Source organism: Rhododendron vialii, chromosome 9a, assembly GCF_030253575.1.
Source record: "Rhododendron vialii isolate Sample 1 chromosome 9a, ASM3025357v1".
NCBI lineage: Eukaryota > Viridiplantae > Streptophyta > Magnoliopsida > Ericales > Ericaceae > Rhododendron > Rhododendron vialii.
The window spans coordinates 36,639,299-36,757,849 of record NC_080565.1 but is presented as its reverse complement, the minus strand read 5'-3'; the positions used below and the strand labels follow the sequence as shown (position 1 = coordinate 36,757,849).

Sequence of the window (118,551 nt, the reverse complement as noted above, 5' to 3'; positions counted from 1 at the left end):
CGCATTCTTCTTCATCTTCAATGTTTAGAATGCTAAAGTTGATGACATTGATCTCGTCTTCTCTATTATTTCCCATGATCAAGCTACTCAGCTTGGCGTTATTTTTCACCACTGCAACACAAGTAACATGCAGATTGAGCAACAAAACTGATCGATCAGCATTGCTTTCATTCAAGGAACTTATAGCCGAGGATCCGCTCGGCTCGTTAAGTTCCTGGAACAGTTCTCTCGATCTCTGCAAATGGGATGGAGTAACGTGCAGTCACAAGCATCAGAGAGTTGTGGTTCTGGACTTGAGGGCCAAAAGTCTAAGGGGAACCATGTCACCTTTCTTGGGAAACCTCTCTTTTCTCAGATCCCTTTATCTTCAGAACAATATATTCCAAGGAAAAATACCCCTGGAGCTTAATCGCTTGTTCAGGCTACAACAACTAAATTTCAGTAGCAATTCTCTTCAAGGGGAAATTCCAACCAATTTTTCAAACTCCCTTGGTGTCATTTCATTAGCATATAATGATCTAGTTGGAAAAATTCCAGCCTCGTTTGGTTCTCTCTCCAATCTCAATTATCTTGGCCTTTTCTCTAACAACCTCATCGGAGGGATTCCACCTTCTCTTGGTAACCTTTCTCTCCTCCAAAGAACAGATTTGGCATTGAATAGCCTCACAGGAACTATTCCACATTCCATCGGCCGCCTTAGCAACCTTCAGATATTCACCATTAGTGCGAATAAATTGTCAGGTAATGTCCCTCCCACACTTTATAATATCTCGACTCTCATGCGCTTAGGCTTTACGCAAAACCAACTTACAGGCAGTTTACCCCAAGATATTGGTCTTAGACTCCCCAACCTGAAACATTTTGTCATTGCGATTAACCAATTTTGGGGACCCATTCCAGCTTCTCTTTCTAATGCATCTAGAATGGAATACCTTAGTCTAGCATACAACCTCCTTTCGGGGGGAGTTCCCTTTGACCTAGGGAGAAAGATGAAGAATCTTTTCCATCTAAATCTGGGTATAAACAATTTAGGTTCTGGGGATGCTAGTGACTTGAGCTTCATCAATTCGTTAACTAATTGGGTTTAAATAAAAATGGTTTTGGTGGCGTTTTACCCACAACCATAGTCAATCTCTCAAGTCACTTCAAGGGGTTAGTAGCAGGAACGAACCAGATTGTTGGAAGCATACCCGTGGGAATTTCCAACTTCATCAACTTAGATACGTTGGGTTTGGAAGAAAACCTTTTTTCAGGTGTCATTCCCTTTCAAATAGGGAACCTTAGAAACCTCCAAATGCTAACTTTCTATACAAACAAATTGTCCGGTCCCATCCCAGAAAGCATTGGAAATCTCACTCGAATATATGTGCTAGACCTTTCTAAGAACAACTTCAATGGAACCATTCCTTCAAGTATTAGAAATATCCTGCGCTTGCAAACCTTGAATCTCTCAAATAATTTCTTAACTGGTCCCATACCCGAAACAGTAGGCCTTTTCTCCACTTTAACCTTCTTGAACTTGGCTCATAACTCTTTTTTTGGTGTCCTGCCACTCGAAATCGGGAAATTGAACAATCTCGAGGAACTAGATGTTTCGGAGAACAAGTTGTTTGGACATATTCCTAGTACTCTGGGAAATTGCTTGAAATTGGAAGGCCTTTTTCTAGAGGGTAACACTTTTCAGGGTAGTATTCCTCCCTCCTTTAGCTCTTTGAAAGGAATTGAAATTCTAGATCTTTCACGCAATAACTTGTCCGGCGAAATTCCAGAAGATCTAGTCGCCATCGTTCATTTAAAGAATCTGAACTTGTCATTTAACAACTTGGTCGGTGAGGTGCCCTTGCAAGGTGTGTTTGGAAACTTGAGTACGATTTCTCTTGTTGGAAATAAAGGGCTATGTGGAGGCATTGCAGAAATGCGGTTACCTGCTTGCCCAAAGTCCATAAAGAAGGGGAATCGCCTTGGCTTCAAAATTATTGTTCCAATTGCTTGCATAATCCCATGTCTTTCACTGGTGCTACTTTTGATTGTTTTTCTTAGGAAAAGAGAACAGAAAAACAAATCTATCACCCAACCAGTCATAGGAGATGATTTCTTGAGGGTTTCATATGATCAGCTCCTTAACGCCACTGGTGGATTCTCTTCATTAAACTTAATTGGAGCTGGAAGTTTTGGCACCGTGTACAAAGGAATTCTCCATGAAGGTGATAAACCAATTGCAGTCAAGATGCTCAATCTTGCACAAAGAGGAGCTTCCAAGAGCTTTGTGGCTGAATGTGAAGCTTTGAGGAAAACAAGGCACAAAAATCTTCTAAAGATCATAACAGTTCGTTCAAGTACAAACCATGCAGGTGATGATTTTAAAGCACTAGTTTTTGAGTACATGCCCAATGGAAGTTTAGAGAAGTGGTTGCAACCAGGAGAAGATACACCACAACAAGAATGGAACTTAAGCCTTTCCCAAAGGTTAAATATAGCGATCGACATTGCATGTGCCTTAGAATACCTTCATCACCGTTGTGAAACTCCAATTGTTCACCGCGATCTAAAGCCAAGCAATGTTCTCATTGATGAAGACATGATTGCCCATGTGGGAGATTTTGGGCTGGCCAAGTTCCTCACCATCAACAGCGGTAACAGTGATGGTGGGCAAGCAAATTCACTTGCAATCAAAGGTTCTATAGGCTATGTTGCGCCAGGTAAGCAGATCACTAATTTTCTTCTTCTTTCTTTTTTCCCTATCAGACATTTGTAAATAGTAGCCTACATTTCTTCTGTTTGGTATGACTTCTATTTCCTTAACTATTTAAATGCAGAATATGGAATTGGAGGAAAGACATCTACAGAAGGAGATGTTTACAGCTATGAAATTTTGTTATTGGAAATGCTGACAGGAAAAAGACCGATAGATGAATTGTTTACAATCAGACAAAGCCTTCATGAATTTTGCAAGGAGGCATTGCCAGAAAGAGTGATGGAGATTGTTGATTCGCGCATGCTATTAGTAGAATCTACTGAAGCTGAAAACGATGCTCAGAAAGAAAGAGTCAGACGAGACAAAATAAGGGAATGCTCAGTTTCCCTTGTGAGGATTGGAATTGCATGTTCTGCGGAATCACCTGGGGAAAGGATGAACATCAAGGACGTGATCATTGGATTAATGAAAATAAAGGAAGTATTTCTTGGAGTAGGTATCCATGGCAGGAGACAAATGAGGATGCGACTCACCGGTGAAGGAACGTCTCGAGAATAGCTACTAAGAGTGCCACTAGAGGAATTGACTCAGCGGAGGATGCTTGGAAGGTTTGAAGCACAATCACTTAGTTAGAAAGGCCAAAACCCAAATATGCAGGCCGGTTTGTTAATCATGTAAGGTAGGAAGAATAAAAGAGAAGGTGAAAGTTCTCTCCCATGTATAGTTTTGAGTTTTCAAGTAGTCATAGTTGTGCATATTTAATTCCGTATGCGTGTAAGTACCCAATAAATAATTACATGTAAGGCATTAGGAATGTGCCAGTAGCATCTTTATTGGTTTGGTAACAAATAGTAACATTTTCGAAACGCTCTCACTAGGGAAGGGATGTGTTTTTTTGATGGAAACGGTTTTCGGCCTCTGCTTTTCGGAAGAAACATTTTATCTTGCTAAATCCTTAGGGCTTCGGAAAAAATTGGTTACTAGCTTAAACTCATTTGTATACTTGTAGTTCAAATGCTAGTTATTTGGGCTTGCGCAGATCGAATATGTTTTCCTGAGGCAGTTTAGTTTTTGTATATCCCATGCGTTCCCCACTGATCAAGATGACATATATAGAGACGGCAACCCAAGAACCAGCAGATGGAAGTTCAGATGACGCTTCTCATGTGAAAGAATATAAATACCAAATTATAACTCATGTTGGTCCAAAAGCAACCCACGAGGGGGGGTGAATTGGGTATCTCAATTATAACGCGGAATTAAAAGCTAATTACAAGATAAAAATAAAACAAGTCAAATTGCCCCAAGTAAGATTCAAAAAGATTATCAAATTACGCAAGCAATATAAATATGCAAAGAGAAAAATTAAAGAGAGTAGGGAAGAGAGAATCGAACACAAGGATTTATAGTGGTTCGGTCCGTAACTTCACGGCCTAGTCCACTCCCCAAGTGTTCAACTTGGGATTTGCTGCACTATCTCCAATAGTTACAATCTTCTAGCTTCGCGGGTGCTAGACAACCTTTACAACGAGCAATTATCCCCAATTGCTCCGACTAATTTTGACTCCGGTGCTAGTCACACCTAACCCAACTAGTTTTGACTCCGGTGCTAGTAGCACCTAAGCACCAAGTGATTTTCTCTCCAAAATCACTCACAAAAAGTAATCACTCACAAGAGTATGAATAAAAGGTGTACAATTCCTTTTTACAAATAAGGCTCAAGAACAACACTCAAACTATGAAAATATTCAAGATGTAATAATGGAGTTGAGTGCACAGATTATTTGGAGCAAGCTCACTGCAGGAATATTGTCTTCAATAATTCTCTCTAACAATCTTCGATCTTCTCGTTGATCCCTTTATAAGCATGTAGAAGATTATCGATCAATTAGCCGTTAATCACAAGAGGCTCCCTCATCCTTTCCTTTCTTGTTTGCTTCCATATTCCTTCACAAATTGTCTTGAAGCAAAATGAATCTTTCCATAGTTAAATAGAGCCGCTGGAAAGAACAAAATCATGCAATCAATAATTCCATCCTTTTGAATATATCAATCTCTTGCCAATTTAGTTAGGAGAAGATTTGTACTTATTCTTTCTCCTTTCAATTTATCTTGGCTATTGAAGATAGTGATTTGGTGTAGCAATGTGTCCATGAGTACTTCAACCAAATCCTTCAAAATAAATATTAACTCAAATGAGTACCAAATATCACAATATTAATTATATTTCTTCTTCAATAAAATATATATATATATATATATATATATATATATATATATATATATATATATATATATATTGTTATCATCAAAATCAACAAGGTATTCATAGAAACCTTTGAGCTAACAACTCATGTATCCATCGATGACAAGAAAAGCCGAGGAGATGAAGGCCTTGTTTCCCACACTCTCCTTCAAAAATACCTCTACAAAATACTAGGAATAACTAACCTAACCAATCCCTAATTAAAAATAGCGTTTCGGAAATTCTCAATTCTCATGATCGTCCGTTGTGCACTGTTTTCCTGTTGTGCGTCGTTTCCTAATGACACCACTCCCGCGCCTCCGGACCAAAGCAGTGAATATGTCTCTGGAAACCCCTCCTGAATCACTTCTACTGACGACCCCCCTGCGACGATCTATCGAAATTCCTTAAGGGCTCGTTTTGTAAATGACTAAGTTCGGCTCGTCAAGGCTCGAGCCGAGCTTGAGCTTGAGTATTTGGCTCGTTTACATCCCTACTTGTGCATCTATTTTTCTGTCTTGTACTTCTGTAAATTAGATTGTTTCTCGCTGAGAAACAATTCCTAGTTCCGCCCTTGTGCGCCAATAGAAATTGAATTAGATGCAACAACAAACACCCGTTGTACCTTAGATTGTTCCTCACATTCTTGGCTTGGCTGCAGATGTGGTTCTGTTTCTGAGACTTCTGACGATGGGTGTGGCCGCGTGGATGAGTTCAGTAGCTCGAACGCACCTCTGCCGGCTGACTAATTGATCGGAACTCGGATCGGTGATGGTGAAGGTCGCCTTGGATCGGCGACGATGTTAAAACGGACAGCGAGTCTACGACCAGAAGGAGGAAAAATCTAGTGTTCCAGGCTCACTTTCTCAATATTTTTTTGACATATACCTTCCCCAATTAAATGCCAAGGAGTTTACGATTGACTTGATATCTTACATAATCATTGTAATTAGTAAGTTCTACAATGTGGACAAATCCGATCATAGGTATGATTCCAAATTAAGGTTGAAAATTTCCAAAAACGGAAGAGAATAGAAGCGTTCTTCTCTAGTTTCATAAGGGTTATAATTAAGTGTGCCCAGCTAACTTTTTCTTATTTTATTTTTTTAAATTTATCTTCTCCGATTAATAACCATTTGATACTCGATTGAATTCATACTTTACAAAAATATTTTAATCGACGATTTATACAATCAGGGCGAAGTGAATCATGAAAGTAATTCCAAAATAAGTTTGAAAATTGCCAAAGAAGAGGGAGAAGCCTTCTTCTTGACACTTCGCAAGTTGGAGTTGCGAAGTCTTTCCACCACAGAGCTCGCGTTTCATAACCCCGCGTCACTTGTTTCTCGGAATTGTGGAAGATAAATTACACTAATTACCCTGGGGTTCAATATAACTACATAAAATTCCTGAGGAGCATTGAATAAATTCATTTTGACCCATTTTAACACTAGGGCCACAAAATTACCATTTTTTCCCTTTAAGCATCTCCTAATATGAAAACTATTGTTAAAGGGGATTTTGGAGTTTAATTACGTAAAATTTAGGCCGTGTTTCACACTGGTATTTGCAAAGAGATGTACGACAAGAAAGGAAAAATAAAACAAACAGATAAATTACTTTAGTTTCTCCACTATCATGTCCTTATACATTTTTTCTTCAATTTCAAAAAAAAGTCTTCTTACATTTCTCTTTACTTTTTTGTTTTGTTCGGGCAATTTCTTCTCGAATGCGTGATCAAGGCACGGTCCTAGTGTACGTTCTATATGTAATGTTGTCTCTAATTTCAACGAATGAGTAGCAATGGGGGTTAGCAAAATTTATATACCCCTAGAGAAAAAGACATTTGGATCACACTTTACCTTTTTATTTTTGTATTTGGCTATACAAATTGACGAAATCCTGTAAATTTTTCTTACTCGGTATTGCAATAAATTACTAATAAACAATATATAGTTACAGTTGTGAAATGATGAGAAAAGAAGTGAAACAAAAAACTTCGACTTCCAAATCATTGATGACCTCCTTGGCCTTCTGCCCTTCACCTGTATCATGATTTAAATCTCTACGGTTGCGATGAACTTTTTAAACAATTTTCTAATTGGTCTTGACGATAAGAAATCTTTTGACCAAAAGTAAAAAATAATAATTTTATTCAATAGAAATGAAAGAAGCTAAAACCCAAATGCCGACATGGTCATCAATTTTGGGACGAAGCGAATATATATCAATGAAGTTTTAGATGTAACCTAGTTTTCTTAACCTTCGGCCCCTCTTGGCTTGAATTCCACACTCTCCATTGGCTTGTCGTCGTTGGGTGACTTGACTTAGTCCAAGTCCGTTTTTAAGGCTCCAGTGACCAGTCCTATAGCCATCAGAAACGACATAGGGGGAGAAACAGTCTTCCTAATAGACCATTCAATTCGCAAAGGAAAAAAAAAAATTGAGTTGGTAACAAAATTTTTGGTAAACCAAAAAATTCGGAACTCACTCCAAAAAGTAAATAATACCAAAAAAAGGCATAACTAACTAAAAACATGCGTAATTATTTCGACGTGCATTGCACAACCCTTTTCGTAACTTCAACGAAAAAAAAATTGATAATACTGAGTAATACGTAATTGCTACCATAAAAGTTTGTAACAAATGAGCCAAAAAATACACATACCATACAACAAAAAATTATGCGTAAATGTTATGTATGTTTCTGGTGTATGTTATGCATAATTGTGATGTATTTTACGCATATACTGTATTTGCTTAGTTGTGAAACAAAAATGATTCTCACACAGAGAATTTTGCAAATATCTTGCACATACGTTTTTGTGGGATCCATATCGGGGTCCCATAAAATGATCCAAACCGTTCATCTATTTTAAAATATTTTTTGGAGGATTCTTGTAAAAAATCAGCTCCAACGAATATCGGTAAGGGCTTTCTCAGAAATCGTAAGGCGAATCATTTTGTTTTGCCCTACGAATTCTGAGAAAGCCCTTACCGATATCTGTTGAAGTTGATTTTTTACAGGAACTCTCCAAATTTTTTTTTAAAAAGATGAGCGGTTTGGATCATTTTGTGGAACTCCGATATGGGCCCCACAAAAATGTATGTGCAAGATATGTGTAAAATTGTCTGTGCAAGTAGCACAGTTGGTTATGAAAAGGGTACTGTAACTATGAAGAATAAAAGCTTAAAATTTTTGTAAGTTTGGGGAGGATATATATTAACCTGTAAAAGGTGTGCAAAAATAAAGCAATAGTATTAGGGGTCCAAGATACACATAAAGGGAAGATTATATAACACAGAAATGATATAGGTACCGACGCCGGGAAGGGATTTCGTACCGACCGGCCGCTCCGGGCCCTCTCCGGCCACCGGACGGCCGATCTGAGCCGTCCAAAAATTCTAAAAAAAAAAACCGAGGGGCCCCAACGCGAGAATCAACGGCATCCGAGGTGTGTAGGGTGCTTGATCCGAGCACCCCTTTTTCGTGTATATATGTATATACGTGTATATACACAAAAAAAGGGTGCTCGGATCAAGCACCCTACACACCTAGAAATGCTGTTGATTCCAGCATAGGGCCCCTCGGTTTTTTTTTTAGAATTTTTGGACGGCTCGGATCGGCTGTCCGGTGGCCGGAGACGGCCCGGCGCGGCCGATCGGTACGAAATCCCTCCCGCCCGGTCGGTACTTATAGCACAACTCTATATAACAGAAGATTAGACTCTCTTCAAGGCAAACTTAAGTACAGAAGATTAAACTTAAGTACAGAAGGTGACCAACCCCATTCCATCATCCTCTTTTAGTACTTTGAATATCTTTTGTATCGATAAAAAATAGGTTTCAATTCAGTTTAAAGTTAGTGTGATTCAAAGATTTTTCTAAATTTTTTTTGCCTTTTTAGGGTAAAATTGTTATATCTTTTAATTTATAAATAATTTTGGAGTCAAACTACTTTGGTTCGAATGTAGGCTAGATGAGCTTTTTAACAATTCAAACCACGTGCGAATAGGAGTTCGGGAGTGTCCGTGGCAAGACCGCAAAGTTTGATCGGTTTTAAAATTTTGATGATGCACCCATGGCGCAATGAAGTGCGCCTGGGGAGCATAGAATTGCTCCTGGGGCGCACAAAGCTCCACAAATTCCTCAAACTTTGTGAGTTTGTTCTGGACACTTCCGAACTCCGTTTTTTGCAAGGTTGGAACCGTTAAAAAGTTTGTTGAGTCTATAATTTTTTGGTATATGTAAAGACATGGCCAATTTATCCTTTGTGATTTGAAAACTAAATCATTTCGGTAAAACGCTCGCAGCTCCCTCATTTGAAATTGGATAAAGACCTATTATATATTGATACAGAGAACTTTCAATTTTCTAAAAGATGGTGGAATCCAACCATCAAAATAATAATGTTTAGTTCATAACAATTGGGTAGTAACTAAGGCTAGCCTAGCCCATGCTCAACATGCAGTACATAAGACACAATTCCAATACAAAGACCAAGTACAGCGAAAAAACAAGCAACAAGAAACCACATTAAGGACCAATTAAATGATGTTTTGAGATACCCCAAACAGCGTACAAATTCTTAATTGACTATTAAATTTTGTATTTCGCATGCTTGGACAGGAAAAGCAGAGGTTTTCTTCAAGTCAATTTTGGAAACTACATTATGTACTACCCAGTATTACATGGACTTCCCAATCTCACATCTTCCCAGGAAAATGAAAGGTCTAAGCCTTTGGCTGTTAAATTGACTATTAAATTTTGGAGCTCAGCCGCTTGTTCAGGCTGCAACATCTGAATAGAATCACTGGAACTATTCCACATTCCATCAGCAGGCTGTTGGAGGCAAGAGCGCACACACACAACTCAACAATATGAAGGAGATGATAATTCCAGAGAACACTTGGAATACTTTTATTCACTCATCACTCATACTTGAAAAACAAGGATTACATGCAAATTTATACTAAACACATAATGTAACCCACTTCACGTTTCACAAACCTAACTTCATTAATTTCATAACTCTCATTAATGTAACTCACCATTACCTAGAAAAAAACTCCCAAAAGCATAACTCCCTTATTATTAAACAAAATAAGTTTATTTTCCAACACCCCCCCTTAAACTTGTTTCTTCATTACTCCAAGCAAACTTCTCAATTTGCGAAAAACATCTTCTTTGAGGGGCTTGGTGAAGATATCAGCAACTTGATCTTGTGACTTCACAAACTTGAGCTCCACCTCCTTCTTGGTTGCGCATTCTCTAATAAAATGATACCTTGTATCAATATGCTTGCTTCGATCATGAAATACCGGATTTTTCGCCAATGCTAGTGCCGATTTGTTATCGATTAAAATCTCCGTTGACTCCTCTTGAGACAAGTGAAGTTCTTTCAACAAACTTCTAAGCCAAATAGCTTGACAAACACAAGATGTTGTAGCAACATATTTAGCTTCACAAGTTGAAAGTGTGACAATAGGTTGCTTCTTTGAACTCCATGCAAATGCCGCCTCTCCCATGAAAAAAACAAACCCGGTAGTAGTTTTTCTATCATCCATATCTTCAGCCCAATCACTATCACAATAACCCACTAGCTTGAAATCATTAGAAAAAGAATACATCAACCCAAAAATGTGCAAATGAGAAACACTTGGCTTGAATCCTCCCCATTCTTCTTGCGGCGTTCTGTTGTTAACACTTCTAGTAGGACACCGATTCAACAAATAGATTGCACAATCAACGGCTTCCGCCAAAACTCCTTGGGCATTTTCTTGCTCCTTAACATACTCCGAGCCATGTTGAGAATGGTTCGGTTTTTTCTTTCCGCAACCCCATTTTGCTGCGGTGATCTCGGAACCGTTAGAGGATGGCGAATTCCGTTTTCTTCGCAAATTTTTTTGAATTCATTTGATGTAAATTCACCACCTCTATCGGATCGTATTGCCTTGATTTCATACCCACTTTGCTTTTCAACAAAAGCCTTAAATTTTTTAAAGACTCCAAAAACTTCAGATTTTTCCTTCAAAAAATACACCCACGTTTTCCTGCTAAAATCATCAATAAATAGCAGAAAATATCGGCTCTTACTGAATGAGGGTGGATTGATAGGCCCGCAAACATCGGAGTGAATAAGTTGGAGGGGCTTGCTAGCTCTTGAAATTGCTTCTTTTGGAAAACTTCTTCTTGATTGTTTGCCAAAAAGACATCCTTCACAAAGTTGATGTGGATGATTAATGAAAGGTAGTCCATTCACCATCTTTTTCTGAGACAACGCCGTTAGTCCTCCGAAATTCAAGTGCCCAAAACGAAGATGCCACAACCAAGAGGAATCTTTGACACAACTTTGCAAACACTTACCCTTATCATTTTGAAGGTTGAGCAAAAACATCCGATTTTTTGTCATGGGTACTTTTGCAACCAAAGTTCCAACTTCATCTCTTATTGAAAGACTATGATCTCGCATAGATATATCATAGCCTTTCTCCAAGAGTTGCCCCAAACTCAAAATATTACTTTTCATGTTGGGCACATAAAAAACATTGGAAATTATTTGGTGCCTTCCATCCTTCAAACGAATCAAAATATTACCTTTCCCTCCAACCGGAATTTGAGAAGAATCTCCAAAAGTGACTTCTCCGATGATGGATTCATCAAGCTCCATGAACATCTTTTTGCTCCCACACATATGGGTGCTTGCACCGGTATCTAGATACCACAAGTTCATGTCTCCCTTTTCTTCTTTCTTGTATGCCAACAATAAAGTCGGCTCCACCTCTTCATGTTTGTCTTCAGCAAGGTTCACTTGCTCTTCAAAAACTTCATTTCGACACTCGGCTGCATAGTGACCATATTGATTGCAATTGTAACATTGAATATGAGATTTAACATACCTTCTTCCAGGAAATCTATAATTATTTCCTCTTCCGCGCCCTCTTGGATGAAATGTATTTTGACCTCTTTCATCCTTGTTGGACGAATTTCTGAAATTGCTTTCTCCTCTACGACGACCTCGTCCACCGCGTCCTCCGCGGCCACGTCCACCGCGTCCTCCACCTCTACCTCTTTGACTTTGCTCTTGCCTTCCTTCTTTTTCCTTCAAGGAAAGTTTTGTTTGTAGCACTTGCTCCAGCGACTCTTGCTTCTTCTTGTTAAGTCGTTCTTCATGGGCTTGCAACGATCCCATGAGTGTGTCAATTGATAACGTGTATAAATCTTTTGACTCTTCAATGGCTACAACAACGTAGTCAAACTTCTTGTCTAAGGAACAGAGGATTTTTTCTACCACGCGATTATCCTTCAAATCATCGCCGTACCTTCGCAAATTATTCACAATAGTCAAAACTCTTGTAAAATAATCCGAAACCAATTCAGACTCCTTCATCTTCAAAGCTTCAAATTCACCTCTTAATGTTTGGAGGCAAACTTTCTTCACCTTCTCAACTCCACCATGGGAAGTTTGGAGGATCACCCATGCTTCTAGGAAAGTTGTTGCTTCGGCAATCTTTTGCAACAAAGCATCATCCAAACATTGATGGATGAGTGAAAGAGCTCTCTGATCCTTCTTCTTCGTCACCGCCAAAGCATCCCTTTGGACTTGAGTCAAAGCAGCTACACCTTCTGATTGTGTAAAGCCTCTATCAACAAGCTCCCACAAGTCTTGCGATCCAAGAATTGCTTTCATGTGGATACACCAATTCTCGTAATTGTCTTTGGTGAACCGGGGCATTTGAAATGGAATCATTGCATTAGCAGCCATGTCACTTTCTCTCTTTGACTCTAAAAGCCTCGCTTTGATACCACTTTGTTGGAGGCAAGAGCGCACACACACAACTCAACAATATGAAGGAGATGATAATTCCGGAGAACACTTGGAATACTTTTATTCACTCATCACTCATACTTGAAAAACAAGGATTACATGCAAACTTATACTAAACACATAATGTAACCCACTTCACGTTTCACAAACCTAACTTCATTAATTTCATAGCTCTCATTAATATAACTCACCATTACCTAGAAAAAACTCCCAAAGGCATAACTCCCTTATTATTAAAAAAAACAAGTTTATTTTCCAACAGGCTTCCCAAACTTCAGATATTCTTCATGGTGTGATGATTTTAAAGCACTAGCTTTTCAGTGCATGCCCAATGGAAGTTTAGAGGATTGGTTGCATTCAAGAGAAGATACATCAAGCCAAGAACAAAACTTAAACCTTCCCCAACGGTAAATATAGTGATCGATGCTGCATGTGCATTAGAATACCTTCATCACCGTTGTGAAACTCCAATTGTTCACTGTGATCTAAAGCCAGGCAATGTTCTCATCGATGAAGACATGACTGCTCGGATGGAAGATTTTGGGCTCGCCAAGTTCCTCATCGTAAATGGCAGCAACAGTGATGGTGGGCAAACAAATTCACTCGCAATCAAAGGCTCTATAGGATATGTTGAGCCAGGTAAGGAGTCACTAATTGTTCTTCTGCGTTGGCATATCGAGAAACATTAGTAGGTGAAACAGTAGTAGGTACTCCTCGGGCAAAAACTACATGGCGGCCCATAGTTCTTAGCCATCATCACACCATATCATAGTGTCAGTGACAAATGATATAAACTCCACAAGAATGTCTGGTAGTAACAATTCTTGGGGCAGCACTTGATAATGCCGTAGAACCATTGAATAATTACTCACATAACGACCATTAGTAATTCTTCACGGCCATGAGTAATTCTTTGCGGCCATGAGGAATTCTACTCCGCCGGGAGCAATTCTTCGCAGACATGAGCAATTATACGCGGCCGGGAGCAATTTTACGCGGCCATGAGCAATTTTACGCTGCCAGGAGCAAGCCATGAGCAATTCCTCGCCGCCATGAGTAATTCTACGAGGCCAAGAGCAATTCTTCGCAGCCATGAGCAATTCTACGCGGCCATGAGCAGTTCTTCGCGGCCATGAGTAATTCTACCCGTCCAGGAGTAATTCTACGTGGCCATGAACAATTTTACGCGGTCATGAGTAATTCTTCGCGGCCATGTGTAATTCTTCGCAACCAAGAGTAATTCTTATGGTGGATTCCAATACTTAAAAAACAGAAGCTTACTGCAAAAGAAAAATTTTCCATACATATTTTAGCAAAAATGATTCGAGTAAGTAGATTAATGCCTATCCGAAAATCAACTCTTTATTACAAGCAACTTGGGATGATAGGCATTTCTTAGCAACATAGACATGAACAATAACGAACATTACAAGCCTCTTGAAATGAACCGAGAAGTGGCTACCACATTACTGACCATCCAATTTAAGAGAAAATTGTATTAACTTAATAGAGTTTGTAAAACACAATACAGACTCGGCCTCTAAAATTTAACATGTTTTTTACACAATTTTTGCTACATCTATATTCATCTCCTTAAAATTAAAATTTTGTGTCCCAAGGCCATGTCATTAGTCACGAATGCCAACAAAGCTAAGCCAGTGGCACGGGTAAGGCCCGCAGCTTTTTGCTCAAACTCTCTGGTCGTCTGGAACACGCTATCGCCATAGTTCCTGCACCAGATTGAAGAGAAGCGACTACTCTTGTTCTTCTTTTTGGCATCCTTGTAAATTGGTCTAGTCTTGTTGAAATGTCGAATTCATAGCACAACGGTCTCCTACAGTGTTCACAAGTTCTTTATCAAGTGCAGATGAAGATATTCCCGTGACTAGAACAAATTAATTTGTACAAACTACGGCTAGAGATTGTGGACAAGCTAGAAAACCATTCAACTCGTTTGGAAAATGTGGAATGGAGGAGAAAATTAGAAAGAGGTAAAAGAGAAGTTAAAGGTAAGTGTATTCTTCTTATTTGTTGAAAAAAGAAAAAGAAGTATTGATTAACTGTGAAAGAGAGAAGATAGAAGGAATTAGGAAAGTTGAAGGAGGAGTTAATTTTCCTTGCCCTTTTCTCAAACTTTGAAGTCCAACAAGGAAGAGAAATTTGAGTCTTCCACCATGACACAACATGTTACTGTCATCTCATCGTAGAAAAGTCTACAAAACAAAATGATTGCCGTAGAATTAACACTCAACCTTCTTGAAGGGTTGGAGTTTTTCCAAGTCCTCCATTCACATTTTGCCTTTTTTTTCCAGTCAAGCCACATCCACTGAGATAGAGCATTCTATTGCAATCTTCCAATATTTTCCTAGTAAATTGGGAAGACTTGGGCATAGACAAATGGGAAGAGCTAGGAATAGTTCTGCGCACAAAAGATAATGAAGGAAATCATTATTGAGACATATTAATGCTAAGAGAGTCATCAACCAATATACTGCATAATACATATTAAAACACAATGGTTGCCGTAGAATTACCACTCAACCCTCGTAAAGGGTTGGAGTTTTTCCAAATCCTCCATTCAGATTTTGCCTCTTCTTTTTTTTTCTTTTTTCTTTTCCTTCCAGTCAAGCCACTTCCATCGAGATAGAGGATTCTATTGCAATCTACCAATCGTTTCATAGAAAATTGGGAAGACTTGGGCATAAAATAAGGGGAGGGGGGAGACGCTAATGGGAAGACTTGGGAACAATTTTTGCTGACATGAGTAGATTGTAATTAAATGTCGTTTGCACTATAAATTGCAGTATTGGCATTCCTTTAAGAAAGCAGTATTCTTCTTCCACTTGAATATTTACAATGCTACCTTCCACTTTCACTTCGACTATTGCTACTAAGTTGATGACGCTTATCTTGTCATCTCTGTTAATTCACAGGATAAAGCTACTCAGCTTGGTGTTATTTTTCACCACTGCAACACAAGTCGCCTGCAGATTGAGCAATGAAACAGATCGACTAGCATTGCTTTCCTTCAAGGAACTTATAGCTGAGGATCCGCTTAGCTCGTTAAGTTCCTGGAACAGTTCTCTCGATCTCTGCAAATGGGACGGAGTAACATGCAGTCACAAGCATCAAAGAGTAGTGGTTCTGGACTTGAGGGGCAAAAGTCTGAGGGGAACCATGTCACCTTTCTTGGGAAACCTCTCTTTTCTCAGATCCCTTTACCTCCACGAAAACAGATTCCAAGGAAAAATCCCCCTGGAGCTTAATCGCTTGTTCAGGCTACAACAACTAAATTTCAGTAGTAATTCTCTTCAAGGGGAAATTCCAACAAATTTTTCAAACTCCCTTGGTGTCATTCATTTACCATATAATGATCTAGTTGGAAAAATTCCAGCCTCATTTGGTTCTCTCTCCAAGCTCACTGATCTTGACCTTTACTCCAACAACCTCATCGAAGGGATTCCACCTTCTTTCGGTAACCTGTCTCTCCTCCAAAGAATAGATTTGGGAGACAATAGCCTCACAGGAACTATTCCACATTCCATCGGCCGCCTTAGCAACCTTCAGGTATTCCGCATTGGCATGAATAAATTGTCAGGTACTATCCCTCCCACACTTTATAATATCTCAACTCTTATGCAGCTAGTATTCATTTCAAATAACCAACTTACAGGCAGTTTACCCCAAGATATTGGTCTTAGACTCCCCAACCTGATATATTTTAGTATTGCAAATAACCAATTCTGGGGACCCATTCCAGCTTCTCTTTCTAATGCATCTAGAATGGAATATGTTGGTCTATCAGGTAACAACCTTTCAGGGGGAGTTCCCTTTGACCTAGGGAGAAAGATGAAGAGTCTTTTGCATCTAAATCTGGGTAGAAACAATTTAGGTTCTGGGGATGCTAGTGACTTGAGCTTCATTGATTCGTTAACTAACTGTAGCAAGCTACAAAGATTGGGTTTCGATGGAAATGGTTTTGGTGGTGTTTTACCCAAAACCGTAGTCAATCTCTCAAGTCACCTCAATGTGTTAGCAGCAGGACGAAACCAGCTGGTTGGAAGCATACCCGCGGGAATTTCCAACTTCGTCAACTTAGATAAGTTGGGTTTGGAAGGAAACTTTTTATCAGGTGTCATTCCCTTTGAAATAGGGAAGCTTAAAAATCTACAACTGCTAATTTTCAGTGGAAATAAACTGTTCGGTCCCATCCCAACAAGCATTGGAAATCTCTCTCAAATATTTGAGCTAGACCTTGACGAGAACAACTTCAACGGAACCATTCCTTCAAGTATTGAAAACATCCTGGGCTTGCAAACCTTGGATCTCTCACATAATTTCTTAACGGGTCCCATTCCCCAAACAGTAGGCCTCTTCTTCTCTCTCACTTTCATGAACTTAGCTCATAACGCTTTTATTGGTGCCCTGCCACTTGAAATCGGGAAATTGAACAATCTCCAGGAACTAGATGTTTCGGAGAACAAGTTGTCTGGACATATTCCTAGTACTCTGGGAAATTGCTTGAAATTGGAAGGCATTTTTTTAGAAGGTAACGTGTTTCAGGGTAGTATTCCTCTCACTTTTAGCTCCTTGAAAGGAATTGAAAGTCTGGATCTTTCGCGCAATAACTTGTCCGGCCAAATTCCAGAAGATCTAGCCGCCCTCGTTCTTTTAAAGAATCTGAACTTATCATTTAACAACTTGGCTGGTGAGGTGCCTTTGCAAGGTGTCTTCAGAAACTTGAGTACGATTTCACTTGTTGGAAATAAAAGGCTTTGTGGAGGCATTTCAGAAATGCGGTTACCTGCTTGCCCAAAGTCCATAAAGAAGGGGAATCGCCTTGGCTTCAAAATTATTGTTCCAATTGCTTGCATATTCCCCTGTCTTTCACTAGTGCTACTTTTGGTTGTTTTTCTTAGGAAAAGAGAACAGAAAAACAAATCTCTCACCCAACCAGTCATAGGAGATGATTTCTTGAGGGTTTCATATGATCAGCTCCTCAACGCCACTGGTGGATTCTCTTCATTAAACTTAATTGGAGCTGGAAGTTTTGGCACCGTGTACAAAGGAATTCTCCATGAAGGGGATAAACCAATTGCAGTCAAAGTGCTCAATCTTGAACAAAGAGGAGCTTCCAAGAGCTTCGTGGCTGAATGTGAAGCTTTGAGGAAAACAAGGCACAAAAATCTTGTAAAGATTATAACAGTATGTTCAAGTATAAACCATGCAGGTGATGATTTTAAAGCACTAGTTTTTGAGTACATGCCCAATGGAAGTTTAGAGAAGTGGTTGCATCCAGAAGAAGATACACCACAACAGGAAAGGAACTTAAGCCTTTCCCAAAGGTTAAGCATAGCGATTGATGTTGCATGTGCCTTAGAATACCTTCATCACCATTATGAAACTCCAATTGTTCATTGTGATCTAAAGCCAAGCAATGTTCTCATCGATGAAGACATGATTGCCCATGTGGGAGATTTTGGGCTGGCCAAGTTCCTCACCATCAATAGCGGTAACAGTGATGGTGGGCAATCAAATTCACTTGCAATCAAAGGTTCTATTGGCTATGTTGCACCAGGTAAGCAGATCACTAATTTTTCTTCTTCTTTCTTTTTTCCCTATCAGACATTTATAAATAGTAGCCTACATTTCTTTTGTTTAGTATGACTTCTGTTTCCTTAACTATGTAAATGCAGAATATGGAATTGGAGGAAGGACATCTACAGAAGGAGATGTTTACAGCTATGGAATTTTGTTATTGGAAATGCTGACAGGAAAAAGACCGACAGATGAATTGTTTACAATCAGACAAAGCCTTCATGAATTTTGCAAGGTGGCATTGCCAGAGAGAGTGATGGAGATTGTTGATTCGCGCATGCTATTAGTAGAACCTACTGAAGTTGAAAACGATGCTCAGAAAGAAAGAGTCAGACGAGACAAAATAAGAGAATGCTCAGTTTCCCTTGTTAGGATTGGAATTGCATGTTCTGCGGAATCACCTAGCGAAAGGATGAACATCAAGGACGTGATCATCGGATTAATGAAAATAAAGTATTTCTTGGAGTAGGTATCCATGGCAGGAGACAAATGAGGATGCAACTCACCGGTGAAGGAATGTCTCGAGAATAGCTACTAAGAGTGCCACTAGAGGAATTGACTCAGCTGAGGATGCTTGGAAGGTTTGAAGCACAATCACTTAGTTAGAAAGGCCAAAACCCAAATATGCAGGCCGATTATTTAATCATGTAAGTTAAGAAGAATAAAAGAGAAGGTGAAAATTCTCTCCCATGTATAGTTTTGAGTTTTCAAGTAGTCATAGTTGTGCATTAGGAATGTGCCAGTAGCATCTTTATTGGTTTGGTAACAAATAGTAACATTTTCGAAACGCTCTCACTTGGGAAGGGATGTGTTTTTTCGATGGAAACGGTTTTGGTCTCTGCTTTTCAGAAGAAACATTTATCTTGCTAAATCCTTAGGGCTTCGGAAAAAATTGGTTACTAGCTTAAACTCATTTGTATACTTGTAGTTCAAATGCTAGTTATTTGGGCTTGCGCAGATTGAATATGTTTTCCTGAGACAGTTTAGTTTTTGTATATCCCATTCGTTCCCCACCGATCAAAAGCCGACGAGATGAAGGCCTTGTTTCCCACACTCTCCTCCAAAAATACCTCTACAAAATACTAGGAATAACTAACCTAACCAAACCCAAATTAAAAATAGCGTTTCGGACCTTCTCAATTCTCATGATCTTCCGTTGTGCACCGCTTCCACCGTTTCCGTTGTGCACCGTTTTCCTGTTGTGCGTCGTTTCCTAATGACACCACTCCCGCGCCTCCAGACCAAAGCAGGGAATATGTCTCTGGAAACCCCCTCCAGAATCACTTCTACTGACGACCCCCTTGCGACGATCGATCAAAATTTCTTCGTACACCATTGCCCATCTTCCAGAAACTCTTCCTGGCGCGGCATTTCACACGGTAAGCAGTCTCTAAATGCCGATAAAATGCTGCTTTAGATCATGACGAACAAAGACGGAACCAGGAATTTATTCCGCCTTAGGCAACCAAAATTTATATATATGAATTAAAAAAAGGCAAACTCGTACATAAATATATAAATTAATTTTCAAAAATAAACAAAAGAAAAGTGCAAAAGAGTTTTTCCTCCCTTTTTATTTTGTTGTTCTATTAGAGCATGTATAACAGAGTAGCAAAAAGGAATATTAGCTATTATAGCTAGACCTGTCAATGGACCGGATCCGATCCGAATCTGATAACGCCGATTATCCGAATCCGGTAATCCAAATACGGATCGGATTCGGATCGGATTAAATCCGTTATCAATCCGAATCCGAACTTTATTTTTTTAATTTTTTTTTAAAAAAAGGAAATTTTTTATTTTGAAAAAAAATGTTTAAGAAGTTGTATTTTTAATTTTTTTTTAAATTTTTTTCTGAAAATATTTTTTTTGAAAAAAAAATTGTATTATTTTGAAAAATATAATTTTTTTTTTGCTAAAATTTTTGAAGTAAAATTTTTTTCCGATTACCACTATCGGATTTGAGTCTTATCGATTCAAATCGAATTCGGGTCTTATCGGATCCGGACTTGTCAAATCCGGCCCATTGACGGGCCTAATTATAGCTACCTAGGGCGCATAGACTTGCTCCTGGGGCGCACAAAGTTCCACAAATTTCTCAAACTTTGCGAGTTTGTCCCAGAAACTCTCGAACTCCGTTTTTTGCAAGGTTAGAACCATTAAAAAGCTTGTTGAGTCTAATTTTTAACGCAAGTAGTTGGAGTCTATAATTGTTTGTATATAAAGATATGACCAATTTACTCTCAGTGATTTGAAAATTAAATCATTTCAGTAAAACGCTGGCATCTCCCTCATTTTGAAATCAGATAAAGACCTATTATCTATCGATAAAGAGAAATTTCAATTTACTAGAAGATGGTGGAATCCAACCATCAAAATAATACTCCCTCCATCCTAATTTGTTTGTCCAATTGTCGAAATTCGTGTATTTCAAAAATATACTTATATCTTACATTTTATAATGTTTTTTATGATTTTGAAGATTTTGTATAATAAAACTAATTGAGATTTATCAAATAAGATCCATATTGCATATTAAAAATATTACGAATTGAAAATTATAGACAATTCTTTGAGAGGTCAAACGTTCTCAAAAAGTTAAATAGAGGACAAACAAACCGAGACGGAGGAAGTAATGTTTAGTTCATTACAATTGGGTAGTAACAAGGGCTAGCCTAGCCCATGCTCAACAGTACATAAGACACAATTCCAATACAAAGACCAAGTATAGCGAAAAAACAAGCAACAAGAAACCACATTATGGACCAATTAAATGATCTTTTGAGATACCCCAAACAGCGTACAAATTCTTAATTGACTATTAAATTTTGTATTTCGCATGCTTGGATCTTCTCTCTCTCTCTCGGATCTGAAGCTGGGGCCGGCGCGGGTGACAATCAAGCTCTCTCGAAGCTGAGGTCTCGCATCGCCTCCTCGAAGCTTCGACGCCCACGATCTGAGATGTAGATATATACAGGGGAAAGAAGGCAGCTGGGTGTGGTCAGCCGGAATTCTCCTTGTTTTAAAGTGAACTACTAATTCTTCTCCGTTGGACACAGAGGTGCTAGGTGTGTCCCACATTTAGATTGAATTTGGGCTTATAAAAGTAAACCTGAAAAAGAACTCGTATGTGGTGATTAATTACTGATTAGCAATAAGCATGAGTGGAACACTTAAAAATCTGTAGTTATTAGTAATTTTTCGTGATTTGGACAGAGCCCTTAAGAGAATAGTTAACCCAGGCTATAAATAGGTCGATATCTCCTAATTTTTGGACTTCAGACAAAATTTATATCCAAGTTGTTTATCTATGGCACTAAACTAAAATACAACTCAATTTGTATAGTTTTTCTCCAACAGATATGGTTATTTGTCCATTTTCATACTCTTTGTCGTCCGAAACAAATAAAGTTAATTATCCTCTCTTTAATCCCAAATCGAAATAAAACCAACAAATATGGTTATTTATCCAAATCAATACTATGTATTATTTCAAAAATGACCAAAAGATAAGGTTATCTTTTACGAAGTAAGTGGTAATATAACCAACAAATATTGTTATTTGTCTAAATTTATACTTTGTATTATTTTAAAAGACCAACAGATAAGGTTATGTGCTATGTGTAATCGTAATAAAATCAATAGATACGGTTATCTATCCAATAACACAAATATGTGTGACATAGAACAAATAGATAACATTATGTTTGGGACATAGGACAAACAGTACCTTTATATGTGTTACTTTGTCATCCTAATAACACAAATAAAAATAAACAGATAACGTTATATGTATGACACACAAAACATACAAATAATTTTATATGTCTATTTTTTCTCTCCAAAATAGAAAAAAAGAAAAAGAAAAGAAAAGGATAACGTTATTTATGCAAGTCCAATCTTTGTATCTTTCAAAAAAGAACCAAAAAACTATATTAGTGCAAAATAGTTGATGACATGAAAGTAAGATTTTTAATATTATTATATTAGTACAAAATAGTTGATGACGTGTGTTATCTATTTTGTATATCCCCAAAACAAAGTAAAAAAATAACGTTATCTCTTCAAATTAAATAATGGATGTTATAAGTGTTCATTACAACCATACTCGTATGAAAAATGATATGGATACTTACTCCATCGGTATAATTGCTATAAAGCCAACAAAAAAGGCTCTCTCATTTCCAAAAGCTTATCCATGCAAATTTGTACTCTTTACAAATTCAATAAAATTAAAAGATATGATTATCTGTCCGAATTTATACTCTGTATTATTCCAAATAACAATAATATCAACATATCTAATTATCTATCCAACTTTATACTCTGTCAAAAAATCAACATATTAGGTTATCATTGCAAAATCTGCATTCTTTATAATAGAAATTAAAGTAACATATGTGGTTATTAGTCTAATTTAAACTATATTATCCCAAAACAATCAACAAATAACATTATTTGAGTGCTCTATATAATCGCCCCTATTTCCAATAAAATTAATAAATATGGTTATCTGTCCAATCTATTCTCTTTACTACCCAAAAAATTCAACATATTATTAGTATAAAGAATTAAAATAACATTGCCGATAACAAAAAGAATTAAAATAACAATGGTTTAGTAACATAAATATGTAGAAAAAAAAATACTAGTATAATTGCACTCGATATTATAGCAGTAGTTGAACGATCTCTCTAAAAACAGTAGTATGTATCTCTAAAAAGCTAGCTGATACTTTTAATTTTTCTTTCCTTTTGGATCATTATTGCACTGTTCACCCACCCACAAAATTCCAAAACCCGTCCATCTTTATCTCAAGTCTGAGGAAGAGTAGTAAATGTCAGAAATGAGTTTGGCTTTGAAGAAGTGCGACTCGCCGTGAAGAGCAGAAGATCCATGAGGTCGCACAAATCATGAAAATCAACCACTACCAATTGCCGACAAGCCTTGCCGGAGACCATTTAACTTGCGGGGACCAACAAAATGCCTTCAACACCCACCGATCTTTCTCAATTTGTGCAAAACAACAACTTCTCAATTCCATAGCACCTTCTACTAACCATTTTGAAGTCTGGCGACCCAATCGAAACTGTTCTGAAACATCCACCGGGCTGATGGGGCTGAATCGCAGAAGAAATTTAGGCTGGACTACATGCCTTCTCGGGCCCAATCGAAACTGTTCTACTAACCATTTGTACAAAAATTTAGGCTGGACTACATGCCTTCTCGGGCCCATTGTTTTGGACCTTAGCCCAATTTATTGTAGCATAACAGAGTTTTGTATAACGCAATACAAACTCGTCCTCTCAAATTTAACATGTTTTTTACACACTTTTTGCTACGTCTGTATTCATATCTTTTCTTTCTTTCTTTCTTTTTGATCAGTTGTATTCATCTCTTAAAATTGAAATTTGTGTCCCAAGGCCATGTCATTAGTCACGAATGCCAAGCTAAGCTAAGCCAATGGCACAGGTAAGACCCGCAGCTTTTTGCGCACACTCTCTCTGCTCGTCTGGAACACGCTTGCCATAGCTCTTGCACCAGATTGAAGAGAAGCGACCACTCTTGTTGTTCCTTTGGCATCCTTGTACGAGTAAGTATGATGTCGAATCGAGTTATTGTCTGGGAATATAATTGTCCTAGAGCTACTGCAATGTCCATGTGACCAGAAAACGAGGTACCACCAAATTCACCACCGTATGTCCTGCGTCTTGGTACTTAAACTTGTCAATCAACTCCATGGTCTTCAATCGTATCTGCTTATCAAGACAAAGGGATATAGAAAGTATGAAGTTCAACAGTAATCAATCTACCATTCAGCCACAGAATGGTATGAGCACCCAGCTGAACCAAGAGTCACTGTATGGAAATAAATTTTCACCACTGTTTATAATGACTTTTGCTTATAACTGACCCAGCTTTTACACTGACGGCAAGGCTAATTACTCTCAACTGTTTTTCCTATCCTTTGGCTTTTGTATTGGAAGCGAATATCGTTATACAAAACATGTGATGTAAAAAAGTAAGGAGAGAAGAATGGCATTTTCATTTCAAATTTGAAGTGCTAGAAGAGTTGTTTATAAATACCAGAAGGAATGTGCACTCTTGGCCAATGAGTCCTGAAATACGATGGAAGCAATTATTCTGTCTGGTGCAAGCAGTCACATTAAGCTTTTCATCTAGTTGTTTAGCCAGTTTCGGTCTAGTCTTGTTGAGATGGCGAATTCATAACACAACGGTCTCCTGCAGTGTTCATAATTTCTTTATCAATGCAGATGAAGATATTTCCGTAATTAGAACAAATTTGTATTAACTACGGCTAGAGATTGTGTACAAGCTACAAAACCATTCAGCTCTTTTGGAAAATGTGGAATGGAGGAGAAAATTAAGAAGAAGTAAAAGAGAAACTAAAGGAAAGTGTATTCTTTTTATTTGTTGAAAAAAAAGAAAGAAATATTGATTAATTTTGTGAGAGAGAAGATAGAAGGAAGGAAAGCTGAAGGAGGAGTTAATTTTCCTTGCCCTTTTGTCAAACTTTGAAGTCCAACAAGGAAGAGGAAACAGAGTCTTCCACCATGATACAACATGTTACTGTCATCTCACCATAGAAAAGTCCACAAAACAAAACGATTGCCGTAGAATTAACACTCAACCCTCTTGAAGGGTTGGAGTTTTTCCAAGTCCTCCATTCACATTTTGCCTTTTTTTTTTTTTTCCCAGTCAAGCCACATCCACCGAGATAGAGCATTCCATCACAATCTACCAATCTTTTCCTAGTAAATTAGGAAGACTTGGGGAAAGACTAATGGGAAGACATGGGGATTGTTGAGGAATCAACAATTCTTTTGAGAGGAGTATAGTAGACTATAGTAATCAAAGAATTGAACTAATGCCTTAAAAATTAGGAATGTGAGTACCGAAAGGAACAAAGAATGAGTCGAAGGGTGCGGAAATATGTTTTAGCCTTAATGTCTCCAACAATATTTGAATTGGTCTAATTTCAACGAACTATTCGTAACCGCAAATCTATTATTTTTATGGTTCGATTTCATCATCTTTTAGTACTTTGAATACCATCTGTATCGATATAAAATAGGTTTTGATCCGGTTTAAAGCTAGTGTGATTCAAGGATTTTACAAAAAATATTTTATTTTTCGCCATATTGAGGGTAAAATTGTCATATATTTTGATTTATAAATAATTTTGGAGTCAAACTAATTTAGTTAGAAAGTAGGCTAGATGAATTTTTAACAGTGCAAACCACGTGAAAATCAGAGTTCGGGAGTGACCGTGGCAAGACCACAAAGTTTGGTCAGTTTTGAAACTGCGATGATGCGCCTGGGGCGCAATGAACTGCTCCTGGGGCACATAGAATTGCTCCTAGGGTGCACAAAGCTCCACAAATTCCTCACACTTTGTGAGTTTGTTCCGGACACTTCCGAACTCCGTTTTTTGCAATGTTAGAACCGTTAAAAAGCTTGTTGAATATCAACCCTAGTAGTTGGAGTCTATAATATTTTTTTGTATATATAAAGATATGACCAATTTACCCTCAATGAGTCAAAAATTAAATTATTTCGGTAAAACGCTCGCATCTCCCTCATTTGAAATCAGATAAGACCTATAATATATCGATAAAGAGAACTTTCAATTTACTAAAAGGTGGTGGAATCCAACCATCAAAATAATAATGTTTAGTACATAATAACTGGATAGTAGCTAGTAACTAAGGCTAGCCTAGCCTAGCCCATGCTCAACAGTACATTAGACACAATTCCAATACAAAGACCAAGTATAGCGAAAAAAACAATAAACAAGAAACCACATTATGGACCAATTAAATGATATTTTTGAGATACACCAAACAGCGTACAAATTCTTAATTGGCTATCAAATTTTGTATTTCGCATGCTTGGACAGGAAAAACAGAGGTTTTCTTCAAGTCAATTTTGGACGCTACATTATTGTATTACATGGACTTCATTGCATGGACCTTCCCAATCTCACATCTTCCAGGAAAATGAATGAAAGGTCTATAAGTCTTTGGCTGTTACCGTGACGGAGGAATTAAATATCTCCAGAAATGAAAATAAGGTGCTTGCATTCCAGTGTGAGCTAGAGTAAGGAGCTGGTTCCTTGCATCGCTGATCGGTCTGATCCTAATCTTGTATGTGTACGTAGTTGTCGCATCCACAGTTCCCGTGACACCACTATCAGCTAATAACAAGGTTTTAACAATATATCAGTATCTTAATATCAATGCAGTTAGGATGTCTAACCACGGTGTATATGCTTATCAATACAGTTTTGTATACCACATGTTTTCTTGAACTTGGGCCCCTTTTGGCCTTTCCACACTATCCACAGACTCTTCATTGGACGACTTGACTTAGTCTAACCGAGGGGCGGCTACGCATTGGCAACCATCCAGTTTCGAGAGAAAATCATAATATTATGAAGGAATGTGTGTACTTTTTAGTTACATATACATTCACCTTCCGGAATTTAACATGTTTGCTACAAGCTTCTTGTTACATCTATATTCATCTCGCTAAAATCGTTAACATCAACAGATTTTAAAAGCCACTTGGGATGAACCGAGGGGTGGCTCCGCATTCGCGACCATCCAGTTTTGGAAAATTAACATGTTTGTTACACATTTTTGTGACACCTACGTTCATCTATGTTCATCTCACTAATGTCCATGTGACCGGAAAATGAGATACCGCCAAATTCACCACCGTATGGCCTGCCTCTTGGTACCTAAACTCATCAATCAACTCCACGGTCTTCAGCCATATCAAGTCATAAATGATTATCAATACAATGAGGATATACATATAGCATGAAGTTCAACAGTAGTCAATCTTCCTTTTGGGATGTCGTTTTGGATGAATTTCTTTCGTTTTAAACCAAAATCTAGTACTTTTTTAACTGGTCTATATGATAAGAATCAGAAACATACTGCTTACACAAAAAGGAAAAAATATATATGTTCACTAAAGATGAAAAAAGCAACAAATTTAAGGTTTTTCTGGCACTCAAATTCTTAAATGACTATTAAATCTTGTAAAATTGCATCATCATGCTACTATTACATGGAGTTCATTGCATGGTTCCAAAAACTAACATTTTCCAGGAAAATGAAGGTCTAAGTCTTTGGCTATTACTGTGGAAGAGGAGTCATCTCCAGAAAGGAACATAAGGTGCTTGCATTCCAGCTGTGTGAGCTAGGCCCTACATATTTCTAACTAAAATAAAAACAATCTGAACTACATAAAACTCCCTCGGAGTATTGAATTAATTTATTTTGACCCATTTTAACACTAAGGCCACAAAATTACCATTTTACCTTTTAAGCATCCCCTTATATGAAAACTATTGCAGATTTAAGTGCATCTTGGAGTTTAATTACGTAAAATTAAGGCTACATTTCACTTAGGTATTTGCAAAGAGATTTACGACAAGAAAGAAAAATAAACCAAACTAATATATTACTTTAGTTTTTTCACTATCATGTCCTTATATTTCTTCGATTAAAAAAAAGTCTTCTTATTGAGTATTACTTTTCTGTTTTTGTGAGGCGATTTCTTCTCAAACACATGATCAAGGCACAGTCCTAGTGTAAGATTTCTATATGTAATTCTCTAATTTTAACGAATAAGTAACAATGGGGGTTAGCAAAATTTAACCCTAGAGAAAAAGACATTTGGAATTTTGGATCTGTACTTTACCTTTTTATTTCTCTTTTTGCTATAACATTTATATTCAAATCAACGAAATCTTGTAAGTTTTCGTTACTTCCACATTTGGTATTGCAATAAAGTAATAAAACTATAGTTACAGTTGTGCAATGATGGGAAAAGAAATGAAACAAAAATCTTCTTCCTCCAAATCATTGATGAACTCCCCGACCTTCAGCCTTTCACTTGTATCATGATTTAAATCTTTACGGTTGCGATGAACTTGTTAAACAATTTTCTAATTGGTCTCGATTGGTCGGACACTTCGCTTTGGCGTGTCCAATACATATCATGCCGTGTCGTAACGTATTGGTAAGTGAGATTCCCAATCTACATGGTGCAACAAGTAATTACGAGTCATGTTTTTGGATTCTTACTATGAAAGAGGAGTCTTTATCCATGATTGCATGCCTAAAGGAGGCTGCATCAGACCGAAATACCCGGCCCCTACCTTTTAAACACTAGCTTGCTTTGGTTGTGGGGTTTTGCGGTAATTTCGCAAAGCAGAGGAGGAGACTATACTTGAATATCTTTGCATTATAAATTGTAGTAATTGCATGCCTTGAAGGAAGCAACCTTCTCCTTCTTCTTCATTCAAATATCCCCTTGTTTATATAGAACGCTAAAGTTGATGACGCTGATCTCATCATCTCTGTTATTTCACAAGATCAAGCTACTCATCAGCTCGATTTTATTTTTCTCCATTGCCATAAAAGTAACCTGCGGATTGATCAACGAAACGGATCGATCAGCATTGCTTTCATTCAAGGAACTTATAGATGACGATCCGCTTGGCTCATTAAGCTCCTGGAACAATTCTCTCGATCTCTGCAAATGGAACGGAGTAATGTGCAGTCGCAAGCATCGGAGAGTAGTGGTTCTAGACTTGAGGGGAAAAAGTCTAAGCGGAATCTTGTCACCTTTCTTGGGAAACCTCTCTTTCCTCATATCCATTTACCTCCCGGGTAACAGATTCCAAGGGAAAATCCCCCTGGAGCTCAGCCGCTTGTTCAAGCTGCGACATCTAAATTTCAGTGACAATTCTCTCCAAGGGGAAATTCCAACCAATTTGTCAAACTCCCTCGGTGTCATTGCTTTACGGAGTAATAATCTAGTCGGAAAAATTCCAGCCTCGTTTGATTCTCTCTCCATGCTCACTTCTCTTGACCTTTCCTCCAACAACCTCATCGAAGGGATTCCACCATCTGTCGGTAACCTCTCTCTCCTCCAACTACTACGATTGCATCAGAATAGCATCACAGGAACTATTCCACATTCCATCGGTCAGCTTCCCAACCTTCAGCTATTTAGCGTTGGAGAGAATAAATTGTCAGGTATTGTCCCTGCTTCACTTTACAATATCTCCACTCTCACGCATCTAATCACTGCAGATAACCAACTTACCGGCAGTTTACCCAAAGATATTGGCCTTACACTCCCCAACCTGCAACATTTAACCATGGCAGAAAACCAATTACGGGGACCCATTCCAGCTTCTCTTTCTAATGCTTCTAGAATGGAATACCTTGGCCTATCGGTTAACAACCTTTCGGGGGGAGTTCCCTTTGACCTAGGGAGAAAGATGAAGAATCTTTTCCATCTAAATCTGGGTAAAAACAATTTAGGTTCTGGGGATGCTGGTGACTTGACCTTCATCGATTCGTTAACTAACTGTAGCAAGCTACAAGGATTGGGTTTCGATGGAAATGGTTTTGGTGGCGTTTTACCCACAACCATAGTCAATCTCTCAAGTCACCTCAATGTGTTAGCAGTAGGACGAAACCAGCTCGTTGGAAGCATACCCGCGGGAATTTCCAACTTCATCAATTTAGATGCGTTGGGTTTGGAAGCAAACCTTTTTTCAGGTGTCATTCCCTTTGAAATAGGAAAGCTTAGAAACCTCAAACGAGTAACTTTCAGTATAAACAAATTGTCTGGTCCCATCCCAGAAAGCATTGGAAATCTCACTCAAATATTTGACATATACTTGGATCAGAACAACTTGAACGGAACCATTCCTTCAAGTATTGAAAACATCATGGGCTTGCAATCCTTGGATCTCTCATATAATTTCTTAACTGGACCCATACCCAAAACAGTAGGCCTTTTCTCCACTTTAACCTTCATGTACTTGGCTCATAATGCTTTTATCGGTGTCCTGCCACTCGAAATCGAGAAATTGAACAATCTCCAGGAACTAGATGTTTCAGAGAACAAGTTGTCTGGACATATTCCTAATACTCTGGGAAATTGCTTAAAATTGGAGGGCCTTTTTCTAGAGGGTAACACGTTCCAGGGTAGTATTCCTCCATCTTTTAGCTCATTGAGAGGAATTCAAAGACTGGATCTTTCACGCAATAACTTGTGCGGACAAATTCCAGAAGATCTAGCTGCCCTCGTTCTTTTAAAGAATCTAAACTTGTCCTTTGACAACTTGGCTGGTGAGGTGCCCTTGCAAGGTGTCTTTGGAAACTTGAGTACGATTTCACTTATTGGAAACAAAGGGCTTTGTGGAGGCATTGCAGAAATGCGTTTACCTGCTTGCCCGATGTCCAAGAAGAAGCGGAATCGCTTTGTCAAAATTATTGTTCCAATAGCTTGCGTGATCCTGTGTCTTTCACTGGTTGTACTTTTTGTTGTCTTTCTTAAGAAAAGAGAACAGAAAAACAAATCTCTCACCCAACCAGTCATAGGAGACGATTACTTGAGAGTTTCATACGATCAGCTTGTTAAAGCTACTAGTGGATTCTCTCCATCAAACTTAATTGGAGCTGGAAGTTTTGGCACCGTGTACAAAGGAATTCTCCATGAAGGTGATAAAGCAATTGCAGTCAAGGTGCTCAATCTTGAACAAAGAGGAGCTTCCAAGAGCTTCGTGGCTGAATGTGAAGCTTTGAGGAGAACAAGGCACAAAAATCTTCTAAAGATTATAACAGTGTGTTCAAGTATAAACCATGCAGGTGATGATTTTAAAGCACTAGTTTTTGAGTACATGCCCAATGGAAGTTTAGAGAAGTGGTTGCATCCAGGAGAAGATACGCCACAACAAGAATGGAACTTAAGCCTTTCCCAAAGGTTAAATATAGCAATCGATGTTGCATGTGCCTTAGAATACCTTCATCACCGTTGTGAAACTCCAATTGTTCACTGTGATCTAAAGCCAAGCAATGTTCTCATCGATGAAGACATGATTGCCCATGTGGGAGATTTTGGGCTGGCCAAGTTCCTCACCATCAACAACGATAACAATGATGGTGGGCAAACAAATTCACTTGCAATCAAAGGTTCTATAGGATATGTTGCTCCAGGTAAGCGGATCACTAATTTTTCTTCTTCTTTCCTTTTTCCCTATCAGACATTTGTATAAAGTAGACTACATTTCTTCAGCTTAGTATAACTTCTGTTTCCTTACTTGTTTAAATGCAGAATATGGAATTGGAGGAAGGACATCTACAGAAGGAGATGTTTATAGCTATGGGATTTTGTTATTGGAAATGCTAACAGGAAGAAGACCGACCGATGAATTGTTTGCAATAAGGCAAAACCTTCATGAATTTTGCAAGGTGACATTGTCAGAGAGAGTGATGGAGATTGTTGATCGGCGCATGCTGTTAGAAGAACCTACTGAAGCTACAAACGATGCTAAGAACGAAATAGCTAGACGAGCCAAAATAAGAGAATGCCTAGTTTCCCTTATGAGGATTGGAATTTCATGTTCTGCAGAATCGCCTGGCGAAAGGATGAACGTCAAGGATGTGATCATAGGATTAATGACAATAAAGGAAGTCTTTCTTGGAGTAGGTATTCATGGTAGGAGACAACTACGGATGTGACTCACTGGTGAAGGAACGTCTCGAGAATAGCTACTAAGAGTGCCACTAGAGGATTTGACTCTGCGAAGGATGCTTCATGCTTCGAAGGTTTGACGCACAATCACTTAGTTAGAAAGGCCGAAACCCAAATAGGCAGGCCGGTTTGGTAACCATGTAAATTAAGATGAATAAAAGAGAAGGTGAAAGTTCTCTCCCATATATAGTTTTGAGTTTTCAATTAAGTAGTCATTGTTGTGCATATTTAATTCCGTATGCATGTAAGTTCCCACTAAATAATTACTTGTAAGGCATTAAGAATGTGCCAGTAGCATCTTTATTGGTTTGGTACCAAATAGTAACATTTTCGAAACGCTCTCACTTGGGATGGATGTGTTTTTTCGATGGAAATGGTTTTGGTAGAAATATAAAGATTTTTTCAATAAATATATATGAAGTTCGCACGCCCGGAAAAAAAAAAAAAAACCCCGAGAAAAAGGGCAAGGGAATAGAGTTTTCCCCCTTGATAGAAAAATCAACAAAAGAAAATGATTGATGTAGAATTAACACTCAACCCTCTTGAATGATTGGAGTTGCTCCAAATCCTTCTTTGAATCCTGTCATTTTTCCAACACAACTTACAAGTTACAAACACCAAATGATAAAATTGCAACCTACCAAACCTTCCCTAATAAATGTTGAAGACAGGCCATATAGAGGAATTGGTCCCATGCGTTCGCAAGATGGCCCAGACACCTTGAGTTATCAAAACAAAAACATAAGAGTAGGTTGCGGTGTCTTCATTTCTCATGAAACCAGTCTGTGCTAATAACATGGGTTAACAATATCTTAATGTCCATGCAGTGCATCTAATCATGGTATATATATTTTTTGTCAAAAAACAGTTTGATACCTCTTGTTTTCTTGACCTTTGGCCCCTCTCCGCTGTTCAACTCTATTGTCATTCGTCGACTTGAATTAGTCTAAGTCCGTTTTTATGGCTCCAGACCTGTACCAATCGTTCAAGAACAACAATTGTATAAATGCAATATAATGGAATCCCAAGAGCATATATTTAACTTATATCCAATTTTCTTATTCTGATTCCAGTAAATAAATAGTCGCAGAACTCCAACCTAGAGGAAAGCCAGGACTAACCCTTTTCAGCTGCACCAAACACCTACTTAGTCCCTTAGAGAAAGGTCAGAGAACTCATCAGAAGACCCAAATTTCCTATCTATGCTAGTTCTAACTTTTTACACTGCCAAATTTAGGACTGTTCATGGTCCGGATCGGATCGGATTCGTATGAATCCAATCCTAATCCGTATCTCACGGTTTTTAGAAAATAAAATCCAATCCTAATCCAAAAGTTTCATGGTTCGGTTTGGATTTCGAACCGTGAATCACGGTTGGGTCCCGGTTTTATCCACGGATTTCCTTCCAAAAAAATAAGATGATCCTACCACCATAATCATATTCCAAATAAAAATGCAAACACTAATTTCCATAAATATTGTCCAAATTGTAAAGGCAGTAAAGGCAATAAACATGATAAAGGCAGCAAAGCAGCAACCAAATAAAACTAAACATTGTCCAAAATACATAAATTCTGGTCAAGCATAATCTACTTATTAGATCCCATAAAAACGAAACAAAAAATAGCAAATTAGTTTCTCAAAACAAACAAGCAAATTAGTAAAATTATAATTATTTATATATATTACACACACATATCTTATTTTTATTTTTTTAAATATCTCACGGTTCGGTTCGGTTAATCCACGGTTTTGAAATGAAAATCCAATCCTAATTTGTATCTCACGGTTTTTTAATTTTCAAATCCGTGTCCGGACCATTAATCCACGGACAAAATCCAAAAAGTACGGATCGAATCTGTCCGGACCGGTTTCACGGTTCTCGGTTTTTCTTGGACACCCCTAGCCAAATTCACCACCGTAGGGCCTGCGCCTTGTTAAACTCATCAATCATAACTCCACGATCTTCACCTGTATCAAGTTATAAATGATAATCAAAACAAAGGGGATATAGATAGAGCATGAAGCTCATTATTATCAATCTTACATTTGGTATGCTGTGAAAAAGACTGTCGTTTAGGAATATTTTCATCTTTGAGAGAATTTTTGCGGTTTCAAACCAAAATTTACTTTTCCGACTGGTGAACATGATAAGAATCAGAAATGTACTGTTTACACTAAAAGATTAAAGATATCCACTAGAGATGAAAAAGCTAAAAATTTCAGGTTTTTCTCTGTATGCCTCTAGTACTTTGTATACGATGAAGCGACTCCCACTATGTCCCCATACATGTCTCATGTCGCATGTCACTCTTAAAATCTAATAGCTCCAATTGGACACCCGAAACTATGATGCCGTGTCGTGCCTGTGCTTCACATGCAAGTTCCCAAGCTATAAACCTTCAATTTTGACATCCTCGTTGAATATTAAATCTTAAGTTTTTATTTCGGCAAGTAAATCCATTAAGAAACAAAGGCCCCATGGTATAACTTTGAGAGTTCACAAGAGAAACAAAGAGGAAAACCCAACCAAAAACCAACTCCCATACCTAACGAGGGCTAGCCTAGCCCATGCCCAACAGTATGTAGGACACAATTCCAATACAAAGACCAAACAAAGAAAAGAAAACAAGCGACAATGAAACCACAATATGGACCATGTGCTCCATTTGAGATACCCCAAACAGAACACAAATTCTTAATTGACTATTAAATCTTGTAGCTGGACGGTCTGATGGAAATCACATGTGTAGTCGTAGCGTTCACATTTCCCATGACACCAATATTGGCTAATACCAAGGGTTAACAATACATCAGTATCTCAAATATTAAACGCAGTTAGGATACGTAATCTTGGTGGATGTGCTTAACAATAGGTTCGTTTACCTCTTGTTTTCTAGAAGTATGGCCCCCTTTGGCGGCTTGGCCTATCCACACCCTCCACTGGCTTGTCACACTTTGTCTAAGTCCATTTTTAAGGCTCCAGCCCCGTACCAATCAAAGAAAAGTAGGGAGAGTAACAGTCTTCCGTATAGATCATTCATTTGCCAAGGGAAAATGACTAATACAAGATGAAGAACAATAACTGTTAGGGTTCCTCAAGGGCATAAAAAAATTTATGTAATACAGCTTCTTGATACTTTTAACTTTTTTCAAATTTCTTAAGAAAATTCCAATAGATAAACAGTCGCAGAATACATACTTAGTCACTTAGAGAAAAGTAAGGAGAGGAAAAAGGCATATTTTCATTTCAAATTTGAAGTGCCAGAAGAGTTGTTTATAAATTCCAGAAGGAATGTACAGTCTTGGCCAATGAGTCCCGAAATACGGTAGTAACTAAGGCTAGCCTAGCCCATGCTCAACAGTACATAAGACACAATTCCAATACAAAGACCAAGTATAGCGAAAAAACAAGCAACAAGAAACCATATTATGGACCAATTCAATGATCATTTGAGATACCCCAAACAGCGTACAAATTCTTAAATCTTAATTGACTATTAAATTTTGTATTTCGCATGTTTGGACAGGAAAAATAGAGGTTTTCTTCAAGGCAATTTTGGACACTACATTATTGTACTATACCCATTATTCCATGGACTTCATTGCATGGACCTTCCCAATCTCACATCGTCCCGGAAAATGAATGAAAGGTCTATAAGTCTTTGGCTGTTACCGTGACGGAGGAAATATCTCCATAAATGAAAATAAGGTGCTTGCATTCCAGTGTGAGCTAGAGTCAGGAGCTGGTTCTTCGCGTCGCTAAATGGTTTGATCCTAATCACGCATGTGTAGTCGTAGCGTTCACAGTTCCTGTGACACCACTATCGGCTAAATAACAAGGTTTTAACACTATCCACAGGCTCTTCATTGAACGACTTGACTTAGTCTAACCGAGGGGCGGCTAGGCATTGGTGACCATCCAGTTTTGAGAGAAAATCATAATATTATGATGGAATGTGTGTACTTTTTAGTTACATATATATTCACCCTCCGGAATTTAACATGTTTGCTACAAGCTTCTTGTTACATTTGTATTCATCTTGCTAAAATTGTTAACATCAACAGATTTTAAAAGCCACTTGGGATGAACCGAGGGGTGGCTCCGCATTGGCGACCATCCAGTTTTGGAAAATTAACATGTTTGTTACACACTTTTGCGACACCTACATTCATCTATATTCATCTCACTAATGTCCATGTGACCGGAAAATGAGATACCGCCAAATTCACTACCGTATGGCCTGCCTCTTGGTACCTAAACTCATCAATCGACTCCACGGTCTTCAGCCATATCAAGTCATAAATGATTATCAAAACAAAGGGGATCTACATATAGCATGAAGTTCAACAGTAATCAATCTTCCTTTTGGCATGTCGTTTTGGGTGAATTCTTCCACTTTATACCAAAATCTTGTACTTTTTTAACTGGTCTATATGATAAGAATCAGAAACATACTGCTTACACCAAAAGATAAAAAATATTCACTAAAGATGAAAAAAGCTACAAATTTACAGTTTTTCTAACATATGCTTCTCGTACTTTGTATATGACGAGGTGACGACCACCATGTCCCCATACATGTCTCATGCGTGAAGTTTATCTATTTTGATAGATAACTGATCTAACTTATCTGATGTTTCTGCTATTCTATGGCTAAGACTTATCAAAAGTTCAATAATGGTGTTATTTTGCTTGATAACTGTTTCGTCTGTTTTACCTGTCGGCTTGAAACTGGACAATCCTATAGGATCTGGTTGAATCTTTTCTGAATTTTCTAATGCTATTTTATAAAAAAAATTATCACAACTATTCATTCTCCATTGGCTAATTTCTTAACTTCTTCTAAAAGAACTTCTATTTTCTGAAATTTGCTGTCTAACTCTAATTTGACTTGGACTGAGTTTTGCTTAATCCTGTCGACTTCAAATTTAAGACTTTTCACTAAATTTCTAGTTTTTGTTTCTATGTCTTTTGGCTGAGTAGTGTCTAGTTTACTGGTCAGATCTATTATATCTTGTTTACAAGATAGTTTGTCTGATATTATGAGCTGTTTTTCTTCTAATTTACTAATTCTTCTTAAATTTTCTGAATGCAGGTCTTTAAAATAGTCTAAATTTTCTGGTTGTTTATTTAACCTGAATCTGCTAATATTTTCTAAGATCTGGATAGTTTGCTCGAGAGATTTTCTCGAAAATTCTTCAAACTGACTTCTGGTTACTATATTGCCTTTAACTTCTAGGCTAAGTCTCTTGTCTAGACTTCTGCTAAGTTGCTCTACTAACTGGAAACCTATTTTAATCTGGATATTCTGTCTTGACTGTTGAGATCTAATTTCACTTAAATTAGGACTAATTACTCTTATTAAGTCATCAGTCATAACCAACTAAAACTAAATAATAAGTAAGGTTCTTTAGTCTGGCTATTTGAATTAACAAATAGTATTTGGGGCTCTGATACCAAATTAGTGAGGGGTGTATATGATGTGTATGATTAAAATGCCGGAAATTAAAATATAAGAGAAAGGGTCCTAACTGTGATTACTCAAAAGTTTTGGCAAAATATATAAAAGGTATTGTAATTTGTTTATAACCAACTGGGAAGATATGGTTTAAAGTGTAATTTCTATACTGCTTTACATGTAGGATCGGGACAGAAATCGAAATTTTGGTCGTGGCTGATAGCAATTCTGAATCAACAATGGTGTACATGCTTATCAATACAGCATTTTTACCAGATTAAGAGAAAAACTTGTCGCTTCCTAGAGAGAGAGAGAGAGAGAGAGATATTCTCGTATTGTTTTGCCGCTCCTAGGGTTGTCTGCCTCGGGGGTGGGGATCCCGCCGCCCCTCTCCCCACCCCCTCCCTTCGTCCTCCGCCACCGAGCACCTCTCCTTCCTTCGTATGGCGTCGTGGATCCTGGATCTTCTCCCTGCCCTCCTCCGGTGTTGTTGTTGTTCGGATGGAGCACCATCTCGTCTTTCCTGCCTTTGGCGGTGCGCGGGGTGTGGTGCCTCCTTCAGCGTCCTCGACCCGTGCAGTGGTGGTTTTGGTGGCAGCCGAGTCCTCTGGCTTCCAATCGGAGTGTAATAAGCGAGGTACGCAGTGGTTCAGGAGTTAGGTTCTGCTTTATGTTGCTGTTGGTTTCGCTGGTTTCTTCCAGCTTTTCTCTGGCCGGTTTCCCCGGTTCGGATCTGTATCGGCCTGGTTCTCTAGGTCCGATGGGTGCGGTTGGTGGGATAATAAAGTTAGGGGTAGATTTTTTCTGTTTTTCGGTGTTTGATGCGAAGGTTGTCTCCGGCAACTGTGTTGTTGGTGGCTGTGTTGATGGTGGTGGGCTGGCTGATGTATTGGTGGCCAGCGATCTTGCGCAGGGTAACCGTCTGATCAGCGGGTTTCAAGTGGGTTTTTGCTTTAGTTTATTTTCTTGTCCCTGCGCAGATTTTTCGCCCCTTGTGGGCTTGTTCACTCGGTCCGTTTGGATCTTGTTCTCCCGGTCCTTTTGGATAACCCGTAAGTTGAGGTCTTTTCCCAACCGAGGGCTCCGGATCCGGTTCTTGTACCCTTTGTGGGATTTTACTTAATATTGAAAAGTTTCTTCTGATCAAAAAAAATACAGCATTTTTACCTCGTGTTTTCCTGAAGAGAATTGGTATTCGCGCTCCAAAATTTACTGCAGGCGCTCCATCTTTTTGTTTTTATACTGTGATGTTGCCAGCAATATCACAGTGTAAAAACAAAATACACACTGATGTTGCCAGCAACATCACAGTATAAAAACAAAAAGGTGGAGCGCCTGCAGTAAATCTTGGAGCGCGAAAATCAGTTCCCTTTCCTGAACTTTGGCCCCTTATGGCCTTTCACACTCTCCATTGGCTCGTCATCCGACGACTTGACTTAGTCTAAGTAGTCAAGGCTCCACTCTTATATATATATATATATATAGACACACATACATACTAATAAAAAACGACAGAGGGGGAGGATCCAAATAGACAATTCAATTGGCAAAGTTTAAAAAAGAAGAAGAAAGAGTTGTGTTGAATTTAGAAGATCAAGAACAATAACTGTTCAAATGCAAGTACAATGGCTTCTCAGGGCCATAAAAAATAAAATTTAGCAACAGTTTCTTGATAGTTTACTTTCTCCTTTCAAATTTCTCATATAGAAATTTAATACATAAACTGTCGCAGAACACCGACTGGCGTTCCACTTTTAAAAAAATAAGGTTTTTGAAAAAAAAAGAAGATAATTTTAAGGTAAAAAATCATGTGTTGACGCAAATAATTTTCCCACCAATATAGATTTTGTTTGATAGATCTCATTGAAATCTTTTAAACGGTGCAAAAAAAATTAAAAAATTATTTTTTATTTTCGTTATATTTGAATTTGATATTATTTTTTTTTTGAAAAAGAAGATTTTGAAAGAAAGCAAAATGGGGCCTAATTAGTCACATAGAGAAAGGTTTGAGAAGTCATCAGAAGACCCAAATTTTAAGAAAAGAGTAAGGGACAAGTAGAACGAACAAGAAAAAGGAGATTGAGGCTTGACTTGATGCAAATAGACAATTCAATTGGCAAAGTTTAAAAAAAAAAAGAAAAAGAGATGTGTTGAATTTAGAAGATCAAGAACAATAACTGTTCAAATGCAAGTACAATGGCTTCTCAGGGCCATAAAAAAAAAAAATTTAGTAACAGTTTCGTGATAGTTTACTTTCTTCTTTCAAATTTCTCATACAGAAATCTAATACATAAACTGTCGCAAAACACCTACTGGCGTTCCACTTTTTAAAAAAGAAGGTTTTTGAAAAAAAAAGAGATAATTTTAAGGTCAAAAATCATGTGTTTGACGCAAATAATTTTCCTACCAATATAGATTTTGTTTGATAGATCTCATTGAAATCTTTTAAACGATGCAAAAAAAATTGAAAAATCATTTTTCATTTTCGTTATATTTAAACTTAAAATTTTTTTTTTTTGAAAACGAAGATTTTAAAAGAAAGCGGAACGGGGCCTAATTAGTCACATAGAGAAAGGTTTGAAAAGTCATCAAGACCCAAATTTTAACAAAAGCGTAAGGGACAAGTAGAACGAACAAGAAAAAGGAGATTGAGGCTTGACTTGATACAAATTGCTGCCCCCCCCCCCCCCCCCTACAGTTTTTAATTTCTTTCTACACCCTTTCTATATTAAAAAATATAATTCAAGAATTACGTGCTCCAATTTTCAATTCAGTTTAATCGGGGCGAAAATCGTATTTTTTTATCATCTTATTCTAAATAGTCATAATGAATTTTTTGCTCTAATACCTTTCAACGAGCACCCTAAGACTCATTATTTAGTTTCAAGGTTCTCTTAGAGTGTCCATTGAAAGGTCTTGGAGCCAAAAATTTATTACGATCATTTAGGATGAAATGATCAGAAAAATAACATCTTTGCACCGGTTCAAACGGATATAAAATTGAAACATTTGTTTTTTTAACTATTTTTTTAATATATAAACGGTGTAAAAAATAAGTTTTTTAATTTTCAATCCGTTTGAACCGGTACAAAATTTTTATTTTTCTGATTATTTCATCCTAGATGGTCGTAGTAAATTTTTGGCTCTAAAGCCTTTCAACGAGCACCCTAAGATTCCTTATTTAGTTTTAGAGCTCTTAGGGTGCCAATTGAAAGGCCTTTGAGCCAAAAATTTATTACGACCATTTAGGATGAAATGTTCAGAAAAATAACATCTTTGTACCGATTTAAATGGATTAAAAATTGAAACACTTATTTTTTTAACTATATTTTTTAATATATATATATAGGAAAAAAAAGAAAAAAAACAGTCGGATAATTTTAAACTATATTTTGGCTCCAAGGTCTTTCAATGGACACCCTAAGAGAGTCCTAAAACTAAATAAAGAGTCTTAGGGTGCTCGTCGAAAGGCCTTAGAGCAAAAAATTTACTTAGCACAGTCAGGATCCAATCCAAGCACGGACTCAAATTGTTTTGACATTATCAATTTCCTATTTTAAAAGCAGAGAAAATATGTTAAGACTGGTTAATGTTGTACTTATACATATTCATTTTTTTTATATAGATTTTTGAAAGCACAGAAGATATGTAAGCTTGGGCTCAAAGCGTTGGTCTTAAATATGGTATTGTGGTGGTTTAATTGAAAATAGAATTTGAGTTAACCAAAAAAAAAAAGAGAAGGGGGGAAAACGGGAAAGGAAACAAATAAAGAAAAGAATTGAAAATTATAAAAAAAAAAAGAAGGATTAAAACTGGAAAGAACGGGAGGGGGGGATATAGAAAAAAAAAAAAAGAAGAATCGAAACTTGAAAGAAGAAGAAAGGAGGGTAAAACAGGAAATGAGGGGGTGGGGTCCGGGGGGCTGCGTGACTGTGTCGGGGGGCGGGGGCGGGGGAAAGCAGCTCTCGACCATACTTAAATACGTTCAGACTGAACGTATTTAAGTATGGTCGAGTTCAGTCAAGTATGTGGGGTTTTGCAGACCGAAATACCCCTACCTTTAAACACTAGCTTGCTTTGGTTTGTGGGGTTTGGCGGTAATTCTGCAAAGCAGAGGAGGAGACCATACTTGAATATCTTTGCTTTATAAATTGTAGTATTGGCAAGCCTCGAAGGAAGCAACCTTCTTCTTCTTCTTCTTAGTAATTCAAATATCCCCTTGTTTATATAGAATGCTAAAGTTGATGACGCTGATCTCATCATCTCTGTTATTTCACATGATCAAGCTACTCAGCTTGGCTTTATTTTTCTCCATTGCCACAAAAGTAACCTGCAGATTGAGCAACGAAACAGATCGATCAGCATTGCTTTCTTTCAATGAACTTATAGCCGAGGATCCGCTTGGCTCGTTAAGTTCCTGGAACAGTTCTCTTGATCTCTGCAAATGGGACGGAGTAACGTGCAGTCGCAAGCATCAGAGAGTAGTGGTTCTGGACTTGAGGGGAAAAAGTCTAAGTGGAATCCTGTCACCTTTCTTGGGAAACCTCTCTTTCCTCAGATCCCTTTACCTCCAGGAAAACAGATTCCAAGGAAAAATCCCCCTAGAGATCAGCCGCTTGTTCAGGCTACGACGTCTGAATTTCAGTAGCAATTCTCTCCAAGGGGAAATTCCATCCAATTTGTCAAACTCCCTCGGTGTCATTGATTTAGCATATAATGATCTGGTTGGTAAAATTCCAGCGTCATTTGGTTCTCTCTCCAAGCTCACTCATCTTGACCTTTACTCCAACAACCTCATCAGAGGGATTCCACCTTCTCTCAGTAACCTGTCTCTCCTCCAACTAGTAAACTTGGGAGCGAATAGTTTCACGGGATCTATTCCACATTCCATCAGCCGGATTCCCAACCTTCAGCTATTTGGCGTCGGAGAGAATAAATTGTCCGGTATTATCCCTGCTTCAATTTACAATATCTCCACACTCACGTACCTAACCACTACAGGTAACCTACTTACCGGAAGTTTACCCCAAGATATTGGCCTTAGACTCCCTAACCTGATACTGTTAAGCATTGGGGACAACCAATTATGGGGACCCATTCCAGCTTCTCTTTCTAATGCATCTAGAATGGAATACCTTGGCCTATCAGTTAACAACCTTTCGGGGGGAGTTCCCTTTGACCTAGGGAGAAAGATGAAGAATCTTTTCCATCTAAATCTGGCTAAAAACAATTTAGGTTCTGGGGATGCTCGTGACTTAAGCTTCATCGATTCGTTAACTAACAGTAGCAAGCTAGAATTGTTGGCGTTGGATGGAAATGGTTTTGGTGGTGTTTTACCCACTTCCATTGCCAATCTTTCAAGTCACCTCCAAAGGCTAGTAGCTGGACGGAACCAGATTGTTGGAAACATACCTGCAGGAATTTCTACTTTTGTCAACTTAGTTAAGTTTGGTTTGGAAGAAAACCTTTTTTCAGGTGTCATTCCCTTTGAAATAGGGAAGCTTAGAAACGTCCAACTACTGTATTTCCATACAAACAAATTGTCCGGTCCCATCCCAGAAAGCATTGGAAATCTCACTCAAATATTTGATCTAGAACTGGATGGCAACAACTTGAACGGAACCATTCCTTCAAGTATCGAAAACATCCGGGGCTTGCAAACCTTAGGTCTCTCATATAATTTCTTAACTGGTCCCATTCCAAAAACAGTAGGCCTTTTCTCCACTTTAACCTTCTTGTACTTGGAGTATTATGCTTTTATCGGTGTCCTGCCACTCGAAATCGGGAAATTGGACAATCTCCAGGAACTAGATGTTTCGGAGAACAAGTTGTCTGGACATATTCCTAGTACTCTTGGAAATTGTTTGAAATTGGAAGTCCTTTTTCTAGAGGGTAACACGTTTCAGGGTAGTATTCCTCCCTCTTTTAGCTCCTTGAGAGGAATTAAAAGTCTGGATCTTTCGCGCAATAACTTGTCCGGCCAGATTCCAGAAGATCTAGCTGCCCTCGTTCTTTTAAAGAATCTGAACTTGTCATTTAACAACTTGGCTGGTGAGGTGCCTTTGCAAGGTGTCTTCGGAAACTTGAGTACGATTTCACTTGTTGGAAATAAAGGGCTTTGTGGAGGCATTGCAGAAATGCGGTTACCTGCTTGCCCAAAGTCCATAAAGAAGGGGAATCGCCTTGGCTTCAAAATTATTGTTCCAATTGCTTGCATAATCCCCTGTCTTTCACTTCTGCTACTTTTGGTTATTTTTCTTAGGAAAAGAAAACATAAAAACAAATCTCTCATCCTACCGGTCATAGGAGATGATTTCTTGAAGGTTTCATATGATCAGCTCCATAATGGCACTGGTGGATTCTCTTCATTAAACTTAATTGGAGCCGGAAGTTTTGGCACCGTGTACAAAGGGATTCTCCATGAAGGCGATAAAGCAATTGCAGTCAAGGTGCTCAATCTTGAACAAAGAGGAGCTTCCAAGAGCTTCGTGGCTGAATGTGAAGCTTTGAGGAAAACAAGGCACAAAAATCTTCTAAAGATTATAACAGTATGTTCAAGTATAAACCATGCAGATGATGATTTTAAAGCACTAGTTTTTGAGTACATGCCCAATGGAAGTTTGGAGAAGTGGTTGCATCCAGGAGAAGATACACCGCAACAAGAATGGAACTTAAGCCTTTCCCAAAGGTTAAATATAGCGATCGACGTTGCATGTGCCTTAGAATACCTTCATCACCATTGTGAAACTCCAATTGTTCACTGCGATCTAAAGCCAAGCAATGTTCTCATCGATGAAGACATGATTGCCCATGTGGGAGATTTTGGGCTGGCCAAGTTCCTCACCATCAACAGTGGTAACAGTGATGGTGGGCAAACAAATTCACTCGCAATCAAAGGTTCTATAGGCTATGTTGCTCCAGGTAAGCAGATCACTAATTTTTCTTCTTCTTTCTTTTTTTCCTATCAGACATTTGTAAATAGTAGCCTACAATTCTTTTGTTTAGTATGATTTCTGTTTCCTTAACTATTTAAATGCAGAATATGGAATTGGAGGAAGGACATCTACGGAAGGAGATGTTTACAGCTATGGGATTTTGTTATTGGAAATGTTGACAGGAAAAAGACCGACAGATGAATTGTTTACAATCAGACAAAGTCTTCATGAATTTTGCAAGGTGGCATTGCCGGAGAGAGTAATGGAGATTGTTGATTCGCACATGCTATTAGAAGAACCTACTGAAGCTGAAAACGATGCTCAGAAAGAAAGAGACAGACGAGACAAAATAAGAGAATGCTCGGTTTCCCTTGTGAGGATTGGAATTGCATGTTCTGTGGAATCACCTAGCGAAAGGATGAGCATCAAGGACGTGATCATCGGATTAATGAAAATAAAGGAAGTATTTCTTGGAGTAGGTATCCATGGCATGAGACAAATGAGGATGCGACTCACCGATGAAGGAACGTCTCGAGAATAGCTACTAAGAGTGCCACTAGAGGAATTGGCTCAACGGAGGATGCTTGGAAGGTTTGAAGCACAATCACTTAGTTAGAAAGGCCAAAACCCAAATATGCAGGCCGGTTTGTTAATCATGTAAGTTAAGAAGAATAAAAAAAAGAAGGTGAAAGTTCTCTCCCATGTATAGTTTTGAGTTTTGAAGTAGTCATAGTTGTGCATATTTAATTCCGTATGCATGTAAGTTCCCACAAAATGTAAGGCATTAAGAATGTGTGTGCCAGTAGCATCTTATATTGGTTTTGTAAGTGGTAACAAATAGTAACATTTTAATTCGAAACTCTCTCACTTGGGAACGGATGTGTTTTCTCGATGGAAATGGTTTTGGTCTCTGCTTTTCAGAAGAAACATTTATCTTGCTAAATCCTTAGGGCTTCGACTGACTGTATATTTGTAGTTCGAATCAAGGTTATCAATACTGTTTCATACCGGCCGGTACGTACCGTTTTTGACAGAATCCGGTACCCTACACCTCTAATCCCGTTCCGGCTCAAATACCGGTCAATACCGGCCAATACCAGCCAATACCGGACGGTACCGGAGATACCAGTCAGTACTGGCCAATACCGGATAGTACCGGACTACTTTTAAATTTAATTTTGTCTTCAAGTACTGGTCAATATCGGATGGTACTGGGCAAATACCGGATGGTACCGGACAAATATCGGAATATTTTTTTATTTTTATTTTTTTAAAAAGTGTATATTATACTATAAATTCTTTTAGATAGGAAAATAATACTAATAGCGATCAATCCGAAACGGTATCCGGTATCTCACCGGTACCGGTACGTACCGTACTAATAAGAAAATCGGTACTCTAGCCGGTACGGTATTTAGAACCTTGGTTCGAATGCTGGCAATGGGAATGAGATTGCCTCGTTTGGGATTATGCGAATAGAAATAAGCTACTAGGTTCCATATCAAATCATGGAGGTTTCACACCACGCTGAGAAAGGGAATTGAATAGTCTCTAATCTTGATCTGAGAATGCCAATCACCTTTGGAATTTTCCTGCGTACAATCTCCAAATTCGGGACACCATTAGTCCACTTGATTTTTTCAGCAACTGAAAATTTAGAGGACGATGACGATGCTTCAGCAAAAATCTAATTGACCTGCCAAAATCGTTTTCGTATAGGTAGAAGGACTTCTTCAGTAGTGCCTCCCTCTGGCGTATAGGTTCTCTGGTTTTTGTTTTCGTTTTTAAAATCATAGGCAGCGATATCTGGAGTCTTGGACAAACAAGCGGCTGTGGAGCAGATTGATTCTGTTGTTGTTTACATCCATTTTTGGCCAAAAATCAGGAAGCAGATTTACGGGTTAAAAGGTAGCCTCGAGGGTCGAGGCCCTAGCCTTGAAAGACCTTACGACCAGTTGCCCACGAATTAGGGCCGGTTCTTAAGAAATGATGGGCCTTCCATATAGGCCTAAAATCAGTCAAAGGCCTTCCATATAGGCCTAAATCAGTCAAAGGCCTAAGGCTTGAATCAGTCCACCAGGCCTGAGTATTTCGTCCAGGCTTAACCCAAATTCCTAGAAGTAACAAGGCCTACAAAATAGGCCCAAATTGGTAGAAGCCTTGGATTTCTCACCAGGCTTGGGCTCAGAAGGCTTACAATAGACAAAGGCCCATGATTTACCACAAGTCCAGACCCAATTGATGAATAGGCCCACTGCTTTAAGAAAACATCTTTAAAAGTCCTCAACAAGCGGCTTGAAGGCCTCAAGCTGCTCACAAGCAGCTCAAAAGCCTCGAAGCTGATTACAAGCAGCTCAAAGGCCTCGAAGCTGCTCACAAGCAGCTCAAAAGCCTCGAAGCTGATTACAAGCAGCTCAAAGGCCTCGAAGCTGCTCACAAGCAGCTCAAAGGCCTAGAATATTCTTGCTGGACAAGGCTGGGTAAGCTGCTCACAAGCAGTTCAAGGTCTGTAGTGGCGGGACCCCATTCTTTAGGATAATGCAGAGGCTAGCAACAGGTGGCGAGCATGCAGCCCATGGAGATTCTAGTGAATGACTCCTGCAGACCTAAGCAAGCTGCTCACAAGCAGCTCTCCCAGGCCTGCTTGATCTTTTTCTAGATCCTTCTTCCGTAAAGAATTAAGCTCAAAGGGTTTTTTGGGACCCACGAGGAGTTAAAGGCCCAATAAAATGATGGGAAGGCCTGGGGTATTTTTAGCCTGCAGCTATGGTGGGCCCGGAAGATGGCCATGCAAGCAGTAGCTTGAGTATTGAAGCAGCTCAAAATGGTCTGGGTGCTGCAGGGCCTGAGATTCTTTATGCCCTTTTCCAGAGATTTGCACAGAAAAGGAGGAATTCTCAGGCCTTTGCCATACTCTTGGAGTATAAGGCACGTTTTGTTCAGGAAGAAGCCCCCCATTGGAGCATTTTGGAGCTGCTCAAGCCCAAGCCTTTGCTAGAAGGCCACTTGGCAGCCATGCATTGGAGCATTTTTGAAGCAGCTTAAGGTCTGTAGCTCCTATAAATCACAGTTCTGAAGGCCTTGGCCAAGGTCCATGACCAACCAAGCCCACGGTTTACCCAATTTATCTTTCAATTGTCTTTATTTTGCCGTTCAATCTAGCACGGACTAGATTTTATGTCATTTTATTTCCTTGTACCCAAACTTTGTTAACCGATTAATAAAGTTTGTTTTCGTTCCTTCATTACCTTCCAGTCCTTTCCTTTTCTTTTAACCATTTTCTAACAACGGTTAGGAAATATTTAAGTCCTTATCCAGCAAAGGCGAACAACGAACCATCACGAGGCCTTACCCTCTGGGCCTAGCACCATCATTTGAAAGAAGTCAGATTTTTGAGGCACAAAGGCCTTAAAAATACAGTTTGGACTGCAATCCAGTCCTGGCATGCCCGCGATTCCAAGCCATTTGGTTTTTGCACTTTTTGTGGAGAAACAGTTGTTTTATAGGTTTTTCATCGAGCTGTTTAGCCAGCATTTTGTTATGATTGTAGCTCAGGTACTCATCGCCTGGTAAAAATGCAACACTCTTGTAATTCTCTCGTCTTAATAAAGTATGAAGTTTGCGCTCTGTAAAAGAAATCCGAGATAAAGGTCGAGCTAACAGAGCTTTCCATGCAAGTGGAGTGGAGTGCAGTTGGTACTTTCCTTATACTCTTATGCACATGGGCAGAGTTCGATTCTCATAAGCACCCATTCCCCACCCAAGTTCCCTAGGATAGAGTAGATTAGATTTAACAAATGACCAAAAAAAAAAAAATTAACAGAGCTTTCTACCGTGATACAACCTACTACTTTGTCACCATAGAAAAGTCCACGAAACAAAATGGTTGGAATTAACACTCAACCCTCGTGAATGGTAGGAGTTGCTCCAAATTCTTGTCTTTTTTCTCTTTCAAGTCACATCCACCAAGACTCATCCCACAAGTGACTAATTTTCAAAAGACAGGCCCATCTGGGCATATATTTCATTCTAGAATAGTTCAATTTAACGTCATGAGTAGTGATTCCAAACACCCTAAGGAAGAGTGAAAGAGTGAGCGAACATTTCTTTGGTTAGGGTTTTGAGGGAGGGTTTTTGAGAGTAATGAGTAGAAAAAGAGAGATAGAGAAAATTTATTAGAGACCATGTCCAGAGATTTTAAGACCCCAAAACGAACAAGGCCTTTACATCTGGAGACAAGAATTCTTTCCAGGTCAATGCAGTGAAAGATGAAACTAGTAGTAGTAGTTTTGGAAATGTAAGTGGGAATATATCTATGGGTTTGTCCGGAATAATGTGTATTTCCAACTCACTTAAAACATGAAAAGTTATGCATGTGAACATTTTAACGCCTGAGAAGCAGGAAAATTGAGGTCTCTCACAGCATGGCCCTTCACAATCTGCATTTTCCTGGAGAATGAAAGGTCCAAGTCTTTGGCCGTCAATGTGAAGGAGGAGTCATCTTCTACATTGACGGCCAAAATTTTCATGAAAATTGGGCAATAAGCAAACCGTTACATCTTAGGTGAATCCTGATAATTAAACAGATTTTGTATGCTTTAATTTGATGAAGTGCGGAAAGCCTTATGAACTCTCCAGACCTGCTAAGAAATTAACTAATACCTTAAAACTAGGAATGCGAGTACGGAATGGAACATAGAATGAGTGGAAGGGCGCGGAAACAAGTTTTAGCCTTAATGGCTCTAACGATATTTGAATTGGTTACTTTCGACCAACTATTTGTAACCCCAAATCTGTTATTTTTGTGGTTCAACTTTATTATTATCTTTTAATATTTTGAATACCCTCTATATCAATATAAAATAGGTTTCGATTCAGTTTAAAATTAGTGTGATTTGCTTGACCGATTCCTAGACCTAAAATAATGGGTTGTCCCAAGCGTAGGGCTGAGAACAATGTAGCACAATATCCGGTAAAACCGGAGTCGAATCCACTAAGGACGGTGAAGTGTGCTGACTAAAAACTCGGGTTGTAATATTAAAAATAGCTCTTAGGTAGCCACCCTTTATCTTCTTGTTGATTGATTAACTAAAACCTAAAAATTGATTGGTATTTTTCAAATAATAAAAAGAAAGGTACGGTCGCAGGGTTCATAACACTCGCAACCGGCCTGGACTCATCTGCTCCATTCGATATTCTTTAAAACGTTTGATTTTAGACTAAAAAAAGATACCCCGCAAGATGCAAACCCTTATGGTCACCGTTTACCCATGCGCAGCGGAGAATGAGTTTTGGACCCCCATTCCCCCGTTCACATGGGCTCCGATAATGCCCAGGTTCGTCTACGGAAAGTATTTTACCAATCTAAAATTATTTTTTAACATTCTTTATTTCGAAATAGGAGCAGAACGCATCCAATCCGGCCATAGTGTGCTAATCACCCCGCAACCCTACACCGACAACTACTCACTAATCATTGCATAAGAAATAGAAGAAACTCTAAAATTAATCATGCTTTTTAATACGCGAGATAAACAGAAGAAATAAAAGATCTAAATTAAACAAGAACCAACGAACAACTTTTATAAAGAACAGAAATTAAAACTAGTTGTCGAAATGCGAGTAATTGAACAAAGCATCAAAAACTTGAAGAAAAAGAGTTCTGGAGAAAATTATATAGTCTAAATTGTAAAATAAAATTTGAAACAAATAATCAAACAAGAATAAAACTCCATTGAAAATAACAGACTAAAAACTTGTAAAGAATAAGAGAATTAAATCCCGAAGCCTTTTGTTGTCTCCGGTTTCAACCGTGAGCGCCGTGCTCTCTCTCCGTGCAAAGAAAGAATCCTGGATGGCAGCCCCCGTTCTCTGTTTTTTTCTCCGTGCTTTTTCTCCTTTTTTGTTAAAGCTACTGCTGCCTCCCTTTTATATATAATATAATAAAAACCCTATTCTTTCTTGCGTTCAGCCGACTTCCACCATTTTTCCCATGGCCCACCGTTTAGTCATTAATTAGTAAACATTGGGCCCAGTCAATGAAATTGAAACCCGTGGACTAATTAGTGAACTCCGGATTCCATATGACCTTCCAACGGTCCGCTTCAAACACCATTTAATATTTTAATTTCGCACTTCTTCTATCAAATCCTCCAAATACCTACTATACACAAATTAAGCATTAAACTCCGAATAATAATATAAATGAGACTTAACAAAGATAAATTATGGGGCGCTAATTTGAACATTTACGCGCATATCATGATTCAAGGATTTTACAAAAATATTTTGCTTTTCATCTTGTTGAGGGTAGAATCGTCATATATTACTTTGTCGCCATAGAAAAGTCTACAAAATAAAATGGTTGGCCGCCAAATTAACACTCAACCCTCTTGAATGGTTGGAGTTGCTCCAAATTCTTGTTTTAAATTTTGTCTTTTTTTCCCTTTCAAGTCACATCCACCAAGACTAATCCCACCGCACCTGTGAAAAACACGGGATCATTTGATCAGATCTTTCCACACAAGTGGAGTGGAGTGCGGTTGGTACTTTACTTATATTTTCATGCATATGGGCAAGATTCGATTCCCGTAAGCACTCATTCTCCTCCCCAAGTCCCTTAGGATAAAGTAGATTAGATTTAACAAACGACCCAAAAAAAAAAATAACAGAGCTTTCCACTGTGATACAACCTACTACTTTGTCGCCATAGAAAAGTCTACAAAACAAAATGGTTGGAATTAACACTCAACCCTCTTGAATGGTTGGAGTTGCTCCAAATTCGTGTCTTTTTTCCCTTTCAAGTCACATCCACCAAGACTCATTCCACAAGTGACTAATTTTCAAAAGACAGGCCCATCTGGGCATATATTTCATGCTAGAATAGTTCAATTTAACCTCAAATGTCATGAGCAGTGATTCCAAACCCCCAAAGGAAGAGTGAAAGAGTGTGTGAAAAATTCTTCGGTTTGGATTTTGAGAGTAACGAGTAAAAAGAGATAGATAGAGACAAATTAATAATCCATAAAAGTTAGACGCAAAACTAATAAATGCGAAAAAAAATAATTTTGAATTCCGAAAAATTTAAGTGGAACGTAGCCTTAGATCTTTAATTTGAAGGCAGACATAAAGATGTATGAATTATTGGGGGTGATGAATGTGAATTATGTGTAGGTGGGATTACATGGAATCGGGAGGGTCATTCTATCAAGATATGGATCGATTGGTTGCTTCAGAGAGACGGCTAAGGACGTGGGCCAGATGGGTGGACGCCAATGTTGACTACTGTAGAACCAGGGTCTTCTTCCAATCCATCTCTCCCACTCACTACAAGTAAGTAGTACTACAGCAACTCTCTCTCTCTCTCTCTCTCTCTCTCTCTCACACACACACACACACATTATTGGTTGTTGAATGCCAGCTCTCAGGCATTTGCTTTTTTCGGAACAAGGCCTTCACATCTGGAGAGAATTCTTTCTGGGTCAATGCAGTTAGTAGTAATTTTGGAAAGGTCAGTGGGAATATATCTATGGGATTTCTCGGAATAATGTGTATTTCCAACTCACTTAAAAGTTATGCATGTGAACATTATAACGCCTAACTAGCAGGAAAATTGAGGTCTCTCACGGCATGGCCCTTCCCAATCTGCATAAATCCAGTGTGAGCTAGAGCTGCAAGACTGAAGATAGGAGCTGGGTCCTTGCGTAGCTCGACGGTCTGATCTTAATCATGTGACTGCCTCCCCCCTCTTATGTCTCAAGTTCAAAACACCCAAATGTTATCAACTCTTATGGATCCAGTCCATGAGTAATTCTTTGCCGCCATGAGTAATTTTCTTTGGCTAGGTGTAATTATTCGCGGCCAGGAGTAATTATTCGCCGCCGAGAGTAATTGTTACGGTGGATTCCAAAACTTAAAAAGCAAAAGCTTACTGCAAAAGAAAATTTTCCCATACATATTTTAGCAAAAATATATCGAGTAAGTAGATTGATGCCTATCCAAAAATCAACTCTTTATTACAAGCCACTTGAGATGATAGACATTTCTTAGCAACATACACGTGAACAATAACGGACATTATGAGCCTCTTGAAACAAACCGAGGGGCGGCTACCGCATTACTAACCATCCAATTTCAGAGAAAGTTGTATTATCATAACAAGTAGTCACATTAACCTTTTCATGTACCTGATTATTGAGTATTGGTCTAGTCTTGTTGAAATGGCGAATTCATAACACAATGGTCTCCTACAGTGTTCACAATTTCTTTATCAGTGCAGATGAAGATATTCCCGTAACTAGAACAAATTTGTACTAACTACGGCTAGAGATTGTGTACAAGCTAGAAAACCATTCAGCTCGTTTGGAAAATGTGGAATGGAGGAGAAAATTAAAAAGAAGTAAAGAGAAATTAAAGGAAAGTGTATTCTTCTTATTTGTTGAAAAAAAGAAAAAGAAATATTGATTAACTGTGAAAGAGAGAAGATAGAAGGAAGGAAAAGGAAGTGTTAAAAGGAAGAGGAAATAGAGTCTTCCCCCCATGATACAACTTGTTACTGTGATCTTACCATAGAAAAGTCTACAAAACAAAACGATTGGGAAGACTTGCGAAAGACTAATGGGAACTGTTCCTTTTGGGAGGTGTTAGTATGATTGGCATTTTCCGGATTTTGTCAAAACCATTGGAGTCTGTATTGTTCTTTTTTCATTTGGGTTTGGGAGAGAGTTTTTATTTTATCTTGTCTAGATACTCCGCAGAAGAAATATTGAGAAGCTCTTGCCTTGAAGGATGCTCAGATTATGTTCGAAAGAGGTATATGCATTCATATGCATTTAGTGTAATATTTTCCATGCATCTCTTCTAAGTTTTATGCATAAACTTCAATACAGTAACCACGCCTTTTAATTCCATGGCATTAGTTTTCTTTGTTTGCATTGGTGGATGATGGAGAAAATTTTCTAGGCATGAGAAAAGCTTTGCTGGCCTTGCTTGAACGAAGAAAATTTTTCTAAGGCATTAAAGGGATCAGAACCGTGTGCCAGCGGGGCGCCCTCGTAGCGCGGTATCACATGTTCGCGCCCTAAGAGTGCTAGAGCCCTCCGGTGGCGCTATTCAAAGTGTTCTTGATTTTTGATTTAATTTTAAATGCCAGAGTTTGAATGGCGCTCGCGGAGCGCCCTAGTAGCGCGCTAGCGCCCGTCGTGTCTGTTTCTCATTGGTTAGCTCTAGGTTTCGGTTCAGCACATATATATTCCGAATTTTCACTCTTTTAGGGCAACCCACTCTTGCATTAGCCCACTTTAGAGAGAGAAAATCAATTTCACTCATATCTCTTGTGTGCTTATGCATTTGAGATGATCTAAATTGAGTATTTGATCATCCTTTGTCATCCTAGAGAAATACTCTAATATTCAATGTATTATCTCTAGGTTGATTTGTTTTTTTTTTCACAAAAACTTCATCTCCTTTTTAAATCCATACATTGTTGCCTATGACTCTACATGGCCGGATGATTCCGGAGCCGGCTTGACCCGGAGATCGAGGTGGTGAACTCGTGGTGGCTATGGAATCAAGAAGGGGCTCGGAGAGCTATATCAAAGAGCGGAGTTAGGTGTCATAAGAGGCTTGTGGGTAATTCCTAATGTGTATTCTCTTTGTAAACCTTTTGAATTATAGCATTTTGGTAGATTAGGCCGTGGTTTTATGCTTAGGGTGAGTTTACCCTAGTTTCCACGTATATCTTTGCGTTCGAGTTCTTTAGTTTTATTGCTATTGTCTTTAGTTGTTGAATTGATAGAATAGCATGGAACTTGATTAATGGATTAAGATAGGAGGTTACATGAATTTTAATCGATCGTCCTATTCACCCCCCCTCTAGGACTCTTTTGGTGCTTAGTATAATTTCAGGTGGAGTAGACTATAGCAATCAAATATCATTGCACTATAAATTGCAGTATTGGCATGCCTTAAAGGGAGTCGCATTCTTCTTCCTCTTCAATATTTAGAGCGCTAAAGTTGATGACGCTTATCTCGTCATCTCTGTTAATTCACATGATCGAGCTACTTAGCTTGGTGTTATTTTTCACCACTGCCACACAAGTAATGTGCAGATTGAGCAATGAGACAGATCGACTAGCATTGCTTTCATTCAAGGAACTTATAGCCGAGGATCCGCTCGGCTCATCAAGTTCCTGGAACAATTCTCTCGATCTCTGCAAATGGGACGGAGTAACGTGCAGTCGCAAGCATCGGAGAATAGTGGTTCTGGACTTGAGGGGAAAAAGTCTGAGCGGAATACTGTCACCTTTCTTGGGAAACCTCTCTTTCCTCAGATCCCTTTACCTCCAGAACAACATATTCCAAGGTAAAATCCCAATGGAGCTCGGCCTCTTGTTCAGGCTGCAACATTTGAATCTCAGTTTCAATTCTCTCCAAGGGGAAATTCCAACCAATTTGTCAAACTACCTTACTGCCATTGATTTCAAGTCTAACAACCTAGTTGGCAAAATCCCAGCATCATTTGGTTCTCTCTCCAAGCTCACTTATCTTAACCTTTGCACCAACAACCTCATCGGAGGGATTCCACCATCTCTCGGTAACCTCTCTCTCCTCCGGATAGTGGATTTGGGAGTGAATAGTATCACAGGAACTATTCCATATTCAATCGGTCTGCTTCCCAACCTTCGGGCATTTAGCATTGGTGTGAATAAATTGTCAGGTACTGTCCCTCCCCCACTTTATAATATCTCAACTCTCAAGCATCTATCCATTTCATATAACCAACTTATGGGCAGTTTTCCCCAAGATATTGGCCTCACACTCCCCAACCTGCAAATGCTAGTCATTGGGGGAAACCAATTCAGGGGACCCTTTCCTGTTTCTCTTTCTAATGCATCTAAAATGAGAACACTTGATCTATCTATAAGCAACCTTTCCGGGCCAGTTCCCTTTGACCTAGGGAGAATTATGAAGGATCTATTTATTCTCAATCTGGGTAAAAACAATTTAGGCTCCGGGGATTCTAGCGACTTGAGGTTCATCGATTCGTTAACTAACTGCAGCAAACTACAAAAATTACTTTTCTATGGTAATGGTTTTGGTGGTGTTTTACCCACTACCATAGCCAATCTCTCGAACCAGCTCATTAAGCTATCAGGTAGCGTCATAGTTTTAAATCGCGGTATCGGTCGCCGTCGCGGTATCGGTCGCGGTATATCGGTATCGGGACATATCGGTGATACGTCGCGGGAATCGGGTGTCGCGGTCGTGAATTTTTAAAAATCATCAGCAACATGTATAAAACTTGAAAAATATACTTTTACCCCAAACATTGGCTTAATTATCACATTTACTTATTTTCCAAGACAAGATCCAAAATTTTTGCAAAAAAGCTGTGAAAAAAGCTGTGAAAAAAGCTGTGTGGAAGGAGTTTTTTGTTTTTTGCTTTTCTTTTTTTTTTTCAGCACCGATACGTATCGGCCGTATCGGCCGTATCGGTCCAAATATCGGTTACGGACCGATACGTATCGGGAACCGGCCGATACGCCTGTGAATTTCAATCTCACCGATATATCGGCCAATATCCGTATCGGAAGCCGAAAATTCCGGTACGTATCGGCCGATACGGTACGTATCGGCCGATATTTAAAACTATGGGTAGCGTAAATCAGCTAGTTGGAACCCTTCCCGAAGGAATTTCCAACCTTGTTAACTTAGCTGGACTTTTTTTAGAAGATAATCTTTTTATAGGTGTCATTCCTTGTGAAATTGGGAAGCTTAGAAACCTCCAACAACTAAGTTTGAGTAGAAATAAATTGTTTGGTCCCATCCCATCTAGTATTTGTAACCTCACCCAAATGTATCGACTAAGCCTAGAAGAGAACAACTTCAACAGCAGCCTACCTTCCGGTATTGAAAACATTCCAGGCTTGCAGATCTTGAATCTTTCTTACAACGTCTTAGCTGGTCCCATACCCAATACAATAGGCCTTTCCACCTCTTTAACTTTCCTGAACTTGGCTCATAACTCTTTTATGGGTGCCCTGCCACTCGAAATTGGGAAATTGAACAATCTCCAGGAACTTGATGTTTCAGACAACAAGTTGTCCGGACATATTCCTAGTACTCTGGGAAATTGCTTGAAATTGGAAAGCCTTTGTCTAGAGGGTAACATGTTTCAGGGTAGTATTCCTATCTCATTTAGCTCCTTGAGAGGAATTGAAATTCTGGATCTTTCGTGTAACAACTTGTCTGGCCAAATTGAGGAATATCTAGCAGCCCTCATTTTTTTGAAGAATCTGAACCTGTCCTTTAACAACTTGGCTGGTGAGGTGCCCTCGCAAGGTGTCTTTGGAAACTTGAGTGCAATTTTACTTGTTGGAAACAAAGGGCTATGTGGAGGCAGTGAAGAAATGCAGTTGCCTGCTTGCCCAAAGTCTGTGAAGAAGGGGAATCGCCTTGGCTTCAAAGTTATTGTTGCAATTGCTTGCATGATCCCATGTCTTTTACTTGTGCAACTTTTGGTTATTTTCCTTAGAAAAAGAAACCAGAAAAACAAATCTCTCACCCAACCATCCATTGGAGATGATTTCTTAAGGGTTTCATACGATCAGCTAAGTAAAGCTACAAATGGGTTCTCTTCAACAAACTTTATTGGTGCTGGAAGTTTTGGCACTGTGTACAAAGGAATTCTCCATGAAGGTGAAAAATCAATTGCAATCAAGGTGCTGAATCTAGACAAAGGAGGAGCTTCGAAGAGCTTCATCGCTGAATGTGAAGCCCTAAGGAAAACAAGGCATAGAAATCTTCTAAGGATCATAATCACGTGCTCAACTGTCGATCATGCAGGTCAAGATTTTAAAGCAATAGTTTTCGAATACATGCCCAATGGAAGCTTGGAGAATTGGTTGCATGCAGGAGAGGATGCACCATGGCAAGCAATGAACTTGGAACTTACCCAAATGTTGGACATAGCAATCGATATTATGTGTGCATTAGACTACCTTCATCCTAGTTGTGAAACACCAATTGTTCATTGTGATCTAAAGCCCAACAACGTCCTGCTAGACGAAGTCATGATTGCCCATTGGGAGATTTTGGGCTGGCTAGGTTCCTCACCACAGACATCAGTTATATTGGTGGAGAAGAGACCAATTCACTTGCAATCAAGGGTTCCATAGGTTACGTTGCTCTAGGTAAGAGGGTAGTCAATATACTTGTTCATTTCCCTTCTCAAAAATCATTTGTAATAGTCCATTTTTCTTCAAAATGAGTGAACTTTATAATATCCTTCCCTGTTGAAATTTGCAGAATATGGAGTTGGAGGGAAGATATCTACACAAGGAGATGTTTACAGCTATGGGATCCTTCTATTGGAAATGATGACAGGAAGGAGACCAACAGATGAAATATTTACGGACAGACAAAGCCTTCATGAATTCTGTAAATCAGCATTGCCTGAGTGAGTGATGGGGACTGCAGATTCGCAAATGCTATTTGAAGAACCTAAGGAAGCAAGAAACGATGTTGATCAAAATGAGAAAATCAGACAAGCCAAAGTGAGGGAATGCTTGATGTCCCTTATGAGGATTGGGGTTGCATGCTCTGCAAAATCACCTAGCGAAAGAATGAATGTCAAGGATGCCTTGGTAGGATTAATGACAATAAAGGAAGTATTTCTTGGAGTAGGTATCCATGGCAAGCGACATTCCTGTGAAGAAACATCTCGAGCTCGCTACTAAGGAAATACATAATAAGTGCCAAAATATATATATTTTGGCCCTCCAATCTATACTTACTAGTCTTTTATATTTGTTAATTGGTATTTATTTTGCATTTTTATGTTTACAGGTTGCTCGAGCTCGATTTTCATGATTTTTGGGTAAAGATGGAAGTTAACAAAAGTTTTGGATTGAAGTGCAAAATGCATTAGAATTTTGATGGTCAATTTAATATTAGACAAAATTCAAGGGACCACTATGTGATTAATCCATTCAATCCTATAAAACCAGGGGGCTGCTATTCGCAGCCCCGTATTTTCTCCCGTAGCCCGTTAAAAAATTTCAACTAATTACAACATGACCCCCTAATGTAGAATGACCTACTTACCCTTATACCTATACATGAATTGACTTATATGCCCTTATGATCAAAACCCCTAAATTATCCACTACCCCCTTCCCCCTCAAAATCATCATTCACGTTTTAAAAGAAAAAAACAGACACAGACCTCCTGTTCTTCATCTTCGGCTTTCTACTGTTCATCTTCTCTTTTCCTTTATCTCTAAATCATCATTCTCTTTTCTCCTCTCTTTCAAATTTTTCATTGGAGGAGGAGCAAGGACCAAATATTTTATCAATGGAAGGTTCAGTCCTTCCATTGATCCATTTTTTGACCCACTTGTAGGATTGGATTTTGAAATTGAATCAAATTCTATTAGCAACCATATGATGGCAGATGAGAAGAAAGATACTGTGATGGACATTATATCTTGGAAGCCACGTGAGGAGGTAAGTTTTCCGTTTACAATAGCCTCTGCTTTGTTATTGTGGCGTCTCGATTTACAAAATCCAGTTTTACGAGGGTTTTCGATGTTTCTGGTTTGAATAGAATAACCACTGTAATTTCAGTAGTTAACCACTATAAAATATTACCATACTCGACAGTTAGTTATCGAAATTGAGATACATTTTCAGCATCCAATTACCGAAATATATGTTTCTTATTTTTATTATATGCATTTCCGACATGTAGTTACCAAAATATAATCTTGTTTTCAACAACTATTTACCGAAATGTATGTATGATTTTCCTATATAGTATAAAGTTCGGCAGTTGGTTACCGAAGGTTGAACATATTTTCAACATGAATTTACCGAAATATAATCTTGTTTTCAACAGCAATTTACCGAAATGTATGCATGATTTTCCCTATATAGATAGTTTGACAGTTGTTTACCGAAGTTTGAACATATTTTAGATGTGTAGTTAACGAAATATAATTATTTTTTAACAGCTATTTACCGAAATGTATACATGATTTTCGTATATAGTGGTTCGGCAGTTGTTTACCGAAGTTTGAACATATTTTCGATGTGTAGTTACCGAAATATAATCTTGTTTTTAATAGCTACTTACCGAAATGTTATGTACGATTTTCATATACATAGTTCAGCAATTGGTTACCGGATTTGTACATATTTTCGACATGTGGTTATCGAAAGTGATACTTATGTTCAACAGTTATATACCGAATTCTATGTATTTTCGACATTCACTGACTGAATCCCGAGAGGTAGAAAACTTGTTTTAATGGACTTTTGATTTTTTGATACTTTCTTCAGGGTGATACTTCAACGCATGGCAGTCACATAGGTCTAGTGACCATAGCACTGGAGTTCACGACAGAGAATGTGAGTGCGCATGGCAGCCACATAGGTCTAGTGGCCCAAATGGGAGCAGGCCAAGGAATGGGAGACATTTTTTTCTGCCCAAATAAAAGCGTTTAAAGCCATAATATGAAGTGATGTAGCAACCGCCGAGTTCTTTGAAGTAGATTAGTTTTGTTTTATATGTATGGTTATCATGTTGATGCTTTACATTGCAATGTTGTTGACTAAGCACATCCATGGAGTTTGGTTTAGCTCTTTGTGCCATTTATTTTATTATGAGGTTGATGTGAAGAAATTGACTTAGCACAGGTTGATTTCGTCATCTGCATTCCGAAGTTAATGTAATGTTCCTGTAGTTCCTGTAGCTACAGATCGATATTTTTGTAATTTTCCAGCATTTACAACCCGAAATTGTTATAATATTTCAGCACTTGGATACTGAATCATTGGTACTATTTCATCATATGGCTGTTGAAATATGCTTCTTTTAGAACAAACAGTTAGGTGGGCTCTCTGAGGCTATCGTGTTCCATGGATTTATTGCCCTGCTCACTTAAACAAAATGCCCAAAACAGCAAAGTGTCATTGATTACAAGAATCTTTTTTCCCAAATATGAGTACCATAAATTACAGAAAATACAAGGCAACATTTGAGTGTCTAGGCCAACATTTAGAATGTTTCATTGATTACAAGACTCGTTTTCCCACACTTTGAGTACCACAACTTACAGAAAACAAGTATAAAATAACATTCAAAATGTCAAACGACATTGTTTGAGGATGGAGCAGGTTGGGGTAGCCGGCCTCCTTCACAGCAACAGGGCACGACCTCGGCCTCGAACTCCACACGGTGGATGCATAATAACCTGCATAAAGTAACAATAATACAAATTTAGAAGTCCGAAAAGGCAACAAAAAGTAAGAATGCCAATAAGACCATGCACTATCAGTAAGCTATGGCTTATGGCAGGAAAAAATGATGACTCCATAGTAGTACTCTATAGCTTTTCAACCGTTGTCGTCAAAACGTACTCAGACTTCCTCCAATTTATACAAGTGATGCAAATGGAGACAACCAATGTCCAAAGCAAACTCAATAACATTTTCAAACTCATTTGGCTCACTGCAACAAAGTGTTCATTGCTCTCTCTCCTATATGTCATACATAACATCGAGAAGACGAGTATAAATCCAACAGAAGTACAGCAAATACGGATCAACTAGGCAATCCTTGTATTGTTTGCTTCCCAGAACTTGTATAGAAAATTTGTTTGGTTGACAGTTCTTATTTATCAATTTGGTGGATCATGCCCGCATCCATTATAAACAAACATCAAACATACTTCAACGTGGCTCAAACATACTTTAAAGAGGGAACGATACCCTCTTATCCCTCTTATCGATGAGTCATAACAAGGAATGCTACACATCAACTAGCATCAAACATTCATGATAAAAAGATCCGAGGTATGTGATAAAAAGATCAATTGGTTAAACATGAGACAATACGAAGGAAGATGGCAGAATTTGTCTATGACAAAGACTTAAGCTATTGTACATCTTGTTCCAAAGAAGGTCATGTAATGTCAAACTTCGTTCGAAAAATCAACTATTGAAAGCTGCTTACCTCAGCAGCCTCAGACTCGTCGTGGAGGACACCCCAGGCCCGGGCCCGACCTCGGCCTCGAACTCCACGCGGTGGACGCATAATAACCTGCATATAATAACAATAATACAAATTTAGAAGTCCGAAAAGGCAACAAAAATTAAGAATGCCGATAAGACCTTGTGGAAATGGTAAATAACTGAACAAGCATAGTCTTAAAGCAACTACGCAACGTGACACACAAAATAACAAGAACGAAAAAAGGAAGACAATTAGGGTTGGGTCAGCTTGCTCCAGCTGCAAAACAAAAAACTCAACACCCTTGGAAAAAAATATTAATCCTCCCAAAACTATCCTCAAGATATTAAATTCCATTTCATAGCAAGGGATGAAAATGAAAAATTATTATAGTAAAACAAAAAAAATGGCCGGCTACTACTAATTTTGGTACTCAATTAATGAGAAGGTTGCATCATTTTGATCATGAAAATATTGAGATATAAATGTTAGCCTGCTAACACTTGGCAATATGAGCAACCAAAACGATACCAATTAGCATTTAAGAAGGTCAACAAATAAGATTTTTACCTTGAGTTGATCCTCGCCCAAGAGAAATGTTGAATCACATTGTCCTCTAATTACAAAGGCCACACCAAACACTGATTAATGCAACAAAAAATGTTTTCCCACAGGCCTTTTAACTAAACATAAGACGTCATCGAGTGACAAAAAAACTGCTACTTATCAGCTAGCAAGTTTCTTATGAGTTATGAACAAGCAAAATCATAGGCTGAACTTTCTTATGAACAAGCCATACCATCGGCTGAAGTCCATAACTTGCACCCATTCATATGATAGTATTCTTGACATTACCTTTGACAATTGCGTGAAAGCACAAACTTACGCTAGAGCCCCTTAGATTGGCCAGATTAGACATGAGATCAAATTAAGAATAGGCGAGGACCGCATTTTTGGCATCAAGATGCAACAACTAGTCGAGAGATTAATAATTCGTCAGGAATACAATACCAAAGGAATTTGATGTTAGTAATCCCCTTGCTAACCCACCATTAGTCCATTCGTCCTATTAAACTGCATATCCACACTATTAGTTCGACCAATGAAACATGGCTATAGTTAAGTAAGAAGCTTTCTCTCATAAAATTATACGTAGCTCTACAACTACAGGCTACCAGCCTACCAGTGCATTAACTTAGAAAGCTACATAAGTGCAATATGTAGGGAAGGATAAGAATCTGTTTTTAGTGTAGTGTCATCTATTGCGGATTCATCCTAATTTAAATCAGATTTTTTTGGAAACCCTTTTAATCTCCATGAACAATTCAAAAGTCAATTCACAATTGCAGGATACAAAAAAAAAATCCTAGCATCTCACATATAAGCTTAAAGATCTCAACATTCACCATTTTTGGCTACCAATTTCGGGATCTAATTATCAAAATTTCTAAACAAATACGAGATCTAATTACCAAAATCTCTACACAAATACGGGATCTAATTACCGAAATCTCTACACAAATACAAAATCTCTACACAAATACTAGTATGTAAATGGGTGGGCTGGGGTGGCGGTGGTGAAGAATAGAGAAAGAGAGAGAGAGAGAAGAACAGAGTGAGAGAGGAGAACAGAGAGAGAGAGAGAGAGAGAGAGAGAGAGAGAGAGAACGGCACCTGAGGCGGTGGTGCGGCGGCAGGAGTGGCGGGGCTGCGGTGGTGGCCATGGAGGTGGAGGTCGTGGGAGATAGAAATAGCGTGGTAGACGTAAATGGGTGGGCTGGCTTAGGGTTTCTATTTGGATGGATGGGTGGAGGAGTTAAAGTGTAATTTTTGAGAAGGGAAGGGTATAATGGGAAGATCAGGTCCATTTAATGGGTTATATGGAGAAAATTTTGTTTTTTAAAATATTGAAAATGGGCTATGTGAAGTAACGGGCTACGGGAGAAAATAGCGGGCTGCGAATAGTCGCCCCCTAAAAGCAACCTTATTTACCCTACTGCTGGTGGCAGCTATTGAGAGGATTTTTTCCCACGGACGATTCTTTTATGTCCCACGCACAGTAAAACGAAGAACAGTGGCGGAGATCAATAGGAACGAGGCTGCCGTTCTTTAATTAGGTTCGAATATTGTTTAGTTTTCTTTGTGCTCTCTTTCCTTTATGTTATTTAATATTTTGTTTAATTATTCGCACTTCGGTAACTCGGTTTAATTTATGTTCTTCATAAAAGTTTTTCGTTGGTTCTTGTTTAACTTATATTTTCTGTTTATTTTTCATCTCGCGCAATAGCAACATGTTTCAAGTTAGGGTTTCTTTTATTTTATGCGCAATGATTAGTAAATAGTCGTATAGGTAGGGTCGCAGGGTGATTAGCATACCGTGGTCAATCCGGGCACTGCTCTTATTTCCAAACAATAAAAAAACGATTTTAGATTGGAAAAATACTTCCCGTGAACGAACCTGGGCATTGTTGGAGCCTATGTGAACGGGAGAATGGGGGTCCAAAACTCATTTTCCGCTGCGCATGGGTAAACGATGACCATGAGGTTTTGCATCTTACGGGGTATTTTTTTCAATCTAAAATTGAACGTTTTTAAGAACACTATTTGAAGCAAGTTAATCCGGACTAGTTACGAGAGCTATGAATCTTACGACCGTACCTTCTTTTTTTAATTATTTGAAAAATACAATTAATTTCTAGGTTTTAGTTAATCTCAATCAATTGTCAAGGGGTGGCTACCTAAGAGCCAATTTAATTAGTAACAACCCGAGTTTTTAGTCAGCACACATCACTGTCTCTGTGGATTCGACACCGGACTTACCGGATATTGTGCTACGTCGATCTCCGCCCTACGCTTGGGGCAACCCATTAATTTAGGATTAGGAAATCGTCAAGCAATACACGGCAGGAATTGAGGCTGTAGAGGCTGATTGAAAGGTTTGAAGTTCAATTATTCACATAGAAAGGCGAAATCCCTTTATTTCAGCCTGTTTTCTTAGTATTGTAAATTCAACATACAATAAAAGTGGAAACACTCTCTAGTATATAGTTTCGAGTTTTCATGTAATTCATAATTTTGCCTATTTAAGCTTGTGTACATTTTGCCTATATTGGTTTGTTAAGAAATACTAGAATTTAGGAACTGATACTTGTGCATATATTTTTCTGTCGTGTACTTCTTGTATATTCATGCTTGCATATATGTAATGTTACCAATTAACAATTGACCACTCCGCCCGTTCCCTGGTTTGGATCCATCGAACCATGAAGAATAAATTAGTTACATGACAACTGAAACTTTTGTTGGTAAGGAGTATATATTTGAGTGAAGGAATAATTCTGATACTGACTGGGTTGCCAGGTCGGCTAAAAATTCCAAATTGGATTGTTTCTCGCTTATGCAATGCTTGCACGTTTAATTTGAGGAGGGAAAAAAAAAGGAAGAACAAAGTAAAACAATTGTGGTTGTGTTAGGAAATCGTTAAGCCAAGTAAATAGGTTTTCGGCAAAAACAAAAGGTCTGTTTTGTATCTGGTTAACCGTAGAAATCGAACTTGTATACGTACGTAAGCTCACTTCTTTTCACTTGGAAAATTCAAGACTCATACATAATATCAAGGCTATGAGACTGGCAAGAGAGCCAAGAAACAGAAGAAAAACTTCAAAATTCTACAAGTTCGAGGGCTCGAATAGCAGAAAGACAAGAACGGGTACTGATCATTGTAGGATGTTAACCTATAAAACCATTCAAAAATAAAGCACTACAAGCAACCAATACGCGAAACCATTACAAGCAACCAATAAATGATCTGAAGCTATAACGAACCAAGTCCACAATGAGTCTGGTAGATTTATACAACAAAAAGATTTAACCTCACATTTCGACTACGAGGTTCTAGTAGAAGCCTTACCATGCACAACCAACCGCGAAAGCTATGAATTCAGAAATGGAGTTTAACCATTGGCCGAAAAAGGACTACCTTCATAAGCCAAATGTCAAACACGTGGAAGACTGGGAGGCATATACCTTGTGTCGATTTCTAAAGCAGTAAGCCATATAAAATCTAAACCTGAAAAACTATTAGAATGTGCGCCAATAGAAATTGAATTTGATGCAACAACAACCCAACCCATTGTACCTTAGATTGTTCTTCACATTCTTGGCTGCAGATGTGAAGAGAGAAAGAGACGATGGGTGTGGCCGCATGGATGAGTTCACCAGCTCCAATCGCCCGAGTTGCGGACACACCTCTGCCGGCTGACTAATTGATCGGAGCTCGGATCGACGACAGTGAAGGTCGATTTGGATCGGCGACGATGTTATAACGGACAGCGAGTCTACGACCAGAAGGAGGGAAAAAAGTCCTTTGAAGTTGTAATCAAGTGTTTTTTCTCAATTTTTTTCGACATATATCTTCTCCGATTAAATACCAAGAAGTTTACGATTGACTTGATATCTTACATAATCATTGTAATCAACAAGTTCTACAATGTGGACCAATCTGATCATAAATATGATTCCAAATTAAGGTAAAAAATTTCAAACAATGGAGGAGGAGAGAAGCCTTCTTCTCTAGTTTCACAAGGGTTGTAATCAAGAGCGCCCAGCTAACTTTTCCTTATTTTTTTTTTAGAAATATATCTTCTCCGATTAATAATCATTTGGTACTCGATTGAATTCATACTTTACAAAAACATTTTAATCAACAATTTATACAATCAGGGCGAATAGGATCATGAAAGTAATTGTTGGATTTGTCCCATGTTGGTTAATTATCTCCTCCAAAACTAGTATATGAGCATGGGTGACCTCTTCACTTTATGTTAATTGGTTTGGAGTTGGATATTTTAACATGGTATTAGAGCAAGATTTTTGGAGGCTTTTTCCCTTTGTTTGTGCCTTAGTTGCACTTTGTTTCATTGTGATCAGTGTGTTATGTATCTTTTGTTTACCTCTCCACATGCGAGTCGTGGGTCGCACGTGCGGGAGAGTATTGAATTTGTCTCACATCGGTTAATTATCTCTCCTCCAAAACTAGTATATGAGCCTGGGAAGCCTCTCAACTGTTTGCCAATATATTTGGAATTGGTTGCTTTAAGAGTAATTTCAAATTTTGAAAATTGCCAAAAAAGGGGGAGAAGCCTTCTTAAAACTTTGCAGGTTGAAGATGAGAAGTCTTTCCACTACAGAACTCGCATTTCGTAACCTCGCGTTACTTGTTTCTCGGACTTGTTTTAAGGAAGATAAATTACACTAATTACCCTGGGGTTCAGTATAACTACATAAAACTCCTGAGGAGCATTGAGTAAATTCATTTTGACCCATTTTAACACAAGGGCCACAAATTACCATTTTTACCCTTTAAGCATCTCCTAATATGAAAACTATCGTTGAAGGGGATTTTGGAGTTTAATTACGTAAAATTTAGGTTGCGTTTCACTCAGGTTTTTGAAAAGAGGTTTACGACAAGAAAGGAAAAATAAAACAAACTGATAAATTACTTTAGTTTTTCCACTATCATGTCCTTGTACATATTTTCTTCTCTTCATTTAAAAAAAAGTCTTCTTATATTTCTCTTTACTTTTTTGTTGTACGTGATCAATGCACGATAGCTAGTGTACGTTCTATATGTAATGTTGTCTCTAATTTCAACGAATGAGTAGCAATGGGGGTTTTAGCAAAATTTACCCCTAGAGAAAAAGACATTTGGATCACTTTACCTTTTTATTTTTGTATTTGGCTATACAAATTGACAAAATCTTGTAAATTTTTCTTACTCGGTATTGCAATAAATTAAGAAACCAAAATCTTCGACTTCCAAATCATTGATGAACTCCCCGGCCTCAGCCCTTCACTTGTATCATGATTTAATCTTTACAGTTGCGATGAACTTCTTAAACAATTTTCTAATTGGTCTCGATGATAAGAAATCTTTTGACCAAAAAGTTAAGAAAATATTCAATAGAAATGAAAGAAGCAATAATTTCTAGGGGTTTGTGGCACATATCTTTCGGTAAATTTGCATATATTATGAAGTGATCACTAGATCCACCGCCTTATCCCATACGTGTGTAAAGTGAGAATTGAGACGTGCGGGTCCCCCTCAAAACTTAATATCTTTGGTTGGACCCTTCACTCTAGCGTGTCCAATACATATCATGCCGTGTCGTGTTGGTTTGTGAGATTTCCAATCTTATTTGGCATCCTCCTTGAACATTAAGTCTTGTATTCTCCATGTCAATGTTGGAAAATTGTATCAGCGTAGCATGGGCCGCATGGCATTTTCCAACCAGCATTTTCCATGAAATTAAATGAAGTAAGTCTTTGGACTGTTACTGCGGAAGAGGAGTCATTATCTCCAGGAAAGAAAATAAGGTGCTTGCATTTCAGTGTGGGCTAGAGCTACAGCGCCAGTTCGAGCTAGCTACTCGCGTAGCTAGACGGTCTGATCCTAATCACATATCTTCAAGGGACGCCAAATTCCTCATGAAACCAACACTTGCTAATACCGTGGTCAACGATATCTTACTCCCTCCGTCCCAAACTAAATGACAATTTCAATATTTTGGACGTCTTAGAAAATTATTCATAATGCTTTCTATAAGTTATATGAATCTTGTTCGATAGATCTGAATTAGACTCTCAGAAGATTTTTAGAAAACATCATAAATTGCCCAAATAGAGAAGAAAATTTCAAGAGGCAGAAAGGCCGATATTGTCGTCCATTTTGGGACGAAATGAGTACATATCAATGCAGTTTTGGATATATATACCTAATCATGGTGTATAATCTTATTAACACAGTATATATGCTACCTCTTGTTTTCTTCTTTTGCCACTTTCAGTCTTTCCACGCTCTCCACTGGCTTGTCATTGGGCGACTTGACTTAGTCTGTAAGTCTGTTTTTAACGCTCCAGTCCTTTACCCATCAAAAACGGCATACTTTAAGTCTCTAGTCCTTTACCCATCAGAAACGGTAAATAGAACAGTCTTCCAAATAGACCATTTTATTGGAGAATGAAAAAATGGTTGAGTTGAATTTACAAGATCGGGAACAATAATGTTCAAATGCAAGTAAAATGGTTTCTCAATCGCATAAAAAAAAAAAAGAAGAAGCTATACAGCTTCTTGACAATCATTTTTCTTCTTTCCTTATTTTTTTCCATTCAAAATTCCGATGAATGAACTGTCGCAGGACTCCAACCTAAAGAAAAGTCGTAAGTAACCCTTTTCAGATGCGCCAAACACTTAAATCACTTAGAGAAAGGTTAGAGAAGTCATCAAAGACCCAAATTTCTAAGAATAGAGTATGTTTTGAAACTTTGATGATGCGTCCGGGGCGCAATGAAGGGCACCTCGGGCGCACAAAGCTCCACAAATTTTTCAAACTTTTTGGGTTTGTCCCGGACACCCCCGAACTGCTTTTTTTGCAAGGTTAAAATCGTTACAAAGCTTGTTGAATCTAATTTTCAACCCAAGTAGTTGGAGTCTATGATTTTTTGTATATAAAAAGGTATGACTAATTTATCCTCAATGAGTCGAAAACTAAATCATTTCGGTAAAACGCTCGCATCTCCCTCATTTGAAATCAGATAAAGACCTATTATATATCGATAAAGAGAACTTCCAATTTACTAAAGATGGTGAAATCTAACCATCAAAATAATAATATTTAGTTCATGAAAATTGGGTAATAAGCAGACCGCTACATCTTAGGCGAATCCTAATGATTAAACAGTTTTGTATGCTTTAATTTGATGAAGTGCGGAAAGCCTTATGAAGTCTCCAGAACTCCTAAGAAATGAACTAATTCCTTAAAACTTGGAATGTGAGTACGGAATGGAACATAGAATGAGTGGAAGGGCGCGGAAACATGTTTTACCCATAATGGCTCCGACGATAGTTGAATTGGTCTACTTTTGACCAACTATTCGTAACCCAAAATCTATTATTTTTATGGTTCAATTCCTTCATCTTTTATTACTTTAATTCCCCCTATATCAATATAAAATAGGTTTTGATCTAGTTTAAAGTTAGTATGATTCAAAGATTTTTCCAAAATATTTTGTTATTTGCCCTGTTGAGGGTAAAATCATCATATCTTTTGATTTATAAATTAATTAAATAATTTTGAAGTCAAACTACTTTGGTTCGAAAGTAGGCTAGACGAGCTTTTTAACAGTTCAAACCACGTGCAAATCGAAGTTTGGGAGTTTACGTGGGAAGATCGAAAAGTTTGGTCGGTTTTGAAATTTTGATGATGCGGCCGGGGTGCATAGATTTTCTCTTGTGGCGCCACAAAGCTCCACAAATTCCTCAAATTTTCCGAGTTTGTCCTGAACACTCCCCGAACTCCGTTTTTTGCAAGATTAGAACCGTTAAAAAGTTTGTTGAGTCTACTTTTCAACCCAAGTAGTCAGAGCCTATAATTTTTTGTATATATAAAGGTATGACCAATTAACCCTCAGTGATTTGAAAATTAAATCATTATGGTAAAACGCTCGCACCTCCCTCATTTGAATTCGGAAAAATCATTTGAATTCGGAAAAAGACCTATTATATATCGGTAAAGAGAACTTTCAATTTACTAAAAGATGGTGGAATCCAACCATCAAAATAATAATGTTTAGTTCATAATTATTGGGTGGTAACTAAGGCTAGCCTAGCCCATGCTCAACAGTACTGATTAGACACAATTCCAATACAAAGAAACCACATTGTGGACCAATTAAATGATCTTTTGAGATACCCCAAACAGCGTACAAATTCTTAATTGAATATTAAATTTTGTATTTCGCATGCTTGGACAGGAAAAATAGACGTTTTCTTCAAGTCAATTTTGGACACTACATTATTGTACTACCCAGTATTCCATTCCATGGACTTCATTGCATGGACCTTCCCAATCTCACATCTTCTAGGCAAATGAAAGGTCTAAGCCTTTGGCTGTTACCTTGCTAGAGTCTCGCGTCACTGAACAGTCTGATCCTAATCACGCATGTGTAGTCATAGCGTCCACATTTCCCGTGACACCCCTATCGGCCAATAACAAGGTTTAATAATATATCAGTATCTTAGCGTCAATGCAGTTAGGACATCAACTACATAAAACTCCCTCGGAGTATTGGATTATTTCATTTTGACCCATTTTAACACTAAGGCCACAAAATTACCATTTTACCTTTTAAGCATCCCCTAATATGAAAACTATTGCAGATTTAAGTGCATTTTGGAGTTTAATTACGTAAAATTAAGGCTGCATTTCACTTAGGTATTTGCAAAGAGATTTACAACAAGAAAGAAAAATAAACCAAACTGACTAATAGCTTTGGCTGGACACTTTGCTTTGGCGTGTCCAATACATATCATGCCGTGTCGTAATGGTAAGAGAGATTGCCAATCTGCATGGTGCGACAAGTAATTACAAGGACTTCAATGCATGGCCTTTTCCAACCTGCATTGCAAGTCAAGTCTTTGGACTTTTACTGTGAAAGAGGAGTCTTTACCCGTGCTTGCTTGCCTATAGGAGGCTGGATTGGACCGAAATACCCCTACCTTTTAAACACTAGCTTGCTTTGGTTTGTGAGGTTTTGCGTAATTTCGCAAAGCAGAGGAGGAGACTATACTTGAATATCTTTGCATATCTTTGCATTATAAATTGTAGTATTGGCATGCCTTGAAGGAAGCAACCTCCTTCTTCTTCTTCTTCATTCAAATATCCCCATGTTTATATAGAAGAATGCTAAAGTTGATGATGCTGATCTCATCATCTCTGTTATTGCACATGATCAAGCTACTCAGCTTGGTTTTATTTTTCTCCATTGCCACAAAAGTAACCTGCAGATTGAGCAACGAGACGGATCGATCAGCATTGCTTTCATTCAAAGAACTTATACACGAGGATCCTCTTCGCTCATTAAGTTCCTGGAACAGTTCTCTCGATCTCTGTAAATGGGACGGAGTAACATGCAGTCACAAGCATCAGAGACTAGTGGTTCTGGACTTGAGGGGCAAAAGCTTGAGTGGGACTATATCACCTTTTCTGGGAAACCTCTCTTTCCTCAAATCCCTTTACCTCCAGGAAAATAGATTCCACGGAAAAATCCCCCTGGACCTCAGCAGCTTGTTCAGGCTGCAACATCTGAATTTCAGTAGCAATTCTCTCCAAGGGGAAATTCCAACCAATTTTTCAAACTCCCTCGGTGTCATTGATTTACGGAATAATGATCTAGTTGGAAAAATTCCATACTCGTTTGGCTCTCTCTCCAAGCTCACTTATCTTGACCTTTACTCCAACAACCTCATCGGAGGGATTCCACCTTCACTCGGTAACCTGTCTCTCCTCGAAATAGTAGACTTGGGAAGGAATAGTCTCACGGGATCCATTCCACATTCCATCGGACGGATTCCCAACCTTCAGGTATTTGGCGTTGCATCGACTAAATTGTCAGGTACTGTCCCTCCCCAACTGTATAATATCTCAACTCTTAGGCAGCTACTCATTGCAGATAACCAACTTACCGGCAGTTTACCCCAAGATATTGGCGTCACACTCCCCAACCTGACACATTTAGCTGTTGGGGAAAACCAATTCTGGGGACCTTTTCCAGTTTCTCTTTCTAATGCATCTAGAATGAGAATGCTTGATCTATCTCTTAGCAACCTTTCAGGACCAGTTCCCTTTGACCTAGGGAGAATGATGAAGGATCTATGGTGGCTAAATCTAGAAACAAACAATTTAGGCTCTGGGGATGCTAGCGACTTGAGGTTCATTGATTCGTTAACTAACTGCAGCAAGCTAGAAATCTTGGGTTTAGATGAAAATGGTTTTGGTGGTGTTTTACCCACTTCCATAGCCAATCTCTCGAGTCACCTCAATAGGTTAGCAGTAGGACGGAACCAGCTGGTTGGAACCATCCCCTTGGGAATTTCAAACCTCGTCAGCTTAACTATATTGGCTTTGGAAGATAACCTTTTTTCAGGTGTCATTCCCTTCGAAATAGGGAAGCTTAAAAATCTACGAAGACTAATTTTCAGTAGAAATAAATTGTCTGGTCCCATCCCAGAAAGCATTGGAAATCTCACTCAAATATTTGAGCTAGACCTGGATGACAACTTCTTGAATGGAACCATACCTTCAAGTATAGAAAACATCCTGGGCTTGCAAACCTTGATTCTCTATCATAATTTCTTAACTGGCCCCATACCCGAAACAATAGGCCTTTTCTCCACTTTAACCTTCTTGATTTTGACTCATAACGCTTTTATCGGTGTCCTGCCACTCGAAATTGGGAAATTGAACAATCTCGAGGAACTAGATGTTTCGGAGAACAAGTTGTCAGGACATATTCCTAGTACTCTGGGAAATTGCTTGAAATTGGAAGGCCTTTTTCTAGAGGGTAACACTTTTCAGGGTAGTATTCCTCCCTCCTTTAGCTCCTTGAAAGGAATTCAAAGTCTGGATCTTTCACGCAATAACTTGTCCGGCAAAATTCCAGAAGATCTAGCTGCCCTCGTTAATTTAAAGAATCTAAACTTGTCATTTAACAACTTGGCTGGTGAGGTGCCCTTGCAAGGTGTCTTTGGAAACTTGAGTATGATTTCACTTGTTGGAAATAAAGGGCTTTGTGGAGGCATTGCAGAAATGCGGTTACCTACTTGCCCAAAGTCCTTAAAGAAGGAGAATCGCCTTGGCTTCAAAATTATTGTTCCAATTGCTTGCATAATCCCATGTCTTTCACTGGTGCTACTTTTGGTTGTTTTTCTTAGGAAAAGAAAACAGAAAAACAAATCTCTCACGCAACCAGTTATGGGAGATGATTTCTTGAGGGTTTCATATGATCAGCTCCTTAACGCCACTGGTGGATTCTCTTCATTAAACTTAATTGGAGCTGGAAGTTTTGGCACCGTGTACAAAGGAATTCTCCATGAAGGGGATAAACCAATTGCAATCAAGGTGCTCAATCTTGAACAAAGAGGAGCTTCGAAGAGCTTCTTGGCTGAATGTGAAGCTTTGAGGAAAACAAGGCACAAAAATCTTCTTAAGATCATAACAGTTTGTTCAAGTACAAACCATGCAGGTGATGATTTTAAAGCACTAGTTTTTGAGTACATGCTCAATGGAAGTTTAGAGAAGTGGTTGCATCCAGGAGAAGATACACCGCAACAAGAATGGATCTTAAGCCTTTCCCAAAGGTTAAATATAGCGATCGATGTTGCATGTGCCTTAGAATACCTTCATAACCGTTGTGAAACTCCAATTGTTCACTGCGATCTAAAGCCAAGCAATGTTCTCATTGATGAAGACATGATTGCCCATGTGGGAGATTTTGGGCTGGCCAAGTTCCTCACCATCAACAGCGGTAACAGTGATGGAGGGCAAACAAATTCACTTGCAATCAAAGGTTCTATAGGCTATGTTGCGCCAGGTTAGCAGATCACTAATTTTTCTTCTTCTTTCTTTTTTCCCTATCAGACATTTCTAAATAGTAGCCTACATTTCTTCTGTTTGGTATGACTTTTATTTCCTTAACTATTTAAATGCAGAATATGGAATTGGAGGAAGGACATCTACAGAAGGTGATGTTTACAGCTATGGGATTTTGATATTGGAAATGCTGACAAGAAAAAGACCGACAGATGAATTGTTTACAATCAGACAAAGCCTTCATGAATTTTGCAAGGAGGCATTGCCGGAGAGAGTGATGGAGATTGTTGATTCGCGAATGCTATTAGTAGAACCTACTGAAGCTGAAAATGATGCTCAGAAAGAAAGAGTCAGACGAGACAAAATAAGAGAATGCTCAATTTCCCTTGTGAGGATTGGCATTGCATGTTCTGCAGAATCACCTAGCGAAAGGATGAACATCAAGGACGTGATCATCGGATTAATGAAAATAAAGGAAGTATTTCTTGGAGTAGGTATCCATGGTAGGAGACAAATGAGGATGCGACTCACCGGTGAAGGAACGTCTCGAGAATAGCTACTAAGAGTGCCACTAGAGGAATGGACTCAGCGGAGGATGCTTGGAAGGTTTGAAGCACAATCACTTTGTTAGAAAGGCCAAAACCGAAATATGTAGGCCGGTTTGTTAATCATGTAAGTTAAGAAGAATAAGAACCCAATAAATAATTACAAGTAAGGCATTAGGAATATGCCAGTAGCATCTTTATTGGTTTGGTAACAAATAGTAACATTTTCGAAACGCTCTCACTTGGGAAGGGATGTGTTTTTTCGATGGAAACGGTTTTGGTCTCTGCTTTTCAGATGCTAGTTATTTGGGCGTGAACTCATTTGTATACTTGTAGTTCAAATGCTAGTTATTTGGGCTTGCGCAGATTGAATATGTTTTCCTGAGACAGTTCAGTTTTTATATATCCCATTCGTTCCCCACCGATCAAGAATGTTTAGAACAAGTTACCCGCCGGACTTCGACTCGGCGGAGATATCATATATAGAGACGGCAACCCAAGAACCAGCAGATGGAAGTTCAGATGACAGGAAAAACCGAGGAGATGAAGGCCTTGTTTCCCACACTTTCTCTACCAAAAACTCCCTTACAAAATACTGGGAATAACTAACCTAACCAATCCCTAATTAAAAATAGCGTTTCGGACCTTCTCAATTCTCATGATCTTCCGTTGTGCACCGTTTTCCTGTTGTGCGTCGTTTCCTAATGACACCACTCCCGCGCCTCCCGACCAAAGCAGTGAAAATGTCTCTGGAAACCCCCTCCAGAATCACTTCTACTGACGACCCCCTTGCGACGATCGATCGAAATTCCACCCTGGGCTAACCAAAATTTTGCCGATAAAATGTTGTTCTAGATCATGACAAACAAGTGTGGAACCAGAAATTTATTCCACCCTGGGCTAACCAAAATTTATATATATGAACTAAAAAAAGGCCTACACGTACATAAATATATAAATTTTCAAAAATAAACAAAGGAAAAGTGCAAAAGAGTTTTTCCTCCCTTTTTATTTTGTTGTTCTATTAGAGCATGTATAACAGAGTAGCAAAAAGGGATATTAGCTATTATAGCTACCTTGGCCGCATAGACTTGCTCCAGGGGCGCACAAAGTTCCACAAATTTCTCAAACTTTGCGAGTTTGTCTCGGAAACTCCTGATATCCGTTTTTTGCAAGGTTAAAACCGCTAAAAAACTTGTTGAGTCTAATTACCAACCCAAGTAGTTGGAGTCTATAATTGTTTGTGTATATAAAGATATGACCAATTTACTCTCGGTGATTTGAAAACTAAATCATTTCAATTAAACGCTGGCATCTCCCTCATTTGAAATAGGATAAAGACCTATTCTATATCGATAAAGAGAACTTTCAATTTACTAGAAGATGGTGGAATCCAACCATCAAAATAATAATGTTTAGTTCATAACAATTGGATAGTAACTAACGCTAGCCTAGCCCATGCTCAACAGTACATAAGACACAATTTCAATACAAAGACCAAGTATAGCGAAAAAAACAAGCAACAAGAAACCACATTATGGACCAATTAAATGATATTTTGAGATACCTCAAACAGTGTACAAATTCTTAACTGACTATTAAATTTTGTATTTCGCATGCTTGGATCCTCTCTCTCTCTCTCTCTCTCTCTCTCTCTCTCTCTCGGATCTGAAGCTGGGGCCGGCGCGGGTGACAATCAAGCTCTCTCGAAGCTGAGGTCTCGCATCGCCTCCTCGAAGCTTCAACGCCGACGATCTGAGATGTAGATATACAGGGGAAAGAAGGCAGCTGGGGGTGTTCGGCCGGAATTCTCCTTGTTTTAAAGTGAACTACTAATTCTTCTCCGTTGGACACAGAGGTGCTAGGTGTGTCCCACATTTAGATTGAATTTGGGCTTATAAAAGTAAACCTGAAAAAGAACTCTTATTTGGTGATTACTGATTAGCAATAAGCATGAGTGGAAAACTGAAAAATCTGTAGTATTAGTAATTTTTCGTGATTTGGACAGAGCCCTTAAGAGAATCTAACCCAGGCTAAATAGGTCTGTATCTCCTAATTTTTGGACTTCAGACAAAATTTATATCCAAGTTGTTTATGTGTGGCACTAAACTAAAATACAACTCAATTTGTATAGTTTTTCTCCAACAGATATGGTTATTTGTCCATTTTCATACTCTTTGTTGTCTGAAACAAATAAAGTTAATTATCCTCTCTTTAATCCCAAATCGAAATAAAACCAACAAATATGGTTATTTATCCAAATCAATACTATGTATTATTTCAAAAATGACCAAAAGATAAGGTTATCTTTTACGAAGTAGGTGGTAATATGACCAACAAATATGGTTATTTGTCTAAATTTAAACTTTGTATTATTTTAAAAGACCAACAGATAAGGTTATGTGCATGTATAATCGTAATAAAATCAATAGATATGGTTACCTATCCAATAACACAAATATGTGTGACATAGAACAAATAGATAACATTATGTGTGCGACATAGAACAAGCAGTACTCTTATATGTGTTACTTTGTCATCCTAATAACACAAATAAAAATAAACAGATAACGTTATATGTACGACGCACAAAACATACAAGTAACTTTATATGTCTATTTTCTCTCTCCAAAATAGAAAAAGAAAAAAAAGAAAAAGATAACGTTATTTATGCAAGTCAAATCTTTGTATCTTTCAAAAAAGAACCAAAAAACTATATTAGTACAAAATAGTTGATGACATGAAAGTAAGATTTTTAATTTTCCTATATTAGTACAAAATAGTTGATGACGTGTGTTATCTATTTTGTATATCCCCAAAACAAAGTAAAAAAATAACGTTATCTCTTCAAATTAAATAATGGACGTTATAGGTGTTCATTACAACAATACTCATATGAAAAATGATATGGATACTAACTCCATGGGTATAATTGCTATAAAGCCAACGAAAAAGGCTCTCTCATTCCCAAAAGCTTATCCATGCAAATTTGTACTCCTTACAAATTCAATAAAATTAAAAGATATGGTTATCTGTCCGAATTTATACTCTGTATTATCCCAAATAGCAATAAGATATTCCTGTAATTAGAACAAATTTGTATTAACTACGGCTAGAGATAGTGTACAAGCTAGAAAACCATTCAGCTCTTTTGGAAAATGTGGAATGGAGGAGAAAATTAAAAAGAAGTAAAAGAGAAACTAAAGGGAAGTGTATTCTTCTTATTTGTTGAAAAAAAAGAAAGAAATATTGATTAATTGTGTGAGAGAGAAGATAGAAGGAAGGAAAGCTGAAGGAGGAGTTAATTTTCCTTGCCCTTTTGTCAAACTTTGAAGTCCAACAAGGAAGAGGAAACAGAGTCTTCCACCATGATACAACATGTTACTGTCATCTCACCATAGAAAAGTTCACAAAATAAAGCGATTGCCGTAGAATTAACACTCAACCCTCTTGAAGGGTTGGAGTTTTTTCAAGTCCTCCATTCACATTTTGGCTTTTTTTTTTTTTTCCCAGTCAAGCCACATCCACCGAGATAGACTGATAGAGCATTCCATCACAATCTACCAATCTTTTCCTAGTAAATTAGCAAGACTTGGGGAAAGACTAATGGGAAGACATGGGGATTGTTCAGGAATCAACAATTCTTTTGAGGAGTATAGTAGACTATAGTAATCAAAGAATTGAACTAATGCCTTAACAAACTAATTTAGTTAGAAAGTAGGCTAGATGACATTTTAACAGTTCAAACCACGTGAAAATTGGAGTTTGGGAGTGATCATGGCAAGACCGCAAAGTTTGGTCAGATTTGAAATTGCGATGATGCGCCCGGGGCGCAATGAACGGCTCGTGGGGCACATAGAATTGCTCCTAGGGCGCACAAAGCTCCATAGATTCCTCACACTTTATGAGCTTGTTCCGGACACTCCCAAACTCCGTTTTTTGCCAGGTTAGAACCGTTAAAAAGCTTGTTGAATCTACATTCCAACCCTAGTAGTTGGAGTCTATAATATTTTTTTGTATATATAAATATATGACCAATTTACCCTCAGTGAGTCAAAAACTAAATCATTTCGGTAAAACGCTCGCAACTCCCTCATTTGAAATCAGATAAAGACCTATAATATATCGATAAAGAGAACTTTCAATTTACTAAAAGATGGTGGAATCCAACCATCAAAATAATAATGTTTAGTTTATAATAACTGGGAAGTAACTAAGGCTAGCCTAGCCCAGCCCCTGCTTAACAGTACATAAGACACAGTTCCAATACAAAGACCAAGTATATCGAAAAAATCAAGCAACAAGAAACCACATTATGGACCAATTAAATGGTGTTTTGAGATACCCCAAACAGCGTACAAATTCTTAATTGACTATTAAATTTTGTATTTTGCATGCTTGGATAGGAAAAACAGAGGTTTTCTTCAAGTCAATTTTGGACACTGCATTATTGTACTACCCAGTATTCCATTCCACGGACTTCATTGCATGGACCTTCCCAATTTCACATCTTCCAGGAAAATGAAAGGTCTATAAGTCTTTGGCTGTTACCATGACGGAGGAATTAATTAAATATCTCCAGAAATGAAAATAAGGTGCTTACATTCCAATGTGAGCTAGAGTCAGGAGCTAGTTCCTTGCGTCGCTGAACGGTCTAATCCTAATCATGTATGTGTAGTTTTAGCGTCCACAGTTCCCGTGACACCACTATCGGCTAATAAAAGGTTTTAACAATACATCAGTATCTTTGTATATGCTTATCAATGTACAGTTTTTTTTTACCACATGTTTTCTTGAACTTGGGCCCCTTTTGGCCTTTCCACACTATCCACTGGCTCTTCATTGGAAGACAGGACTCAGTCTAACCGAGGGGCGGCTAGGCGTTGGCGACCAGCCAGTTTCGAGAGAAAATCATAATATTGTGATGGAATGTGTGTACTTTTTAGTTACGTATATATTCACTAAAGATGAAAAAAGCTTCAAATTTAAGGTTTTTCATGCATATGCTTCTCGTACTTTGTATATGACTACGTGACTCCCAACATGTCCCCATACATGTCTCATGTCTCAAGGTCACTCTTAAAATCTAATAACTCCAATTGGACGCCCATACCTATGATGCCGTGTGGTGCTGGTGCGTCATAGGTTCCGAAGCTATAAAGCCTCATTTTGACATCCTCATTGAATTAATATGAAATCATTTTTAATTTTGATAACTAAGTCCATTAAGAAATCAACCGAAAAAACAAAGGACCTGGGGTATAACCTTGAGAGTTCCCAAGACAAACACAAGACGAACCCCAGAAAAGATTAACCAAAAAACAACTCCCATACCTAACAAAGGCTAGCCTAGCCCATACCGAACGGTACATAGGACACAATTCGAAAAACAAAGATCAAAGATAGCAAAGAGAATGAGCACAATGAAACCACATGAATATGGTCCAAGTGCTCCATTTGGGATACCCCAAACAGCACTCATATTCTTAATTGACTATTAAATCTTGTATTTCGCGTGCTTGGACAGGGAAAACAGAGGTCTTCTTTCTATTTTGGAAAATTGCATCATCATGCTAATATTACATGGAGTTCATTGAATGGTTCCAAAAACTAACATTTCCAGGAAAATGAAGGTCAAGTCTTTGGCTGTTACTGTGGAAGAGGAGTCATCTCCAGAAAGGAACATAAGGTGCTTGCATTCCAGCTGTGTGAGCTAGGCCCTATATATTTCTAATTAAAATAAAAAATCTCAACTACATAATACTCCCTCGGAGTATTGAATTAATTCATTTTGACCCATTTTAACACTAAGGCATAAGGCCACAAAATTACCATTTTACCTTTTAAGCATCCCCTAATACGAAACTATTGCAGATTTAAGTGTATTTTGGAGTTTAATTACGTAAAATTAAGGCTGCATTTCACTTAGCTAGGTATTTGCAAAGAGATTTACAACAAGAAAAAAAAAAAAAAACCAAACTGATAAATTACTTTAGTTTTTTCACTATCATGTCCTTATATTTCTTCGATTAAAGAAAAAAAAATCTTCTTATATATGGAGTATTTCTCTTCACTTTTCAGTTTTTTTGAGGCGATTTCTTCTCAAATACATGATCAAGGCACAGTCCTAGTGTAAGAATTCTATATGTAATGTTGTCTCAAATTTTAATGAATTAGTAACAATGGGGGTTAGCAAAATTTACCCCTAGAGAAAAAGACATTTGGAATTTTGGTTCAGTACTTTACCTTTTTATTTCTCTTTTTGCTATAACATTGATATTCAAATCGATGAAATCTTGTAAATTTTCCTTACTTCCACATTTGGTATTGCAATAAAGTAATAAAACTATAGTTACAGTTGTGAAATGATGAGAAAAGAAATGAAACAAAAATCTTCTTCCTCCAAATCATTGATGAACTCCCCGGCCTTCGGTCCTTCACCTGTATCATGATTTAAATCTTTACGGTTGCAATGAACTTCTTAAACAATTTTCTAATTGGTCTCGATGATACAAAATCTTTGGTTGGACACTTCGCTATATATGGCGTGTCCAATACATACATGCCGTGTCATATTGATAAGTGAGATTCCCAATCTACATGGTGCGACTAGTAATTACGAGGACTTCATTGCATGGCATTTTCCAACCTGCATTGCAAGTCAAGTCTTTGGACTGTTACGGTGAAAGAGGAGTCTTTATCCACGCTTGCATGCCTAAAGGAGGCTGGATTGGACCGAAATACCCCTACCTTTTAAACACTCGCTTGCTTTGGTTTGTGGGGTTTTGCGGTAATTTCGCAAAGCAGAGGAGGAGACTATACTTGAATATCTTTGCATTATACATTGTAGTATTGGCATACCTTGAAGGAAGCAACCTTCTTCTTCTTCTCCTTAGTAATTCAAATATCCCCTTGTTTATATAGAATGCTAAAGTTGATGACACTCATCTCGTCATCTCAGTTAATTCACATGATCAAGCTACTCAGCTTGGTGTTATTTTTCACCACTCACACACAAGTTGCCTGCAGATTGAGCAATGAAACAGATCGACTAGCATTGCTTTCGTTCAAGGAACTTATAGCCGAGGATCCGCTTGGCTCGTTAAGTTCCTGGAACAATTCTTTCAATCTCTGCAAATGGGACGGAGTAAGGTGCAGTCGCAAGCATCAGAGAGTAGTGGTTCTGGACTTGAGGGGCAAAAGTCTCAAGGGAACCATGTCACCTTTCATTGGAAACCTCTCTTTCCTCAGATCCCTTTACCTCCACGAAAACAGATTCCAAGGAAAAATCCCCTTGGAGCTCAGCCGCTTGTTCAGGCTGCGACGTTTGAATTTCAGTAGCAATTCTCTCCAAGGGGAAATTCCAACCAATTTTTCAAACTCCCTTAGGGTCATTGAATTACCATTTAATGATCTAGTTGGAAAAATTCCAGCCTCGTTTGGTTCTCTCTCCAAGCTCACTCATCTTCGCCTTGTCTCCAACAACCTCATCGGAGGGATTCCACCTTCTTTCGGTAACCTCTCTCTCCTCCAAGGAACAGATTTGGGAGTGAATAGTCTCACAGGAACTATTCCACATTCCATCGGCCGCCTTAGCAACCTTCGGGTATTCGGCATTGGTGTTAATAAATTGTCAGGTACTGTCCCTCCCACACTTTATAATATCTCGACTCTTATGCAGCTAGTAGTTGCAGATAACCAACTTACAGGCAGTTTACCCCAAGATATTGGTCTTAGACTCCCCAACCTGATACTTTTTAGCATTGCGGATAACCAATTTTGGGGACCCATTCCAGCTTCTCTTTCTAACGCATCTAGAATGGAAAACCTTGAGCTATCAGATAACAATTTTTCGGGGGGAGTTCCTTTTGACCTGGGGAGAAAGATGAAGAATCTTTTCGTTCTAAATCTAGGTAAAAACAATTTAGGTTCTGGGGATGCTAGTGACTTGACCTTCATCGATTCATTAACAAACTGTAGCAAGCTACAAATATTTGGTTTCTATGAAAATGGTTTTGGTGGTGTTTTACCCACTTCCATAGCCAATCTCTCGAGTCACCTCAATTTTTTAGGAGCAGGAAGGAACCAGCTGGTTGGAACCATCCCCGTGGGAATTTCAAACTTCGTCAACTTAGATACTTTGGGTTTGGAAGAAAACCATTTTTCAGGGGTCATTCCCTTTGAAATAGGGAAGCTTAGAAACCTCGAACTAGTATCTTTCAGTACAAACAAATTGTCCGGTCCGATCCCAGAAAGCATTGGAAATCTCACTCGAATATTTGGGCTAGACCTTGGGGGGAACAACTTGAACGGAACCATTCCTTCAAGTATTGAAAACATCCTGGGCTTGCATACCTTGAATCTCTCACATAATTTCTTAACGGGTCCCATTCCCCAAACAGTAGGCCTTTTCTTCTCTCTCACTTTCATGTACTTGTCTTATAACTCTTTTAAGGGTGCCCTGCCACTCGAAATCGGGAAATTGAACAATCTCCAAGAACTAGATGTTGCGGAGAACAAGTTGTCTGGACATATTCCTAATACTCTGGGAAATTGCTTGAAAATGGAAGGCCTTTTTCTAGAGGGTAACATGTTTCAGGGTAGTATTCCTCTCACTTTTAGCACCTTGAAAGGAATAGAAAGTCTGGATCTTTCGAGCAATAACTTGTCCGGCCAAATTCCTGAAGATCTAGCTGCCCTCGTTCTTTTAAAGAATCTAAACTTGTCATTTAACAACTTGGTTGGTGAGGTGCCTTTGCAAGGTGTCTTTGGAAACTTGAGTACGATTTCACTTGTTGGAAATAAAGGGCTTTGTGGAGGCATTGCAGAAATGCAATTACCTGCTTGCCCAAAGTCCATAAAGAAGGGGAATCGCCTTGGCTTCAAAATTATTGTTCCAATTGCTTGCATAATCCCATGTCTTTCACTGGTGCTACTTTTGGTTGCTTTTCTTAGGAAAAGAAAACAGAAAAACAAATCTCTCACCCAACTAGTTATGGGAGATGATTTCTTGAGGGTTTCATATGATCAGCTCCTTAACGCCACTGGTGGATTCTCTTCATTAAACTTAATTGGAGCTGGAAGTTTTGGCACCGTGTACAAAGGAATTCTCCATGAAGGGGCTAAACCAATTGCAATCAAGGTGCTCAATCTTGAACGAAGAGGAGCTTCGAAGAGCTTCTTGGCTGAATGTGAAGCTTTGAGGAAAACAAGGCACAAAAATCTTCTTAAGATCATAACAGTTTGTTCAAGTACAAACCATGCAGGTGATGATTTTAAAGCACTAGTTTTTGAGTACATGCCCAATGGAAGTTTAGAGAAGTGGTTGCATTCAGGAGAGGATACACCGCAACAAGAATGGATCTTAAGCCTTTCCCAAAGGTTAAATATAGCAATCGACGTTGCATGTGCCTTAGAATACCTTCATCACCGTTGTGAAACTCCAATTGTTCACTGCGATCTAAAGCCAAGCAATGTTCTCATTGATGAAGACATGATTGCCCATGTGGGAGATTTTGGGCTGGCCAAGTTCCTCACCATCAACAGTGGTAACAGTGATGGCGGGCAAACAAATTCACTTGCAATCAAAGGTTCTATAGGCTATGTTGCGCCAGGTTAGCAGATCACTAATTTTTCTTCTTCTTTCTTTTTTCCCTATCAGACATTTCTAAATAGTAGCCTACATTTCTTCTGTTTGGTATGACTTTTATTTCCTTAACTATTTAAATGCAGAATATGGAATTGGAGGAAGGACATCTACAGAAGGTGATGTTTACAGTTATGGGATTTTGATATTGGAAATGCTGACAGGAAAAAGACCGACAGATGAATTGTTTACAATCAGACAAAGCCTTCATGAATTTTGCAAGGAGGCATTGCCAGAGAGAGTGATGGAGATTGTTGATTCGCGCATGCTATTAGTAGAACCTATTGAAGCTGAAAATGATGCTCAGAAAGAAAGAGTCAGACGAGACAAAATAAGAGAATGCTCAGTTTCCCTTGTGAGGATTGGCATTGCATGTTCTGCGGAATCACCTAGCGAAAGGATGAACATCAAGGACGTGATCATCGGATTAATGAAAATAAAGGAAGTATTTCTTGGAGTAGGTATCCATGGCAGGAGACAAATGAGGATGCGACTCACCGGCGAAGGAACGTCTCGAGAATAGCTACTAAGAGTGCCACTAGAGGTATGGACTCAGCGGAGGATGCTTGGAAGGTTTGAAGCACAATCACTTTGTTAGAAAGGCCAAAAGCCAAATATGCAGGCCGGTTTGTTAATCATGTAAGTAAAGAAGAATAAAAGAGAAGGTGAAAGTTCTTTCCCATGTATAGTTTTGAGTTTTCAAGTAGTCATAGTTGTGCATATTTAATTCCGTATACATGTAAGTACCCAATAAATAATTACAAGGCATTAGGAATGTGCCAGTAGCATCTTTATTGGTTTGGTAACAAATAGTAACATTTTCGAAACGCTCTCACTTGGGAACGGATGTGTTTTTTCGATGGAAACGGTTTTGGTCTCTGCTTTTCACATGCTAGTTATTTGGGCGTGAACTCATTTGTATACTTGTAGTTCAAATGCTAGTTATTTGGGCTTGCGCAGATTGAATATGTTTTCCTGAGACAGTTTAGTTTTTGTATATCCCATTCGTTCCCCACCGATCAAGAATATGTTTTGAACAAGTTACCCGCCGGACTTCGACTCGGCAGAGATATCATATATAGAGACGGCAACCCAAGAACCTGCAGATGGAAGTTCCGATGACAGGAAAAACCGAGGAGATGAAGGCCTTGTTTCCCATACTTTCTCTACCAAAAATTCCCTTACAAAATACTAGGAATAACTAACCTAACCAATCCCTAATTAAAAATAGCGTTTCGGACCTTCTCAATTCTCATGATCTTCCGTTGTGCGTCGTTTCCTAATGACACCACTCCCGCGCCTCCCGACCAAAGCAGTGAAAATGTCTCTGGAAGCCCCCTCCAGAATCACTTCTACTGACGACCCCCTTTCGACGATCGATCAAAATTCCTTTGTCCACCATTGCCCATCTTCCAGAAACTCTTCCTGGCGCAGCATTTCACATGGTAAGCAGTCTCTAAATGCCGATAAAATGTTATTCTAGATCATGATGAACAAGGGCGGAACCAGGAATTTATTCCGCCCTGGGCTAACCAAAATTTATATATATGAACTAAAAAAAGGCCTACACGTACATAAATATATAAATTTTCAAAAATAAACAAAGGAAAAGTGCCAAAGAGTTTTTCCTCCCTTTTTATTTTGTTGTTCTATTAGAGCATGTATAACAGAGTAGCAAACAGGAATATTAGCTATTATAGCTACCTGGGGTGCATAGACTTGCTCCTGGGGCGCACAAAGTTCCACAAATTTCTCAAACTTTGCGAGTTTGTCTCGGAAACTCCTGATATCCTTTTTTTGCAAGGTTAAAATCGCTAAAAAACTTGTTGAGTCTAATTACCAACCCAAGTAGTTGGAGTCTATAATTGTTTGTGTATACAATGATATGACCAATTTACTCTCGGTGATTTGAAAACTAAATCATTTCAGTAAAACGCTGGCATCTCCCTCATTTGAAACCGGATAAAAGACCTATTATATATCGATAAAGAGAACTTTCAATTTACTAGAAGATGGTGGAATCCAACCATCAAAATAATAATGTTTAGTTCGTAACAATTGGGTAGTAACTAACGCTAGCCTAGCCCATGCTCAACGGTACATAAGACACAATTCCAATACAAAGACCGTATAGCGAAAAAAACAAGCAACAAGAAACCACATTATGGACAAATTAAATGATATTTTGAGATACCCCAAACAGCGTACAAATTCTTAACTGACTATTAAATTTTGTATTTCGCATGCTTGGATCCTCTCTCTCTCTCTCTCTCTCTCTCTCGGATCTGAAGCTGGGGCGGCGCGGGTGACAATCAAGCTCTCTCGAAGCTGACCCAGCTTCACGGGTGACAATCAAGCTCTCTCGAAGCTGAGGTCTCGCATCGCCTCCTCAAAACTTCAACGCCGACGATCTGAGATGTAGATATACAGGGGAAAGAAGGCAGCTGGGGGTGTTCGGCCGGAATTCTCCTTGTTTTAAAGTGAACTACTAATTCTTCTCCGTTGGACACAGAGGTGCTAGGTGTGTCCCACATTTAGATTGAATTTGGGCTTATAAAAGTAAACCTGAAAAGGAACTCTTATTTGGTAATTACTGATTAGCAATAAGCATGAGTGGAAAACTGAAAAATCTGTAGTATTAGCAATTTTTCGTGATTTGGACAGAACCCTTAAGAGAATAGTTAACCCAGGCTAAATAGGTCGATATCTCCTAATTTTTGGACTTCAGACAAAATTTATATCCAAGTTGTTTATGTGTGGCACTAAACTAAAATACAACTCAATTTGTATAGTTTTTCTCCAACATATATGGTTATTTGTCCACTTTCATACTCTTTGTTGTCCGAAACAAATAAAGTTAATTATCCTTTCTTTAATCCCTGATCAAAATGAAATCAACAAAAATGGTTATTTATCCAAATCAATACTATGTATTATTTCAAAAATAACCAAAAGATAAGGTTATCTTTTACGAAGTAAGTGGTAATATAACCAACAAATACAGTTATTTGTCTAAATTTATACTTTGTATTATTTTAAAAGACCAACATATAACAAATACGGTTATTTGTCTAAATTTATATTTTGTATTATTTTAAAAGACCAACAAATAAAGTTATGTGCTATGTATAATCGTAATAAAATCAATAGATACGGTTATCTATCCAATAACACAAATTTGTGTGACATAGAACAAATAGATAACATTATGTGTGCGACATAGAACAAACAGTATCCTTATATGTGTTACTTTGTCATCCTAATAACATAAATAAAAATAAACAAATAACGTTATATGTGAGACACACAAAACATACAAATAACTTTATATGTCTATTTTTTCTCTCCAAAATAGAAAAAGAAGAAGAAAAGAAAACGTTATTTAAGCAAGTCAAATCTTTGTATCTTTCAAAAAAGAACCAAAAAACTATATTAGTACAAAATAGTTGATGACATGAAAGTAAGATTTTTAATTTTACTAGAATACAAAATAGTTGATGACATGTGTGTTATCTATTTTGTATATCCCAAAAACAAAGTAAAAAAATAACATTATCTCTTCAAATTAAATAATGGACGTTATAGGTGTTCATTACAGCCATATTCGTATGAAAAATGATAAAAGCCAACAAAAAAGGCTCTCTCATTCCCAAAAGCTTATCCATGCAAATTTGTACTCTTTACAAATTCAATAAAATTAAAAGATATGGTTATCTGTCCGAATTTATACTCTATATTATCCCAAATAGCAATAATATCAATATATCTAATTATCTATCCCACTTTATACTTTGTCAAAAAATCAACATATAAGGTTATCATTGCAAAATCTGCACTCTTTATAATAGAAATTAAAGTAACATATGTGGTTATTAGTCTAATTTAAACTATATTATCCCAATACGATCAACAAATAACGTTATCTGAGTGCTCTATATAATCGCCCATATTCCCAATAAAATTAATAAATATAGTTATCTGTCCAATCTATTCTCTTTAGAGCATCTCCAGCCTTCACCCATATTTTTCCTCAAATTTGAGTCAAATTTTGGATAAAAACTCATTTTGGATAGACACATCTCCAACCATCAAATCCAAATTTTACACATCTCCCTCTTTCTCTCTCTCTCTAACTAGCCGTTGGAGAAATGGGTCAAGGCAAAAGTTGTCTCAGATTTGGGCAAAAAAATGGGTAAAACCCAAAATGGAAAAGGGTTTGGGTCAAAGATTGAAGAGAGATTTTTGTGGTTTTTGCCCCATTTTTAAATTTGAGTCTTAAAATAGGTCAAGACTGGAGATGCTCTTATTACCCAAAAAATTCAACATATTATTAGTATAAAGAATTAAAATAACATTGCCGGTAAGAAAAAGAATTAAAATAACATTGGTTTAGTCACATAAATATGTATAAAAAAAAATAGTATAATTGCACTCGATATTGTAGCAGTAGTTGAACGATCTCTCTAAAAACAGTACTCCATCCGTTCCACTTTGTTCCGCTCTTATTCCTTTTTGGGATGTCCCAAAATGATACGCTTATTTCAAAACTTTCCATTTTTGGATGTCAATTTTACCATTTTACCCCTTATTTTCTTTTACATTTAAAAGGGTTAGAATACCAAGAAATAAAAACAGAGCACTACAAATCAAACTCATTGAATACAAAAGCAACTTCATTTCATTGTCCAAAACATACAATTACGTGGATCATAACCACCAGTATCAACCAAAAGCATTGGTAACAAGCTTACAAAAGGTTAATTACACCTAAACATGAAAAGAACAAAAAAAAAACACAGAAATATGGGATCTCATAGCAGAATGGACGAATATTGGTTTGATGACTAAACGGAAGTGCAGAAATTTTGTTGAGGTCCAGCTGCACTCTCTTATGACCAACTCGTTCTTGCAAATTGGGGTATACATCAATGGTCAGTCCCTTGGCAATACAAGAATTTGCTTTTTGCACAATTTTATGTGTTCTTGGATCGACGGAAAACATTGCAGCTACCTCCATAAGACACCCCCTTTTTAATTTCCCAGATGCACTCTTTGACAATAAAATCTCTAAAATCTGTTGTCGTTGTTGATCAGTTAAGAAGCAGAGTCACGTTGGTGGGGAGGAAAAAGAAGGGGAGTGTATCCATATATTGGAGTGAGATATGGGAGAGAGATTTAAGGAGGAAAAATAGGAACAAGAGAGAAATTCGAAAGTGAAGGACATTTAGGAGTCACATTGGTGGAGACTGGAGAGGAAAAAGGAGAGTGTAGTTATCCATATACGGAGTATTGGAGTGAGATATGGGAGAGATTTAAGGAGAAATTTTCTCCCACCCAAATTTGAATTTTAAACATGGTTTGAAAGGAAATGGAGCAAAGGGCGGGCATAAAATTGATTTGGCTCAATCTCTCCAGACATGACAAGAGAGTACTTTTGGATTTGGTGGGTTTAATTATTTTTTTAACAAAATTTTAGTACTCCAATACTACTATTTTTTGAAAGGGTAAAATGGGAAATTGATCAAAAGTCAATCTAATTGTAATGTTTCCTTAAATTTCGTGCAAGTCAAACTAGGCGTAACAAAGTGGAACGAAGGGAGTAGTATGTATCTCTAAAAAGCTGATACTTTTAATTTTTGGGCACTGCTATTCGCAGTCCTCTATTTTCTCCCATAACCCGTTAAAAATTTTCAATTATACTTGACATTTAGTTACTGAAATTAAAATATATTTTCAGCATCCAATTACCGAAATATAATATTTTTTTCAACACCTATTTACCGAAAATGTATGTTCAGTAGTTGTTTACCGAAAGTTAAACATATTTTCGACATGTAGTTACTGAAATATAATCTTGTTTTCAACAGCAATTTACTGAAATGTTATTTATGATTTTCAACAACCATTTACCAAAATGTAATAGCTATAGGAAAAAATAAAGGGCTGCGAATAACAGCGTACTAATTTTTCTTTCCTTTTGGATCATTATTGCACTGTTCACCCACCCACAAAATTCCAAAACCCGTCCATCTTTATCTCAAGTCTGAGGCAGAGTAGTAAATGTCAGAAATGAGTTTGGCTTTGAAGAAGTGCGACTCGCCGTGAAGAGCAGAAGATCCATGAGGTCGCACAAATCATGAAAATCAACCACTACCAATTGCCGACAAGCCTTGCCGGAGACCATTTAACTTCCGGGGACCACCAAAATGCCTTCAACACCCACCGATCTTTCTCAATTTGTACAAAACAACAACTTTTCAATTCCATAGCACCTTCTACTAACTATTTTGAAGTCTGGCGACCCGATCGAAACTGTTCTGAAACATCCACCGTGCTCGAATCGACCATCGCGTTGCCACTGGCGTCGATGGGGCTGAATGCCTGAATCGCAGAAGAGAGGGACAGAGAGAAAATAGTAAAGGTTAAAATAAAGAAGGGTAGTTTTGTCAGTTCGTGAACCTTAGACTCTATAAAAAACGCCTTAATGGATTTGACACTGTACAAAAATTTAGGCTGGACGACATTGCCTTCTCGGGCCCATTGTTTTGGACCTTAGCCCAATTCACTGTAGCATATCAGAGTTTGTATAACGCAATACAGACTCGCCCTCTCAAATTTAACATGTTTTTTTACACACTTTTTGCTACATCTGTATTCATCTCTCTCTTTTTTTGATCGGTTGTATTCATCTCTTAAAATTGAAATTTTGTGTCCCAAGGCCATGTCATTAGTCACGAATGCCAAGCTAAGCTAAGCCAATGGCACGGGTAAGACCCGCACCTTTTTGCGCACACTCTCTCCGCTCGTTTGGAACATGCTATCGCCACAGTTCCTGCACCAGATTGAAGAGAAGTGACCACTCTTGTTGTTCCTTTGGCATCCTTGTACAAGCAAGTATGATGTCGAATCGAGTTATTGTCTGGAAATATAATTGTCCTAGAGCTACTGCAATGTCCATGTGACCAGAAAACAAGGTACCACCAAATTCACCACCGTATGTCCTGCGTCTTGGTACTTAAACTCGTCAATCAACTCCATGGTCTTCAATGGTATCTGCTTATCAAGACAAAGGGATATAGAAAGTACGAAGTTCAACAGTAATCAATCAACCATTCAGCCACAGAATGGTATGAGCACCCAGCTGAACCAAGAGTAACTGTATGGAATAAATTTTCGCCACTGTTTATAATGACTTTTGCTTATAACTGACCCAGCTTTTACATTAAAGGCAAGGCTAATTACTCTCAAATGTTTTTCCTATCCTTTGGCTTTTGTATTGGAAGCGAATATCGTTAAAACAAAACATGTGATGTAAAAAGTAAGGAGAGAAAAATGGCATTTTCATTTCAAATTTGAAGTGCTAGAAGAGTTGTTTATAAATCCCGGAAGGAATGTGCAGTCTTGGCCAATGAGTCCTGAAACACGGTATGGAGCAATTATTCTGTCTGGTGCTAGCAATCACATTAACCTTTTCATCTAGTTGTTTAGCCAGTATCGGTCTAGTCTTGTTGAGATGGCGAATTCATAACACAACGGTCTCCTACAGTGTTCACAATTTCTTTATTAGTGCAGATGAAGATATTCCCGTAATTAGAACAAATTTGTATTAACTATGGCTAGAGATTGTGTACAAGCTAGAAAACCATTCAGCTCTTTTGGAAAATGTGGAATGGAGGAGAAAATTAAAAAGAAGTAAAAGAGAAACCGAAGGAAAGTGTATTCTTCTTATTTGATGAAAAAAAGAAGGAATATTTAAATATCCATCCTCTTTTTTCATGCTATGTAAGAATTCATCTCCCCTTTTTTCATGCTTATGTTTTTATTCTTGCAATATGTAAATTACCTTTATTACCCTTTATTCTATATATATATATATATATATATATATATATATATATATATATATTAAATATACATACATTTACACATTTATAGGGGGGATAAAAACTGTTTCCTAAATCTATGGGAAACAGATGGGTTGAATATGGAAGCTTCTATGGAATTATGTGAGATATAATAGGAGAAGAGGTGAGGATTTTCAAAATTTCAAATTTCCAACAAAGAAAATCCCACTGATTTCTCGTTCCATTTATATTCCACAAACCAGATGGCCAAAGCCTTGTTCATCATGAATCGTTCTGGTGATTCCACCGTGCAACACGTATCGAATATGTACATGAACATTTCAGCATTATCAATCATTGCAGAATACTGTTAATCATGTTACCTACATGGTAAGTTAACCATGTTACCTACAAGTTTTGGTGGCATATTAACCATGAAACGTTGGCCAATACATGCCCATATCTCATGCCCACAATCAAATTAATACATTTTGAATGCCAATCAAAATAGTTGTGAAACAACTACACAAAACCACATGCACATATTATATTATACCAATTGAAAAGTATCCATCCAAAAGTTAATGGACACTCTAGTTAGGTACATGCAAAATATGAAAATAACATCCAGACTTGCCTGATACATTGTCTCACGTATTTCTCCCTTAAATCTTGCCCGTGTCTTCGAGGACCCTTCCCACACCATGATTTTCTTGGTCTTTCATACATTTTAAACTATTCTTCGCTATCTTTGAAGGTGGCATATCCTTAACTATTGCATCATCTAGAACCATTTCTCTTTGTTTCAACCTAGCTCCCCCTTCTACATTACGAGGCGTAACTCCTGAAATAAAGTAACACAAACCATTAGGGTTTCATCAAGGTTTCATGACCACATAAGACTGTATAATTCAGGAAACATGGATAATTTACAATCAAAACTGGTATTAGCCAAACTTATGTCAATCGCCATGGATTATTTTGCAACAAAATGGGTTTTTGCCATTTTTTCATGGTCAGTTGTCAATATTACGCAAGAATTGTGACGATCCGAATTTTTATACTGCCTCAAAAATAATACATGTCCAGTAATTACAAGTCCTCAAGAATAAATATACATGGTGGGCCAAAAAAACCTCCAAAATGTTACAGATTTTCTAAACAATCTCTAAAACTAATTACTCAAAATACTCCAACTCGGGTCCCCACTAACTTGCTTTGCACCTGAAAAATATAAAACGCCCGGGTAGTATATGCAATACGAGGACAATAACATGTCTAGCAATAAGAATATGCTCAATAAACGAGGATAACAAATCAAGTTGGATCATTCTGAACGCTTTTCATTTGTAGCCTCATACCCGGCACATTTCGATAACATGCCAAGTACCACCCAGGTCAAAACTCTGTATTGGGGCACATGGGCCCCATAAACATACTGGACTCCCCGTGGGGCAATCCATCGTACATCTTTCATAACTCTATGACCCGGTGGGCTTAAACATGTACCAATCTGTTCCATGGCTTTCAGCCAAATATTTTCTGTGTCACGATACAAGAAGTGACAATAACTGAATCAATAAGCTTAGACATCAAATGAGTACAAATATGAGAGAATCAAAGAACACTCTTTGCAAAGAGATTTAGCTTGGAATGTATTGCACACTACCCGGTACCTTAAAATTATGATCGGGCCGTTAAACATGTGACACAAATATCTCAGCCAAAACTCATTGCCATGCACCCACAGCCGGAAACCTCACTTGCTAAAAGCCTACATGATCAGTACGTTGATTTCCCACTTGTTAATAGCTTGCTGATCAAAGTCTAATGGCCTCAAGAAAATCCCTGGTTGTACGTATATATATGGACAAAGATCAAGACCCAAAGTGATGAGTCATCCTCTCTCACTTCACCTAGAAACTCCACATGGCAATACAGAGCTCTACACGTCATAAGGCTAAGACACCCATGCACACTACTACATGCACTGCAAGTTACAAGACCGAATGCCTTTCTTTTACTTTATTTTATTTTTTATTTTTGTCTAAAGTAAAATTAATATTTAGGAAAATACGGGATGTTACAATCTTCCCACCTTAGGAAATTTCGTCCTTGAAATTTAGCCTTTCAATGACCTCAAAATGCCCATCATCCTAATAACCTCAAAAATCATTATCCTTATGGCCTTAGAAGTTTCAACTACGCTTCCGCTGCGAACTCTGATCAAATCAATTAAATTCTCCTATAACCTCAAGAAAATTAGGGAACCTTATAACCTCAAAAGTCCCAACCACCCTTCCGCCGCGAATTCTGATCATTTTTGTTTCTATAACCTCAAAAATCACATTGCCCACTAAGTCCCATGTAAGACCTATTCCCTAAGCTCTGATACCAACTGTGACGATCCGAATTTTTACACTGCCTCAAAAATAATACATCTCCAATAATTACAAGTCCTCGAGATAAATATACATGGTGGGCCTATAAACCTCCAAAATATACATATTTCTAAACAATCTCTAAAACTAATTACTTCAATTACTCCAACTCGGGTCCCCACTAACTTTCTCTGCACCTGAAAAATATAAAACGCCCGGATAGTATATGCAATACGAGGACAATAAACATGGCTATCAATAAGATTATGCTCAATAAACGAGGATAGCAAATCAATTAGGATCATTCTGAACGTTTTTCATTTGTAGCCTTATACCCGGCTCATTTCGATAACATGCCAAGCACCACCCAGGTCAAACTCTGTATAGCCACTTGGGGCCCATAAACATTCTAGATTCCCCGTAGGACAGTCAATCATACATCTTTCATACTTCTGTGACCTGATGGGCTTATACATGTACCAATCTGTTCCATGGCTTTCAGCCAAACATTTTCTATGTCACGATACAAGAAGTGACAATAACTGAATCAATAAACTTAGAGATCAAATGAGTACAAATATGAGAGAATCAAAGAATACTCTTTGCAAAGAGATTTAGCTAGGAATGTATTGCACACTACCCGGTACCTCAAATTACGATCGTGGCTATTGAATACACAATCTTGGGATTGCGAACTATATACTGAAATTCCATTGTCACCATACTCCATCTTACCACCAGATCCTTATGGAGCCCAAATGATCTGAACTTTTTAATTTCCAACTCTAAGAGTCCACTATTCTCTTCCACCTCTCACACCCATTAGATGAATATATTTACTAACATCTTTCTCGATTTTCTCGGTACAACACAGCAAAATAGAACAAGAAGACTCTTGCCTCTTGGGTTATATTGGCTTCCTAAAGCATGATGTGTCAATAGTGGGTATTAGGTGTCAAAATGAAGGCCAAGGCAATTACTTAGTCACCTCCTCTCCAGCCACACGTCCAAGACATGGTAATGTGGGACCAACTCTTTTCTTTTTTTTTTCCATTTTGTTCCAAACGACAAAAAGGGCTATAAATACTAAAATCAACGGATGTTACAATCTTCCCACCTTAGGAAATTTCGTCCTCGAAATTTGATGTTATAATGACCTCAAAATTGTCCGATCCAAGGTATGCTATTTCTAAGACCTCCAAAAATCAATATCCTAATAACCTCAAAATGTCCTGACTACGCTTTCGCTGCGAACTCTGATCAAAACAATTTTTTCTATAACCTCAAATGTCATATACCCAACAAGTCCCATGTAAGACCTATTCCCTAAGCTTTGATACCAACTGTGACGATCCGAATTTTTACACTGCCTCAAAAATAATACATGTCCAGTAATTACAAGTCCTCAAGAATAAATATACATGGTGGGCCAAAAAAACCTCCAAAATGTTACAGATTTTCTAAACAATCTCTAAAACTAATTACTCAAAATACTCCAACTCGGGTCCCCACTAACTTGCTTTGCACCTGAAAAATATAAAACGCCCGGGTAGTATATGCAATACGAGGACAATAACATGTCTAGCAATAAGAATATGCTCAATAAACGAGGATAACAAATCAAGTTGGATCATTCTGAACGCTTTTCATTTGTAGCCTCATACCCGGCACATTTCGATAACATGCCAAGTACCACCCAGGTCAAAACTCTGTATTGGGGCACATGGGCCCCATAAACATACTGGACTCCCCGTGGGGCAATCCATCGTACATCTTTCATAACTCTATGACCCGGTGGGCTTAAACATGTACCAATCTGTTCCATGGCTTTCAGCCAAATATTTTCTGTGTCACGATACAAGAAGTGACAATAACTGAATCAATAAGCTTAGACATCAAATGAGTACAAATATGAGAGAATCAAAGAACACTCTTTGCAAAGAGATTTAGCTTGGAATGTATTGCACACTACCCGGTACCTTAAAATTATGATCGGGCCGTTAAACATGTGACACAAATATCTCAGCCAAAACTCATTGCCATGCACCCACAGCCGGAAACCTCACTTGCTAAAAGCCTACATGATCAGTACGTTGATTTCCCACTTGTTAATAGCTTGCTGATCAAAGTCTAATGGCCTCAAGAAAATCCCTGGTTGTACGTATATATATGGACAAAGATCAAGACCCAAAGTGATGAGTCATCCTCTCTCACTTCACCTAGAAACTCCACATGGCAATACAGAGCTCTACACGTCATAAGGCTAAGACACCCATGCACACTACTACATGCACTGCAAGTTACAAGACCGAATGCCTTTCTTTTACTTTATTTTATTTTTTATTTTTGTCTAAAGTAAAATTAATATTTAGGAAAATACGGGATGTTACAAGAATTGATTAAGTTGGCCATCCAGGCATGGTTAACTGTCCATGTTTAAAGTGTCCACGATAAAATGACCATGTTATATGAAATACTTATCATTCAATATCGGATAATTTTCAATTAAACTGGTTATGCCCAATTTAAAAAGAAAAATATACTAGCATCTAGCATCGCTTGGCAATGATTTCTGGTTTTCAAATTCATATCATGGAACACGGAATATATAGAATCAAAACTCATTGTTGGGTATAACATGATAAGTTGACCACAACTTCACATGTTTTCTCCCTTTATCATCATTTTGGCCAACCACACAACAAAAACTGATACTTTCCTTTGATCTTCAATCAAAGAACATGGCTAAATTGTAGAGACCCGAAAATTTCATTAATTATTAAAATGTTTGTTAAAGGGCAAATTTGGAAAGTATGGTTTATTGGGTGGATATTTGATTTGAGGACCAAAGTGAAAGAAGTGAGATTTGAGGGTGTGTTGATGTAATATAAAGATATAGGGGTATAAATATGTGGGTGTGTGTGTAGAGAATGATTTTCACTCCCTCATTTCTCTCCCTCCCTCACGCGTCTCTCTCTCTCTCTCTCTCTCTCTCTCTCTCTTGCTATCTCACAAAACTCCACCCCCTCTCTCTCTCTCTTGCTATCTCACAAAACTCCACCCCCTCACTCAAGAAATCCAACAACCGACCTCCCTCCGGCTTTGCAATCTCGTTCCTAAGCTCGAAAATCCTTGGGTTTCACCGGGTAAGGCTCGAATCGAAGTTTTGAAGTTCGAAGAAGCTAGGGCTTGCTCGAATCTTATAGATCTTGTTTATCGTCGCGAGGTAGGGATTTCTTTACCTCTTTTATGTGTTTATATGTTGATTTGATGCAAGAATCGATCATTGATTATCTTCCTTGGTTCGTTCGAAAGCTGTCAGAAATCTGCAGAAAATCGCCCAAATCGCGTAGGGATCGATCCCTAAACTTGGGGGATCGATCCCCCCTTTCGTTTCTCGTCCAGCAAGCCCAGGGATCGATCCCTGGTGATGGGGGGATCGATCCCTCCCCTCTCTGGAAATTCTGCTCACTTTTTGGATTTCAGCCCAACTTCAAACGGCCATAACTTTCTCGTACAATGTCAGATTCATGTAAACTTTATATCGATTCGAAGGTCTTGAAATCAGCTTTCCATTGCCACCAAAATCACCTAAAGACTCAAAGTACACAAAAAGTTATGACTGTTAGAATGGGGGTGTGTCGGTCTCCAAACATCCATTGGCTATCCCTAGGATCCTCGTTCCATCGTTTTGACCTTCTATGATTAGTAGATGTTATTTTTGACTTGTTAGCCTTCCGTTAGTAAGGAATGAATGATTGCTTACTTGGTTAAAGTGTCAGTAAGATGCGACTTGCGAATGAATGATTGTTTGTGAACGTTTGTGGTATATTGTGATATTGTTGGCATGTCGTGACATACTTTATGAATGGATATGGATTTCGAAAAGCTTTAACTTGTGTGTTGAGTGAGGAAATAGTTGTTTGGGTCGGTGGTCGATTTAGGAAGTCTCGTAACGCATGGGGTGGTAATACGAAGACTTAGATGGTCTCGTAACGCATGGGGTGGTAATACGGAGATCCTAGATGTTGGTGCACACCGTAACGCTAGGGGTGGTAATACGGTGACTCTTGTAGTGCAATACGGTAACGCAAGGGGTGAAAATACCGATGGTGGAGTTTAGTGATAAAGGGTCGTGTCAAACCGTAGAGTTGCTCGAGTCTTGTGAACAATGTGGTTGATTGGTGATAGTGGCAAGTCTTAAATTGATTGTTATGAATGATTGGCATCCCTTTGAAATGATTCCTATTTATCGATCAAGTTATACCTTCATGTTCTCATCTCTTTGCACTCGTCTTCATGTTTGCACATAGATTTGGTAAAGATTTTCCTACTGGGCTTGTAGCTCAACCCAATCTTTCTTTTCAGGTTCAAACGTCGGGCAATAGGTTGCATGTATCGTGTGCTTGATCGTGAAAGACTTTTGGGAGCTAACTTTGCTTTAGTTACTTAATCATCTTCTGTAATTGACTTTCTTGTGGTAAAGATGAGTTTGTAACTATTCATTATAGAAATTCCTTTTGACTGAACAGTTTGTAACTTAACGGTTTGATCGTACAAGCACTTAAGATCTATTTGGGGCCAGAGTGCCTGGATTGTAAAATTTCTAAACTTGGGAACTTGTTTGTAAACTAAACAGGCGGGGCAAACTCTTTTGGTTAACATATATGATATGCGAGTCTCTTTTATTGAAATGTATTATTTATTTGAGTTAAAAATCTAGGGCGTGACATAAATTACCATCACAAGCGGAAAAAACATGAACAACATTACATGATTAAATTACCATGACGAATACAACGTTTCATGACCATTCATAATCTACCTTCAAATGGATTATAATAACATCACATACTCAAACAATATAGCATTGAAATCATAGAATGTAACCCGCACAGTTGAAGTTTTGATTTTTTTATAAAAACATGACATATCTACTGTCACGCCCCAAATCTGGGAGCATGACCGGCCGTGAACCATGTAACAATCATGGAACATGAAGCCTCAATAAAATATTTTACCAACTTGAAACAAATAAAGAAAAGCTGGATTTTTTATTACAACAAAATGCGCGACACTAAACCAATATTTTTCTTAAGCAAACGACACAACCTCTCATATTCACCAACTCCAAATTCTACAATAAACTGCCAATAAATAAAAGTGCGGAAGCTAATAAAAACGCGGAAGCTTTTTGACAATAGAAAAGAAATAAAAATGCAGACGTCTTAGAGGTCCAAACAGAAGGTCTTGACAATGCCGCAGAGTTCGCTACAATGCCCCATGCACTAACCTGAAAAAAAAAATTGTGGAATAAATCTGTCAGCTGACGAGCTCAGTGAGTAGTTAAGCATGCTAAGGGTGATAATACAAAGTGGCATACTTTTGAATGAACGATAATGAGGGTTCCAAAGAAATGGTGTCAAATTAAGGAGGGTCGAAGGTTCAACGAATAATACCAACAAACTAACGAAGTCAATGGCTCAACAAATAGTATCCATAAGACGAATACAGATTAATGAATAATATGAACAATAATCAAATCACCGCAATAATTATACCAAACCATGAGTCAAATAATATCCAAACGATAAACGGGAGTCTAAACCAAAGTGGGAACCATAATCACCAATTACCAAGTACCAAATATTTTCTCAGGGCTTCGCCCGTTGGATCCAACATCGTACTTAGAGTCACCACAGGATGGCGCCTGGGACCTTTTCCCTAAGCCGATCCGGAATAGGGTCACAGGGTATTCCACAAGTCTTTTCCCTATCCGTTGAGCACTAGAGTCATAGGGTATTTCACAAGTCTTTTCCCTAGCGGCCAAAGTCACCACGATATTTCACGGGTCTTTCCCTTGGACTTTAATAAATATAAACAGTCTATGGTCCCAAATACAAATAGAACAACGGCGAGCCGGAGGCACCTGCACCAGGATTATTCTCCGTACCGTTGCAGAGTCATAATAATATTATGGAGCAACAAGAAAAATATGGGCAATCCAACAATCCTATTAATTTTTATCAATGAACCTTGTATGCCAAAGGGTACGTCAATTGCCAATAATTATGAGAGCAACGAATAGGAATAATTATCATGAATCACAACCAATAACGAACTGTAAAGAATCGATAGGCTCAAGAGGATTCCAAAAGAAGGGATCACATGTTTAACCACTCACCTCGATCGAACGGTAGATCGCCAAAATGCAATGCCCGAGTGCTCTACTAGGCTGAATAAAAAGAATTGCATGTACCGAAATCAATTTAAGGCATGAAAGCTACTAATATAGACTCTCCTAATCTAGATTCTATGAACAGCCTAATGCGTTAATCCCAACCCAAGAATTGATTACACGACACAACTCACCAATACCCATGGCTATACACAGCCACCACACACGCACACAACTCTATCTCTCTCTCTCTCTCCTTCCTACAAATAGGAACCCAACCAATCCTACATATGCAAGAATTCCATTGACTGTATTGATCAATAAATGAAAAGAACAAAAAGGTTGAAGAAACTACCTCACGAAACCAACAAAAGGAGTTGTATGCAACCGTGCCCAACGTCTCCCACCGCCGCTACTCTCTCTCTCGCTCTCCTCACTCTCTCACAGTTCCTCTTTAATAAAAATAATACTCCTTAGCCCTAATTCCTCAATATTTGTAAAAGCATAAGGGGCTCTCTCCTCAATAATCAAATACGTACACTCTCACTAACTAGCCTGGCCTGAGTTTAAAAGTTAAATCCAACCCAAGTAAAACTAACCGGCCCAAAAATATAACATGCACACATACACACACACAAAAAAAAATATAAGTTATTCGAGATTAGAAGAATTTTTGAAATAAATGCAGTTTATAATAATCAATATCTTTTTTTTATTAGAAAGAAGTTTGAAAAAGAAAAATGAAAGAATTAATTATTTGCGTCAAAAATATTATTATTTTTTTTTACTGAAAAAGTGGGATGTCACATCTACTACATTACAAAATCATGAATTCATGAATACAGGCATCAAATTTGAATAGAACACACAGTAAGACATATTTTCCAGAACATGGTTATATTATTAGCAAGAAAAGCAACCAATGTAATTAAAAGACTAAATCGAATTTATGAATTGAAGAAGATCGCCATGAATCTCAGTGAATCATGACATGCAACTTATTAAACAACTGATTCATGACTTATTGCGACACACAGTAACAAAGTTAGCACAATGGCCACAAACAGATCAGTTTTATAAGTGTAACCTAGCTCCAACCTTCAAATTCAAACGAAAAAAACGAAAAAAAATCGAGGGTTTGACAAATAAACTTATGAATTCTGGCCATTTCGGTTTCATCCCCTTATACTCCGCCGATGGCTTCAACCACAAAGGACTTGATCGATATATGGCGTCGCGTTTTTTTTCCGCAAAAAAAACTCATTCGGAAAGGACGGGGGAATGCATACATAGTTGTTCGCCGCCAAAAATCGCAACAATGGATGACAGGATTGAAGGTTGGGTTCTCTGACTGGTGTGGGTTTCGAACGACTAGGGTTTTATGAAAATTTGAGCTCCAAATTCGAATGGAGGGGTTCGTTATAGATCGATAGGATCGATTAATATCTTCCTCGCCAATCTCGGGATATGATTGCGAGATTTCCGCAGGACAGCCAAATGGTTGAATCGAGATTTTCGGGAGGACGGAATGGATTAGGAAATCGTCCCAAATTTCAACGCTATATATATAATAGAATATATATATGTAGCAAGAATACAAGGGCATCACGGGTATAAAAGATAGTAGGAGGACGGAAACATAAGTACTTTAAAAGGGCAGGACGAAAACATAAGTGTGCAGGGGTTTTAGGACGATTTATTAAGCCTCCCAAAAAAGAAAGAAATATTGATTAATTGTGTGAGAGAGAAGATAGAAGGAAGGAAAGCCGAAGAAGGAGTTAATTTTCCTTGCCCTTTTGTCAAACTTTGAAGTCCAACAAGGAAGAGGAAACAGAGTCTTCCACCATGATACAACATGTTACTGTCATCTCACCATAGAAAAGTCCACAAAACAAAACGATTGCCGTAGATTTAACACTCAACCCTCTTGAAGGGTTGGAGTTTTTCCAAGTCCTCCATTAACATTTTGCCTTCTTTTATTTTTTTTCCAGTCAAGCCACATCCACCGAGATAGAGCATTCCATCGCAATCTACCAATCTTTTCCTAGTAAATTGGGAAGACTTGGGGAAAGACTAATGGGAAGACATGGGGATTGTTCAGGTATCAGCAGTTCTTTTGAGAGGAGTATAATAGACTATAGTAATCAAAGAATTGAACTAATGCCTTAAAAACTAGGAATGTGAGTACCGAAAGGAACGAAGAATGAGTTGAAGGGTGCGGAAACATGTTTTAGCCTTAATGTCTCCAACGATATTTGAATTGGCCGGTCTAATTTCGACCAACTATTCGTAACCGCAAATCTATTATTTTTATGGTTCGATTTCATCATCTTTTAGTATTTTGAATACCATCTGTATCGATATAAAATAGGTTTTGATCTCGTTTAAAGTTAGTGTGATTCAAGGATTTTACAAAAAATATTTTGTTTTTCTCCATATTGAGGGTAAAATTGTCATATATTTTGATTTATAAATAATTTTGGAGTCAAACTAATTTAGTTAGAAAGTAGGCTAGATGACTTTTTTAACAGTTCAAACCACGTGAAAATCGGAGTTCGGGAGTGACCATGGCAAGACCGCAAAATTTGGTCGATTTTGAAATTGCGATGATGCGCCCGGGGCGCAATGAACTGCTCCTGGGGCGCATAGAATTGCTCCTGGGGCGCAAAAAGCTCCACAAATTCCACATACTTTATGAGTTTGTTCCGGATACTCTTGAACTCCGTTTTTTGTAAGGTTAGAACCGTTAAAAAGCTTGTTGAATCTACATTCCAACCCTAGTAGTTGGAGTCTATAATATTTTTTTGTATATATAAAGATTTGACCAATTTACCTTCAGTGCGTCAAAAACTAAATCATTTTGGTAAAACGCTCGTATATCCCTCATTTGAAATCGGATAAAAACCTATAATATATCGATAAAGAGAACTTTCAATTTACTAAAAGATGGTGGAATCCAACCATCAAAATAATAATGTTTAGTTCATAATAACTGGGTAGAAACTAAGGCTAGCCTAGCCCTGCCCATGCTTTACAGTACGCTCAACAGTACATAAGACACAATTCCAATACAAAGACCAAGTATAGCGAAAAAAACAAGCAACGAGAAACCACATTATGGACCAATTAAATGATCTTTTGAGATACCCCAAACAGCGTACAAATTCTTAATTGATTATTTTGGACAGGAAAAATAGAGGTTTTCTTCAAGTCAATTTTGGACACTACATTATTGTACTAGCTTGAATTAGTCTAACCGAGGGACGGCTAGGCGTTGGCGACCATCCAGTATCGAGAGAAAATCATAATATTATGATAGAATGTGTGCACTTTTTAGTTACATATATATTCACCCTCCGGAATTTAACATGTTTGCTACAAGCTTCTTGTTACATCTATATTCATCTCGCTAAAATCGTTAACATCAACAGATTTAAAAGCCACTTGGGATGAACCGATGGGTGGCTCTGCAATGGCAATCATCCAGTTTTGGAAAATTAACATGTTTGTTACACATTCATCTATATTCATCTCGCTAATTAATGTCCATGTGACCAGAAATGAGATACCGCCAAATTCACCACCGTATGGCCTGCCTCTTGGTAACTAAACTCATCAATCAACTCCACTGTCTTCAGCATAATCAAGTCATAAATGAATATCAAAACAAAGGGGATATACACATAGCATGAAGTTCAACAGTAATCAATCTTCCTTTTGGCATGTCGTTTTGGGTGAATTTCTTCCTTTTTAAACCAAAATCTTGTACTTTTTTAACTGGTCTATATGATAAGAATCAGAAATATACTGCTTACACCAAAAGATAAAAAATATTCACTAAAGATGAAAAAAGCTAAAAATTTACGGTTTTTCTGGCATATGCTTCTCGTACTTTGTATATGATGAGGTGACGACCACCAAGTGTCCCATACATGTCTCATGTCGCATGGTCACTCTTAAAATCTTATAACTCCGATTGGACACCCATACCTATGATGCCGTGTGGTGCCGGTGCTTCACAGGTTCCGAAACTATAAAGCATCATTTTGACATCCTCATTGAATATGAAATCATTTTTAATTTTGGTTACTTAGTCCATTAAGAAATCAACCAAAAAAACAAAGACCAAAGATAGCAAAGAAAACGAGCACAATGAAACGACATTATGGACCAAGTGCTCCATTTGAGATACCCCAAACCAATCAGCACTCAAAGTCTTAATCGACTATTAAATCTGGTAAAATAGAGGTCTTCTTCAAGTCTACATGGACTTCATTGCGTGGTTCCAAAACTAACATTTTCCAGGAAAATAAAGGTCAAGTCTTTGGCTGCTACTGTGGAAGAGGAATCATTTGTGTGAGCTAGGCCCTATATATTTCTAACTAAAATTAAAAATCTCAACTACATAAAACTCCCTCAGAGTATTGAATTAATTCATTTTGACCCATTTTAACACTCAGGCACAAAATTACCATTTTACCTTTTTAGTTTTTTCACGATCATGTCCTTGAATATCTTTGCATTATAAATTGTAGTATTGGCATGCCTTGAAGGAAGCAACCTTCTTCTTCTTCTTAGTAATTCAAAAATATCCCAGCCTTGTATATATAGAATGCTAAAGTTGATGACGCTGATCTCATCATCTCTGTTATTTCTCATGATCAAGCTACTCAGCTTGGTTTTATTTTTCTCCATTGCCACAAAAGTAACCTGCAGATTGAGCAACGAAACTGATCAACTAGCATTGCTTTCCTTCAAGGAACATATAGCTGAGGATCTGCTTGGCTCGTTAAGTTCCTGGAATAGTTCTCTCGATCTCTGCAAATGGGACGGAGTAACGTGCAGTCGCAAGCATCAGAGAGTAGTGATTCTGGACTTGAGGGGAAAAAATCTGAGGGGAACCATGTCACCTTTCTTGGGAAACCTCTCTTTCCTCGGATCCCTTTACCTCCAGGAAAACAAATTCCAAGGAAAAATTCCCCTGGAGCTCAGCCGCTTGTTCAGGCTGCAACATCTGAATCTCAGTTCCAATTTTCTCCAAGGGGAAATGCCAACCAATTTGTCAAACTCCCTTGGTGTCATTTTTTTAAAGCATAATGATCTAGTTGGAAAAATTCCAGACTCGTTTGGCTCTCTCTCCAAGCTCACTTATCTTGACCTTTTCTCCAACAACCTCATCGGAGGGATTCCACCTTCACTCGGTAACCTGTCTCTCCTCCAAATGGTAATCTTGGGAAGGAATAGTCTCACGGGATCTATTCCACATTCCATCGGACGGATTCCCAACCTTCAAGAATTTAGCGTTGGATCGACTGAATTGTCAGGTACTGTCCCTCCCCAACTGTATAATATCTCAACACTCAAGCAGTTAATCATTGCAGATAACCAACTTACCGGCAGTTTACCCCAAGATATTGGCGTCACACTCCCCAACCTGATACGTTTAATTGTTGGGATAAACCAATTCTGGGGACCTTTTCCAGTTTCTCTTTCTAATGCATCTAGAATGAGAATGCTTGATCTATCTCTTAGCAACCTTTCAGGACCAGTTCCCTTTGACCTAGGGAGAATGATGAAGGATCTAACGTGGCTAAGTCTAGGAGAAAACAATTTAGGCTCCGGGGATTCTAGCGACTTGAGGTTCATTGGTTCGTTAACTAACTGCAGCAAGCTAGAAATATTGGGTTTCAATGAAAATGGTTTTGGTGGTGTTTTACCCACTTCCATAGCCAATCTCTCGAGTCACCTCAATATTTTAGCAGCAGGACAGAACCAGCTTGTTGGAACCATCCCTGTGGGAATTTCAAACTTCGTCGACTTAGATACTTTGGGTTTGGAAGGAAACCTTTTTTCAGGGTTCATTCCCTTCGAAATAGGGAAGCTTAGAAACCTCGAACTAGTATCTTTCAGTACAAACAAATTGTCCGGTCCCATCCCAGAAAGCATTGGAAATCTCACTCAAATATTTGAGTTATACCTGGATCAGAACAACTTGATCGGAACCATTCCTTCAAGTATTGAAAACATCCTGGGCTTGCAAACCTTGGATCTCTCACATAATGTCTTAACTGGCCCCATACCCAAAACAGTAGGCCTTTTATCTACTTTAACCTTCATGTACTTGGCTCATAACGCTTTTATCGGTGTCCTGCCACTCGAAATAGGGAAATTGAACAATCTCCAGGAACTAGATGTTTCAGAGAACAAGTTGTCTGGACATATTCCTAGTAATCTGGGAAATTGCAAGAAATTGGAAGGCCTTTTTCTAGAGGGTAACACGTTTCAAGGTAGTATTCCTCCCTCTTTTAGCTCCTTGAAAGGAATGTTAAGTTTGGATCTTTCGCGCAATAACTTGTCCGGCCAAATTCCAGAAAATCTAGCTGCCCTCGTTCTTTTAAAGAGTCTGAACTTGTCATTTAACAACTTGGCTGGTGAGGTGCCTTTGCAAGGTGTCTTCGGAAACTTGAGTACGATTTCACTTGTTGGAAATAAAGGGCTTTGTGGAGGCATTGCAGAAATGCGGTTACCTGCTTGCCCAATGTCCATAAAGAAGGGAAATCGCCTTGGGTTCAAAATTATTGTTCCAATTGCTTGCATAATCCCCTGTCTTTCGCTCGTGCTACTTTTGGTTGTTTTTCTTAGGAAAAGAAAACAGAAAAACAAATCTCTCACCCTACCAGTCATAGGAGATGATTTCTTGAGGGTTTCATATGATCAGCTCCTTAACGCCACTGGTGGATTCTCTTTATTAAACTTAATTGGAGCTGGAAGTTTTGGCACCGTGTACAAAGGAATTCTCCATGAAGGCAATAAAGAAATTGCAGTCAAGGTGCTCAATCTTGAACAAAGAGGAGCTTTCAAGAGCTTCGTGGCTGAATGTGAAACTTTGAGGAACACAAGGCACAAAAATCTTCTGAAGATCATAACAGTGTGTTCAAGTGTAAACCATGCAGGAGATGATTTTAAAGCACTAGTTTTTGAGTACATGTCCAATGGAAGTTTAGAGAAGTGGTTGCATCCAGGAGAAGATACACCACAAGAAGAATGGAACTTGAGCCTTTCCCAAAGGTTAAATATAGCGATCGACGTTGCATGTGCCTTAGAATACCTCCATCACCGTTGTGAAACTCCAATTGTTCACTGCGATCTAAAGCCAAGCAATGTTCTCATCAATGAAGACATGATTGCCCATGTGGGAGATTTTGGGCTAGCCAAGTTCCTCACCATCAATAGTGGTCAAAGTGATGGTGGGCAAACAAATTCACTTGCAATCAAAGGTTCTATAGGATATGTTGCGCCAGGTAAGTGGGTCACTAATTGTACTTCTTTTTCTTCTTCTTTAATTTTTCCCTTTCAGCCATTTGTATATAGTAGCCTACCTTTCTTAAGTTTAGTATAACTTCTGTTTCATTACTTATTTTAATGCAGAATATGGAATTGGAGGAAGGACATCTACAGAAGGAGATGTTTACAGCTATGGAATTTTGTTATTGGAAATGTTGACAGGAAAAAGACCGACAGATGAAATGTTTACAATCAAACAAAACCTTCATGAATTTTGCAAGGTGGCATTGCCGGAGAGAGTGATGGAGATTGTTTATTCACGCATGCTTTTAGATGAACCTACTGAAGCTGAAAACTATGCTCAGAATGAAAGAGTTAGACTAGCCAAAATAAGAGAATGCTTAGTTTCCCTTTTGAGGATTGGAATTGCATGTTCTGCGGAATCACCTGGCGAAAGGATGAACATTAAGGACGTGATCATAGGATTAATGAAAATAAAGGAAGTATTTCTTGGAGTAGGTATCCATGGGAGGAGGCAAATGAGGATGCGACTCACCGGTGAAGGAACATCTCAAGAATAGCTACTAAGAGTGCCACTTGAGGAATTGACTCTGCGGAGGATGCTTGGAAGGTTTGAAGCACAATCACTTTGTTAGAAAGGCCAAAACCCAAGTATGCAGGCCGGTTTGTTAAATCATGTAAGTTTAGAAGAATAAAAGAGAGGGTGAAAGTCCTCTCCCATATATAGTAATTTTGGGTTTTCAAGTAGTCATAGGTGTGCATATTTAATTCCGTGAAAGTCCACTCCCATATATAATAATTACATGTTAAGGCATTAAGAATGTGCCCGTAGCTTCTTTATTGGTTTGGTAGTAACATTTTTGAGACGCTCTCACTTAAAAATGGATGCGTTTTTTCGATGGAAATGGTTTTGGTCTCTGCTTTTCAGAAGAATCATTTATCCTGATAAATCCTTGGGGCTTCGAAAAATTTGTTACTAAATCATTTTTCGATGGAAATGGTTTTGGTCTCAGCTAGCATTGCTTTCATTCAAGGAGCTTATAGCTGAGGATCCGTTTGGCTCGTAAAGTTCGTGGAGCGATCCTCTCACAAGCATCAAAGAGTAGTGGTTCTGGGATTGGAATGTCATAAAAAAAACACTATTTTTGGAATATTTGTCTATGGGTGAATTTTTTCAGTTTCAAATAAAAATCTTTTACTTTAATTGGTCTAGCTGATAAAAATAGGAAATAATTTTTTTTAAAACAAAAAGCAAAATATATTTATTCGAGATGAAGTAAGCTACAAAATTTCAAGGTTTTTTTCCTGGCACATCTCCTTTGTACTTTGTATATGATGACATGACTCCCAGCGTGTCCCAATACATGTCTTATGTCGTGTGTCCCTCTTAACATCTAATAACTGCCCTATCTATGATGTTGTGTCGTGTCGGTACTTCACAAGTTCACAAGTTCCCAAGCTATAAAAGCCTCAATTCAACATCCACCTTGAATATAAAATCTTGTCATTTTTGATAAGTAAATCCGTTAAGAAACGCAACAACAAACTAAGGACCCGTGGTACAACCTCGAGAGTTCACAAGAGAAGCACAGGGCAAACCCCAAAAAGATCAATCATGGACCACATGCTCTTTTGAGATACCCCTAACATCACATAAATTCTTAATTGACTATTAAATCCTTGTATTTCACTTTCTTGGACAGGAAAAATAGAGGTATTCTTAAAGTCAACTTTGGAAGAAGGTTACAAGATTGTACCATTATTACATGCACTTCATTGCATGGAAAATGAAAAGATCTAAGTCACAGGCTGTCCCCAACCTCACATTTTCCAGGAAAATGAAAGGTATAAGTCTTCGGCGGTTACTGTGAAAGAGGAGTCATCTCCAGAAAGGAATTAAGGTGTTTGCATTTATAATTAATGTGAGCTAGAGCTGCAGCACTAAGCACTAGAGTGAGGAGCTGGCTCTGCAAGTAGATGGATGGCCTGATCTTAATCACGAATGTGTAGTCACAGCGTCCACGTTTCCGATGACACCAATATTGGCCAATAACAAGCGTTCAAAGTATACCAGCATCTTAATACAATGCAGTGTACGATACCTAATCATGGTGTATATGCTTATCGATACACTAGTCATTATAGGCCAATGTATTGTCCGATAAATAACACTTCCTTAATGTAAGGCTCTCCTACAACTCATCTTGATATATTAGGCCTTGATCTAGATTGTAGAAACTGCAATGTAAGCTTCTGTTGGAAGTTGGTATTAACTGATAACTCTCCAACCCAACCTTTAATTTAATCATGTTTAGAGGTAAAAACATAATGTGCGAAATGGCTATAATTTTTCGATGTATAAATCTTGTTGTTTTGTTCCAAAAGGGAGAAGATCAGGTAAAAGTGGGAAATAAATTAATCAATAATTGCAGTTTAAATGCTATTAGTGGCCGATGAGGATTGGTTGTATATCTATGCAGAGCACCTGTGTATTGGATGCGCGGAATGCTCATGAATATATTTGATATGAATCTGGCTTTTATGGTCTGCATGTGCGTTCAGTTTTTTCATTCAAACGTATCACTTTCATTCCTTTCATAGATATCATTTGCTCACCTACGGGTCCACAAATCTCTTCCCAGCAAACTGGACATAGTGAATCAGCAACCACCTTTTTGCAAAACAACACCTCCTTTATTGGAACAATATTGTGAAAACACTTTTAATAAAATGTTTTAATCTTACCAAGAGTAGGTGCTGTCTTCCTGTGTTTAGCCAGTATTGGTGTAGTCTTGTTGAAATGGTGAATTCATAACACAACGGTCTTGATCTGTCGTTTCGCACCAAAAATATACTTTATAAAACAAGGAATTAACTATTATTCCAAAGAACGGTGGTTAAGTCTAGTATAGTCCACGAGGACTAAAAAGCTGAGTTGCAAATTAATTTTTAATTTAATTCGGAGAACAAATGGAAGTTGGATTTGTGATTTGATTTGAGTAAACTAAAACTAACTAGAAAGCAATTAAAGTTTCGAAAACAAGAGAGAGAGGAGACTAGGGTTTTCGATTCAACCTCCCCGTACATTCAACCTGTAACCAAAAAGTAGGCTAGACGAGCTTTCTAATAGTTCAAACCACATGAGAATCGGAGTTTATGAGTGTCCGTGGCAAGACCGCAAAGTTTGGTCGGTTTTGAAATTTCGATGATGCGCCTGAGGCGCAATGAAGTGCGCCTGGGGCGCATAGAATTGCTCCAAGGGCGCACAAAGCTCCACAATTTCCTCAAACTTTGTGAGTTTGTCCCAGACACTCCCGAACTCCGTTTTTTGCAAGATTAGAACTGTTAAAAAGCTTGTTGAGTCTCATTTCCAACCCCAGTAGTTGGAGTCAATATTTTTTTGTATATAAGAGATATGACCAATTTACCCTTAGTGATACAAAAACTAAATTATTTCAGTAAAATGCTTGCATCTCCCTCATTTGAAATCGGAAAAAGACCCATTATATATCAATAAAGAGAACTTTCAATTTACTAAAAGATGGTAGAATCCAACCATCAAAATAATAATGTTTAGTTCATAAAAATTGGGTAGTAACTAAGGCTAGCCTAGCCCATGCTCAACATTAGATAAGACAATTCCAATACAAAGACCAAGTATAGCGAAAAAAATAATCGACAAGAAACCACATTATGGTCCAATTAAATGATCTTTTGAGATACCCCAAACAGCGTAGAAATTCTTAATTGACTATTAAATTTTGTATTTCGCATGCTTGGACAGGAAAAACAGAGGTTTTCTTCAAGTCAGTTTTGGACACTACATTATTGTACTACCCAGTATTACATGGACTTCATTGCATGGACCTTCCCAATCTCACTTCTTCCAGGAAAATGAAAGGTCTAAACCTTTGGCTGTTAAATTGACTATTAAGTTTTGGAGCTCAGCCGCTTGTTCAGGCTGCAACATCTGAATAGAATCACTGAAACTATTCCACATTCCATCGGCCGACTTCCAGAACTTAAGATATTCTTCATGGTGTGATGATTTTAAAGCACTAGTTTTTGAGTACATGCCCAATGAAAGTTTAGAGGACTGGTTGCATTCAAGAGAAGATACATCACGCCAAGAACAGAACTTAAATCTTCCCCAATAGTAAATATAGCGATCGATGCTGCATGTGCATTAGAATACCTTCATCACCTTTGTGAAACTCCAATTGTTCACTGTGATCTAAAGCCAGGCAACGTTCTCATCGATGAAGACATGACTGCTCGGATGGAAGATTTTGGGCTCGCCAAGTTCCTCATCGTAAATGGCAGCAACAGTGATGATGGGCAAACAAATTCACTTGCAATCAAGAGTTCTATAGGATATGTTGAGCCAGGTAAGGAGTCACTCATTGTTCTTTTGCGTTGGCATATCGAGAAACATTAGTAGGTACTCCTCGGGCAAAAACTACGTGGCAGCCCATAGTTCTTAGCCATCATCACACCATATTATAGCGTCAGTGACGAATGATATAAACTCCACAAGAATGTCTGGTAGCTAGTAACGAGTCTTGGGGCAGCACTTGATAATGATGTAGAAGCACTGAATAATTACTCACATAACGACCATTAGTAATTCTTCATGGCCATGAGTAATTCTTTGTGGCCAGGAAGAATTCTACGCGGCCTGAAGCAATTCTTTGCAGCCATGAGAAATTCTACGCGGCCAGGAGCAATTCTACGTGGCCAGGAGAAATTTTACGCTACCAGGAGCAAGCCATGAGCAATTCTTCACGGCCATGAGTAATTCTACGAGGCCAAGATCAATTCTATGTGGCCAGGAGCAATTTTACAAGTCCAGGAGTAATTCTTCGCAACCATGAGCAATTCTACGCAGCCATGAACAGTTCTTCGCGGCCATGAGTAATTCTACGCGGCCATGAGCAATTTTATGCGGCCCTGAGTAATTCTTCGCGACCATGAGTAATTCTTCGCAGCCAAGAGTAATACTTATGGTGGATTCCCAAACTTAAAACGCAGAAGCTTACTGCATAAGAAAATTTTCCTGTACATATTTTAGCAATAAAATTTCGAGTTAGTAGATTAATGCTAAGACTCTTGCATCTCACTAGGAGGTCAAGAGTTCGAGTTTCCCCATCTGTGTATGGGTGTTTTTCCCTTAGAGAGCTTTTTCTTTCTTTCTTTGTCTCTACCCTATAATGGGCTTATTCTTTTATTGGTTGAATTGTTGGGTTTTGTCTTGTAGACTCTCATAATTGATGTAGTGTCCCGGATTAGTACTTTGTACCTCATATCTGATGTAAAGTGATCTCTTCTATTGTTTGACAAAAATAGAGAGTAGATTAATGCCTATCCAAAAATCAACACTTTATTACAAGCCACTTAGAATGATAGGCATTTCTTAGCAACATAGACGTTTAACAATAACGGACATTACAAGTCTCTTGAAACAAACCGAGTGGCGGCTACCACATTACTGACCATCCAATTTCAGAGAAAATTGTATTATCATAACAAGTAGTGACATTAACCTTTTCATCTAGCTGATTAGCCAATATTGGTCTAGTCTTGTTGAAATGGAAAATTCATAACACGATGGTCTCCTAAACTGTTCACAAGTTCTTTATCAGTGCCGATGAAGATAATCCTCTAATTAGAACAAATTTTTACCAACTATGGCTAGAGATTGTGTACAAGCTAGAAAACCATTCCGCTTGTTGGGAAAATGTGGAATGGAGGAGAAAATTAAAAGAAGTAGAAGAGAAATTAAAGGAAAGTGTATTCTTCTTATTTGTTGAAAAAAAGATAAAGAAAAAGATTGATTAAATAGAGTTAATTTTCCTTGCCCTTTGCTCAAACTTTGAAGTCCAAAATTACCATTTTAATTCATTTTGACCATTTTAACACTAAGGCCACAAAATTACCATTTTACCTTTTAAGCATCCCCTAATATGAAAAGTATTGCAGATTTAAGTGCATTTTGGAGTTTAATTACGTAAAATTAAGGCTGCATTTCACTTAGCTAGGTATTTGCCAAGAGATTTACGACAAGAAAGAAAAATAAACCAAACTGATAAATTACTTTAGTTTTTTTGCTATCATGTCCTTATATTTCTTCGATTAAAAAAAAAAAAGTCTTCTTATGGAGTATTTCTCTTCACTTTTCAGTTTTTTTAGGCGATTTCTTCTCAAATACATGATCAAGGCACAATCCTAGTGTAAGTTCTATATGTAATGTTGTCCCTAATTTTAACGATTAAGTATCAATGGGGGTTAGCAAAATTTACCCCTAGAGAAAAAGACATTTGGAATTTTGGATCAGTACTTTACCTTTTTATTTCTCTTTTTGCTATAAAAATGATATTCAAATCGATGAAATCTTGTAAATTTTCCTTACTTCCACATTTGGTATTGCAATAAAGTAATAAAACTATAGTTATAATTGTGAAATGATGAGAAAAGAAATGAAACAAAAATCTTCTTCCTCCAAATCTTTGATGAACTCCCCGGCCTTCGGCCCTTCACCTGTATCATGATTTAAATCTTTACGGTTGCGATGAACTTCTTAAACAAGTCTTGTTGAAATAGCAAATTCATAAGACAACGGTCTCCTACAGTGTGCACAATTTCTTTATCAGTGCAGATGAAGATAATCCTGTAATTAGAACAAGTTTGTACTAACTATGGGCCTACGGCTTGAGATTGTGTACAAGAAAACCATTCAGCTTGTTTGGAAAATGTGGAATGGAGGAGAAAATTGAAAAGAAGTAAAAGAGAAATTAAAGGAAAGTGTATTCTTCTTATTTGTTGAAAAAATGAAATAGAAGTATTGATTACCTGTGCAATAGAGAAGATAGAAGGAAGGAAAGCTGAAGGAGGAGTTAATTTTCCTTGCCCTTTTCTCAAACTTTGAAGTCCAACAAGGAATTGAAGAGGAAATAGAGTCTTCTACCATGATACAACATGTTATTTTGATCTCACCATAGAAAAGTCTACAAAACAAAACGATTGCCGTCGAATTAACACTCAACCCTCTTGAGAACGGTTGGAGTTTTTCCAAATCCTCCATTCAGATTTTGCCTTTCTTTTTCCCAGTCAAGCCACATCCACCGAAATAGAGCATTCTATTGCAATCTACCAATATTTTCCTAGTAAATTGGGAAGACTTGGGCATAGACAAATGGGAAGGGCTGGGAATAGTTCTGCGCAAAAAAGATAATGAAGGAAATCATTACTAAAACATATTAATACGAAGACAGTCATCCACCATGATACAACATATTACTAAAACACAATGATTGCCGTAGAAATACCACTCAACCCTCTTCAAGGGTTGGAGTTTTCCCGAATCCTTCATTCAGATTTTGTTTTTTCTTTCCCAATCAAGTGACATCCACCGAGATAGAGGGTTCTATAGCAATCTACCAATCGTTTCCTATTAAATTGGGAAGACTAAGGGGAGAGAGAAGAGTAAGGGGAGACACTGTTGGAAACCGGTCTTCAAAATGATGAATGTGATGGTGTGTCTCTTCAGAATCTGGAACAGTAAAAGCGATTGGAGTTGCATGCGTTAGGAGAACGCTTTCCTAAAGACAGTATTTGCCCCCACCAGAAGGTGTGCACTGGGTTACAACAAATCCGCCTTCAAGATAAATCGAATCAGAACTCTAGGTCCTTTCTGTCTGTGTTTGCACAAATGAATACAAACAGAATATCCACTAAACAAATGTAAAATAACCAAGAACCGATATTCTATTTTTGCAAAATAACAGAATTCTGGTATGCCTAAAATTCTAGGAAGAGTGTGTAGAGAGAGAGAGCAATCCAATATGGAACTTTTTGGTGTATTGAATGACTTAACCAATGACCTATTAATAGATTTATAGGCACCCTTATGTGAAAAGTTGTGTCTTTAGAAGAAACACACATTAGGAAGGCTCATGTCTTTTAAAACACTAATTAGAAAAGATCATATCTTTTAAAGACAATATATTAAAAGGAATCATGCATATGCTTCTCATACTTTGTATATGACGAGGTGACTCCCACCATGCCCCCATACATGTCTCATGTCACATGGTCACTCTTAAAATATAATAACTCCGATTGGACACCCATACCTATGATGCCGTGTGGTGCCGGTGCTTCACAGGTTCCGAAGCTATAAAGCCTCGATCAATTTGACATCCTCATTGAATTAATATGAAATCATTTTTAATTTTGGTAAGTAAGTCCATTAAGAATCAACCGAAAAAACAAAGGACCTGGGGTATAACCTTGAGAGTTCCCAAGATAAACACAGGGCGAACCCCAGAAAAGATCAACCAAAAAACAATTCCCATACCTAACAAAGGCTAGCTAGCCTAGCCCATACCGAATGCTACATAGGACACAATTCCAAAAACAAAGACCAAAGATAGCAAAGAGAACGAGCACAATGAAACCACATGATTATGGACCAAGTGCTCCATTTGGGATACCCCAAACAGCACTAAAATTCTTAATTGACTATTAAATCTTGTATTTCGCGTGCTTGGACAGGAAAAATAGAGGTCTTCTTCAAGTCTATTTTGGAAAATTGCATCATTATGCTAATATTACATGGAGTTCAATGCATGGTTCCAAAAACAAACATTTTCCAGGAAAATGAAGGTCAAGTCTTTGGCTGTTACTGTGGAAGAGGAGCCATCTCCAGAAAGGGACATAAGCTGCTTGCATTCCAGCTGTGTGAGCTAGGCCCTACATATTTCTAACTAAAATAAAAAAATCTCAACTACATAAAACTCCCTCGGAGTATTGAAATTACCATTTTACCTTTTTAAGCATCCCCTAATATGAAAACTATTGCAGATTTAAGTGCATTTTGGAGTTTAATTACATAAAATTAAGGCTGCATTTCACTTAGGTATTTGCAAAGAGATTTACGGCAAGAAAGAAAAATAAACCAAACTGATAAATTACTTCAGTTTTTTCACTATCATGTCCTTATATTTCTTCGATTAAAAAAAAGTCTTCTTATGGAGTATTTCTCTTTCACTTTTCGTTTTTTTGAGGCGATTTCTTCTCAAATACATGATCAAGGCACAGTCTTAGTGTAAGAATTCTATATGTAATGTTGTCTCTTATTTTAACGAATAAGTAACAATGGGGTTTGCAAAATTTACCCCTAGAGAAAAAGACATTTGGAATTTTGGATCGGTACGTTACCTTTTTATTTCTCTTTTTGCTATAAAAATGATATTCAAATCGATGAAATCTTGTAAATTTTCCTTACTTCCACATTTGGTATTGCAATAAAGTAATAAAACTATAGTTACAGTTGTGAAATGATGAGAAAAGAAATGAAACAAAAATCTTCTTCCTCCAAATCATTGATGAACTCCCTGGCCTTCGGCCCTTCACCTGTATCATGATTTAAATTTTCGCCCTTTTCTCAAACTTTGAAGTCCAACAAGAAAGAGGAAATAGAGTCTTCCACCATGATACAACATGTTACTGTCATCTCACCATAGAAAAGTCTACAAAACAAAACGATTGTGTAGACACCCCATTCTGGACCATCCAGATAACGCTATTTTTGGGTCTTTTATTTCCCCAATGATGATTATGATCAAGAATAGTCTGGAGACGATGGTGTGTTTGAGCTTTGAGCTTTCCAAACCTCATTCAAACCCCTTTTCAAACCCTTCAAACCAGAACCAAACGGCCCCAGCAAAACCCAAACTGGCTTACGCCAGTACTGTGCTGACGTACGCCAGTTAACTGTCACGTGTCAGTCATCAACCGTTGACTCAATTATCACTGGCGCACGCCGGTCCAAACGTGGCGCACGTCAGTCAAGCCCAGTTAAATCAACTTTATTCAGCCACATGGGCGAGACTTTTGTGCCACCCTGACGTGGGCTACAGTCCCCCTGATGATTACACTCGGCAGGGACGTTCCCCCTCTCTCATACACCCTCCATCAAGCCAAGTTCCACTCATTTAATGCATGGGAGGCTCTCCCCTTAACCAAACCAGCCCTAACCCAACTGGTTAAGCCCCTTCCTCAGTCTCTCTCTCCTCTATAAATACCCCCCTTACATTCATTTGCAAGGGGTTAACCACATTAAGGAGAAAAAACCCTCATTTTCTTCCCTTTCTCTCTCTTCTATTCCATTGAAAGAAGAAGAAAGAAAGGAGCTTTTTCAGTCATAAACTCCACTGATACATCCCTCACATTGTCATCATCCAATCTCTACCTCCCCAAGCCAAAGCTCAAGTCATCCATCCATTCCAACTAAAGGTATACCACCTTTGTGGTTCTTTCCGTTTTCGGCTCCTGAGGGGAACCAGTAAGGTCCAAGCTAGTAGTCAATACTAGTCATGGCCTTAAACTGGTAAAATATAACAATCGTGTAAGACGATTGATGACGCACGCCAGTAACATCATGCACTACGCCAGTCATGGTAGTATGTGCACTATTGGCGTGGGGATCATTGATCATCGTTTTTGCTTACTTACATTTCTGTCAATCACCTTAGCATGCTAATAACCAGTCTACCGCTTTCTGTATTTAGAGCTACTTAGCTGTAATAGTTAATGCTTACTCCTTATCTGTTTAGAAGGCCTCTGAGATCCTTCTGGTCATGTTCCAGAGCCCAGGTGATGCAAAGCCAAGCACGGTTGTCTAGGACTGGCGTACGGCAGTGTTTTCAGGATCCATTGGCTGGCCCTTGCATCTAGCTTAGTCTTGGCCTCTTTTTATGTCCCCATACTGTTTTTGGGGTATTCTGTTTTTCTGCGAGGCTTGAAGCCATCTTGTCTGTCTGTAATTATATACGTTCTGCTTTCTTAATTGTGTGG

General features: G+C 38.1%; 7 protein-coding genes and 1 pseudogene across 9 annotated transcripts; all 8 read left to right on the top strand.

Annotated features, from left to right (window-relative positions):
• LOC131299858 (probable LRR receptor-like serine/threonine-protein kinase At3g47570) overlaps positions 1-3,594 on the top strand; it is a 3,610-nt pseudogene extending 16 nt beyond the window's left edge.
• Positions 3,595-15,565: 11,971 nt separating this feature from the next.
• On the top strand, positions 15,566-45,208 carry LOC131300120 (probable LRR receptor-like serine/threonine-protein kinase At3g47570). 3 transcript variants are annotated; one of them, XR_009190875.1, is made up of 3 exons: positions 15,568-18,346; positions 18,465-19,039; positions 45,039-45,208. XR_009190875.1 is itself a non-coding variant. In XM_058325812.1 (2 exons), exons 1-2 carry the CDS (start codon positions 15,625-15,627, stop codon positions 44,892-44,894), a joined length of 3,159 nt encoding a protein of 1,052 aa, XP_058181795.1. In that variant the 5' UTR covers positions 15,566-15,624; the 3' UTR covers positions 44,895-45,208. The 3 variants fall into 3 exon arrangements, 2 of the variants coding, with proteins under 2 accessions (XP_058181795.1, XP_058181796.1); XM_058325812.1 differs by lacking the exon at positions 18,465-19,039 and having other exon boundaries at positions 15,566-18,346; positions 44,458-45,208; XM_058325813.1 differs by lacking the exon at positions 45,039-45,208 and having other exon boundaries at positions 18,465-19,194.
• On the top strand, positions 28,620-31,989 carry LOC131300131 (putative receptor-like protein kinase At3g47110). The gene is made up of 2 exons (XM_058325827.1): positions 28,620-31,418; positions 31,537-31,989. The coding sequence occupies exons 1-2, from the start codon at positions 28,742-28,744 to the stop codon at positions 31,941-31,943; spliced, it is 3,084 nt and encodes a 1,027-aa protein (XP_058181810.1). The 5' UTR covers positions 28,620-28,741; the 3' UTR covers positions 31,944-31,989.
• Positions 45,209-54,328: 9,120 nt separating the features above from the next.
• On the top strand, positions 54,329-60,186 carry LOC131300181 (LRR receptor-like serine/threonine-protein kinase EFR). Its single transcript, XM_058325898.1, has 2 exons — positions 54,329-55,070; positions 57,662-60,186. Exons 1-2 carry the CDS (start codon positions 54,371-54,373, stop codon positions 57,814-57,816), a joined length of 855 nt encoding a protein of 284 aa, XP_058181881.1. The 5' UTR covers positions 54,329-54,370; the 3' UTR covers positions 57,817-60,186.
• Positions 57,943-60,186, top strand: LOC131300201 (uncharacterized). The gene is made up of 2 exons (XM_058325925.1): positions 57,943-58,861; positions 59,696-60,186. Exons 1-2 carry the CDS (start codon positions 58,496-58,498, stop codon positions 59,858-59,860), a joined length of 531 nt encoding a protein of 176 aa, XP_058181908.1. The 5' UTR covers positions 57,943-58,495; the 3' UTR covers positions 59,861-60,186.
• A 10,831-nt stretch (positions 60,187-71,017) lies between these two features.
• Positions 71,018-74,510, top strand: LOC131300125 (probable LRR receptor-like serine/threonine-protein kinase At3g47570). Its single transcript, XM_058325820.1, has 2 exons — positions 71,018-73,796; positions 73,915-74,510. Exons 1-2 carry the CDS (start codon positions 71,108-71,110, stop codon positions 74,349-74,351), a joined length of 3,126 nt encoding a protein of 1,041 aa, XP_058181803.1. The 5' UTR covers positions 71,018-71,107; the 3' UTR covers positions 74,352-74,510.
• A 7,563-nt stretch (positions 74,511-82,073) lies between these two features.
• LOC131300133 (probable LRR receptor-like serine/threonine-protein kinase At3g47570) lies at positions 82,074-84,730 on the top strand. Its single transcript, XM_058325830.1, has 2 exons — positions 82,074-83,954; positions 84,073-84,730. Exons 1-2 carry the CDS (start codon positions 82,160-82,162, stop codon positions 84,507-84,509), a joined length of 2,232 nt encoding a protein of 743 aa, XP_058181813.1. The 5' UTR covers positions 82,074-82,159; the 3' UTR covers positions 84,510-84,730.
• Positions 84,731-104,936: 20,206 nt separating this feature from the next.
• Positions 104,937-108,467, top strand: LOC131299856 (probable LRR receptor-like serine/threonine-protein kinase At3g47570). Its single transcript, XM_058325431.1, has 2 exons — positions 104,937-107,690; positions 107,818-108,467. Exons 1-2 carry the CDS (start codon positions 105,002-105,004, stop codon positions 108,252-108,254), a joined length of 3,126 nt encoding a protein of 1,041 aa, XP_058181414.1. The 5' UTR covers positions 104,937-105,001; the 3' UTR covers positions 108,255-108,467.
• The last annotated feature ends 10,084 nt before the right edge of the window (positions 108,468-118,551 follow it).

Bases quoted from the DNA above. Each gene is read 5' to 3' on its own strand.
- LOC131300181 (XM_058325898.1), top strand. From the start codon at position 54,371: ATGACGCTTATCTCGTCATCTCTGTTAATTCACATGATCGAGCTACTT. The intron at 55,071-57,661 runs GTACTGTCCCTC...TGAAATTTGCAG, and splicing joins TGGTGTGAATAAATTGTCAG to AATATGGAGTTGGAGGGAAG.
- LOC131300201 (XM_058325925.1), top strand. From the start codon at position 58,496: ATGATCAAAACCCCTAAATTATCCACTACCCCCTTCCCCCTCAAAATC. The intron at 58,862-59,695 runs GTAAGTTTTCCG...TACTTTCTTCAG, and splicing joins CTTGGAAGCCACGTGAGGAG to GGTGATACTTCAACGCATGG.
- LOC131300120 (XM_058325812.1), top strand. From the start codon at position 15,625: ATGCTACCTTCCACTTTCACTTCGACTATTGCTACTAAGTTGATGACG. The intron at 18,347-44,457 runs GTAAGCAGATCA...ATTTAAATGCAG, and splicing joins TATTGGCTATGTTGCACCAG to AATATGGAATTGGAGGAAGG.
- LOC131299856 (XM_058325431.1), top strand. From the start codon at position 105,002: ATGCTAAAGTTGATGACGCTGATCTCATCATCTCTGTTATTTCTCATG. The intron at 107,691-107,817 runs GTAAGTGGGTCA...ATTTTAATGCAG, and splicing joins TATAGGATATGTTGCGCCAG to AATATGGAATTGGAGGAAGG.
- LOC131300131 (XM_058325827.1), top strand. From the start codon at position 28,742: ATGACGCTGATCTCATCATCTCTGTTATTTCACAAGATCAAGCTACTC. The intron at 31,419-31,536 runs GTAAGCGGATCA...GTTTAAATGCAG, and splicing joins TATAGGATATGTTGCTCCAG to AATATGGAATTGGAGGAAGG.
- LOC131300125 (XM_058325820.1), top strand. From the start codon at position 71,108: ATGCTAAAGTTGATGATGCTGATCTCATCATCTCTGTTATTGCACATG. The intron at 73,797-73,914 runs GTTAGCAGATCA...ATTTAAATGCAG, and splicing joins TATAGGCTATGTTGCGCCAG to AATATGGAATTGGAGGAAGG.
- LOC131300133 (XM_058325830.1), top strand. From the start codon at position 82,160: ATGGAAAACCTTGAGCTATCAGATAACAATTTTTCGGGGGGAGTTCCT. The intron at 83,955-84,072 runs GTTAGCAGATCA...ATTTAAATGCAG, and splicing joins TATAGGCTATGTTGCGCCAG to AATATGGAATTGGAGGAAGG.